The sequence below is a fragment of the Mixophyes fleayi genome, chromosome 5, assembly GCF_038048845.1.
Source record: "Mixophyes fleayi isolate aMixFle1 chromosome 5, aMixFle1.hap1, whole genome shotgun sequence".
Classification (NCBI taxonomy): domain Eukaryota; kingdom Metazoa; phylum Chordata; class Amphibia; order Anura; family Limnodynastidae; genus Mixophyes; species Mixophyes fleayi.
In genome coordinates this window covers 7586262-7730440 of record NC_134406.1, presented here as the reverse complement: position 1 = coordinate 7730440, position 144179 = coordinate 7586262, and the positions used below count along the sequence as shown (strand labels likewise).

Genomic DNA, 144179 nt, shown 5'->3' with positions numbered 1-144179 from the left:
AGCCAAACATACTGGAAAGTTGTCTTTCTAAAACACAAACTAAACTTTCCCTTCAATAGTGGTGTAGTTTGTTTCTTTTGCATTCCATGGTACTAATCTGGCTAGATCCCAGCAGGATCTACGTCTCTCTTCCACTCTCATCACATCCTCCCATTCTCGGTTACAGGACTTTTTGCGGGCTGCACCCACTTTGTGGAATTTCCTCCCTCGCACAGTAAGACTTTCCTCTAGTCTTCAAACCTTCAAGCGTTCTCTGAAAACCCACCTCTGCAGACAGTTTATAATATTCCTCAACCACCATCTTAATCTCCCTAGATTACCCTATTACAACTCTCTACACAGCTAACACAAGACAACAACCCTCTGACCAACATTGCCACACACACAGCCCACTCAATACTTTTACCTTTGCATTCTAGCTGGTCCATTGTGCAATATGATGAAGCACATGCCATTGTGTTTCAAACTCCCATTGTCCTATAGATTGTAAGCTTGCGAGCAGGGCCCTCTTACCTCTCTGTCTGTATGTATTACCCCGTATTGTTTTATTAATGTTTGTTCCCAATTGTAAAGTGCTACGGAATTTGCTGGCGCTATATAAATAAATGTTGATGATGATGAGGTAGTTAATAGACACCCCAAAGTCAGTCAAACTTTGCCAAACAATTTGACACCCATTAATCTCACAGTGTAATGAAATCTTAAAAGTGGGGGTCTGGCTATATAACGGATACCGTAACCATATATACTGAGTAAATAGCAGCGGGGAATCTATAGTATTATATGTGCAATAGTAATAAAAAATATTCAGGGCAGGTATTATTATGTTTGCAGGAATTGGTTTTCATCAGCACAAAAACTGTAATATTAGATTAATCTCCAGGAAGATTAAACATCACTGATTATTACATATTGTGTCAATCAAACTGACATTGATGGAAGAGATCTGTTATTATTAGAAACCAAACAGGAGAAAAAAATTCCACCCACTTGTTCTCGGTACGTTCTGTCTACATCAATGATTCTACCGCTTGGAATAATGACTAGATTGTGAATATATTCAAATACTGAGAATCTGAAAAACTGGAACATTGCTCGGACCAAACACAGTTCCCAGATCATGTCTTAAATTCTTTTTCTTTTTTTGTAATTATTATTATTAATTCATTTTAACCAATTTATTTTACAGTATTACTCCAATAGGAGACCAGCTAAAGTAAAGAATTAGCCTGTTGTTTTATCAGTCTTACTTTAAAATGATTAATTTGTAGGAATGTATGCGAAAATTTGAGCAATACAGTTTGTCTCAGGACTTTCCATATTGGCTTTGGCTGATAGGGGTGTAGTGTATGGGAATTCATGTAGTGGCTTTGTAAAATAGGTATATGGCAAATTTTGTCCTGATTTTTTTTTTTTATACTGCAACAACAGCATTTAGAAATATATCAACATTGAGGCAAAATGAGGGTTAAAAAACAACTAAAACAGGTGATAGCACTGCACAATCTTACATACATCCCCCAGTTAGTGACTAAACAGATGCTTACCTAGGTCAAAAGAGATAAATTAGCAAAATATAGCATACTCCTCTAGTTGGAGTAACTTCACTGGCATACCACATAATGTTTCTTAAGACCATGTATTGTATCTTAAACAGACTAAGGGTCATGTTTTAAACTGCAAAAATGTGTCCTGTAAAGTATTTGTCATATTGTAACATCATGATTCTATTTTTATAAGACTTGCGTTGACCATTGAGGTACAAAATGAGGGTCCTCCTGATCGGAGGAGTTTGGTGGATAGAGGCAATTCTTGTTAAAGGAGGATATTGCTCAGGAAAGCGCCTCTCTCTGTGTCCGACATACATAACAAGATTTTGTGTTACAGGACAAGATATTTAAATGAGAGATGATTTAGGGGCACTGAGACAGGACTGGGCCACACTGCCAAGATAACATCTCCCACTGCCCTGTCAATCTGCAGAGATTACATGGACTGTCACCCCAGGACAAGTTCTTAAATTGCGCCCGGCAGGACAGGGGGAGAACTTATTGTGGACACATGGGGGAGTAAAAAGGAGGGGACGGGAAGTGAGAGACAGTTGGAAGCCCTGATACGTACCAAAAGCGTGGAAGAGGTTAATTTCAGGAGTGACTGTGTGTTATCTAAGATCTGGAGGTGGGGAAAGATAAGTATTACCCATATCTATCACAGGACTAGTCCAGACATTGTGGCAGGGACACAGCAGGGGGGCCACCGTAGAAGGTCACCCATTTTTACAGAGAAAACGGATGTTTTTGCTGAAGATATGGATTATCTTAATCTCTCAAGGGGTTACTGCCAACTAAGAGTCTCGCCGGTTATCCCTATTGTGGAAGCCTAATTAAGAAGGATTGTGCCAATCATGATATCGCTATCGCCATGTCATGAAAAAAAGAGCTTTATTTATTTAATTTAATCATTTCATTTGTTTATTTATTTGAAAGTGAAACTGTAATTCTAAGTCACAGTGGCATAGTGGTTATCATTGCTGTCTCACAGCTTTGGGGTTATGAGATTTGTTTCCAACCAGGACCCTGTCTGTGTGGAGTTTGTATGTTCTCTCTGGGTTTTGCCTGGTTTCAAACCTCAGCACTAAAGGCCTGAAGAAAGGACCCCATGTTAATCTCATGTTACTTAGACCTTTAGATGTGTGTGAGTCCAACACATCCTATAACCTGAACTCACAGGAGGGTGTAATTAGACTTGCTGTTAGGTCCTATGTCTCTAAGACAGGATTCAGGAAATCACAACAAGTCTTAGAAACTCACAGATTGACTTTTGTAAGTAAAATTGCGTTAAATGCAAGAATACAGGATATATCGCATCCTGATGTTAAATCATCTGATGTAATATCAGACGTTGCGGTGCCAGATAGGATCAGGGGGCTGGATTAACTGTTTGACAATGTAATGTATCATTTTCCAACTGGATTTCTGTAAGATCGCCAGTACCACAAACTGGTGTGTAAAAGTCCTTGTCAGGACTCTTGAGCAATAAACCATCACTGCTTGAAGATTCTGTATGACGTTTATTACCTGCTGTATCCTGTGACCAACAGATAAGAGCTTACACTCTAATCTGTTGCCAGACTGTCCTGTGTTGAACCCAGCATATCTGTGTCAATGCACTGCCCAATACCCAGCAGTCCTGATCCATAGTAAGCGGTCAGGAGGTACCAGTCAGCCCACAGCAAAGAGGCGCTGTAGCAGCTATGCCGACGACTCAGAAGTAAGCGGTTCTAGGTGCCATGAAGGATCCTGGTGGTGGCAGCGAGATTCTCCTACAACTATGGTGCAGTCGGCATTAGTAGTCGATGAGGTCTGGTGACAAGGTGACACCAGGAGGAGTGGTCAGAAACAGTCGGTTACTGACGGTGAGAAGGAAACCAAGATAAACTGTGCAGGAAGAACATCCCTCCGTTCCTCGTTTCCCCCTGCAGACCGGGTGGTGAAGTCAGCCCATCCGGTCACAGCGCCTGTTGTACCAACCAACCACACTTTATAAAGGATAATTAATGACACATTATTGAATATGATTCAGACCAGTGAGAGTGATATCATCACTCCGCCATTACTGCCGAACACTTGTGCATTAAAATAGGGACTAACACAACCCCTGCAGTAGTCTAAAGTCACCTCAACGTTTTCTACACAATTATACAGCCTGTGGCATTATACCCTAATATTATCAAGAAATATTCCCATTTTTACCATGGGTAAAATAGAAGGGGTCCAATAATTAGGATGGCAGTGACGTTAGAGTGCGGTTAGACAGATTGAATGTATCACGGGGGCATCGCTGCTTGGACAAGAGGCCAAGAGAAGACTGATCTAGGGAACGTTGGTGGACTATTCATTCAATTATTTATATAGCGCCAGCATACTCCGTAGCGCTTACAAAGGGGATGCGCTTAACCCCTTCAAATATCCTTGCAATATACACTATAGGACATCACATTCAAATATAACACAAGTTGTAACAGTTTCCATAACACTTAATACTGGTGGTAATGTCACAGATATGCACAATAAACACAGTTATTTGGAGTTAGAAGTAGTAGAATTAAAAAGGAAAATAAATGTAACTACTGTATAGAATTCTCTGCCCTCCGCAGACTTCCTGGTGTATTGTAAGATGTTACAGGTACTTAGAGATGAATCCGCAGGAGGTAAGTATATAATATACAGTATATCACAGTACAGTAATACGTGGGGAGTTTGGCCGAGCTCCAAGCATTTAAATACTTTTGATTTCGGGTCCAATTACAGTTGCAGTTTTTCTCTTGGTGTATTTATTACAGAAGTCTCCTGGCCACACAATAATGGTCTGTTCCCGGAATGTTTGGCATTATACCTGTAGAACTCACATTGTGAGGCTTCCAGTCAGCGGGGGGGTAAGGAATGGGTCGCGGGGGCGACCACAGAAGAATGATATTGTGTTTACTACGGGCGTTTACCTGACAGCAGAGCGGATGTCACAGCGATGGCTGCGTCTGCTCGGAGGTCGGGATAACTGGAGTGTCACTAAGTGTCTGGCAGCACAGTGGCTCAGTGGTTAGCAACTCTGCCTCACAGCACTGAGATCATGAGTTCAATTCCTGTCCATGGCCTTATCTGTGTGGAGTTTGTATGTTCTCCCCGTGTTTGCGTGGGTTTCCTCTGGGTGCTCCGGTTTCCTCCCACACTCCAAAAACATACTGGTAGGTTAATTGGCTGCTATCAACATTGACTCCAGTCTCTCTCTCTCTGTCTGTGTGTATATGTTAGGGAATTTAGACTGTAAGCTCCAATGGGGACTGATGTGAGTGAGTTCTCTGTACAGCACTGCGGAATTAGTGGCGCTATATAAATAAATGGTGATGATGATGATGGGGTAATTAATATTTGTTCAGACAACTTATAATGAACTAGAAGTAAAGTTATTAATACTAATAACAATTAGAATGGATACAAGCCTTCGTAACCTATTTAGTATACAGTTCACTCAAATATTACATTTATTCTTTTCCTTTCCTATAAGCAAACAAACCTCCAACCCCCCAACATTGCAGTGTGACAGTACCGTATAAGCAGGTTCCTCCGCTGCAATCTGGCTGGACCAGTATAGTTGCTCCCAAAATTTATACATGAAAAATCAGGACAGATCATCCCAAACCTTCCTGATCTGACCCTAATCCATTTTTGTGTGAGCTGAGCCCACTTCTAGGTCCGTGAACTCCTCCAGCTGGGAGGTGTGATATGCGGCACTACCCTCATGTATCAAACTACTATTTTCCCATAGATTATAAACTTGAGAGTTGCGTCCTCTGACCACTTTATCTGTCTGTTATTTTTATCTGTCGTTTTATTACTGCGCTTGTTCCCAATTGTAAAGCGATACAGACTATGCTGGTGCTATATAAATAAATATGATTATTATTACTAATATTATTATTAATAATAATAATAATAATAATAATAATAATTTTGAAGAAATATTATGATACCTGCTGATATATTTGAGTTTGCTGCGGGAAAAATCTATTTTAGAAACAAATGGTACCTTACACCCTACCCCCCCCCCCCCCCCACTGAGAGCTACATGTCTCAGGATAGCCAATTTTATTGACAGTAATAGCAAAGTATTTAAAGGTGCACTAATGCAATTTGTGACGCTTTCTCATATGGTTTATTTAATGGTGTCATAAAGAAACATTTAGCAACCAATCAGATTAGTTGCCCATAGCAACCAATCACATTCTGGCTATCATTTTATAGACTGCACTAGATACATAAAAGCTGGAATCTGTTTGGTTGCTATGGGCAACACCTCTGCTTTTCCTTTTTTAAGAGGGTTTGATGAATCTACCCCATAAACCTTTTTTTTTCTGTGACTTCTAAAGTTTATAGTGATTGATTATGGGTCTGACTCAATAAGGGAAGTAAGGCAAAAAAAATGAGTTTTCTCCTGGACAAAACCATGTTACAATGCAAGGGGTGCAAATTAGTTTATTATTTTGCACATAAGTTAAATACTGGCTGTTTGTTCATGTAGCACACAAATACTTGATAGCTTTATTTTTACACTGGAATTTAAAGTTGATTTAGGACATGTCCTACCCCAACTATAAATCTGCCATCATATTTTAAATTTACCTCCGCCTCCAATGCAACATGATTTTGCCCAGGTGCAAAGTTACTCATTTTTTATGTTTTACTTTCCTTAATGAATCAGGCCCAAAATGTGTGTGTCATTATGTGTGTGTGAGAGGGGGACACACATTTATAATGTATTTATTGTGGGGCCTGTGGTGTGAAATGTACCATAATCTGTCCGTTTAGATATCAGTGACATCAGAGGTACCAGGAGACCGTCATGGTTTATTAGACCAGACGTGTGCCCTTCTCCATGTCTGTCCCCAGAAATTGGCTTCGGTCAATTCAACGGTGAAGCTGTATGCCGAGCAATTTGTTAATTGTATCCAAGAATTTATTATTCTGCTCATTTGTACCCTAGTTCTTGTTGTTATTTATAGTGTTTCCATTTATGTCATTTCCGTATGATTATGTCAGGCGCTACGGAATCTATGGCACCATAAATAAACGATGATGACGACGAATGATGTATTTTACTATATACTCACACGAAAACACTGACAGAAACTGCAAAATAATTGACAAATAAATAATACACCTGTTTTGACCTTTTTTTTTTTTTTCTTAAAATACCAATGTTAAATCGACAGTAGAAATACCAATAAATTCCTGAAAAAATCTATGTACATTGAACAACTAAGTCAAACTACTTTCCGTTTCAATTACTATAGAGTTTATATAATTAATACTTATTTAACTTTACTTGTGACACATCCAGTCCGCTGTTGTTACCCCCAGGTTGAAACAACATTGTTTCTACCATGATATAGTGACATTAGGGGGTATATTTACTAAACTGCGGGTTTGAAAAAGTGAAGATGTTGCCCTTTATCTCCTATATCTCCTGTGTTAGGTGTTTATTAAGTTAGCATTTTACTTAACAATACCTAAGCATGGTTTAGGGCTTCATAAATAGGCCCCTAAATCTCTAACGCTAACTACACCGGTTGGATAATACCAAAGAATTAATGAATCCAATATAAAATACTTTTACTAACCTACATGGCCATCAACAAAGCTGCACCGACATACATCTCCTCTCTTGTCTCAAAATATCTCCCAACTCGGCAACTCCGTTCTGCACAAGATCTGCGTCTCTCATCCACACTTATTACATCCTCCCATTCCCGGTTACAGGACTTTTTTCGGGCTGCACCCACTCTATGGAATTCTCTCCCTCGCACAATAAGCCTCTCCTCTGGTCTACAAGCTTTCAAGCGTTCTCTGAAAACCCACCTCTTCAGACAAGCTTATAATATTCCTCAACCACCCTCTTAACCTCACTACCTTAGAATATTGCCACCCGTTACACAATTTCACACAAGACAACTACACCCTGACCAACATTGTTGTGTCACAGGATCATTTAGCCTATGAGTCACTTTTACCTTTGCAGTCTGGCTGGGCCAAAATACAAAACGTAGACTTAACCTCATGTGTCAAACTCCCATTGTCCCATAGATTGTAAGCTTGCGAGCAGCGGCCTTCTCAACTCTCTGTTTGTATTACCCAGTTTGTTTATTAGTTTACTATGTTTGTCCCCAACTGTAAAGCGCTACGGAATATGTTGGCGCTATATAAATAAATGATGATGATGATGATGATGAATGACCATATGGGCCATAAGCGTAAGTGTTCAAACTGAATGAGATCTGCACCCCTCCCTCCCCCTTCACATAGCGCAGTCAGTGAATTACTGCATGCACACACCAACAACACTATGATACTGATTTGTATTTTGAATGTAGTAAATGGTGTTACCGTTGCAGAGATTGCAAGCTCTATGGCCCAGGAAGCCCTGACATGTCACATTAGTGGCTGCTGTATGCAGCAACGCACGCTGCTGTCACTAGCACAATGCAGGAGAAACAAAGTGATTTCACATACACATCAACACACTTTTAGGAAGATTGGGCAGTTCGTAATGCAGAATTTTGGGGGCTGCGACATAGTGCCAAGAGCTACACATCATCTCTCAACTATGCATCTCTAACACAATAACACAATACATTCTCAGCTTCACTGGTCCGATATGAAACAAAATACAGTATATCGACACTATCATCTCAGATAAATGTACATGAGATGATTGTTTTCATCCACTCAGTTCATTTGTCTTTGCCAATGACGGAGAAGAAGTTTGACATATGCCCTTTGCAGGGAAAGTGCCTCCACTCAGCTTCTGCCGCCCCTAGACAAAGGCCAAGTGTGACTAATGCCTACGCCAGCCCTGGCAGTGATGTGGTCATGCGTCAATCTTGTGACACCTTAAAATGTTCAATCCCCTGTCTAACAGGCCGTAGGAGCGATCGCTGCCACAGTTCCACGCCAGAGATGGTGCCAGCGTTGGGGTGGAAGAGGCTGCAGAATACGGTGGTGGTGGGGGGGGGGGGGTGTCATCTGAAATCTGCACTGAGGTGTGTAAGTCACAGTTTGTCGCTATCTGAATAGAAAATCTAATCCCAGGTAAATCTCTACATAGATAGCAGTAGCAACAATGACACCTGTGGGTTATAAGTGAGAGGTATATGGATAACTGTGTATGAGTTACAGACCAAATCTATGGAGTCATATTTGGATGACTTTGTAGGAGACAAATGTATGATGTTGTTTTAAGTAGGGATGGGAAACGTTTGATGTTTAACCCCGAGGATCCAATGTTTCCTCACCATCGCTAGATTTCTCCTCCGATGCTTACCCAAGGTGGACGTTCAGCGGGACGATATTTGACTGTGGCCACTTTGGTTCCTTCAGAACGTCTAATCTCTAAGGCTGGTGAAATTAAACATTAAACCAGAAATAGGATAAAGGGGAAGCTACTTTCGCATTTACTATTTTGGCTGAACGCGTAAGAGAGAATTTGGGGGCTAATATAAAAGTGCACTGGACTGGAGTTCCAGACACCCCCCTTTCCAGATCCTTTTCCATTATTCTCTTCCCATGTTCAGTTGTTTTTCCCTCGCTGTTGTGAGGCCTATCATTAATCTACAATCAATTAATCTCTATAATTCATCTACCTCAATAGTATACTCCAATAACAACAAACTCCCAGTTTCAATGCATGTTGTGCTGTATGTAGTTATTGTTATTTTATATGTTCAGATTATTAACCTGTTGCTGCTGTTACAAAATAATAATAATAAATAACTAAATATCCCTGTGTGTGAGCAGTAGTGACAGTGAGCGGTTTCATGAACGTATTACTAGTTATTGTTAATGCTTTGTGTTTAATTTCTTCAATAACAAGTTTGCTTTATCTAAAAACATGTTTTACCGCAAAAAAAAAGGACGTACATCTTTATAATTATTGCATCATTTGTGGCTACATTTACATAAACATAAGGATGATTTCAGAAGTTTATTAGTGTATTATATGTTTAATTAACCAGTTTACTGGTTACTTAAACATCGGTTAACATTGATTCTAGAACCAATGTTTAGGACTAAACAATGTTTTGTAACCAATGTTTAAAACATCACTACAACCAATGTTTTCTTGCGATGTCCCATCCTTACTTATAAGTAGAGATGCTCACTGACCCCGTGAACTGGTTTTGGTTTTGGATCTGGATTAGCTTCATGTTTTGGTTTTGGTTTTGACAATACCACCCTTGTGTGTTTTGGTTTTGGTTTTGGATTTTTTAGGAAAACAAAAAAACAACAAAACCTAAAATATGCTAAAATCACATAATTTTGCTCTTTTTTTGTTCCTACATTATTATTAACCTCAATAACACTAATTTCAAGTCATTTGCAGTCAATTTTGACCACCTCACAGGTCACAATATTATTTTCATACACTTTCGGACAAATACTGCAGCGACCTGGCTGGATGGTAAGCGACAGAGCAATGACACAAACACACGGCAGTTCCTAGCACATCTAGGACACATTGGCACACAGCAGTGGCAGAAAAGAAAAATGGGGGTCCCCCTTCCTCTCACCCCTCGCTATGTTGGATTTTAAAAAGGAATTCAAAACTTGCGAGATCCGACGACGTCACAATGACGTTTTGCCTCGTTTTCAATTCCGAGGACGCGTGACAGTACCGAGACGGCTCGGCTCAGTACTCGGGTCCCCTAAGTTCGCGTGTGTTCGGTTCTTGAGGAACCGAGCCTGAGCATCTCTACTTTTAAGCTAAAAATCGGACTCTGCAGTGACTGTAATGGTAGATGTGTCCTCTCATAACAGACAAAATATTGCATTGAGGAAACAATTCGCACTGAAACAAATCTCATGTAGTCTCCAATAGTTTTTATACATAAATTTTGAACAATAAGTTAAAATAAATGAAAAAAACAACAACATTTTAACCTAAACAGTAAAAAAAACAACAACTCAATAATAGAATGAATATTAAAACAAAGGTTATATCCTAATGAAATCGATGGTAGACTTCAATTAACCGTACACAAAATATTACAATATATCTTGATTATGGTTTTCTTTTAAATATTACTTAACCACTGTTTTCAGTTAATCAACAATATGTTGAGTTGTTTTGTATAATATGAGATTATTTGCTTATTTCTGCTTTCATCATAGCGGTCTAGATGGAAGTAATTTCAGCGATATCTCCCATTGGCTAATTAATAGTACCATGGGCCCCGGGAATTGCTCAAGGGCCCCCATGCCACAAACAGACAGTCACTGATACACTGGTAATACTCTGAGTAGTCACTCTGGATCACATACTAATATACATAGCGAGCTTCACACTGCAAATAATTGCAGTAAAAAGCAGGAATGTCTCCCCAAGTTCAGAAAGACCCTCCCCACAACCTATGTAAGACCCCTGGTCTGCTGCCCAATAGCCCTTATTATTATCCACCACTGTACAACCAGCTCATTCACTACCTAGAAACATTTTAGCACATCCAAGATGCCACCAGAATGCCAAGCAGACCATGAGAGTAATTATGCCCTGGGTGCCATACAAAGGAGGGTAACCTGTGACTTTCCAGCTGTTCCAGAACTGCAAACCTGGCTGTGCCACCTGGGACTTCTAGTTCCACAAAAGCTGGAGAGCCAGGAGATAGCTAAGTCTGCAGAGTGGTAACACGAGCATTTAATACATGTATCGTGAGATGCAATATGTCAGTGTCTTATCGTCATAACAGCGGCATTGTTAAAGGGAACCGTGATCACCCACCGGGTCAGTTTCGGAGATTCCAAGATCCCCTTTGTCGATTCCTTTCAGTGTTTGCTCCAGCGTAATCCACTCCCCTCTGCTGGCCAGCTGCAGGATCTTACCACTGCAATCCACACTGCCACTGGGATCTCTCCCCACATCTGACATTGTCTTTTCCAAACTGGATAGAGTGCAAGCTGTGTGTCACATAGTCAGGAGCTGTCTCTGACGTGTCTCTTCCCTGCACTGTGCTATGAGACTGAAGGCAGTTGTACTTTCTTAGCAGGAGGTAGAGGAAAGTCTTCCTCCCCATCTCTATTTATACAGACTTCCAATCAGAGGGACTCCCCTGGCCTGGCTCTCTGTTATAGGACTTTAACTCCTCCTGTGTATCCCGGTTACCTTGGCAGTAGATTCTTTAAATGGGGGGTGGAGGAAATTTGGCATTTTCTCCCAGAATGACAGAATGTAGCAGCAGTCTGAGAAAGGTTAGTTGAACGTGCTGGCAGAATATAAACTGTTTTAGGAGCATTTTGGATTTTAGATCATTGATAGAGTTCTGACTGACGTTATTAGTTGCTGAGATTTTACAATAATCTGAAGAGACCCTTTGCTGCTGAATTTAAGCTTTTCGTGTGACGACAGCCCTAATTGTGATGTTTGTTGCAAGTGGTTATAATGTATTCTTTGTGTTTTCGATGGTCACCTTTAATGAACGTGGACTGGTAACGCACAAAGGGGCACATTTATCATTCATCGGCAGAATTGAGAAATAGTTATCAATCCTTATCGCATGGATAAGGATTGATCTATTTCTCAAATTTATTAAAAATAGAACACAGAAACAGCAGTTCCGAAAAACTGCTGTTTCTGTGATAAAAAAAATCACACTTACCTCCCTCTTCGGGACGCGCTGTCTCTAGGATCTCCTTCACGTCATCTTCGTTCCTCTTCTTCTTTCCATTGCGCATGTGCAGTTCCACAATTCTGCGAGCGGTGAGTGACAGGGAGGGATCATGTGATCCCTCCACACATGCACTGTCCAGCTCTGCTCTCCGGAGCAGAGCTGACAGCATTAGATTTTTTCAATTCGGATGATGTACGCCATCATCCGAATTGTTTTTTCGGGACTTGTTAGATTGCGGCCGGGAGCAGTCACCATTCTGTTGAATGGTGACTGCTCCCAAAAACGAAGAGGAGTGCAAAGCAGCAGATATCCATGATATCTGCTGCGATGCCCCCTTAATAAATTTGCGGAGGACACTGTGGGACCTTAATGACCCGTTAAAAGCACTATCGTGCTTTATTAAATATGCCCCAAAGACTGTAGAATAAGAGGAATTATATGAGGACTTTTCCAGGGAGAGAAATTAAGGAATATGAATGTCACTTTGGTATGTGTCAAAATGAGCCAAAGTCAGTTAGAAGGATGTAGAGACTACTGCAGAGATAAACCTGTGCACCTCTGTGGGAGAAGTGTAACAGTGAGAGTACTCCCTTCCCTGGGATCCCTTGTATGAGATGCACATTCACGTGAAACTCACTTGAGTTGAGACTACAATAGAAGCTTTCTAAACACCTTTGGGTTTGGGGCAGTGGCTGAAATACAAGGAAGCTCCTCATCCGATGGCCGGAACACGTTAAGGAGCTGACAGCCTTCAGAATGTACTTTATAACGAAGAAGAAGCAGCTACATTATTTGATCTGTGAGGCCAGCGGAAGGGGCAGTGACTGCGGTCATCTTACTACAGACCTAAACACACAAGTGTTCCAGCGCTCCGAGTCTGCGCTGTTCTGGGTCCTGTCTGCTTTCTGGTATCTGACTCTTGCTAGTGGCTCTAAATATTCTGATTACTGCTGGAACTGAAACACCATCTGCAACCTCCTGTTTGCTGCCTGGACCAGATATTGCCTATTACACATTTAAGCGTTCTGAGCGTTGGTTTAAAAAACGCATGTAAATCCGCTCTGCGTACTGCAAAATTCAACAAGGAGCGGATCTCAAGATAAGTGAGGTGATGAAAAAAAACACGCAGAAAAAAAACAAACTGAATTAATGTCACTTGCTTATAATAAAGGCATTAATGTTAAACCAGATAAAGAAAATTATACTGTTTTTTTTTTTTTAATGAAATGCATTTATTAGGATGATCTTAATGTCTACTGAACATAAAAAAAATGTTTTAAAGTTACTCCTGATTGCAAACACATGTTATAGCATTTACAAAATAAAACCACTGTCGCTCAAGATGCCAAAACTACCTTAAACTGGTAAAACTGCTAGTAAACCAAGATATCCCTCCTTGATTCTAACAGTAATACAACAAAGCATAAACATTACTGCGCTCATACCAGAAATGAGTAATAAATAGTGATGTTCATACTACTAGAGAAGAGATTTGGGGCTGGAGTCTTGATTAGGATGAATGATTGACCACTAAGATGACAGCAAAACACATATATAAATGTATAATATAAAGAGAATATAATTCAATACTTTAATGTTGATAAGACCATCTAAAAGCAATAATAGGCTTAAAATAGCCACAAAATACACAATGCAAAAAAATATATACAAAGTACAAAAATGAATAACACTAATAACCTGGAAAATAAAAATAAATGAAAGATCACATAAAAACAGCTACAAATGATTGACGTGGAGCAATACTGCAAAGTTGGTAATGTCATAAGGTTGGTACAACCTTACTAATTGTGCCAATGATTTAGGACAGTGAGACAAACAGTAAAAATGACTTGTAGAGCACCATAGAAGTCACATAATTGTCTCTATTAATAGGAAAAGAAATAAAAACATAGTCCAGGTACCAGGTGGTGGGCGACCAATATGCACAAATTCGTATATATCCAGGTAGGACAATGTTTATGAATCCCAAACTACCATGCCAAAATGCTGGTGGAATTGCAAGGTTGGGCTAATGATAAAACACAAGTGGCACCGATCCAGTGGGGTTGAAGCATGCAGATTAGGGTATGGTAATACTTACTGTGCATCCGAAAACCCGTACTTGTTTCTGGGTACCCAGGCCCGTAAAGATTGTAATAAGCTCTGGAGTCGAGTGTCCACACGTCCGTTCCACTGCGGAGCGCACGGGCCGCTAGCAGCTTCCTGTGTCAGTGACGTCAGTTTTGGGGGGTGACCCAATGTGTTTCGTCTCCTATAGGAGACTTTCTCAAGGGAAAAAAACATATTATAGAATGCATACGAAACTGTCATCACTAGTACTCAGGACTTAGACTAGCCCTGGAGTGAGATATGGCAGAAAAGCAAGTTACTTTGAGTCACCCCAAAGCTGGATTAGGATGTGGCTGCGTGCCCTTGAATTTAGCACTCCCTACTGTACTTTGACTACGGGTGAATACCCCTTCCCCGCCTCCATTCACTCCCAGAAATCATAGGCTGGAGTTATGCTTAAGTAGATGCAGTAAACATCTGCGTTTAGTTGATTCTGGGTATTGATGAATAAGACCTGTGAGCATAGACTTCCACCTCTGCTGTGCCTGAACGTTACTTTACTGCTATTGCTGCTTTTCCTAATGCTCCTGCTATGTCAAGTTGATTCAGTACTTGTGCTGCTCCACACTGCCATAGAACTACTGGCCAAACACTGAAATGATCATTTGTTACATTGTGGCGCACTATACTACTCAGTACTCTCTACTGACAAAAGTACTACTGGTTAAACTTGGGTACTGCATCCTTCCTGTTCCACCATTTATAGCTGCTACATTGGTATCTTATTGGTGTATCATCCATTCCGGCAGTGGGTGTGCTCTCAAGTCAGTATATTATCTTTGCTCGTATCCTATTGTGCCATCCTACACCTGTTAGGTTATCATTACTTGAGATTAAGTCCTGAAGACAAACAGGTATCAGCGAATATATCTAGTTTAATGGCACAGGGCCGCCATCAGGGGCGTACGGTACGGCCAGTACTGCTGTGAGGGGCCCCGCAGTCACCTACTGTGCTGCCCTTTTTTTTTTTTTTACCTTCTTCTCCTCCGCGATACTGCAGCTCCGCATCCCAGACTCTGATAGGCTGAGAGCGTGGCGAGGTGATGTCATCACTGCGCGCCGCCCTCCCAGTGTATCAGTGACCGCGAACTGCAGTATCGCGGAGGAGAAGGTAAGTTAATTAGCTATTCTTTTTTTTATGAGGGGGGGAGAGAGAGAGCCTGGGGGACCTTAACTGTAGAGGGAGGGGGGAGAGGGAGACCCTGGGGGACCAGAACTGTGGAGGGAGGGAGGGGAGAGGGGAGAGGGGGACCTTAATTGTGGAGAGGGGGAGAGGGAGACTTTAATTGTGGAGGGGGGGCGAGAGGGAGAAGAGGACCTTTACTGTGATTGGGGGGGGAGAGAGGGACCTTAACTGTGGGGGGGGGGGGGTAAGAGGGGGCATTATATGTGAGGGGGAGAGGGGGACATTAACTGTGCTTGAGGGGGAGAGGGGGACATTAACTGTGCTTGCGGGGAGGGGAGAGGGGGACATTCACTTTGGGACGGGAACATTTACTGTGATGAGGGAGTGGGGGTGAATGTACTGTGATGAGGGATAGAGGGCGCATGTATGGCGAAGAGGGAGGGGTGCACATGTATTGGGAGGGGGGCACATGTGTGGGGAGGGGGGGACCCGCCAGATTAATCTTACTGGGCCTGGGGAGGGGGGGCCCCACCAGATTAATTATTACTGGGCCCCACAGTTTCTGATGGCAGCCCTACATATCTGTATCGTGTGTCCTTGGTAACTCTGTCTGATGCTGCAGCCCACAAATAGATGATGATATAATGTTGGTGCCAGAGCTAACAGTGACCTGACTCACACGACGTCTGTGTAAGAAAACAATGTCATCTACAATTGGAAGCAAATGGACTGAAAGTAATTGGAAAATAGGGCTCAAGATTATCTCATTAATGATCAAGTCTGGAGATATAATTGTCAGGAACATATAATAATGTCAAATAATTCTTATTTTAATGAATGTAATAACATTTTGTACAAATACTGATTTTTATATACAACTCAATTATGATCTTACTATGGATACAAATGGTGTTATAGACTTTATTAACTGACATCATTACAAAGCTGGGATTTTATTTATACAAAGAAACCACAAATTCCTCTATTCCATAGATTACTCAAAATGAATAAATCCTTTAAGAAACTCCCCTGGGTTGCCGATTATTTTGGGCAGTGGATCCCTATCAGTAAATGTATCCAGGTGTTTTTTTATTATTATTTCTTTAAAAAAAAGTTTGTACATTGAGGTATTATATAAACAATCCACTGATGTTATATTGTTAAACCATTACAACTGAAAGATAATATAATTTGGGTTGTAAGCTCATATCTTTATACACTGTTAAAAAAAAACGTAATCAATGTTTGCCTGGTACTCGATGGATTCTATTAGATCAGCAAAAAAATTTATATTTTAAAATGTACTAAATTAGGGAAGGGTGCAAGGGGTGTGAATTAGTTTATTATTTTGCACATAAGTTAAATATTGTCTGAAATTTAAAGTTGATATTTGTGTGCTACATGAAAAGACAGTATACAAATAATCTATCAAGTATGTGTGTGCTACATGAAAAAACAGTCACTATTTAACTTATGAGCAAAATAATAAATTAATTTGCACCCCTTGCATTGTAACATGGTTTTGTCCAGAAAACTTAAGTAAAAAAAACTTACTCAAATTCTCGCCTTAATGAATCAAGCCCTATATTTTTAATAATAATATTTATTATTATTCATTCTATTTTTGAGACAGATACATCAATGATATTTTCCTGGTAGGGGAACGTGCACGATCTGCAACATTTTTTCATTAATTGAATAACAATCCTTATAAACTTTCTCTTACATATATACAGATAAATTAACTTTTTTTGGATTTAAATATAAGTGTAGATAATATTCGAGAACATTTTTTACTAGTATTCATAGTTAACAACACATACATGTCCATAGACAGTGGATATAAGGAAAACTGTTGCATGAATACATGGGGAAATATTTAATTTATTTTGGTGATTATGAATCACAAGCCAACTCTCTTATAGATAGGTTTAAACCTGATGTTTTTTTAAAAAAAATCTATTAAACAGGAATTAGATATTATTAAGTCATCACTTGCTTCAAACAGGACGACCTCTAGTAAACTAATAGCAAGTTTTGTTTTTAGAATTCCCTAAAGATTACAAAAGGATAATATTCAATGTTCAGAAAATCGTGAAGTATTCTGATCCTCGATCCAATATTAACCCAATATGATGCTGTATTTCAGTTTCTTTTATACTCACAGCTAAGAATTTGGAATCAAGAATCACTCATCTGAGAAACTAATTAATATGAGTTTAGAATCATTTGAGTATTTGCAAATCATGTAATATGTGATGTTATTGTATTGACAACAATAATATATTCAGATCGTCTGTTGATGGTAACATTTCAGAGTTACTGGAAATAGTAATTGTAGCAGAAGTTTTGCTGTTTTAAAATGTCCAGTGGGACACAAAGAAGGTGAATCTGCTTCTGAAAAGAGAAAAATTTGGGATTTTCAATACGGGTTTAATGACCGTCACGGTGATAATGGTTTCTTATAGAATGCAATAATGGTTTGTGATGGCAGTAGTATGATACTGTTTAATTATATATATATATATATATATATATATATATATATATATACATACATACATACACACCTTTTTTCCTTCCCTTATGCCTGAGAATACACTGGGTCTGTCTCTATCTGTGTTGATGCAATATACTACAAATATTGTATGAGTGCAATTTTATTCTTTGAAACTTTGATGGAACGGAGCGTATATCTCTTTTCTGCCAGCACCATCTGATTGTATACGAGTCCGCCTGACACTTGTACCACGGTGAAATTTTTAGCAGCCTGGACCTGAAGTTGTCAGGCTGTCTCACCTACTGAACGGGGGGGGGCGGGGGGGAGCTCGGTCGTTGGTGGGGGGGTCAGGGTAGTTAAAAAAAACCAAAACCATACTCACGTGATTGCGGCGCCAGCGTCCCTCCTCTATGCTGCTCTGTGCTTCATTGCTCCATACTGACTGAATGCTGGGTGTGACATCATCATGTCACGCCCAGCATTCAGTCAGTCTGGAGCAATGGAGCACAGAGCAGCTGAGAAGACAAGAAGGAAGAGAGAAGTAAAGGTAAGTGAAGGGAGGAAAACGGGGGGGGGCGGGGGTGTAGCATGACTCAAAGGGGTTAAAGAAAGGAGGGACAATAGCAGCATGACACAGGGGTTAAAGAAAGGAGGGACAATAGCAGTATGACACGGAGGGGTTAAAAAACGAGGGACAAGCACCTTGGCACAGAGGGGTTAAAGAAAAGAGGGACAAGACAAGCTGCATGGCGCAGGGGGTTAAAGAAAGGAAGGAGAAATGCAGAGAGGCACAGGGGGTTCAAGAAAGGAGGGACAATAGCAGCATGGCACAGGGAGTTAAAGAAAAGAGGGACAACCAGCATGACACAGAGGGGTTAAAGAAAAGAGGGACAAGCAGCATGACACAGAGGGGTTAAAGAAAAGAAGGACAAGCAGCATGGCACAGGGGGTTAAAGAAAAGAGGGGCAAGCAGCATGGCACAGGGGGTTAAAAAAAGAGGGACAAGCAGCATGGCACAGGGGGTTAAAAAAAAGAGGGACAAGCAGCATGGCACAGGGGGTTAAAGAAAAGAGGGACAAGCAGCATGGCACAGGGGGTTAAAAAAAAGAGAGACAAGCAGCATGGCACAGGGGGTTAAAGAAAGGGGCAAAGGCAGCATGGAGGGCGCAGTGTGATCATAAGGGGGCATAGCGTGGTGATGATAAAGGGGCACAGTAACGTGTGTGTGAGGTAGATGGTGGCTAATTAATGGCTGCTATTTTGTTTGCGGGGTAATGGGAATACTATTTTAATGTTGGGGCTGGAGGAAGGCCTAATTATGAATCATGGATGTTATTGATTTAACGGTGTGGCTGGCTGTAATTTTATAAATGTAGCCATTTTTTTTCCAAATAGGTCCTCCAACATTCCAGGATCCGGACAAGCCGCAACTAAAGAAACCAGCAGCCACATGTGGTAAAAGTGAGAAGAACAGGTAGGACAGAGCAGCATAGTGTGTGAAATGTTGTGATTCTAGTAGGGACAATGCCAATGTTTGGTGAGCCCACTGGGCGCAGGCCAAGACTGAACTCTTTCTGTAAACACTGCATTCTTCCTATACTACACAAGGGTGCTAGATGTCCTGAAAGTCAGGAGTGCTTGGACAAATGTCACGCTCCGGGGAATTCAGGACCTAGTGATTTTATTGTGCTAGCCACGCCCCAATGGCGCATTGCCACGCCCCCAATTGTGTGACCATACCCATGAAAAATTTTACTCAACTATAAGGGGGGGCCCATGAATTTGTTGTACCGGGGCCCTGAATTCCTCTTGGCAGCCCTGGCGGGTGCGTGAGTTCTGGAGTTAAGAAGCGCTTGTCTAGAAGAAGAGGGAAAAGCCCAGATAATAGGAGCTAATAAGACAGGAGTGGAAATAGGAGGCAGACTGAGTATTCTCTGGTCGGGTAGGAGATTCCAAAGTGAAGAGCAGGGTTTTGAGAGCGCACATGAAAGATTGAAGGTTGGGGGATAGTCCGGTCAAGCAGAGTAGTTCCATAAGTGTGGAGCAGTGTGGGAGATGTCTCATCAGGGATGAGGAGAAGCGTAGGTCAAAGGCAGAGCGGAATGGTTGAGCAGGAGTTTATCTCATGACGAAGGTCAGAGTTGTATGAAGTAGAGGCGCAGGGGAGGGTGAGCAGAGAGTTGTGTTCTGGAGAGGGAACGGGCAGCCAGTGTAGGGATTTGCAGAGTGGTACGACAGAGGAGGAGCGGCTAGAGAGGAAGATTAGTCTTGTCCCAGCACTAAGGACAGATAGAAAAGGGGAACGGTAGGTGAGGGGACGGGCAGACAGCAGGAGGTTGCAGTATTCAAGGTGGGAGATGATAAGAGAGTTGAGGCAACAGGATCGGCCGAGGGACCGGATGTGTGACAGAGGGCGGAGTTGAGGATAATACTAAGGTAGTGGGGAACGGAGAGAGAGAGATGTTATCCAATGCGAGAGAGACGAGAGGAGGGAAAGAAGCACTGAGATGGGGAAAAATAATGATACAATTAATTATCTGTGAGAATCCAGAGATAACGCCACGTCCTGGCTTTGTATATGATTCTTACACGAGTATCAGAGGAGTAAATTGCGCTGCTCATTTTTAGAAAATGTTTTATTCGTTTATTTCCTCCCTTATGTTATGAGGTTTTCTTTGCATTGTGGCGCCACCTAGTGAATTTCAGCATCAATAGCATCCACGAATAAATACGTGTAAATGTTCTCATACATTGATAGAACGTTAATATAATTGATGCTGTATTTGCATTTGCTGTGCAGCTGGGCTATTACTCGTTGTTATCAGTCATTTCAGACTGGAAGATGCAGTTTATAGACAGTGGAGCACAAGCAAAAATATTCTCCCGGTATGATGACTTTATAAAAAAAAATGTAATCCTAAACAGAATATATGTAGCCTGTACCGCTATACACTGCTCTGTGATACCATAGGCAGCTCTGTACCGCTATACACTGCTCTGTGATACCATAGGCAGCTCTGTACCGCTATACACTGCTCTGTGATACCATAGGCAGCTCTGTACCACTATACACTGCTCTGTGATACCATAGGCAGCCCCGTACCGCTATACACTGCTCTGTGATACCATAGGCAGCTCTGTACCACTATACACTGCTCTGTGATACCATAGGCAGCCCCGTACCGCTATACACTGCTCTGTGATACCATAGGCAGCCCCGTACCGCTATACACTGCTCTGTGATACCATAGGCAGCCCCGTACCGCTATACACTGCTCTGTGATACCATAGGCAGCCCCGTACCGCTATACACTGCTCTGTGATACCATAGGCAGCCCCGTACCACTATACACTGCTCTGTGATACCATAGGCAGCTCTGTACCGCTATACACTGCTCTGTGATACCATAGGCAGCTCTGTACCGCTATACACTGCTCTGTGATACCATAGGCAGCTCTGTACCGCTATACACTGCTCTGTGATACCATAGGCAGCCCCGTACCGCTGTACACTGCTCTGTGATACCATAAGCAGCTCTGTACCGCTGTACACTGCTCTGTAATACCATAGGCAGCTCTCTACCACTATACACTGCTCTGTGATACCATAGGCAGCTCTGTACCACTATACACTGCTCTGTGATACCATAGGCAGCTCTGTACCGCTATACACTGCTCTGTGATACCATAGGCAGCTCTGTACCGCTATACACTGCTCTGTGATACCATAGGCAGCTCTCTACCACTATACACTGCTCTGTGATACCATAGGCAGCTCTGTACCACTATACACTGCTCTGTGATACCATAGGCAGCTCTGTACCACAATACACTGCTCTGTGATACCATAGGCAGCTCTGTACCACTATTCACTGCTCTGTCATACCATAGGCAGCCCCGTACCACTATACACTGCTCTGTGATACCATAGGCAGCTCTGTACCACTATACACTGCTCTGTGATACCATAGGCAGCCCCGTACCGCTATACACTGCTCTGTGATACCATAGGCAGCTCTGTACCACTATACACTGCTCTGTGATACCACAGGCAGCTCTGTACCACTATACACTGCTCTGTGATACCACCATAGGCAGCTCTGTACCACAATACACTGCTCTGTGATACCATAGGCAGCTCTGTACCACAATACACTGCTCTGTGATACCATAGGCAGCTCTGTACCGCTATACACTGCTCTGCCATACCATAGGCAGCCCCGTACCACTATACACTGCTCTGTGGTATGCGGATATTTAAGACAACACTGTAATGTTAGCCAGATGACGTCAGCTGTCCCCATTGATTCAGAAGAAACAATGGCTGAAGCTTATATGGTGCAGGTATCAGTACAGTAACCTGGGAACATTCACATGTTAATTCTGTAACCCCAGAGTCTGCTCTCCCAGATTACTCATTGCTGACATAATAGTATCTGATCCAGCAAAACTCTCCCTTCCAAACTATGAAATGTATCCATCACAGAGCTGTACTGATCTGTATCACTCGACACATTGTGTCATTATTAGGAAACACATTTATTGAAGAACTCCACCCGTGAAATTTTTTATTATTGTATTATTGGTTGTATGAAAAAAACTATACAAGGAGCCTGTCTGTAATTAATATCATCATCTTAACTTATATTAACTCAATCTTGTCTTTTATATAAGAAACTCAAATCTACCTCACATCAAAAATGTTTTCAATTAGGGGAAAGGTGTTAGGAATGGGCATCTTCCCCCTGGCACGGCACAGTGGGCAGATATGTTGGCACAACGTTTAGCGTTCCTGTCCCGCAGCACAGGGTCTTTGGTTGCCTATCTGTATGGAGTTTGTATGTTCTCCTGTGTTGATATATTAAATGGTGTTATTTCTCCAGCTATAGATGGCAGATTGATATTATTTCAAACAAAATCTTTACTGCTAAAATAAATGTCCCCAATACTTGTTTGCTTTTCTCAAGGGGGCGTCCACCTTGAGTAAGCTCCTCCCCCTCATTATTGAGCACCAATGTAGAAGCTGAGAGATTTCTGAGCTGGAGATTCAAACTGAATATAAAAGGCGGTGTGTGCGGAATGCAGCACCTGATTGGACAGGGCTCACAGCCATCCAACCAGTTACATTTCTTACAGCCCTCTCAGCTCGGCAGCTTACAACCTAGGGTTCAAGTCCTCCAATGACGCTGAGGTGATGCCCAGTTGACGTCCAGCGTCAGCTGTGGTCAATGAGGAGCCCCAAGGTGCAGAATCCAAACTTTAATAATGTATCTAAAGGCCTCTTTTGATACATGTGTGATTAACCACCCCCCCCCCCCCACCCCATAAAAAAAACAAAATATTCTGTGCCTGTTAACCAGCTCCTGTCCTACTGCAAGGATTAAAGTAATGTGAAAGCATGTGTGATATTGAGCTGGATAATATACATGGATATATAATAATATAACTGGGGTGTTCATACTATTATTTAGGATGTCCATCATGGACCATTTCATTCCTCTGCCATTTTTGGAGGGAGGGGCTTCTCAAGCTAAATAGGCAGACAGTGACTGACAGTTCGGAAGTCTTGTTTTGCAGAAAGGAACTATGTAGATTGCCATAGATTGTAAGCTTACAGGCAGAGCCTGCTTACCTGTATAACCCAGTATTTTATATTACTATGTTACCAATTGTAAAGCACTGCAGAATTTGCTAGCACTATATAAATAAATGTTGATGATGATTATGAGGATTGGCTGATTTATACAAAAGATGGGGCCAGTGATGTCACAGGAGCTCAGCTGACTGCAAAAACAAAACAAACCCTTGATATAAATGAGTGGAGAGGTAACAATGTGTTTTTATCATCAGATATGCAATTACATGTCCGAATAACACTAACAAAATATATTGCCACAGAGAGTTCTATAATGGAAGGAGCAGGGCCCCCAGCAGCACAGAGTATGTCAGGAGATGAGTGATGTGTTAGTGAGGGCAGGTATGTGACAGGGGCAGTATATGATGCCTGCACTGCTTTAAAATTTGCTAACTCCTCATTTGGGGAATCTTTCAAACTCAGCCCAAATGCATATTCAATTGATATGTGGCATTCAAATCTGTAGCAGACAGCACTTCATAATTCATATATTGCCAAGCTTCCATGTTACATAATACTATAGGTAAGAAGCCTATGTAATATTACTTTTTTTTTTTTTAATTGCGAAAACTGTGTCTAATAAGCAATTAAAGAATAGGAGGGCCAAGTATCGCCATCTCCTGGCCATGTGTGGTACTGTGGGAGTATATAAATATAATTTCTAATAGCTCATAGCCAGCATTAAAACAAAACCGAGCTTAGCTGGCCACAGAGTTCAGCATGGACACTGCTGTATAAATGGAGAATATTGTGTTATCTGTAGTACACAAATCACAATTTCCCAAACTACTTGCGTTCCGGATTAGTATGGACATAAAATTGGCAGATTCTTCCAGCCAACATTATTTTCTATGTCCATTGTCTAAGATTTTTTGTTAAGATGGTTAAAACGATCTATACTTAAAACATGTCCCTTGTAGCACTATATTCAACCTTTACATGGGATGCAGGCAGAGATGCCCCTAAGCACCTGCACAGTCCTGGGTATCAGATGCTGGTTAGGTTGTAGTAGAGCAGGGCTGAAAAACCTGCGACTCTCCAGGTGTTGTAGTTTCACAAGTCCCAGCATGCCCTGGCCAGCTATAGACTGGCTTTCTACTGGCAAAGCATGATGGGGAGTGTAGTTTCACAGCACCTGGAGAGCCACAGGTTGGCCAGGCCTGGAGTAGAGCATCATGCTGCCCTGGGCACCTGCTACAGGTACAATAGTCTGGTAATTTTTTTTTATTAATTGTATAACATACAGGCCAATAAAATACATGGAGGGTGGGAAGAGTTTAGAATTGCCTTTAATACATACTTGCCAACTCTCCCTGAATGTCAGGGAGACTCCCTGAAATAGGGGTGATCTCCCTCACTCCCTGAAGAGTCTGGCATTCTCCCCGATGCCGAGCCAGTACAAGACGTGGTTGGCTTCGCCATCTGTGGCATGATGACACAGTTCAGAAATTGTGTCCTATGTCCATGTATTGATGCCTATGGAGGTGGCCATTTTCACGGAGACCAAGAATTAATCAAAGACTGACAGGTAACACAACATGACTTCAGTAATGGAGACAGAAATGTAAAAGACACTTCAGTCTCTAGAGATTCATTAGCTGCTTTTCTTTAATGCATAGATGCCTACTCTCCAGGAATGTCAGGGAGACTCCCGCATTTCCAGGAAATCTCCCCAGAGAGCAGGGCAACCTCCCGGTTCTCGTCCCCGCAATAGATAAGTGGTGGGGGGGCAGGGGTTAAGGGCGCAAATATTGTATCACCTTAGTCCCGCCTCCTGCTGTAATTGGCCAAAATTGTGACAATCATTTAGGGGGCAGGGCTTGACAAATCTCATTGTTTTGGCACCGCCCCCTAAACGATTGTGACAATTTTAGCCAATTATAGCAGAGGGATCTCCCTGAAGCCAACAAGGAAAAGTTGGCAAATATGCTTTAATATGGAATATCCACCAGGATACAGGCTTCCTCCGAGTTCCAGATAAGCAGCCCTTGGACATGCGTCACGCAGCAGTTGTTGGCTTCTCTTCTCTGTCTCCCCCATGGACATTGTCCTCTGGGTGTAAGGAGAAAGACTTGTGAATCATTAAGCCCAGTAGTAGAGTCAACAGGTATACCAGAGAGTATTGTCGACTTGTCTGTCATCAAAGGCGCTGTCACCAATCTACAAATCTGTTTTTCAAACACTTTGTACAGGTGGTCATACAAACAAGTTCATTATTGCGTACCCATCACCCGCATATAATGGAGACTGAGCCAATGTTCACAAAGACACAGCCAATCAAGGCACTAGGAAGCCGTGACATCACTGCGGTACAAAGCAGGTGAAGTACAGGTAACTAATTATAAAAAAAAAAAAAAAAAAAAAAAAAAAAAAGTTTGCCAATGTTATGAAAATAAAGGCTACTATTGTCTAAGTTAACATCCCCAGACAAAATATAAAAAAAACAAACAAAAAAAAACAAACAAAAAAACATACAAACACACGAGACAGTATGTAGAAAATTGTGATTCTACTTTATTTATATATTTTTTTTTTACAAACATCTAGCTTTTAATTAAGCATTTAATAAAACACAAATGTTGTAACAATAAAAACTGTACAGAAGACAAGATACAATAAAAAAGTTATATTAATAAGATTCTAGATCTCATTTGCATAATCAAAAGTGACTCCATAAATTTCAGTAATGGCTCAGACAAGTAAAAAAAACAAAAACAAAAACAAAACAAACTTCATAGGTGTATTTATGTCCATATACAAGGCTTGTGGGGAGAGGTCAGTCACTCATATGATAGAGAGTCATCAGGTCACAGGACACAGAGCGCGGTGCCGGATTACAGATACGGTTGTAGAAATTACAATTCCGCAAGTTACCGTGTTGTGCGAAGAACGGAAAGAGATCTAGATGGGGGGACAGCTCCTGTGGAGACGCTGGTATTGCTCCTATGCGCAATATAAAAAACAAAAACAAACAAAACCACCCTTAGGGTAGCCTCAGTCTTGCAGACTGTTGAACTACAAGAGACAGCATGCCAGGCAGTGACCGAACTACCATTGGTGCAGCAGGTGTTTTGCACTGAGGCCCACGGAGCCAATGGGGCCCATTGCCTGGGGAACTAGCGAACTGGAGGCCCCGGTCCCCTGCACCAGGGCCATCCAGCTCGCTAGTTCCACCTGTGCTTTCAGGCATTGGTGTGCAAGTTAGATGGGCCTAAATAAATATAGTTTGTATTTTTAGAGCATAAATTTAACAGCAGCCGACAATGAAAACCAATGAGGCTCATTATAAGCAAATTTCTGGTTACAGACAGTGGTGAATTCACCACTAGGATACAGATACAAAGGTTTGTAGCTCAAGACGCAGCTCTCCGTACACACCAAGAGCAGGTGCTATATACACACACACACACACACACACACACACACACGGTTTACACAAGCTCTGTGTGTATGTAACAACTTCTTGGCTGTTTTATGCAACAGACTTTGCAAATCTACTCCTATAGGAGACCGATCTCATACCTGCAATATCAAGAATAAAACACAACATTGTTCTACAGCCACATTTTTAACGAAACCGAGCGAATATCTTTAACCAAAAACAATGAAAGCAATAAATGGACTTAAAAACAAAAAAAAAAAACACTACAGACAGTTTGATCACTAAATACAGCCAACAAAGCTAAATATACACAAACTTTCATCTCCTGACTTTCGGCAGGCTCGGGGGCCCCTGACTACATATAGGATATCCTCATGACATGGGTAAGGTTTCAACACATGTCAAACTACTTAACATTCTTTCCCCCCCCTCCTGAAGATTATGCGGCCTTGTTAAGTAAGGATGAGAGGGGAGAGGAGCGAGGGAAGGAGGGAGGGGAGGGGGGGGGGCACAGCAGAAAGAAAAGACCTTTCATAGTCTGATAAACAAAAGATAATGGGCGCACTTATCTCCCGCTGTAACATTTATTTTCATTTTTCTAAAAAAGGTTTATGAACAATTGGCTTCCTCTCCTTCCATCTAGTGCTGGCTGACATTATAATTCAGGTTGTGTTTTTCAACCATTACAGACATATGGCCACACAACATAGCGCACTTGAACCTTTATTTCTCTGTTTACATGGGGATGGATGGGAGCTGTCATATTGCAAGTTTGTCCAAGCTGCAATTATATGCAATTCATAGACTAAGGGGACAGTGCCCCCTAGTGACCAAACTAAAAAAACTGTGATAACAGGTCTGACGCAAACCAAAACACCTTTTGAACGCAACAGACAAGAGATTACAATTTTCAATTAATATTTTTAAAAATGCAATAAATGGGTTTTCTACCATCAAAATTACTTTATTTACTGGTTCAGTTTGCCCCCTGCAACGCTTAATAAATTAAATTTCTAGCATCTTTGTGTGGTTCTCAGCCATGTCTTTATAAAAATCAGGCAGGGTTTTCATTGTACCCCTGTGCAACAGAAACATGTTACCTGATTAAAGACATTACTGAAAAGCACAGTCAGAATTCCTAATACAACAGCTGGCTTGACCCTACATAACATACACCTTAAAAAGTTTACAAAGCCACAGTAAGTCTCAACTATATTTACGTTCCTTTTAAGCACAGGGGGTAAGAAAACAACTTAAATCATGCATAAAAAAAAAAAAAAAAAAAAGTTGTCACTCAATTTCTTACTTTTAAATAACCAAAACATTTAAATATCCAGCTAACATTATTCAGCACCTACGACCACAGACACGATCAATATCCGGAGAATGTGTCAGCGATAGACAATCCACCTCACATATATAAAACTATTAAATAAGTACTAATAATAACTTTCAATGAATGCAAAGATACACACTCCATGATGCCATATTTCAATTTAAGTCTGTTCCACAGCGTAAGTTACTGAATTTATTAGTTTATTTTTCCTTTAACAAACAAGTAGCCAAAGCATCCCTGTTACTATAGGTTGTACCCTCTGGTATAGTACAGCCATAAGGGTACTATAGAAGACCTTAACCTTATATTACTATTTTAGGACTTCTATCATAGTGAATGCAACGCTTACATAAGATTTATGAGTTTTGTGTTTTTTTTTCTGTTGGTGAGAAGGGACTTCAGAGAGTAAAACTTTATATAACTAAAGAGGGAAAAAAAAAAAAGTCATAAAAACAGTTAAGCAAATGTGTAATAAAGTACAAATAACTTCAGACAGAGATTATACAGATATTGGGCTCAGCATTAGAAAGAGGCTTTAGGGAGATTAACTTTTTCCAGGAAACAGACAATGACACCTATTGAGCCGATCTCGTGAGTAGAATATATTCAAATATCTAGAATTCACGGGAGGTGAAAAGAAAACCACCACATCAAACACAGGCTGCATGATACGTGCATTAATTGCAACAGAACCCATTTCCTATCGGCATCCAGGTGGGCCCTTTAAATTTTAGGTTTAAATGTATTTTCACACAAACTTTGTGTTTTTTCAATCCAAAATTTAGGAGCTGGGCAAGCAGTGCATGGTCTGAAATCTTAAGGGATGGTGAAAAATTTAGTTTTTTGCTAGAATTCATTAACCTATAAAATATATTACTTATCAAATTGCAAACCCCCCCCCCCAGCTCCATTGTGGCCCCTGCAATACTCTTGTGGCTACTTAGGTGGGCTCAGTCCATAGCTGGACATTTGAAGCCCACTCTATGGGGGAGCTCCACACCCCAGGTAAACAAAATTAGGTATTTTATCACAACTTATAGAACACCTTCCAACATAAAATTTTAACATTTACAATTTGGCCACACATGTGGATTACCAGTGGGCAGATCGAGGCCATTTGGATCACACACCCGGATCGTGGGGTTAGGGGAGGACCGTGGACGTTGGCAGACAAGGATCTGGAATCCCCAATTGTTTTGGGACAACCAGGCAGAGGTTGAGGGCCAGTTCACCAGTATGGCTGCCTGCGTGGTGTTACAATCTTTAAAGTGGACCATCATCTTCAGACAAAACTACATTAAGAATGGAAGTGTTTTAGGTAATGGTGTAATCAATGCAGAAATGAATAATTATTTCTGTATTCACTCTGAATCTAGTGATCGGAGCAGTTTATTACACCGGTAGATGGCTGCTGAAAATGGTCTCCGCCCTAATTTACATAATTAAGCCCCGGGTAATAGACAGGAAACAGGAGAGGCAGATTAACGGCAAGTGACTCAGTAGTAACACATTTCAGAACAAATAGATATGAACAGATTGACATTGTCTGTTTGTGAAATGTTTCTTCATACAATAATGACTGTTGTACTTTTACATATGAAATGTTTATTATATGAATTTTAGAAGTCAGAGGGGGTAGGTGCAGAAGCCTTTCTATAATAACACTAAGGCAGGTTATGTGGGGTTACAAGTCACAGCTCTTGGCATGCTGGGACTTCTAGTTCTACACTGGCTGGTGAGCCGCAGGTACCACAGCTGTAAGGCATCAGCAAAGAACACAGCAGAATAGATTGTAGTATTGCATTAGGAAAGACATTCGGCAGTCTCAAGCACCATTAAGAGAAGATCTACATGAAAATGTACGATTGGGGCATTTGGAGAGGGGAACAGAAAAGTAAAATAAAATATTGCCAATAGAAACTTTGCTGGTGCACACCAAGTTTGAAACCGGAGATCAGTGTTTAAAATAAAACACTAAAGACGCCAAACCAGACAAAAAGCTAAAACCGGCCAATCTGAGTTTTTGGTTAGAATGTTTTAACTTATAATTTGATTGCCATTAAAAATGTAACCAATGCGGACATCGTGACAGATCATCTAGAATTTGGGAGATCATTAATTACCTGAGTTGTGGTTTTGTACAAATGAAAAGGCACACAAGGAGTTGGTCATGTTGAAATAGGTTACCTAGAAGACTGTCTAATGTTGCCCATACACAGAAATAACCCTGATGGGCCAATTAGACTAAACACTTCTTAATCTAGCAGTTTGGTCACGTAAGGTAGAGAACGGAGCTGAAAGTCAATATGTGCATTTGGGTTCATTATTGCACTTGGGTTTATTACTGCACTCAGAACGAAGTGCAAGCTCCTACGGTTTCATTGTCATGTAAATTTGCTCCCCCAATACCAGATCAAAGTACGTGGGCAACCTTACAGCACACGACATCTTTCATATCAGTGCATAAGACGTAAGAGGCACAGCGCTTGTGTGTGTGTGTGGGTTTACTAAATAATCTCTAGATCTTTTTCTAGAGAGCAGATTTGTTTTTAGGAAAAATAATATAAAATAGACTCATGCACAGTGGAAGAAGCAATTCTGTTTATCTGCTGACTGCGAACTAGTGATGTCAAAGGCTTAAAAAACCCCAACTCGGCCTCTGAATGTCATCAAGGACTTCTAGATAGAAATGATATTCTAGATTTATATCTATATCCCATATAGATTTTGGTTACATTAAAGTGGGGAAAAATTGACAACTGCCATCCTAATGAGAGAATGGTTAACATTCACAAATACTGTTTTCCCCACTATTAAGGCAAATAAAGTCTCTATCTTTTTAGGGCAATATTGCACTTTCCACAGACTAAGATCTGTGGGAAGATACGAAGCTTTTAAAGAGGAAGAGACAGCTCAATAATCATTTATCAGGACAGGAAGTTAAGAGTGAAAGAGAAGTGATGTAGAAAGCACAGAAATATCACCGGTTCTGGGCATAAGATGTAACAAATTACTTTTTATATAAGAACAAAATAAAATTATATACTAGTTCAATTTGTATAAGGATAGCGCCAAACAGTTAGATATTTATTTTTTTAAACTGGCGTATAAATCAGGGACAATTATAGGTGCTGGTATTTACATGCAGAAACAGACAATGTTACCAGTAGAATCATCACATTCATGAAACGGATACATTATTACATTTAAGCAGATTGTGTAAGAATGTTTTGTTGTCTTTAAAATTATTGCAGTTAGCGACTCCTACTCAACCAAACCTTGATGGTATATGAATGGGTAGTAGGGAATATTAACAATGTGGCTGAGGGGAGCTCATTTCATCTTCCCATTGTGATCCGCTCGTTCAGGCCCACAATGGATCTGTACAATCTATCCCTGCGCGATCACAGCCCACCAAAATCGGGTCGATTGATAATACAGGGCTGCTAAACCATACGTGTAATGCACGTGGTGGGCCCATACGTTTGTGGCTACAAGACCCCATTCTCATTGTAGGTCTATTTTATGAACGCACTCCTATAAAACACGTCTACTGCATTATAGGGATCAATAATGTTAGTAAACACCCATGTGAGCTTTCAGTGCATAAAAACGCCCAAACGGTCAGTTGTTTCATGTAACAGTAGAAAATACAAGACGTACAAAGCTTTTGTTTCAATAAAAAAAATTCTGATGGTATTTTAGAGTTGGGGGAGGGGAGGGGGGGGGGTGGTCATGTGATATATTGAGCGAGGCAGGACACCAAATGAGATCAAGAGTCTAAAGAGTTCAAAACCACTAGATACAAAGTATATTTTTAAACTACATCCATATTAATGTTTTTCTTTCCCCCCCCAGAACATTTCTAAGAAAAATACCCAAACAAACGTAAATAAGTCTATAGAGAGACTGCCTCAATCTACACGCCTGGATATGGTGAGAAAAGCCTGTGCCGTCATTACTTAGAAGTGTAGGGTGCGTAAACCAACCCCAAAATGTTATATATTTTATAAGTCACCATTACTTGATGCATTACAGTGGATAACGGATTGTGTCTATAATTAAAGTTCTAGAATAGTGTAAAAGTCCATGACCTTGTAAACAACAACTCCCATTGTTTCACAAATTCAGCTGCCCAAACCCTGAATTCTTCAGGATTCCGCGGGACATTTGTAGGAACTGGCGCTTCTTCATCTAAGCTGCAATAGAAAAGTTACAGTCCAGCCACTTTTACACTTTGCACCAGGGAGTGAGCGCTCCCTTCTATGTGAAGTTACATAGCCAAGGAGAAGGCCACACTCAGAAGGCTGCAAACAGGAGCGCTCTAAAGGGAGTCCAAAGAAAAAACAAAATAAAAACAAAAATAAACCACAAGTCTAAGACGTTTGTTCGCCAGTCCCTATATATAATAAACTTCCATTCAGAAATCGCGCCTAGGTATCAATAGGAAAATCTCATTGCAGGATGAAAGTCAGCGAGAGTTTCTCTTTCATTAACTGGACGGACGTCTTCCTTTCAAAAAAAGGTAATTAAAGAACTAGGTGAAACCACTGTAACATGGGGGAAAAAAACTCATTTATTTATGTTACAATAGCAGCAATTATTCCCACATCACCGATTCGCTTTCTAGGGTTTGTGGAACTTTAATAACAAGGCGTACAAATATCAGAAAGAAAAAAAAAAGAAAAGTAACAGAAAAAGCACTAAATAAAAACTCCGATTGAAAGAAAATAATTTTTTTCCTGTAATTAATTCCAGTGCCATTTTATTCCGAATTAGTGAATTCATGGAAATAGTCAATGTGTGAAAAGACAAATTTAATGACCGACAATGGTGCTGTAGAGGTTCGGTTATTAAAAAAAAAAACCCCCAAAAAAAACCTGTCCCCCCCCCATCTTGTGGAACACAACATCGTCTTGTGGAATACATTTTGTGTACAAAAGTGATTCTGTTAAATAAGGCTTCACAACCAGAAAACTTTATTTCTTTTCAATGCTAAAAAAAAAAAAAAAAAAAAAAAAAAAAAGTACGAACCTCCGCACGGTAGGTGTCCGACATTCATACTCTGTGTCGCGCTGATAACGGTACCGGCTGATGGCGGCCACATAGCCACCCGCAGGGAGAGGTAGATTTGACCCGTAGATACGGGTGTGTTATGCAGGCACTGCAGAGGTGCGGCTATGAGGCGACCATCAGCACCAACCGGAAAGGACACTTTCATATAGATTTCCCTCGGATTACATACAGTCGTAAGGGAATCGTAGCAATAAAAACTAAATGTAACAGACATTTGCACAGAGTCACAATCTTAATGTTTTTGTGCTCATTAGAGGTCATCACAAATATAGTCAGCAGGCTGTTGTCCCTGCACCCCCCGCTACCGTCTCCGTGACCCTTTATAGCGGTGTAGCAGTAAACGCTCAGTCCTCTAGCGCAGAGGCGTGCAGAATGGGATCCGAATAAAATCAGTTTCACAAACTCTCTACGCTCTGCCTGACGTCTTCTTCCAATGGGCAACGGGAAACCAAACGTGGCGAGAGCAGATGCCAAATCAACACGGCTCTGTGGCAGCCGACGGCACTTCTAAAAATTCTCAAGATAACCATAATGCAACTTAATACATGATTTAGCTGTTGCCCTGGTGAGGTTTGAAGATGTGTACTAAGGCTTGAATGTTTTTTTTTTTTTTTTACCCCTGTGCAACGTAGCAGAGTTGGGCGATACAGACCCCTAATACACCCTTATCCTATACCGAGACAGGTTTGGGGTGCAGGGAGGGTTGACAAACTAAAATATATATATAGTGTACCGGAAGTCAAACGATCTAATCCTCATTAGAATATTTCACATAGCTAAGAATGGTACAATCACAGTGGGGGAGGGAAGGTGTATTCAATAGTCCGTAGCTGACAGTTTGCAATATTAAACCTCAATCTCCCCCACACGCACACACATCCACCCCAAAACTGCCCCAGCTGTACAGGGTGTTATACAACTCCCATGTTGGGTGAAAAAAAAAACAAAAAAAAAACAAAAACAAATGGTTAAGTAATGCAAAATACATAAGTCTTCTCCACATGAAGGTATGTAAAACGTAATTCTTGTGAAAGCGAGAGCTGCAACTTCTAGTAGAGACGAGGTGTGGGGCGAGGGCCCAGGCGGGCGATGCTTTGGCAGTTACATGATGCAGCACTTGTTCTTGTGATTATGAGGGTCTTTGAATCGGAGCCGCTGCTTTGGCCGGTATTTCTCCAAGTAGGTCAGTTGCTTGCTGTTGATGGCGCCCCTGCGCTTTCTGCAAGTGAAACAGAGGGCCGTTAGCTGCGTTCTACGCTCCGCCAAGGCGTTGACTCACTAAGCGCAATCTAAGTCACAGCGGAAGAGAACAGGATGAGGGTCCGCAGGATCCAGGCACAGTCCCTATGTGTTTAAGAGACCGAGGCTTCCTAGATCAAAGGACTACTGCTGGATGTACATAAGCACACCGTCTCCAAACGTGTAACCCTACCATCGCCATCAGGTGTATCCTCTGCTCAACAGTCTATCGTGTGTGTATGTTTCTACGATTTAACACACAACCTGTGGATACCTATTGTGAAGTTGACATTTGCCATGCGGCTGTTTAGTATAAATGTAATCTGAAGCGCAGCACAGTGACAAATAACCATTTATTAACCCATCTACAGAGAAGAACAGAGATCGATCTAACCATACAAGCGCCGATCAGATTGTCTGGATCAATTGTTTGTGCAACAGGCTGCGTATCGATTAAAAGGATCAACCTATAATTGGTTTGGAATCCTAATAGGGACAAAACTCTGGTCTGTGGGGTTCACAAGCAGTGGATTAAGCTAAACCGTCCTGAAATAGTTTTGGTCATCATGGCAAAAACAATCTCCTAACACGTGCGGTCATCTTGCCCCCAATCAGGTGGGTTCTGCCACAAATGCTTTCAAATTTAGAGACACAGGTGACCAAACTGAACATTCAGACATTCTGTGCTCAGGGCAAGTGGTCAGACCACAAAGGGGCATCTTGGCGCGGATGGCAAATGCCAGAAGCCGTTCATCTCTGGCCTGCTGAGACGGGCTCATTTATGCTTAAAGAGTGCTATCAATTTACAGAATCAGAACACACCAGTGACATTAAATGTATAAACTTCAGTAACCATTATTTGTATAAATTGTGCTTAATTCTGTAATAACGGCTGTATGATTACAAAGAACTATAGATCATAAAGGACTAATACTGCCTATTGTAGATAGTATTATATACTGTGTAACAGAGGAGGTCTGAGGGTAGATACAGGAGATAGGATGTACGACAGATATAATGAATGGAGCTTGAAGGACTAATACAGAGATACAGTAACACAGAAAGGGCGGAGAGAGGTGAGAGATACAGTAACAGATATAACAGAAGTCAACACAGAAAACTTACTGTCGTATAAACTGAATGGCATCTTCATATTTCATCCCACTCTCAATAAGAGCCAGGGCGACTAGGACCGGAGCTCTGATAAAGACAAATAAAATATACATCCATCAGATCATAACTACAAAATCAGACTATGAAGCAAATAGCGACTTCAATAGCGTTCTACCATTATAGATAGAAACCATTATAATGAACGCAGGATTTTCACAGTAAGTAGACACATTGGTACTATGGGCAGCACCTAAAAATGATTGAACTTTTTTTTGGCCTTTGAGCATCATGTAGGATCATCAATAGGTTCCAAAAACAACTACCCCCAAAAGCACAAATGTACCTCAAATATCTTTAGTTGCATTTCTGAGAAAGATCCAAGTTCTTTCACATAAAGTTACATCTATCACTTCATTCTAAAAGAGTGTTTATTGAAAAGACCAATTACTTTGGTCGTCTCTACCATTAAACGGCCTCCGCCAGGGAGAACCCGCTGACCGTTCCTCTATGACATCATAGAGGCGGAGTACAGAAACCCCTGTTCTCGCAGCGGGAGACAGAAAGACGGGAGGAAAAATACTAGAAGCAGAAAAATGTTTCTTAGACTCCCAACAGTTTACTCCTAGCAGTGTTTCAGACAGAGGTGGATGGAAGTATCGTAAATCCTCTTTGTCCTCCATTTGAGAGCATGCTTGATGTACACAGGCTTGGGGTAGTGGAAACAACTTCCAAGCAAATACACGACAGACACAAAAATGAGCATCGGTTAAATGGATTCAAGCCTCGTTTATCATGAACAGGGGGGAAAGGGGCTGCTGCATAACATTGTCATTCCTGAGTGGGGACACAAGATTAGAGGAATGTCACACTGCAGCCAATACTGCCAATTGTTACACAAAAATGCAGTTGGAAATTCCATTATTCATTGGATAAATGTGTGCTAGGAATTAAGGCTTGTAGCCCATGTGACCTGTGTTTTAGTAAGCTGGAGGGAGATTTAAAACTCCGCCCCTCCCGCAGCTACTTTTGACAGCGGCCCCTCACCTGTCCACATTGCATCTTACTCGATAGCAAGAGAGGGAAAAAAAAAAAAAGGACATATATTGCTCTATACATTCTTCTATATATGTATTCTGTCTGAGGCCCTTTCCTTACAGTGCAGGATTCACAGTTAAAGTCTGGACTGTTTACGTGGTGTGTGTATATCGCCCAAATATCAACTGCAGGGCCCACTAACAGTGGTCAGAAGACAAATTGGACTCTGATGGTTCAGACAGATCTCTGAATAAATCATTTCGGGGAAAACAAAGGAGAACTACAGTCCTGACATTAAACTCTGAATCAGTTGCAGCTGGTTAAGCCCGATACCAGAATGTTACCCTAGGGTCCGCATACAGGTTCCTCAATGTCAAAACCAGACCTGGCCAACCTGTGGCTCTCCAGGTGTTTAGACTATAAGTCCCAGCATGCCCCGCCACCTCGCTATCCACCGACAAAGCATGCTGGGGCTTGTAGTTTCACAACAGCTAGAGCCACAGTTTGGCCAGGCCTGGTGTAGGGGTAACACCCCTCTCTCCTAGCTCCTGCCAACCGGGAGTGAGCAGCCAGCACAGAGTGCAGGAGTTGGGGGACCCAACGGACTAAACAATAGACCTTCTAGAAGTAAATAAGGTATTTAAATAAATTTCGCACGTTAACTGAATTCAGTTACAGGAAGTGTTGTATCCTATAATACTAGAGGACAATGCTTCAGGCATACTTTATGGAAATAGTGGAATCCTCTTGTATAAAAGACATTTTTTATATGTAGGAAATTATATTGTTTCCCAGCTGTGTTCCCACACAGAAATCACCGTAAAACATGCAGGTGGAAGTTTAAAGATTAAAGATCAGTCGGACGACTTTCCGTGGAAAGAACAGCTCTCGTTTCCCCTGCTCTGAAATAACCAGTTCATAAAATATCACATCTAAACTGCTCTGTTCTTACATGTGCATGTTATTGATAATTGAGTCAATACTGATCTTATCCAGACCATCTTAGATAGGCTAAGCACACGTAGACCGTGTTAAATAAAAAAACACCACAAAAGAGTATTTCAAACTAGAATAAAAGATTTAATCCTTACAATGCTCCTGTTCTCCTCTTTAAGAACCAAACTAAGGATTTCCCATTTAGTCCCTTATCACAATTGTATAAGGTCAGTTTCCAGAGAACCATTACAGAAATACCATCTCGCAACACCTCAGGAAGTTTTTTTTTTTACTGCATGACTAAATTCTCCTTATAGATGTATGTTTTAGATAAAACGTTCTGCGATCTCCAAGGGCTCTTCCTGACCTCGTGTGTTCTCTTTTACTGTTTAACTCAATCTCCAGCTGTTCTGGCTACTTGCCCAAGAATCACAGTCAAGTCCTGAAACAGACCCACCACGCCCAATAGACGATCGCTCCCCAATCCAAGAGGGGAAAACTTCAGGAAGGCTACTAAGCCGTTTTATTCATTATACTTTTCTATTTTTCTATTGCATTGACCAGGAGAAGGCCGATAAAATATGACTTGGCAGTGTGCTGATAGCAATGGATAATTTAGGTTAGAGGGTCAATAGACAAGCATGTCTCAGGTAAGACCATATATATACCAGAGGCATCACTTGGCTTGTCAAGCTGTTCTGAGCAGGAGTCAAGGTTTTCTAGGTTCTTCAAGCATGGCACATTCCTGGTCATATCTCTTTATGGGGGAGAGACACTTAAACCCCTACTCTATAGCAAAGTAGAGTCTTTCATAGCCATGACTCAATGTGACCTAGTTTACCAGTCATAGGTCATACATACCCAAGAATGTCGGAATAGCATAAGCCCAAATTTGGGGGAGGGGGGGGTCACCTACCTGCCTAGACCAGCCACGCAGTGTACGGCCACACAGCAACCAGGGTCTTCGCAAAATTTGGCCTTCAGCAAATTTAACCAATCGTCTACAATTTTGTTGGGAGGTGGGGCTCCATCATCAAACGGCCAATCCTGAAAAACCAGGAGAGAAAGGGGACACTTAAAGTTCCGACATTATTTATAGCTCTGGATCTGCAACACGAACCTGGAGAAGAGACATTAGCAGTAGAAAATAATAAAGGGTAGTTTCAGGCAAATTAAAATGACACCAACTCCCCACATCAGAGCACAGAATCATGATGGTGGTTTACAAGACATTATTATCCATCTCCAAGACACTGATCAAGTCCTCTGAAAAGCAGCATGGCTGCCAGGGCCTCTTCACATATTGGGGATTACGTTCGCTGTATGGCTGATCGATACGACTGAATATACAATGCAAGGACTACAATAATGGAGTCCCACGTCAGCGCACACCAAGATACGACACAGTGCAAAGCATCACACAGAGTGTTGCGCTGTAAAGCAATTTGCGATATGAACGCAGTCAGAACCAACCAACAGATGTAAATATAGAACAAAGGTATTTCAGATAAAAAGTTGATCTATGATTGGGGCATTAAATTGACCTGTGGATGAATGTAATGAACATCCCTCATTTCTCGCCATAAGTCTCTGATCCTGATCAACATCCGACAGGGACCTATCGGAAGTAAATCAGGACTGGAAGGAGTGTCAGTGGGACAAACACTGCAGTCTGACAGTGTGTGTGGTACAGTACTAGTGTTACTATACAGGACCCAGCCGCGGTGCATCGTCTCTGCGTCCGCTTTGGACACGGACAGCTCCTTGGCGGCTGCGCCCAATTCTTTAGTTAAATCCTGTCTTCCCTCAGAGGCTCATGAGAGATTCGTACAATGTTACTTTTTGTTACAATGTAGCTCAGAAAACAGGTGCATAATGAAAATGTTATTCGGCAACATATGGATGAAGTCACATCCACCAGCTGCTTTATTACAAAGGGACAATAATGTGCAGCTAGTGCCACCCACAGACACGAGGAATCCACAGGAAATCTGGTTTTACAGAGTCTAAGTGTTTAATATGGAAATCACAGGACAGTTAACGCGTTTCACTGAGATTCCAAAGCATGTTCGGGAGATTAACGCCTTTCAGATGCTTCAGAAGATTGTGTTGCAGAGCTGGATACACTGGAGACTGGCACCTATGTCAGCTATTTACAGGTTACACTGAAATAAAAACACAGAAAATGACGTGGGACAGAAAAAAACAAAAACACTGATATGAGTTATTTAAAACCATACTGTATCGGGCCAGACAGGAAGTCAGAGCAGCTTTACAAGAACCAAGATACAGACACTTAATCCCATCAGCACCAGGTGCTCTTTCATATGAAAAGAAACATTTAATGTTTTCTCTACAAGTCGTTTTCATCAGGAATAACCATTTCATAGTGTACCCAAGACTGTTACATTACCCCCCCCCCCCCCCAAACATAAATGTTTGGTAGCATATTGGGTGAGACACAGCTAAATCTATAATATTTTTTTATTATCACAGGGAAATAAATCAGCATAAATGGGGGAGGGGCAAGAAATAAACCCCCTCCCCCCAAAAAACAACCACACTAAAAATCAGCATGTACAAAAGCAACATTTTTGTTTGCCAGTACTATAAACAAGCCACAACTGACCCAGAGTCTGTACCGTTTTTCCACGAGTGTGGCGTCATTTTCCAGTGGATCCTGTTACTCTCCAACTGTCCCAAACCTCAGGATGGAGCCATTGGGACCAGCAGCAATGACCAATGGTGCATGCTGGGAAATCTGAGCAGACCATACTGCTGCCCACCAGTCTATATTCGCAACCACCGAGCGACTCAGATATAGGTCTATGCAGGTTTAGGTACTTCCTAAGTAACAGCTTAGTATTTCCAATCCAACATTACACAAGGTGTGGTAACAATTTGCAGAATTTAAGGGGCCCAGAGAGAAAGAGTAGCCAATGAGAGATCTGCCAATCATTGACCACTGAGCCGTCATTAGGAGACACTTGGTAAACGCTTTACAGATATTAGGTAGTGGTGACTCTACAATTACAACCATTAGGGGGGGTAACAAAAATGTTTAGACACCTCGGGCACCTGGTAAACAAGGCAAATACAGATTATAAATGGGGTATATTAACCCTTAAGGGCCTGGGGTGTAGGCATTATTCAGGCATCTACACTTCACACACAGTTCAATCTCATGATGACATCCTGGCTGCTCATTGTCTGCTCAGCCTGGACAGTGAATTATTTACAAATAATGAGCCCTCCTCCCACAATGCAGGATTCAGATAAAGACAATGAAGGGAGCCGCATTCTTAAATACCAAAACACCTGGGGTTCTCTCTTCAAAAAGGTATCAGGGCAGATAAATAAGGTCTGAATCTTCCTTTGTGTAATGTACAGAACACAGAGATAAAAAGCCATTATTATCGTCATTAATTCATATAGCGCCAGCATAGTCTGTAGCACTTTCCAATTGTGAACAAACAGTAATAAAATTATACTGGGTAGGGAGGTAAAGCTGGGTACACACTACACAGTTTTCATCCAATAATCGGCTCAATCAGCCGACATACGACCGCTCATTCAAAAGTCGGGTCAGTGTGTGCAGTGACACGATGGTCGAAAGTCTACCCAAATGGACGATTGTCGCCTTGTTTGGTTGGTCGTACCGTTTAATATTTTCGTTCCAATCTCGTTTCCGTTGTGTAGTGTGTATAAACTTCCGACCAATCCACAATAGTGAGTACGAAATTACAGTCATTGCTCACGACAATATGGCTGTAAAAAGTCGCTAAAGTGACGTTCGCTCTTCCCTTTATCATCCTAAACAAGGCTAGTGTGTATGCAGTCCATGGACCGAGCGATCGGAACATCGATTGCATGTAAAATCGCTCGGCATAAAAAGTTGGTTGAAATTTCTGTAGTGTGTACCCAGCTTAAGAGCGCTCCCCAAAAGCTTACAATCTATAGGACAATGGGCGTTTGATGCATGAGGGAAAGTGCAATCTGGCTCGATCAATATGCGATATGCAGCAAAGTAAAGTGCTTAGTGGGCTACCTGATCAGTCACACAGCAATGTTGGTCAGGGGGTCAGAGGGTTTTTGTCTTGTGTGAACTGTGTAAAGGGTAGAACTATGGTACCCTAGGGTTGAGGATTTTTATAACCTTCCCCGAAGAGGTGGGTTTTCAGAGAACGTTTGAAGGTTTGAAGACTAGAGGAAAGTCTTACTTTGTGAGAGGGAGGAAATGCCAAAAAGTAGGTGCAGCCAGAAAAAAGGCCCAGGATTGGGAGCAGGTAACGAGAGTGGATGAGAGACAGCCTTTACTGCACATCTACTCTAGAGAAACAGAACATTGTGCCCTACCTGTGTAAATAGAAAGTAGGGCAGATTACAGAAACTGCCACAGCTGCATACAAAGCTGCCTACATACTCAGCTGATCGGCACAGCTGCTGAACCAGACTGACGAGAAATGTAACCACGTGGGCGGGCAACTGCTGTCATCTGGTTACTCAGGTGCTACATTAAGCCAGCTTAATATACACTTCACTCCAATACGCATAATGTAGACTATAAACTCATCAGGAGCTAGTGACATAACTGAGGGTACACAAACATTACAGTAAAAAAAAGAAAACATAAAAAGTCTTGCTAAATGACAATATAACCCCTCAACATGTGACAATATATTTGTAAACCCTCAGACACAAAAACGGAGCAGGAAACACAGATTATTCACAGCTTTGAAGCTACAGAGTCTCATTAGAGGGAGAAATATAGCACATAACGCCAACACTCCAGCAAGGTCAACTATTAATAGCGCATTGTAAACACGCAGCGACCGACAGATAAGGGTGTTTGATGTCAGTTTAGAAGCCATGTCATGAGCTGGTGAGGAAATAAAAAAAATTGTTGTCTTTTCATCAACTTTTGCCAATAATTGAGGTGCTTCGAGCGTAATACGAGTACTTGATGTTCTAAGGGCGCCCGCTCCGCAGAGAGTGTATTCAGAGGCATAATGCACGTTGGAGGGTGCAATAGCAACAAAAGGATTATAAAAGCACGCTGCTAGACGGAGCCTGGCATCCCTACACTGAAGGGCAACAGACCGGAAAATATCCCATCAAGAGGGAGTCTGGCACTGCCACTATGGCAGCGTTACAGGCACCTTTATAAAACAACACAGGCTGGAACAAAAACTACAACACACGCTGGCACTGCTACTACGGCATCCTGGCATTACACAGAAGCAGACTGGCATCCTATCCTCCGAAGGGTGCCATTACCTCAAGGCCATAACGGTATCCTTGGTTGTTGGCACCAGCCTACTGTAAAGAGATGGGTATACTGGCACTGAAACATACACAAACTAGCACTGGCATAGGACAGTAAGGCTCTACATTGGCACTGCCTACCATTCAGGAATTAATAAATTTGCATGTGGACTGGCTTTGCAAAATCATCATAAGGCCTTAAATGCTGGCACGAAAGCTTCCTTTCAGGTGCCCAACAGTGCCAGGAAAGACAAATATTAACTTTCACTACCCAAGTGCAGACTGTGCGATCCGGCTATCACTACAGAGCAGTACGGACTGGCAGAGAACGGACTAACTCTCTCTCTGGCACCAATGGTGTCATATCACAAGGCAGCATGAAAAGGGACTGAGACAACATTTTTATTACATACATTATATAGACAAAAGTATTCAGACGCTTGACCATTACACCAACAGGGACTGTAATGAATGATCTTGTATTCAAATATATATACTTCAATATGCACTCAGTCCCCCTTTTGCAGCAATAACAGTTTCCACTCTTCCTGGAAGGCTTTCCACAAGATATTTATTCTGGAGAGCATTTATGAGGTCAGGCACGGATGTTGAACGGAGATTGTGAGCCTGGCCTTCTTGTCCAAGTTCTTCCACACTGAACTCAAACTGTGTCTTTGTAGTCCTTGCTTTGTTCACTGGAGCACAATCATGTTGGAATAGAAAAGGGCCTTCCCCAAACTGTTGCCACAAAGTTGGAAATTACTCGGTATGCTGAAGCATTAAGATTGCCCTTCACTGGAGATAAGGGGTCTAGCACAAACCCTAAAAAAAACTACCCAATAGCATTATCCCTTCTCCAAACTTCACAGTTGGCATAATGCAGTCAGACAGGTAACGTTCTCCCGGCATCCGCCAAGCCCAGACTCGCCCATCTAACCGTCAAACAGAGGACCGTGATTCGTCACTCCACAGAACACGTTTCCACTGCTCCACAGTCCAGTGTGGGCGAGCTTCACACCACTCCATCTGACGCTTGGCATCGGTCTTGGTGATGTGAGGCTACATGCAGCTGCTCGGCCATGGAAACTCATTCCAATAAGCTGCCGCTGCACAAGTTTTTGTGCTTACATTAATGCCAGTGGAAGTTCGCAACTTTAGCTACGGAATTAGAGAGTTGGCGACTTTTACACACCATGCCCCTTAGCAGTCTTTGAACTCGCTCTGTGATTTTACGTGGTCTTCCACTTTGTGGCTGAGTTGCTGTTGTTCCTAAACGCTTCCACTTTATAATAGTATCACTTACAGTTGATTGTGGAATATCCAGCAGGGATGAAATTTCACAAATAGTCTTATCATCATCATTTATTTATATAGCGCCACAGATTCCGCAGCGCTGTACAGAGAACTCACTCACATCAGTCCCTGCCCCATTGGAGCTTACAGTCTAAATTCCCTAATATACACACAGACAGAGAGAGAGAGAGGGGGGAAGAGAGACTAGGGTCAATTTTGATAGCAGCCAATTAACCTACTAGTCTGTTTTTGGAGTGTGGGAGGAAACTGGAGCACCCGGAGGAAACCCACGCAAACACAAAAGGTGGCATCCTATCACAGTACCATGCATGTAGTCAGTGAGCTCTTCAGAACCACCCATTTTGTAACACAAATGTTTGCAAATGGAGACTGCATTGCTAGGTGCTGGATGTTATACACCTCTGGCAACAAGTCTGACTGAAACACCTCAATTCAATAATTAACAGGTGTGGCCAAATACTTTTGTCCATATAGTGTAGCTCAAAGGAATATAATTATATACACATACACACACACTAGACAGACTGGGCAGAGATAATCTAAGACTATAAGAACACCCCAGGGTGGCTTCTCAGCCCTTTACCGCCCCAGCCACACCCCAATGACAATATACTCTGCCCCCCAATGCTGCCACCTATTCCCTTGTCATAAGGTCAGGTCTCCCAGACACTGAGATCATCACTCTGTCAATTAGATTTACAGGAAGATTATAGCAGGGGATAAAGATTCTGGGAAAGAGAATGCAAATAATGCATCTGTAATTAAGCAGTGATCACGGCACAGAAAAGAGGTAACGTCCTAGAATAAAAAACAATATCAAGTACTGAATATAAATATTAGAAAAATAGAAAAAAATAAAATAAAAAAAATAAAAAAATAAATAAATGGCAACTTTACATTGTACATGAAGACCTGCCACGTGTGAGATGTTACGGGTTACCAGAAGGTGCAGTTTTTGGACAGGAAAATGGAATATTTTTCTCAATTTTTTTTTTTAAATAAAAAAGCAGCATTTGGTTGGTTTTCAGTCCTTTTAGATTTAGGGGTGTGTTGGTCCCACTCACTGGTTTTACCAGGGTATAACTTGGGAGACTTCTGACGAGGAATAAACGAACAGAAAAAGGTGACCGACGTCGATTCCAGATTTAAAATAAAATAAATAAATGGGGAAGACCAACAGTTTTCAGATCAAACATCGCTATTCAATCCCGTGCCGCCCAGTTACAGCCACCAGAGCTGGTAGAGGTAACTTACCATGACGGTGATGCCATCCTTCTCCAGAGGAGTCTTATCGTAGGTGACTTCACACACTCTTACCACCGTGGTGGCTCCGTACTTCTTCAGATCCTAAGAGGACAAACACAGATCGTAAGAACGAAGGGCTTGCTGCATTGTCTCATTACAGCCTCAATCAAGGCTCTGATCGACACAATAGGTTACTTTCACCCAAACACAACATTTACATGGACTTTAAAACATCAGCTATTTCTGCAGTCCCAGAAATCTGATTAGTTCACATTTATGTCACCTTTCTACTCAGTGCAGGAATGTATATAATTGCAAATGTACTGATTTGTGTTTTAGAAATGTATCCAATTCTGATGCAATAGACATATGTTGGAGAAAATGTGTTTTTGTAAGAAAGACAAAAAATACCATGCTAATAGCCTGATTGTGAAAGTCTAACAGCAAGTAATTTAGTAGATCACAGATTGATGTAAATTTTGTTAAGTTTAAATTGCATTTTAATCCAAATTTAAAGAACATATTACATCCGGATGATAACCACTGATATATGGTGCCAGATAGGAAAGGACACTGGTTTACCTCGCCAACATGCGAGTCAGGAACAATATATAAAGAGCACTGTTTGACCATGTAATGTAATACTTCTGATCACTAGTACCTCCACCTAGTGTGTAATGGTCCTTGTAATGACCCCTTGTTGCAAATAAAACATCACTGCTTGAAGATTCTGCCCGACGCCTATTACCGGCTATATCCTGTGACCAACAGATAAGAGCTTACACTCTAATCCGTTTCCTGGCTGTCCTGTGTTGAACCCAGTGTGTCAATGCTCTGCCCCGCCACCCAGCAGTCCTGATCCATGGTAAGCTTTCATCAGCTGCCAGCCAACCTACAGTAAAGAGGCGATGTAGCAGCTGTACAAGTTACTCAGAAGTAAGCGGTTCTAGGTGCTATGAAGGAGTCTGGTGGTGGCAGCGAGATTCTCCTACAACTATTGTGCAGTTGGCATTCGGTGCCTGGTGGTAAAGTGACACCAGTAGGAGCGGTCAGTAAGTCGGATACGGACAGCAAGAAAGAACCCAGATAAATTGAGCAGGTAGAACATCCTGTTACCCTTCTGCCCCCTACAGACCGGTCACAATGCTATTTTATATTGGATCAGCAGGTTCAGAGACTCTTGATCTAAGTGTATTGAAGGATTATCAGAGCACATGCGGTTTCTCGGGCCAGATAAGCTGTTAACAAACACAGACGAGAATATACGGACATGAAAATTTGCATTCACCAAGAACACACGCAAATCGTGCTCTTTCCATAGTGCAGCCATTAACCAATTCCCCGCTGGTGTGTTTGGTACCCTGGGGAAATGCAAATAAAATGCTACATGTCCCGAGAGGCTGCGATCTCTGGAACACACGGCTGGAGTAACTAAGCCGTAGCTTGTAAACAAGTTTGTTCTAAAAAACATTGGGATACTTTTATCAGCCCCCTTTCTTATATTTAACTGTCCGTCGTTATTCACAAGAGCCGCCAAGACTTACACATCAATCTGGTGCATGTAGAGGAAAAAAAGTGCCTTTTTTAAAGTTTACACTTCTATAAGGGGTTAAAATGAAGTGTAAATGTAAACACAGCAAGATTAAATTGTATAACATGTTGACCCGCCTGGATGATAATTTGGACTCTTATTGTGTGATCCAAATGCAATTTATTTTTAGCCCTCATAAGTTTAGGTTCCCAAACTTCCAATAGAGCAAAGCTGTATTTGGAAAAATCCTTTAGATATTACGAGGGGATTTCAGCCGATACCAGTTTACGCAGGCTGCACAAAAATAGCTCCATGCAGAGCCTGCCAAGTGCTGGCTGTAGACACGGTGACAAGTCCTTTCAGGAGTGTTATGAACAATAGTTATTACAGTACTGGAGGAGATACTGGGTTTTTAAAGTACCTCTTGTCTACACATTCTGTGGGCGGGGCCAATATTCCCGAGAATGCAGCCAATCATTACAGCAGGAACCAGTGACAAAGACACAGCAATGGGAGGAGCCTGGCAGTCTGTGGGCTGCGCAGATACACGAGAATTCAACCCATCGCTACAGGGGCGTCACCGTTTCCTAGGGAATTGATAAGTGGCATTTTCAGGATGGCTGTACCTCTGTTTAGGTGACCTGGGACTTTCCTTTCCACCTTCATTATGAGCAGACAGACTCTGGATAAAATTATATCTCAGCCCAACAGAAACACAATCTATAAGCGTGGATGAAAAGCACTGTTACAGGAAACTAATCAGCACAAGTCGCAGGAGGGTATGTACATATTTTGAAGGGACTGCCATCACCATCTACACTTATTTGGCTTGTAATGTTCTCCCAGTTAGACAGCCCTTCATCTGACTATCACACGTATCCAGAGATGTATGCGATGCAGAGAGATAGCTGGGATAGACCAACTGTATAAAGATCTTCTACTTACAGAGGCCACCAGCATAATATACATCCTGGACTATACATCCGGAGGATTCCAGTATGCTCCAGGGATCCCATCACATTTTAATACTCAGATAACTAGTAAAACCAACATTTAAACCCAAAAGGACAAACAGCTATTCCCAGGAATCATTTTGATTTTTTACATATAAAAAAAATAAAGTTCAAAAAGTTTCCCTGAGAAAGGAGACATTAAAAACAGACTTCTACTATTCCCTTTTTCTAGATCGCCAGCTTCAGCCACTGCAGAACCTTCTGCATAGCGATTATGGCGTCTTTATTAGTATCAGTCGGCCCAGGGGTAGACCACCACCGCGCACCTTCTGAGTGTCGACTCGCAGCTGTATCCTTATTCTAAGACTGCATTGATTCATACCGCTGGTCACTGCACCAGTTGAGCTCACAATCTATTTTTCCTACTAGTTACACCGACACACACTAGGGCCATTCTGTACCATGCAGAGGACACCCACAGAAAGACGGGGAGAACGTAGAATCTCCACACAGACACCGCCCTGGTTGGATTATAACCCAGGGCCCCAGTGTGGTGAGGCCACAATGTGACCACCAAACCTCTAACTTTAGTCATGTTTACATTCTGGCCTTACCCTAATGGTCTAGTGTTAACGACAGAACTTGGGCTAATGAAGTGTAAGGATCAAGTTAATCTTACAGTCTAATTTAATCTGCGATACCTTAGACAATATCTCCTAAAACAAGTCCTGGCCAACCTTTGGCGCTCCAGGTGTTGTGAAACTACAAGCCCCAGCATGCACTGCCAGGAGATAGCCAGCCAAGCGCTAGTAGGGCATGCTGGGGCTTGTAGTTTCACAACACCAGGAGAGCCTCCGTCTAGGTGTTGGATGGTGGACTCCCCTGCCCTGGCAGGCCCCCTTCAAAAGGGCTGCAATAAAAAGTCATGCCAGGGAGAAGCCACAACGTTGGTTTAGAAACAGTTAGGAAGTCACCATTCTGCTAATCTATGGTCTCCGCTTCAAAACAAGAACGGACGATAGCACACAATATACAGCATTACAGCACCCCTAATCCACAGCTCACCACCAGGTTTGTGTGAAACGTGAACACTTCGAGGTGGCATAACAGCCCACTGGTTTACCAGTGCACCAAGGAAATGCCAACAGGAACAAGGGCAGACAAATGGGAAGGGGGGGGGGGGGGGACTTTGCTGGCGATGACCAAAAAACCCCCAAAAAAAAAAACAAAAAAACACCCTAAGAAGTGGACATTTTAGGTCACCCGGAATGCAGAGTAACTCAATGTGTCCCTTTATAGACTTGGTTCAAGGTCAGAAACCTCTTTAATTATTCAACACTCTAGAGCTGTAGACCTATCACTGACAACATCAAATAACTGCACTCACCTCGATGAAGGTATTCATCGTAGCGTTGGTGGGGTTATGGGTGATCAAGAACCGCATGTTTTTATAGCAAACTTCCACCGGAGCTGGGCGATTTATCCGAGCCATGGCGATGCAGCAAAGATACAAACAGTGAGCTAAAAAATGTACAAAAAACGTCACAAATATTGTGCAAAATATGAACAAAAAACACCCCCCCAAAACACGACAAACTGATTGGCTGTGTGTGGTAGGCTCAGCAGGGTACGGTGTCCAGACTTCCTTCCTCCAATGACCGTTGCCTATTCCTCGAAGAGTTTCCCTTCCTTACAGTAGAAAAAAAAAATGTCCTGGCAGTTTAGAGGCAAATCAGATGATAAAACTGGACCAATCACGTTACCCCATCTGGGTAAACTGTGAATTTTACATTCGGGACGGACTGTGAGGAGAGAACAGGGTTCCGCGGACAGAAGAGTCTTTCGCTCAAGAAGATCCGAGCACAGAGGCCTCTAATGGTTATTCCCGCCGACGGCAACTCGGCTCCGGAGTGACCGCTGAAGCGTGTATCTCATGCGGAGAGGTGGTGTTGTGCGTGGCAGTATTCAAAGGTATTTCTCAGCGGCTCCATATATCTCAGTATTCAGAACTGTAAGGGAAGAAACATATTTTAGTAGCAGCACTAATAGTACATTTATTTATACATTAAAGCAGTAATCTGCAATTTATATGCAAGACTATTATTCTATCATATAAACATAGGCTATACACCTCCACATGACTAGCTTATTGGTGTGTACAAGCCCTCCTGCAACTGTCACTGGATATTTTGTGCCATCTTTCTGCATACTTGCCAACTCTCCCGGAATGTCCGGGAGACTCCTGAAATCTGGGTCGGACTCCCGGGAGAGCAGGCAAGTCTCCCGCATCTGGCATATACCTGGCCAAAATACAGCGATTCACTGTGAACCACGTCATTTTGTCCCCACCCCCCGCATCAAAACATCATTTCCAACGTGGGGGATGGGGCCAAAATTACGCAATTCACCATGCCCCGCCCCTCCCGCCCTCTAGTCACGCCCTCTGTCCGGGATCTTCCAGACTTCAGCGCCTAAAAGTAGGCAAGTATGTCTTTCTGTCCTCCACAACAAAGTCTTTATATCAAGCAGGAGTGCTTATTGCCCCCATAATACAATTCTAGAAGGAAAATGGGGGGGGAAAAAAAAACAAAAAAAACTACTTGTATGACACCACTATTTAAATAGTGGTCATTTCAGCATACTAATATTTAAATGTTAATGGATACAATGAAATATCAGCAAGAAACTCCAATGTAACAAGTTTGTAGACAAATTTTTTGGTCGGAAAGGACAAATATTAAATATTATCTCTTGAGCACAGCATCTCAGGTGGGAGTAACATGTCTGACTGTTTGTCTAAAATATACTAAGCCATCCTGTGATTGTCAGGGCACTGCTGAGACTTGTAGTTTCCCAGTGTGAGGCTGTGATCATCATTTTAACACCGCAGGTTGTTCTCCCCCAGGAACTATACTGTAGAATGTATGTTCTGTCTGTCACTGGCTTTCATTGTATTTGTTGAATTTAGCATCTGTGTCAGACTTTTCACACATCTTACAGGATAAAAATAAAACCTAACTTGATTTGAAAGAGTCCATCACTAAATTTAAGCCACTGTCCCACATTCTACTTCAGAAAGTGAGGTATAAAAACAGCACAAACGGTCTGTACAGGGCAGTGTGACCGTCTGCCCAGTAGTTATCATTTGCAGCTAGTTTCCTGCACCAGGCAGAGCTGTTCGCCAGCTTTGCGGCTGTGATCCCAGTTACAGCACAACAGCTGCACCAGTCACCTTGTCCTATCAGCGTTCCTGATCACATGAAGGCACTGAGCGCATGCTCATCACATGACTGACAAGTGGGTGACTGTAGAACAATTGGAGGATACCACCCCAGGTTATGTCATCCTGGAGAGAAGAGCCACACGTCTTACTATTATTAGCAGGACAGATACAATGGCCAGGGAGCAACCCTGTAAACCAGGAACGGATGAGTCACTGTCCTTTGATCTTGGACTACTGACCCAGCAGATTTACCACAGTGCTGATGGCAGCTATATTACAGGGACGTGTTTACATGAGATGCTGTTTATATTAGATTCTGCTCCACTTAGAGGTATCTGTAGGCGGCCAGTGGCACCTGCCTAGAGCAAGAGAAGGCCAATGGTCTCAATATAACACTGAAGTGGGCACAGCTAACATACATAAAATGATGGGGTGGGTGGTGCGAGAGGCATGAGAAAGGGGGGGTGGTTGAGAGGCACGAGGAAGGGGGGGGGGGGGGAGGGTGGTTGAGAGGCACGAGGAAGGGGGGGGGGGGGGGGAGGGTGGTTGAGAGGCACGAGGAAGGTTGGTGGGGGAGGGTGGTTGAGAGGCACGAGGAAGGGGGGGTTTGAGAGGCACGAGGAAGGGGGGGAAGGGTGGTTGAGAGGCACGAGGAAGGGGGGGGGGAAGGGTGGTTGAGAGGCATGAGGAAGGGGGGGGAAGGGTGGTTGAGAGGCACGAGGAAGGGGGGGGGGAAGGGTGGTTGAGAGGCACGAGGAAGGGGGGGGGAAGGGTGGTTGAGAGGCACGAGGAAGGGGGGGGGAAGGGTGGTTGAGAGGCACGAGGAAGGGGGGGGAAGGGTGGTTGAGAGGCATGAGGAAGGGGGGGGAGGGTGGTTGAGAGGCATGAGGAAGGGGGGGGGAGGGTGGTTGAGAGGCATGAGGAAGGGGGGGGGAGGGTGGTTGAGAGGTACGAGGAAGGGTGGTTGAGAGGTACGAGGAAGGGTGGTTGAGAGGCATGAGGAAGGGTGGGGGAGGGTGGTTGAGAGGCATGAGGAAGGGGGGGGGGGGGGGGGTTTGAGAGGCACACTTCGTTTCCAGTTAATGGCAAAATAATCTGTAGTAAACTTCACTGTGGTATATAGGTGGCTGTATTAATATAAAACAAGACACATCATGTACATTTCACTTTCTTAATAAGGCAAAATTTTCCTTCTAAACATATTATAAACGATAAACGATTTAATCTCAAATTAAATTTAAATTTAATAAAAAAGGCACTTTTGAATTAGGAGTATTATAGTGGATGTAAAAAACCAGCAGAATCTAAATATAAAGTGAAGGAAAACAAGGATAGAAGCAGACAGTTTAGAACCAAGAAACGGCTACAGGCTGGACCCCAAGTAATACCCGTCAGATGCTGTCTGCTCAAGGCCTGGAGGCGGCTCAAAGGCAAAATCTGATGTCTAAAACCTGCCAACAAAGCAGATATCTTCGGGCACCTACACAGTTCTTGAAGTGTAGGACTCCAGGCAGTGAAGCTCCGGGTATTTGATGCTGCATGTCAGAAAAGCAATATTGTATGAGCGTCAGTAAGGTAACTAAAGGCTTTCTTGGAAAGGCAGAGATTTCATTCTTACCCCCTCCAGCAGTGAAGGGCTTCAGGGCGAGAACATTTAGTTACATTACACGCTGCACACTGTACATTCAGATAAGAGGATTATTAGGAAGTGAGGTTTCACGCTCTATGGGAGAGACTCATGTCTGTAGAACCACGTCACATGGTCAGACTCTACATTGTGTCCCTAGAAAATGTAACAATTCCGGGATAGAAACAAAGTAACAGTGAAACAACTCTTGTGGCCTGGACTGGTTGCCAAGATGCAGCCTTATACAGTACAATGCGCTTATGTTGATGTCTAAGGAAAAAAAACCCAATATAGTTGAAATTGAGATTTGGAACCAGAAAAGCTTATTTTCTGCCACTACCGGTCCTTAAAGGGGACTTTACCGTTTGTAAATCATAAATAGGAGCCAGATGTATAACATCTGATCGTCAGCTGATGCAGCACCGATCACTAGACCGTTATGTTCTATGATGTGGGAGCTGAACAGCAGTAAAGAGTCGTGTACATCCGTACTCAGCTAGGAGAACAGTTATCGCCCGTGAAATCAGAGATGTGTTATGTAACATGGGCAGGTGTATCAGAGGACACAGTAGCACACAACATGACCACAATACAGGACCAAGATCATTACAATACTATACAGCATAAATACTAGGGAATAATGATCATTTACAGAATGCATCATCACTGCATTGTTAGGAAACCCTGTGTATTATGTCAGAACACACCGATTATACATCATTTATTGAAAGCTGAACATATAATTTCACTTTTGTTTAATGGTCAGGATACATAAGTTGGACTGTGTAGTTGCACATGCATAGAGTGAAAACCTTGATGAATACATTTTAAGAGAAGTTGTCATGTGTATTTATTAACTTGACCCCAAATACAGACCACGAATATTGCTACTGTAATAGAGATTCTTTTTTTTTTTTTCAAAACATCTAGCACAATGCTTCATGTATAATGAACTACAATCTTGCATAACTAGCTCACAACAAGTTGAAGTTACCTGCTTGTGGGGAGAGTGTGTATAATATATATATATATATATATATATATATATATATATATATAGAGACAATTTTTGTTGCAATTTAAACACAGAGCTGTTTAAATTGCAACAAAAAGACTGCCATCCTTTTCAGATAAATAAATAAAAAAAACAGCAAATCCACGTTGACAGCCAAGTCCCCCCTGTACCTGTACAAATACCTTTACCTGAACAAAAGGTGGTGTCAATCTCTCACGAACTCTCATTTAACCTGAGCATAGCACAAACATAATAACCGTCCGTGCCTATGTTTCTAGTCCCAGAATGCCAGCAGAAATCCCAGCAGCTTACATCCATAAGAGATTTCCTCTTCTCTGGCTCCCAAAATCTGTTCCACATAACTCTCTCCTATGCCTGTATCAGAATCAGCCCACACAGATACGTATAAAACCTGCTGGATTGGGCAACAAAGCTCACACAGTGTCAGAAACCCCAGAACACCACATACCAGCAGAAGAGGAGAAGAGATTTCACATACGAACCTGAGAACGCTGCGGGACAAGTGGCTGCACACACAGAACGAGAGAGGGTGGAAGTGAAGGAGTATTTTTGAGCTATGGAACCGGTCACAGCTGCCTCCCCTCCAACCACATGATACTGACAATGCTGAACAGCTAATGTCACACACACACAAATGTACTTCTAATACTCTTAGAGTAACTAATCCCTGCACAAATACGCTTTCCTTCCTCCTCCACCTCCTCTCCCAGGCTGTCTTGTTGATCCAGGTTACTTGCAGGATTGTATGACTCAGGGCAACATAGATAAACTTATTCATACATTCAGTATGCAGCACAGTAAGCCAGGAATGCTGCCTTCTATTGTATTCCGAAGCGCTAAACTTCACGAATAAACGGTGGCCATGAATTCATAACGTTTACAGGGGAGGGGAAAAAAAAAAAAAAAAAAGTCAGCCTGTTATCCAGAAAGGAAAACTTGGAGATTGAGCACATTTATGGGAACTGCCCAAAACAATGGTGCAACCATAGCAACCAGACTGCACCAGTGCAAACCTGATTGGTTTGTATTTGTTACAGCACCTTAACACTTTCCTTTGCACCCCCTTCCACAAAGGACCCTCAGATTAAGCAAACAGTGGATCGCTCACATGGCGACATTGACATCTGGTGCACAGAAAAAAGGTGCTGTATACCATAGAAACCAGGATTAATTTATTGCCATGTATTTCAGCATTTTTTTTCCTTTTCTTACTCTTAACCATGATCTCAGACATCATACGGCCTACAAAGGTCGCTGGAGGACTCCTTATAATAAAAAAAAAATTAATAAAATAAAATGGAGGACAGGGTGTATTAGAGCAGTACTCACCCAGTTATTGTTGGCACGTAAAGGCCAAACTGATAATGGGGCATAATAATAAGGGGGGTGGCAGGGTGTGCGACTGCTATTAGGTCTCAGAGAGGGCGACCACCAGGACACCTCCCCTCAAAGGCCCCCACAGCATTGGGCAAGTGCACCCCAGAGGAGATTACTGTATTTATTCACATTTGTCTGCGGTCAGCTAATCCACATAAAAGCGCTAGATCCCACATTCAACCAGCGCTCAGTCTGCAGTGAATGCAATGCCTGACATTGGGATCATTAATCCCTACACAAAACAGTTTAAGATTGTCCACTATACACGGAACATACCTTAACTGGGACAGTGTGCAGTAGTCCTAGGAATTTGTTGTCTCATCGTTTATTGCTCAATATGGTCATATTGGATATGAAAATATTTAGGGAAAAACCTAACCCAATTAAGATGATGCAGCGCAATTGCCCATTAATTTAAAAAAAAAAAAACCTGATTGTGTGGGTCAAAACAATCTATAATTCAGTAGCCAGCAGGATAATCCCAATTTCAATATACATGGCTTCCATTACATATAAAAAGTACCAAAAAACAGTTATATTCTAATACAACATGTGACTCAAGAGGTTAATTTAGAAGATTCAGTAGTATTTGGCCTCATGAGGAGTAACATTGTTTAATTTGGTTGCTATGGGTAACTCACAGCGGTGCAGCCTTGGGTCTGCCTGTTCCCCCTCCCACGTCAATCTCCCATTTTGTGTTACCTCCTCCGCAGGCGTTGGCTCTCAGCATTCAGTGAGAGACCAGCAGTTTTTAATGGTCTTATTGAAAACACAATATTAACGGAACAGCGAGTTGTATTATACAGTCACAATCCCTGCACGACGATATCACTGCACGCTGTCAGCACCAAGACTGTTGCCATAGCAACTAGCAGGTACTACGGGGGTGAGATAACTCCGAGACACGACCAAGGTAGAAAAGATTTTCATTTGATCTGAGTAACCGAGATATCGGACGTATACAGCTGGGAAAATCCAATAATGCCATCCTGGAGATGCCCTGTAACCCGTGGCAACAGATCCACGGCAGGATAAGGCGTTCTACTTCCATCCTCCCACCAAGAGGACTAGGACCAGATAAGATGTATGTTCCTAAGCAATAAACTGTATATAAATAATTGCAAACATAATAGCAGTTATATTTTGCTGCAAAGTCACTGAAAGAACCCATTGGAAAAACGCCCATTACCCGCTTCCCAAATCCTCTACAAAGTTGATATCTTGAAGTTTGTGCCTAAATGAAGGGACCAAATCACTGAAAAAATAAACTGCTACAAAAACTTTTCACTAGATCACTGTATGCTACAGAAGTGGATTTCCTATAATTATCTACTTATTTTGCATATAACCAGGAAGCTCCCATAGCAGCCAGTGCCACAAGTAACCATTACAAGGAAACACCACAAGAACTTGTGAGTTACTTGACTTTTCTGGATTTCTTCAGAAGCAAAAAAAACACAGAGACCAAAACAACGTGAAGATCAGTTACATAAAGTTGCAGAGCTGGGATAAAGTTTGTACATGTCAAGGGAACACGAGACCAAGTGCAAGGCAGCCTCCACTAGAGAAATCATCCCACAGCCCTCTGTGACAACGGCGTGTTTGTCGCCATGACTGCAGTAACCTTGTTTTCATTTATGAAAGTGCCAATTACTTAGTATCGAGTTGTGGAACTTGAATCAGTGAACACTTACAACGGTGTTACTCAGCGGGCCGACTGCAAGAATTACTGCCGCGTCCTAAATATCAAAGGTACAAAAAAAAAAAAAAAAAAAAAAAAAAAGAGTCACTAGAAAAACGAAACCAATCTTACGCAGTGATTTGGATGCGGATGAAAAATTATGAGATGAGTCAAAGGTTTTCCTACCTGTGTCATAAAAAAACAAAAAAACTCCATCCAATTTCAAGACAATCATCTAATCCTCAAGTTCTAAAATGCGATCAATTTAATATCCGTTAAATGTGATTGCAAGTTTGAGCCAGATGAAGTAAAATCAATTGCATGTTATTAATTGATCATCAGGAAGCACTAATACCTATATACACACAGAACATTTGGTAGTTTGGTTATAAGCATTCAGGTTTGTGTTAACACCTTGCCGAGGAAAAAAGTTTCCCAGCAACAATGTCTAAAGCAATTGTAGATTTTCATCAGTCTAGAATTGGCCATATAGTCCTTTGTAAACAATTCAGTCCATCGTTCTAAAAGAAGAACAATTATTTAAAAACCAAAACAAACACAAAAAACTGAGAACAATGAACACAGTGGCCAATCTTCCCAGGAGTAACGTCCTAACAAACTCACCAGAAAATCTGCATATAATGCTCCATGAAATCACAAAGAACCCAAAAACTATTAAGTGGGACCTACGGGCCTCTGTCAAGTGACTGTCAGTGAGCTAAAGGTCATGCAGCAAAGTTCCAATCAGGAGCCAGCCTTTAAACCTGGACTACTGTCTAGCGCAGGTCAGGACAACCGGCATCTCTCCTGGCGATATGAAAATCACAAACACAAAAGTGGAAGTTGCTCAATCAATTTATAGGCTCATAGCAGGTGCATGAAAGGGTGGGGTTATCCTGATAGGAACACACACACACAGAAAATTCCCCCAGTAGAAATGGCAGCTCCTTTGCTGGCTATAGCAGTGTGCTGGGGGAATTTTCTGTGCGTTTGTCCTTTCAGGATAACACAACTCTTTCATGCACCTGCTATGAGCCTATAAATTGATTGAGCAACTTCCAATTCTGTATTTGTCTAAGAGGCATGTTGGTGTCAGTAGCGGAGGGCCCAAATATATGGGACACTCCCTGTTTAGAGTTAGGACCACCCTATTAGCAAAAGTGCCGTGGAGTGGCGGGTGGCTTAACATACATTTGCAAATGTGTGCAACTTTTGCATTTTTATCTACAGTAGAAATGGAAACTCCTTTGCTGCCAATAGCAGTGTGCTGGGGGAATTTTCTGTATGAAAAAAAAAAAAAAAAAATCACAAACCCCAGCATGCTTTGCCAGTAGATACCTACCAGGGTATTCTGGGTATTGTAGTTTCACAACACCTGGAGAGACACAGGACGTTTCTCAGAGGCACACGGGGCATGCTACTGCTGGTACATGGGCTGTTTACTCCCTTATTAATATACATAGTTGCCCAGAAGAGAGCCAGCTCCATGTAGATATTTACAAAGGGGACTATAGAGGAAATTAAATATCTGTAAACACACAGTAAGTCTAGCATATGGTATGTGTATTTAGTTTGAGTTTTGCTTACACTAAAGAGAATGAGCCCCAACTCCACCCACTTCGCTGATTACACGCTGCCCTGTCAATGCTTCTCAAAGGGTCCCATTGTAGAGCTGATGCGAGTCTGTATAAAATGTATCTCTCACCTGCATAACCTCACACACAGAGCTGCAATATAAGGGTTTATTTCTACTAGTTTAGTTCTACGGAGTGTTAGATTGCTACGGTCCAAGCGTCATGTGGATACAGAATCGTGTTCTTGGAGTGTAGCAGGAATCCAAATGTTTCCATCTACAGGGAATGATCAATTATAAGATGGATCGGCTTCAGCACAACCAGGATACTGTTGCCTAATATAGGAGCAAGCTCTGCAGAGCGCTGGCAAGCTGGGTGTAATTTTAGCTCTGGTCACGCATTCAAGAGGTTACCTAGTACTGAGCAACATGTTCTCCAGTGTGGACAGAATTGTACCATGTGTTTTCAATGTGATTTAAAGAGCAGTGAAGTAAACATCCTGGGTATAAACCACAGTGCCAGTTTATAGCAGTGTCCATCACATAGGTTATCTTCATGTACTACGTATTATAGGAGATTGGATTTATAAAACAATCAGTGAACCCAAGAACGGAATTATTCTCTGCAGCTCTGCTAGGAAAGCGTTACCTTCTCACTTAGACACATTTTTAGGACCGTCTTTTATGGGATCTCACTGGTCAAAAGAAATACTCTGCAGGTGTTTCAGCTACTTTGTATGAATCCACACAGTGCATCTCTGCATAGCATGTTTGCCAAGCTGTCAGTCACATTCTGTCTGCTACGAAAGCATGGTGGAAATATTTAGTGTAATTAGTCTATTCACTCCAGTTATTTATACTATTAAAACCAAAAGTAGTACTGAAATCATAAAACCAGCCATACTAATGTACAGCGACTGCAATGATGACCTAGATTTGTAGGTTGAGAGAGTCTTTGAGAGCAGCAACGGGCCTTACAATGGCATTGTGGTGGGGGCCAGCTGTGGAGCTCAAATTTTCTACAGTCTACTGGTCCCTTAATGCTCCATCACCAACTCAGTCACATTTCTGCTGCCAATGAAGGCTTGACGACGAGGGGTGCCAAAGAAAGGCATCATAATACACCTGACAAATTGTGAAAACAGACAGACATTCAGGTAAGTGTGTGCGTGTGTGGTGGAGATGCTGTAACCCATAGCAACTAGATGTTCATTTCCTAGCAGAGCGTAGTTGTGTGTTACACGGACTTGCTGACATGACCGAAGCAAACCACTCAAAAAAAATAAAAAAAATAATATAAGATAAATGTACACATCTAAAAATCAGGGGTTAGCAATGAAGGAAACGTTTACATGTCCTGTGTTTGATCGCAATGCCTTTCAGAACAATTTTCTTACAGCAATTCTGAACTTGCCCATCTGAATAAGCTTTTTGTTAGACATCTGATAAGGGCCCTTATTTTGTACTTTTTTCATGCAATAAACTCAGTAGGGTCAAATATATATATATATATATATATATATATATATAAAAAAAGTCACCCGATCGAACGCATAAAGTGGCTCCATTGTCTTCCTTGTTATGCAGTGGAGAACTATATATTAAAAATAGATACATACATACATACATACATACATACATACATACATACATACATACATACATACATACATACATACACACACACACACAGTGTAGTCAGTAGTGTCTGTTTCCTAGGTAGGCATTCAACAAACAATGATCAAATCTTGCTTTAAATAAACCGGTAACATCCTTATAACCAGCGGATATTACGGAGAGCGAGCCCAAGGAGCTCCTGGACCTTCCCAGGTACCTGCAGCCTAAGAACAGTCATTCTTGATCTGTGATCCACATTAGAGCTGCCTGTTGGGACACACGGAACAATGTGGGAAACCGGAGACGTGAGGGGGCTTGTGCAATGCACGGAGAGCAGGTCACAATTACCACACAAAAGGAACACAGAACAAAGCCTTCAGACAAATCCGAGACGATTACACCTGAACATAAGCCTGACTAATGGAGTAAAGCAGCAGGTGATGAACATCGCCTGTCACTTCCAGGACTAGCTGAAAATAACAGATGTAGCAAATCACGATTACAGCCTGTGCAGCTCATTAAATCACTGCACCAACACTGGCTGCAGGTACACGGCTTACTAAGCTAAACAGACAATTTCAGAGGCCATTAAACTACTACATGTACTACAGTGATTATCTAGAACAGGCCCGGCCAACCTGCGGCTCTCCAGGTGAAACTACAAGGCCCAGCATATCATACTAGCTGTAGGCTGGCCATCTACTAGCAAAGCATGCTGGGGCTTGTAGTTTCACAACACCTGGAGAGCCACAGGTTGGCCTGGCCGGATCTAGAAAGATTTTATGCAACTATGTACACAAGTGGGAAAAAACTACAGGGTTTGTGCAATCTTTAAAGTGGACCATTCACCTACACAGCGGAGGAAGACGTTTTGTAGGTGGAATCGATATTAGAAAGAATACAGCCAATCAATTCACTAGAGATGAGTGACATCACGTCTTGTAAACGGATAGGCTGAAAATTGATCAGCCTATAAAATTGCTACGTCCGATAGGGGTACATAATGGACCACTTTAAAAGACCACTCCCATATGTATCATTTTCTAGCACAATTTGGGATTACACAGCCAGACTATGATCTTTGTGTAATAACCCTCTGTTCTCTCTTGGTATGAGCCCAACCACTTTTTATGGCTTGGGTGAGCAAGAATTAAGTTTTTGACCGATCTAATCTTTTTTGGGACATTTGCCAACATTCTGAGCTTCAGTCCAGATTCCACCAATATCTGCTAAGACGTTTACCAGCCGCCCACTGGGATGGGAGCCACCAGCCGCCCACCGGGATGGGAGCCACCAGCCGCCCACTGTCCACTCTACACTCTTTATGCCTTTCATTCCTCCCCCAAAGGCCTGACCTCTACTTTATGTAACAGCTCCTTGAAGGTGTTCAGTCAAGCGAGTCAGAAGAGTTCGAGCCACAGGGGAACAAGACATACTTTAAACCCAAAGACTGGTCCATAGAGACAAACGTTTAATTGTTCCCTTTGCATCCACATAAAAGGAGAATGCTTATAATCTACTGTATAGATGGTATATGATCCCCACCAGAATCCATATCTTCTCCCCAGCCTCACACTTATATGGTGGGGTTACACCAAGTTTGATCCATTCTGGGCCGAGATTTGGGAACTCATCCTTTAAATAACTGGAATTAACATCCTAAACAACTCCTAGTACACGCCATTCCCTGAGACTCTAAGCACATTCATATCTTCAGAAATATTGATCAGATTGGACAAACCCCTCTTGAATATCTTGTCCGTCTAACAAGCCATTGTTTAAATAAACTTCCTTTAATGTCTCCCCCATTTCATAGTCATTGAGAATTTCCCAGCCTTGTACCCAGTTCTCATATTTACCATTTTACAGTCAATCCCTGACCGTAGCAACCTCCCCCTATCCCCCCCTCTTCTCTCCTGTACTCATCTTTATTAACATGTTTTGGTGACTGTAGACTATGGGAGAAGGAATTCTGAATAAGCCATACACCTGAATTGCCCATTGCTAAACAATTTCTCTAAGCGAAGACAAATCTGATTTATTGCGGAAAATGTAATTGGGCAACAATCACTAGTGGCACATAAATAAGTCTTTCAGCTAGCCAGGAAGTAGAGAACAGAAGATATTGAATTGCAATGTGTCAAAGATCTGGGGGTAAATCATACCCCGTTTTTTTTTTCATCTCGCGGGAGATCGGCGGCCGATCTCCCGCGAGATGAAAAAAAAAAACGGGGTATGATACATTTACCCCCAGATGTTTCCAATGTGATCTTTGTGACCAAAATACAAATTGATTTATAGTTTTATACAATTTATCTTTACCTCAAAAATGTAATCTACAGATACCATAACACAGATTGTCAAACATACACAAAAAACCCTCTAGAAGAAAGTAAAAACTGCGCTAGGAATCCTTCTCTCGGTTACAACGTTATGCCAGGGAGAGGCAGATTCCATCAGATAGTCACAGCGGGCCCTATGACATCCACAATGCTCAGGGGGCCCGCTTGATTAGCTCTCACTACCAACAGTAAACACAACAGATAATTGTGCACAGGCTCACGCGAGGCGCAGTAAACAAACTATTTACCAACTCCCAGCTTGTGACTTATGGCAGACAATAGGGGATATTTGTTAAAGGTCTGTAGCGATATGTAGCTAGATCAACAATACCCAGAACACCACAAAATGACTAATGGAGGCCCCAATACCAGTACAGATTACCGTTATTGTGACTGTCCATTCTTTTTAAATTTGGATTCTGAACGTTGACCAAAACTGTAAAAATGTTTATGAAATGATTACAAAAGGGAAAACAGTTACATACAAAAATGTAAATACAAAAACCATCGAACAGAGCAGCATCTGTCTATTTTTGACATCCAGAAGGAGATTGATACCGTGCAGTTTGTTCCAATGAAGATTAATAAGATTGGAGTAATCACATTGGGGAGGGAGGGGGAAGGGTACTTGAAATGTGGGTATTCCCTGGCAGGGAAACCCCACAACCGGGAGTATAACAAACCAAAACCACACAAGGTTCTTATAATACATTAGAATGATCAAATCACTAACTAGGATGAATATTACAGATTTATATACAATTTTTACTGAAAATATACAAGGTTCAAGATTATTTTTGCAACTTTTTTTATTCAGCCAAACATTGTTATTAAAGTCAGACTTATTCCATCTCCTTAACAATATTGAACTAAAGATGAATTGGATTAGGAGCCCTTTCCAGAATATCCAGCGTATGTGTACAGTCCTGGCTGTCTGACCTCAGCTGACTCCTGCAGAGGTTCAGTCGTGCGGCCATGTTCAGGTTTCTGTGTGACGAGAAGAGTTAGGAGTTTACCAGGTGAAAAACTCCGGATCTCACCAGAAAGCCAAGTTAGAAGCCAATCGCTGCAGAGATGTGAAAGCCGTTGTAGTGTGTTTTTCCTTTTCCCAGTTTAACACCTACAAGTAGTTTGATATCATTCCCAGCTAAAACTTGGGAGGCGTTTGGTATGCTGTGAATGTTGCCGAGGCCGCTCGACGTTTACACCCCACAAGTTCTACCAGAATATACATTATATATATATATATATATTTATTTTTTTAATTTTTTTTTTTTTTAATTTGCCTGCTCGCCCGGGAGACCTACCCCAATGTCGTGAGTCTCCCGGCCATTCCGGGAGAGTTGGCAAGTAGAAGTAATTCTCATTGATAGATCATCTCATAGCTATGGTTTGTAGTTTACTCAGTGTTATAGACCAGGTGATACATTGTACAAATCGGTGGTAAAGGATATTGAACTTTACTAGATCAACAATATTCTGAAAGAGTCTGCTGCAGCACATCGACACACAAGAGAAAGGATGCAACAGGACCGAGGACAGATACCCACAGAAACCACAGAATCTTTCCCTTCCCACCTCGAGCAACGTATTCATTTGATGTATACTGCACCGTACCCTTTCCCTCTTGCAGCAACCCCTTGCAGTTATTGTAATGAATTTTGGCCACACATGTATAAATGTTCTGCTAATATAAGTATTAGTAGATTGTATAAGCTACCACACTGCCCTCTGGTCGTTGACATGTGAAGAATCTGTAAAACATGAGACCACCCTTGTGCTACACAATCAGTAGAATGTGTTGCAGTTCCTGCACTCCTAGGTCAGGGCGAGCTGGGACATGTAACTTCACAACTACCAGAGCGCCACAGGTTATCCAGGCTGCAGTAAGTCACACCTAAGCTGTGCACCGACTGCAACACAAGTATCATCCAGAATACATTATAATTATGCACCCATTTAATTTACAGGACCGTAAACTGCTGTGTACAATATTTGGACACTAATAATTTAGCAGCTCTGGCATTTTAAATCCACGGGAGCCTCTGCCAGGTGTAGACCAGTGGAACACAAGTTGTAATTCAGTGTTACAGGTAAAACAAGTCTAAAATAACCTGTATCAGTCAGCTCACGTGTTATATTTTTACTTTAGATTACCTCTGAATAGCTTCTATGTTTCTCAGGTAAACACTGAGCCTGTTACAGCATGTTACTGGCTAAGGGGACATTTGGTAATGATAGCAGAGACTCTGAACATGGCAATCCTTCAGTCAACACTGTGGTTGCCAACAAACATCTGTTGGAGGAGAGGGACGGAAGATGGGTTTTTAGAATTCGTTTTTCTCAGCCTTTAAAATAACGGTTTAATCAGCAAGAAAACAAACAAACAAAAAATAGGGACGTTTTGGGTTTGCATTTCAGACGTCATCCATAGGAAGACAGAAGACCGTAATCTGGGAAGGAGGGGGAAAAAAACCCCAAAACAAAAACAAAAAAAAAAAAAACATGCTGATTAGAGAACCATAATTTAAAGGCTCTTTGCTGTTTTGTAAAATAGATTTACACGCAGGAAGTTGGGTGTTCAAAGGAAGAAAAGAAAAAAAAAAAAAAAAAAGCTTCTTTTGTGGCGACAGGTGTCTGAAAGTTTCAGCCACTGGTTAGAACAAAATGTATCACATACATTAGTGACTGTAACAAGATCCCATTTCTTACATTATATAAAAGACTCTGTATAATGACATTTCATAACTTTCTGAACACCGACAAAACCAAAGTAAGTTATGGAGTTATTTGAAACGGTCACTAGCTTCATATAGAGACTACCAAGGATATTTACAAAACATGCAAAAATGGTTTTGGTGACTGTAGACGTTCAAACGGTGGTAAAAGTGTTCAACACACCAGACTTCCTATAATACTGGCCATACACATGTAGGACATGTTAACACAATAAGATCTATTAATCAAATTGCTCATTGTTTGCCAATTGACAAGTTCCCTAAACGACAACTGATTCAAACCATTTAATTACAGACAAATTTAATTAGGCAGTGGTCCTCACTGTCACATAACAGTCTTGTAGCTGGCCAGGATGTAGGGATCAGAATACATTGCAATTTAGTCATATCAATAAGAGTGTTTGCTAGAAAGTACACAGAAACTCAAATCAAGTCTACTGGGGTTTAAGGGGTAAACATGTGCTCATATATCCAGCTGCAAACTTCAGAGTCCAATACTGGTTTGTGATATGACTGTACTTCTACCGAATTCACTGTAAGCAAAACATGTCATGTACAGTCAAGAAATTCTGTAGTCACCTGCGCCAGCCCCACATGCAATATACGCCTTAGGATTACATCCATAAAAGCTAATATCACTAATCTCTACAAACAAAATAAAGTGTACTAGTGTAAATATACAATACTACAAAAGTATAGAATACATGCAGTACACACAAACATATACAGTGTTCTATTTCAATATACACTGTATCTTAACCATGCCTGGTTAATCTATATTGCAATTTCTAGTAAGCAGGGCATACCATTTTGGCAGGTAAAAGATTCTGCAGCCTTCAGTTAGGTTGTAGAGATTGCAGCTTCAATGATGCAAGATAAAGAAACCCCTTTATCATAGCAGAGTCAGAATGACAGGCTTGCCATCAACCTGCAAAACTGCTCAGTGTTCATTGAGATACAGAGGAGATTAATGATTTTCTGTATTGTGTAATTTTAACTTTTTGCCTTGGATCAGACCCACCAAGATCGTTGTTCTAAAGATCCATGGGATGCAAGAAAAAAATAAAAAATAAATAAATATACGAGTAAAGATTCCTACCGTAATGACCGGCAGTGTGCGCAGCCTGATGTCATAATGAAGTCCGCACGCTACGTTGCCAGCAATTGAATCTCCGCTACAGACTAGCATCTGTAGACCATGCACTTTACTAAACTAATCCCCACAACCCTGCTCCAAGTTTAATGAATGCATATCAACTTACTGGACTTAATAATGAAGATATACAGAGATGCACACTACATACCAAGCCTTGTCATTGTACACAATACATACACAGCACTCTAGAAAGACACATTAATATCTATACAGTATAGCCAAGTTTGAAAACTAATTTTACATTTTGCAGCAAAAATACATAAATGGACGGAAAAAACCCCACAATCATATTAAGGGCTTGTTTACACCAAACTGCTGGTAATGAGTATTCTCAGGCACAGACACCTGAAAAGTGCATTAAAAAGAAGTTGAATCCTTTCTGATGGGCTTACTTCCACCAGAGCGTTCTAAACCGTGAACGCCACATTTAAAATTTTACAGTACAGCCTGGGCTATTTTTCACGAGTTAATACAATGGTCTCAGATGTCATTTCTATAACACTTAACAACAGTGGCTGGTCTGATAACATCTGGGAGAAGTTCACATCCAACGATTGGAGAATTGTGGGAGCGCAGGTGCTGGCGTCCGGGTGTACCACCACCACCACAATTCAACATATTAGAGGAGGGACAGGTTTACAATAATTGCAGTTATTGAAAGATTCCCGTACCGCGGTGTGACATGCAGAAAGCACAGGAGAACTGTTGTAACTGCAACTAAAATAATCTGAGAATACAGTTTATGGACATTTGTTTTTTTAAAATAAAAAAACCACAAACAAATAAATGTTAAGCACAAGTCGTAAGAGGGTACGTTTAAACAAACAAAAGTCATCAGATGAACCCTTAAACTTCAAAGTCTGATGTTTCAGCGGAGCATGGATTATAAGACGGCAGTGGGAGACTGAAACCAGCTTCCTGGTGTTTCCCAGAACAGAAATTCCCACATCACACCAGGCTGGATGTGTAAAGCTATATTTTCTATTGCAGACTAACCAAATTAGCTGTAATTTGTGTTTGATTTAAAACACTTAATGATTCTGCTAGTATAAATCACAACAACTTTACATGGGTGCAACAGAACCCCCATAAAAACAAAAGTATAGTTTAGCAATGCTTAAAATCAGCTGCAAGCAGCACAGTGGTTAGCACTGCTGCCTCACAGCACTGCGTTTGTGGATACTAATACAACCAGGGCGCTATCTATGTCCTCTGTGTTTGCATACATTTCATAGCACAGTCCTAAGACATACTCATAGGTTAATTGGTGTGTGTGGGTGGCAGAGAATTTATTACTATTAATTACAAGTCATGAGTCAGAAGATATTATTCATGCCAAAAAAAGACAAACGTTTAAAGACCCCCCATAAATAGCTACAGAATAATGAATGTTACACTCACAAAGCTGCCTCTCCTGTGAGATCATGGAACCCCCTATAGAATAGAACAGACAATGTACTCACTCAAGCTCTTCTCCTTCTGCTAGAGGAAGACTGTCAGTCAGGCTGCTCCCAAAGACTCTTTACCCTGGGATTTCCCTCCTATCAGCAGCTGGGAACTTGCAAACGTTTTGTGAACGTCAAAGGTTTTCCTGCCTTGGATCCAGAGCGTGCTCAGTAAATCTTCCAAGGGAAGACAAAAAAATAAATAAGTACGGCTGTGAGAAATGTTAAACACACAGCACAGCGCTTCAGAGGAATCGGTACGCTCGGATCTTCCAGCAGAGGAACACAAATCCACAGTCCCAGTCTACATGTAGCCAAGCAAAATGGAGACCTCAGCTAGAATATGAGCTTACAAATCAAGGGAGAATAGAAAATGGGAATTTGTAAATAACAGCTTGCAGTCAATACCTGTACAGGCTACTAGATTCCCAGATTCATATTCTAATCTCTAACAAATGTTTGAGTTTCATAGATACAAATCCTTAATTTGCATTGGCTGATTGCAATAAAAGGCAGAATCATAACCCTACGTAGCAAAAAACACTGGAGAATGTGAAAGATGAGGGGGGGGGGTCTCCCACGAGGGGATATTGATTCTAGCTAGTTTTTATATAGTCCGTGCGTGAAATAACAGCTTGACAATAGCAGGTCAATGACCAATTTGCAGGGATTCCCAGGAATGTCCAGACACAAAGCAAATAATTGGAGAAAGAAAATGATTTACAGGGGAAGAACAAAGGAATTACTGGTGAGGGTGTAGGGGGGAGACGACATCAGAGGGTGGTTGGCTATGAACAGGGGCGGTGTATGGGTTCTGGTAGAGGCAGATTACTTACAAGAGACGGGGGTCGGTGAAGAGTTACTTTATATGTACATAATATGGCTTACATCAGAAGTGGTCTTGTGTTGAGGTTAGTAGGCTAATCCTTTCAGACAAGTGTAATGGAATTTAGACTAAGTCCCAATGGGGCAGAGACTGATGTGAGCGAGTTCTCTGTACAGCGCTGCGGAATTAGCGGTGCTATATAAATAAATGATGAAGTGGCGTCAGATCCACCACTTTTTATACGTTCCATTAATGGACCAACGGAGGTGTCCGCTAAAACCAAGCGCTGGGAACCTGCTGCTAAGGTACCAAGGGAGGGCGCCCAATGAAGCGTTAGCACGACCAATATAAAAGGGCAATCAGGACAGATTAGGCCTCGACCTGACCCAACCAGTCCCCGCTGCCTCACGAGACTAGACCTGTTTTCTGGTCGACCACTGTACTCCAGGACCATCCTACAGACGTGGGGTTTACATCGCACAGAGGAAGGTGGAAGTCTCATGATAAATCTTGCTGCACACACATTAGCACACAGGCTCCATATGATGGAGACAAGACTACAGGGGAAATTATACAATATGCAACAGCCAGTCGGATCACGGAGCCAACAAAAACCCCAGAGGCCAGTGAAGATGCCCCCATGTATATCAATACAAAAGAACTGCCAAGAGTTAGTCAACAACAGCAGAGTTTTAGGTGTAGTGACTACCTGACATTTGGCCGTCCCTCTCGGCTACATTATAGGCAATTAGTTAATAGCGGTGAAAAACAACAAGTTATCTAGATACAGTATAGAGAACAGTTCCCTTGATCAATTCAGCACCACTAAACAAGGCTAATTTTTTATTTATTTTTTTAAATTAAAAGAAACAAAACGTGTAACAGAAATATGTAAATGTGGGCAGCACGGTGGCTCAGTGGTTAGCACTTCTGCCTCAGTGCTGGGGTCATGAGTTCAAATCCCAACCATGGCCTTATCTGTGTGGAGTTTGTATGTTCTCCCCGTGTTTGCGTGGGTTTCCTCCAGGTGCTCCGGTTTCCTCCCACACTCCAAAAACTTACCGGTAGGTTAATTGGCTGCTATAAAAATTGACGTGTGTGTGTGTGTGTGTGTGTGAGGGAATTTAGACTGTAAGCTTCAATGGGGCAGGGACTGATGTGAGTGAGTTCTCTGTACAGCGCTGCGGAATCAGTGGCGCTATATAAATAAATGGTGATGATGATGATGATTCTCCCCCAAACTCCCCCCCACGAAGAGATAACGGCACCTTATTGAAAAGAAATATATTAGAAGTAGAATTTGCGTGCACTTAACGCCAATGGCCGTAGGGTTGTTAAATTCATAGGACTCCACAATATAGTGGCCAGAGTTAGAACCTACACACAACCGAAAACAAACCCCCCCCATCCCCCCCATAATCAAGGATTTTAAATTCCAGTTAGACATGTTCAATGATTTATGTTGCAAGTGAAAATATACTACTCAATGACCAGACAGATTCTATTCTCAGACTATGGTTAGACGGGCACTCGTAGACTGGCACCAATGATGCCCGCCTCTGGATCAGGCCATTTCTGTTTACATCCAAAAGGAAAGGAATTATAAATAACTGGAATTTCACTGTAAGGCACAATCCACACTGGTCCAGGAAATAATAAACACCTAACCGGTAAGTATTTAAATCATTTTGGCACTTTTTGTATGTTGGTCTGGACAATGCCCCCACTAATTGCAAGGTTTTGCTTACTTCATAGCTGTAATAAAAAAAGAAAGAAAAAAAAAAAAAAAAAAAAAAGGGAAGTCATTCCAATCTGACAAAGTCAGCAGCACAAATGAAAATTGCCAATAATTATGGAGTTAGAAACAGCACACAAGTTTTCTTAAGGAGGTATTCGAAATTGTTTCACCATGAAAGAACTTTTAAATTTAGCCATCATTTATCTTCATCACGCAAATAAAAATATGAGATTGGAGGAAAATTGCCGTTGTACGCTGCTCCTTGCACAGACAGCATTTATCAGCACAAGTTATCTAACGGAAAGAGAGTTTAAGAGGCCGGTCAGTGAGAGTATAACACCGTTCTCTGCGACTTTCTAGAAAGGAGCCAAGTGTTTGGGAGCGGAGAACGGGGCTCCAGGCATTTCCTGCTGTTCCACTCCGCTGTCTGTGTTCAATTAGTGATGTCAATGCCAGACCAAAGAGAGGGAGGGCGTCCACGTGGGAGAATTAAGATACAACTATTGTACAGCTGGACTCTGTTACTCCCATCATGTACTTTGTTTTTTTTTTTTTTTTTTTACAACGTACACATTGGAGAAATTTACTGGCAATGATGTGCTTAAATAAAAGGGAGATCGTCACTGTATTACAGGTCAAGTGAAGTGTGAAAGCATCATCTGTGTGGACATTTGTCGGTCTTTAAAAGGGTGCACAACAAAAAAAAATGACAAGCTAGTTTCTTTGGTTAATTACACATAGGGGGACACTTAATTTTAGCCATCGATTCGTATTCTGTGCCAGTCATCAAAAATTTATAAGGTTGGGGCTGTCAATCTTTGCCTGCTCTCGTTTTTTCTGCCCTTATCTTCTCACTAGTTGCCACCCCAAATTACTCCAGGCCAATGCCCTGTTACAAAGGTAGGCCCCCTTGACATTATATTTTATCTTAAGCGAATTACCAAACTCATGGCCCAAATGGATATGGATAAACCCTGTCGATCAAGATACCTGGGTTAATCAGTTTTAAGATAAGTTGGTTAAACCATGCTCAAAAATAGAAAATAAATGTAAAGAAAAAAAAAAAAAAAAAAAATGTATATTAATAAAAAAAACAAAACAAAAAAAAAACACACATACATTTCCACAAGGGTTGCTTCCATATAAAAAGAAACCATTTACTATCAATGCGGACTATGTCTTTATTATACAACTCACGAAAACAAAAAAAAAAAAAATCTATTTCTCAATCCATGTGATGTATTGTAGATTGGTTGCGTAGATTCATGTTCTTTATACATTTTACATCACATCGGATCTCTGTCAGTTAGAGAAGCACCATAGATTATATTATATGGTTTATATTGATGTATGGACACCCTCTATAAGGCAGCTATACATACATGTCCGATGTACACCAGTCACAAAGCCACATGTCTTGTGCAAAGTAACACGTTAAAGAACACCTTTGATGATACAATGACACTTAGGTGACACTTATTTGCAGCTCTATTTAGGAAACACCAGACAATTAATCAGCACAAGGAGCAGAGGAGGTAAAGCAGATCAAACACCGGGCAGGGACTAATAGCTTAATACATTTACTCCCAGGAATGTGTGATGCACAGCATTCTGCTGGGTTTGAAGAGTGGAGATGTTGCCTATAGCAACCAGATTTTGTCATTTTGTAGAATGTAGCAAATAAATAATAACTACAATCCGACTGGTTGTTATAGCCAACACCTTCACTTCTCAAACCCACCGGAAACTTGCAGCTTGTAATGTACAACTAAACTAAACTAAACCCCTGATCAGATACTTAACTTTGTAACATTTAATGTTTTTTTTGTTTTGTTTTTTATAAACACATTAATGTAGAACACAAACACATATACATACATATATTTGGAGTTACATACAAAATAAATGGATACATCACATTCCTTAATCCAATCAGCAGTGAAGAGTTGATGTGACCTTAATACATGGGAGAGCTCCACAGAACGTGTACATTGTACAGGAACGGGTCACCTGGATCTCCATTGACTGTTTAATGCTTTAATACATTGTGCATGCTGTATTGAACAAAGCAGGAACAAGACAAAAACAGCCACAGGGCATTTCTGTGACCCCACAGAACCTATAATACCTTATACAGGAACATTATACAGCAGCTTATAATGTTCAACTATGTGGACCTTACAGATGCTGATCAGACCTGAAGATATTTGAGATCATGTTGTGATTGTGAGAATACGGATACAGGAGAATTCCTGGTTATTACAGGACAAAGAATAAGCTCGTCTGCTGTGCAAGCGACTGAACACTTCCCCCACAACCAGCTGCAACATTTTAAAAGTTTGTCATCAGTACATTAAAAATATAAAGCTTTTTATCAACAAAATATATTACACTATTCTACTCCTCTGAAGTATCTGTCATCAGGCCAGTCTTGGGGCATGATGGGACCAGTAGTTCCACAACAGCTGGCAAGCCACATGCTACACCAGTGGATCCCAAACGGTCTCAGTTTGAGGCACGCTTAAAGTCTCCATATTATTTTCCAAGGCACCCCTAAGCCAAAATCACCAAGTACTCCCCCCGCCTTGCTTACCACTGGCCCTGGCTCCCCTGATAGATCGCTGCAGCAAACCAGGTTGACACGGCGCACACAGTTTGGGAACCACTGTGCTACGCACTTCTCTATTAAAACGGCTACCCTCATTTATACATTATTAAACTCCCTTTGACAGGTCATACATTAATACTAATACTACTTTAGGATATGTGTAACCTTAAATTTAGCATATAAACACATTTGGAGCAACCATCATCAGCCATTTATAGTGTCCATTAATTCCGCAGCGCTGTACAGAGAACCAACATTAGTCCCTGCCCCCTTGGAGCTTACAGTCTAATTCGCTAACAGACACAGACAGACACTAAGGTCAATTTAATAGCAGCCAATTAACCTACTAGTATGTTTTTGGAGTGTGGGAGGAAACTGGAGCACTCGGAGGAAACCCAGGCAAACACAGGGAGAACATACAAACCCCTCACAGATAAGGATGACATGGTCAGGAATCAAACTCATAACCCCAGTGCTGAGAGACAGAAGCGCTAACCACCGAGCCAACTTCTAGTTGGCGTCCGGGAGCTGCTGGGGGGGGGTATCCAAAAATCGCATAATTTTGGACCCGCCCCCCCATAACGACGCAAACGCTTCATTCTACATTGGTGGGCGGGGCCAAATTCTGCAATCGCCAGAGAAGCTCGGCATTTTGGACCCAATTCTGCTCACTTCACTAGGAAGTGGGCAGATGCGGGAGACTGCCACACTCTCCCGGGAGTCTCATCCGGAATCAGTGAGAGTCTCCCAGACATTCCGGGAGAGTGAGCAAGTATGAAATTATGCTTGGTAAGGAACATATTTGAGAGTCGTATGACGCAAATTAAGACATCTCAGATGGACATGCTAAACTTTAATCTGTACGCTCTCACATGCTTGTGTCCAATTCTAACACAATCCCTATATTTTATTATCCAGAAAACAAATTCTAAAGTAGGTGGGTGAAGTGCGCCTCATACACACACTTAATGTTATTCCTAAAAATTAATGTAAGCAGAGAGACCCGTAAAGACACTTTCTGGAAGAGAAAAAGAGAAAAGGTTTGTTCTCCATTCCTTTTAATATTGCCTGCATCTCTCAGTGTATACAGTGCTCATTAACTGCGCCGTACACCGCGCGGCAGAGAGCCTTTGACGCGTTAATGAAGGCGCTGCAAACACTCCTGAAGCGAGGACAAAAGCACAAGGATTTATCTACACTTTCAAGTAGTATTTCCAGCGCCTCTTTGTGCAGAAGAAACCGTCAGCAGAAGCAGCGCGTTCATTTATAAAGTCTCCACAGAGGGTCATTGTTAGGCTTGTCAAGAATGCGTGGAAAAGCAGGTTTTAATCAGAGGACCACCCTGCATCACTCTCTGGCCGCGGATCAGGAAGGAGGACACATGAACGTCCTTCCGGGATCTATGTAAATATTGGAGTAGAAGAAGGAAAAGAGTTGGAGCACATTTCTGAGAGCCGAGAACGGCTGTGAGGCAGGAAGTCCTGCGGGAGAGCAACTGGTATCCAGATTATTAATCCGGCTCTCGGCCCTGTGGAACGGAGAGACGCAGGAAGTTTTATTGGTGGAGAACTTTAATTTTAGTGTACAATTTTTACAGTATTGCATGTAGAGAATACAACTTTTCTGTACCTCGTAGTACGTCGAAAAACCTGTAAGATTTCTTAACAGACGACACCATTAAAAAGACCCCAAATCCAATTTATTTATTATATTTAAAAATCACTGTTCCTCTTGCTGAATCCACCTTTTTTACCAATTTGCAATAGGACCCCTCCATCGCCCAGACTTAGTGTTTTGCCGGCTCAGGTCGTATTCCAGAGAGTGCAGTCTCCATTTTTTTAGGAACCAATGTACTTTATTGAAGCAGTCATATTGAGGGTCAAATGAATTATACATGAGAATTTAGCCCATCAATCCACATTAGGGACCACTGACATCAATGAGCTACTGGGCTCCAGAGTCACTGTGTAAAAGCAATACCTGCCTTGGGTAGAATACTCGCTAATTTGTTCTGTATGGGCAAAATATGCCGCAGACAATTACTTTTGTTTAAATATAAATCAGCTATGCAGAAATCCATAATAAAATGAACAGCTTTGCAGTTACTAGATTTGTAGAAGAGCAGAAGAAACCTTAAAAAAAGAGGTAAAGCGAGGGAGCATTGAGCGACACAAAACACAAGCACAAAAGGAAACAGCTTGAATTACACAACACCATAATCCACACGCTACACAAACGTATACTACACATTTCCTCAAGCAGCTCATTCCAGCAGACTGTTAGTGTTAAGGAAATCCCTTACATTAGGGTTCAGGTCACACAGCTTCCTGAGCGATGGCAGCCATCTAGATAAGGAGGAAAACAGTATGTGTGACTGGATCACTGATATAATAAAAAAAAAAAAAAAAAATTATTTGTGGCTGGATCATAAAGAAAAAAGTTATTTTAGAAATGTATTTCAATCATAGGTGCAGGCACCAATGTATAATTTGAAATGCACTTTATCGTATTACATTGGGATGTGTTTGTATGGAAATGTCATTATTTGGGTTTGCCGATAACAGGAAATGGTAAGCAAGTCTTTATGTGAAGTGAAAAACACCTGTTTATCCTGTGTACCCAGCAGTGGGCCGCTGCCTGGCTGTCTGGTGTGGCTGCATCTCAGATAATGCAAGCATCAAGTTTTAGGGCATAACAGACTAGTGTAAATATAGTTAGTTTTGCATTGCATGTAAATACATGTTTGGGAAACATATCGTATCCAGATACTAAAAATAACTCAGACTCAGGGGGTTGGCTTACCCTGTGAGACTGTATCCAAGCTGTATAAAAAAAACAAAAAAACAAAACCTTGTAGACTGAAATGTATCATTCTTGTTCCATCTGACCTGATCACTGGTACCTTCAATCAGTGCGACTGTAAATACACATCACTTGCTTCAAAGACCTGCTTGAAAACGTCTTCCATGCTGAAAATCCTGTGACCTACAGATTAGACTCAAAATCTAATCCGTTTACAACTGTGAGGTTTGGACCCAGCTCTTAGTACTACCGCTCTGCCCACTACCCAGCAGCTCTGGCCAGTGTGATAGGCCAGGTGGGGGGGGGGGGGGGGGGGGGGAGGAGGAGGAGTGATGCATAGTAAGCAGTCAGGGGTACCAGCGAGGGGGTACCCTAGCAGTCACAGTTTCCCAGAAGGAATCCGGTACTGGATGCCGGTAAGGAGCCCAGTGGTGGCAGCACTTGTAAGCCCCTCCTAATGCGGCGAGAGGGCGCATTTGGGATAACGTACGGGAACGGTGGCAAAGTAAGCCCAGCCGGTCCGCAGCAACGACAGGGTGGCATAGACGGTCCATCCTGTCACAGTATCCATAAAACGTGTCAGTTATGCAGACAATGTGGATGAATGTAGATTCTGAAGGGCCATGAACAGGATTCGGACCTCTGAAGTCATAAGACAGAAAGTTCTATTTGGAGGTTTGGTTTAAAAATAAATAAAGAAAATAATAATCAAAAACAGACATTTGCCTACTGTTGGAATATCTGGGAGATTTCAGTGACCGGACTCCCAAAAGTTAAGGCCATGCTCTTCGGATCCATCCCAATCTACTTTCAAAGTGGGTGGGGCTGGAAAAATATGAATCCCCCCCCCCCCCCCCCCCCCTTAATACCTCCTTTCCAGGATCTCCCAAAGGTACGTATAAAAGGTAGGCACGAAAGACACAAAACACCTGAAACACACTGTGGATACCAACAATACAAGCCTATGTTCAAGTTCCCAAGACCCCACGCTCTTACCCACCCTAACATTCTCTTGTTTATTCTGAATATGTACTTTCAGTAAACTAATAAAGACAAGAGCTGCTCTAGTATCCATGTCCTCATGAATGCCAACTCCGTTTGTGAGTTGTTATCTGCAGGAAAGGCTCAGTGCGCCCAAGGGGGTCCCATTTACATCACTAGAGACGCAGGGCACACAGAGGTCATGGGATACGGCTGGTCTCCGAGGAGATGCCCTGCACTTTACCCACCAGGAACATGCTCAGAAGTCAAAGAAACAAAAAATAATATTTCCCTGCAGGGAAAAATAAATGTGAAGTGAAAACCAGGACTGCGCCAGTAGAAACGTGATTTGCATGAACATCAAGCCAGGGTTTTATTCTTAGGCAAATCGATTCTACATCAGCTGTACCAGAGTTTCTGTGAAACTGATGCATTCGGAACATAATGTGACATGTACAACAACTAGTTATAGTTATCCGAAGGCGCATAACACAGCTAGAGAGATTTGGGGAACTTACATCTGCCCGTGGTGCATTCAGTGACCCACGGCTTAAACACTGTTGGAGACCGGGATCTGTACTCCATGCTTTGTCAAATGCTCGAGTGACTAACACAAGTCTATGTTATGAACAGACCTATAAATACTGTCTGTCAAGAAACATCCTAAAAACAGATGTAAAATAGAATTATGTCTCAATGTGACAAAAACTGTATTCATCCGTCAATACACATACCCCACAAACTATCAAAATATATGCAGGCGTGGGTCAAGGTAGACAAATCACAGAGAACCGTCCACCAAGAGATGGTCAAAGGCTGCCAGTCCTATAGATATTTCTATTTATTCTGGGCAAATTATGAGACCACCACTACAATAGCTTCATTCAGGAAATAAAGCTGCATGGTGGGGCCATTTGTTGTTTTTGTTTTTTAATTTACTTATTTAGAATACACTTGATTACATCTGTTCTGTGCGACTTTTTCATGCACGTTTGCCGGACTAAACACTTGTGCAAAAGGCAGGACACTTCTGTAAAAAGCAAAAGCATAACCCTGCACAAGTTTCTTATTTCATATCCCCCCCAATTGCCTATATACACCGCTCTTCACGCCTCAGTGAAGTCACTTGTTCCTAATGGTTGCATACAATTAACACTTGTTCAGCCCACTAAATGGCCTCTTATCCAGTAAGACTGTACATAACCTGGTTTTACAATAAAATTGCTCTCCAATGTCAACTCCCTTGCATGAAACCAGTTTACCAGTGGGCAGCATGGCCTTACAGCACTGGGGTCATGAGGTCAATTCAGAACCATGACAAACTAGTAGGTCAATTGGCTGTTCACAAAATTAACGTGTGTGCGTGTTGTAGGGAATTTAGACTAAACTCCAATGGGGACGGGACTGACAATTATTCTCTGTACAGCGCTGCAGAATTGGTGGCTCTATATAAATAAATGGTAATGCTGGAATACTAACGGCACTGCCAATACTGGAGATGAAAGCAGAATACCGCTTAGTACATTTAGGGGGGCGGTACAGGTTATAGGAATATTGCCCTCGGCTTTCTAGAAAGCACTCCTGAAGCACACACTTTGGAATGTGCCTGGTTTGACGCATAGTCAGCCATCCAGAGTGTGGGACAAACCAAACCCCTTGTGTTGGGCCAGTAGCCAAGGCATTCCTGGCTCCTACCATCAGGAAGACAGGCTAGATCCTGTACCAGAACAGGGCTTGAATGCTTCATAATTGCACTTCTGGGAGATTTAGAAAGAGATAACCCCAAGGCCTGGCCTGTGGCAGATCACGATCTGTAAATAAAAGGGCTTGTAGGATCATCATCAGCTATTTATATAGCGCCACTGGCAGGATGGACCTCCTATGCCACCCTGTCCGCTGTTGCTGGGAACCAGCTGGGCTTACTGTGCCACTGTTCCCTTTCGTTATCCCAATTGCACCCTCTAACCGCAGTAGGAGGGGCTTACAAGTGCTGCCACCACTGGACTAGTTACCGGCATCCAGAACAGAGATTCATCTGCATAACTGACGATGCTAGCGTACCCCGTTGCTGGTGTACCTGGGCTGGTACATCCCCCTGACCTATGGATCAGGGTGGCTATAGATGGCTCATCCCTGGCCAGAGCTGCTGGGTAGCGGGTAGAGTGGTTGTACTGGATGCTGGGTCCAAATCTCAGAACAGCCAGGAACGGATTAGAGTTGGATCTAATCTGTAGGTCACAGGAATCGGCATAGAGAAGTTTCCAAGCAGGTTCTTGGAAGCAAGTGATGGTTACTTGCTCTTACACCAGTTTAAAAAGGTACCAGTGATCAGGTCAGATGAGACAAGAACAACAACTTTATACAAAACAGTGCTGTTTTTATACACACTTGGAGACTAGTCTTAGCAGGAGGTCCTCCTGTCCCATTAACAATATGGGTTGATTCATGCAGCCTGCATGTGAAGCAACTGAGAGGTTTCACACCTTTAACATTACGGCTAGTAGCAGGGGGGAGTATACTCCAACCCCCCCCCCCCCACCCCCGAGCCGATCGGGAGAGGGGGGCTCAGCCCACTCTCCTGCCCTGGTGCCTCTGTCTGGGGTGGGAGATTTAGGTTTTAAATCTCCCGCTAAAACAGACTTCCAGGGATTGGATTGTGCTTCTGCAGCCCCAGCACAGGGCAAGTACCTTTTTATTTTATATTTCATACATTAATATTTAAAATTATACATAGCTACCCACCCAGCACTGCAGCGCACATTTAATATATTTTTTATCTTATTTTAATACTTGCTTATGCCCGCGGCACCTAGTGCCGGGGCCTTAATCACTCCAGCACCGGGTATTAACCCTTCTGGCGCCGGAGACCATTTCAAGATGGCCGGTACTCAGGAGCCGACCACTGCAACTAATTCCACAGCGCTGTACAGAGAACTCACATCAGTCCCTGCCGCGTTGGGGCTTACAGTCTATATTTCATAACAAACACAAAGACTAGGGTCAATTAACTTACCAGTATGTTTTTGGAGTGTGGGAGGAAACCGGAGCACCCGGAGGAAACCCACGCAAACACAGGGAGAACATACAAACTCCATAAGATACGGTCATGGTCGGGAATTGAACTCATGACCACAGTGCTGTGAGGCACTAACCACTGAGCCACTGTTATAGGGTTATCAAGCATCCCTGTACGCTACCATGATAAACCATAACAGAAAGTAAGACTAACTGGTTAGTATGAACAGAGCTTTCAGCTGGTTATCAGTCTGAGGACGGCTGAAGCTCAACGCAGCAGCCGTTTTATAATGGTTAGTGACGCCAACAGCTAGCAGGGAGTGCAGCTGTAAGCTGTTCAGGACAGGGGACAATTGTGATGGCCGCAAAACTTTACAGCCCCCAACAGCGTATACAGCAAATCATCCGTAAAAGATGAACACTTCTAACGCAGGTGGCAGAGGAAGTTGCTGCACAAGGAAAGACTATCTATATAGGATGCAGGAAAAATGCTATGCGCATGTATAAAAGTTGACGGTACATCATATCTAGATTAAATAAAGAGCGCAAAATAGACAGGGTATCTGCTTTTTTTTTTATAACAAAAACAAAAAAACAAAATAAAAATGCATTAAGAAGAGCATATAAACCTCTATCTAGGAACCTATAAACAATCAAACAAGCCTTTCTAGAAATCTGGTAGCTGACAAAACAAGCCAGCGGGTGTAGAGGGAAATCTTGAAAGGAGTTTAAAGTTTCCTTTCCAAAATGAGAGTTATTACCACTCAAGGAATGACTGGCTGCTCCCTGCAATGTAAGAGCAGATGGATGTGCTTGGGTCAGGGGAATGGCGTCAGCATACCTATAGATAACAAATGTGCCCAGCAAGCAGAAGCCTGGTTATTTCAAAATAAATCGTAAAAAAAAAAAAAAAAAAAAAAAAAATCTTGGCTCTCTCGTTGCTTTTGGAGACCCCGATCTTTTAGCGCAACCTCGAGAGCTGCAAATACAAAACTATTTCAAAGTACGCAGGCCGGTTCCCCAGCCATCTGATGCCGACAACCTGACCTAGGGTTTAGCACTCGGGACGGCCCAGGAATCTCGCAGAGTTCCTGTGTGAACCAGGCAAAGTTCTGCTGCCAAACACTGGAGAGTTCCCAGGAACCCAGAAGTTGGTTCATTGTAACGACCCCTCTAAATAAAACACGTATAATGATCAGTCTATCAGTAATGGGAGCCAAGAAATTGTTTTTATAACAATCACTTGCAGAAATTGGTTTTGAAAAACCATCACACAGGGAAATAGGTGAAATATTTTACAGACTTTTTTTTTTCTCTTTTAAATATAAAAACCTCTCATCGAAAAACTAGTTTTCAAAGTTTGCCAAAACCACATTAAATAACTCTATAAAAAAAATTAAATAAATGGTACACCCAGGACGATGGGAGCAGACACATTGTTGCAATATCTGACCAAACTGTCGTTTGTGTAATTGTCGCACAGATCACACGATAGATGTGCCCTCAGCTTTACTGGTAGATTCCAGTGACAAGTCTTCAAGTTCTGAAAAATAACTATATTGCAGTTTTAAATCTATGCAAAGTTAAAAGCTGATTTTTCCATGGTATTTTATTAGATTACAGGTCACCCTGCAACACTTACCAAATCTACTGATTTGTCTGTACTATATGTGAAGAATACAGAAGGATACTAGTGCCCCAAGATATTACACAAAGCTTCTCTGACTACAACTGTACCCAATGCAGAGAACAGCAGAGCCATCGTATCCCGTAGTAACAAAATAACAAACAAGCTAAATTTAAAAAGAGCGCACAAGCATGCCAGAAAGATAAAAACGTTTTGTAAGAGTTGCACTAGGGTCAAATTTGAAGTAATTTGAAGGTTGGCCATCCATTTAACTCCCCATATGCCAATGCGGCACAGAACAGCCGGATATAGAGTACCGTAACTTAGCCTGCGTGTTCCTAACGGTAGGAAAACTGGATTTTAAATGGCAACGGGAAGGTACCAATATGTTTGAATACATCAGGTTGTACAGGGCAGCAGAGTATGTTGGCTGTATAAAGAAAGTATAACAGCAATCATAAATCCTGGAAGTCATTGCAATCACACAAAAGCAACAGATAGATTCTTTATTGTAAATTGCTTACATCCAAGTACTAAACAGTAATACTCCTCAGAGAACTGCAGCACCATTAATATAAAACAACTTGCATGTAGCTGGTGTATCGTTGCTCACAAATTGCACTGATCAGGTTTTCATGGCTCAGACAGACTCTGAATGGAGGACGGGTGGGGGGGGGGGGGGGGGGGACAACTTCAAAGCATTCCAAGTATCTGGTGAGGATGTAGAGTGATTCACAGTAAAACCTCTGAGCCCAGCTGCTGGCCAAGCACTCCATTCAGCCCTAGAACACTGGCCCACATTCCAGGCAATCCTCTTTGCAGAGGACTCCAAGCCAATGAACAGCCCACCGCCACAGTTATGCACTCTTATTCATAATGTGGCACTAGTTAAATGGATAGAACAACTCCGTGCACCCTTAGACAACAACATTAAAGGGACAGTCAGGCTCCCTCGTAAAATTTATTGAGTTCGCAGCTCCTGGTAGCAAGTTGCCACATTCCAAGAGGGCAATAAATTCTCAGCTGGAATATACAACCTATACAAAATGACCACCTATGCACCAATCTCTACTTACAGACATGGACAGTCCACATCACTGATTAAAATTTATTTTATTTTTGCCAAAATGGACAAGTCTGGCTGTAAAATCTTGTACCATCTAGTTAACTCACAAAGTTCCTCATTTAATGGAGTGGTAGAGCAGTTTAAAGGGCACTCAGACACATAGCAGCTTTCACAGCCAATTAGACATTTATGGCCACAAAAAAAATAAAATAAAAAAGTGACTTCTATTATACGACGGTCAGAACAGGCCGCAAATGCAGTTGGAAGAGGTTGATCGGACTAATGACGTACAGTCGCATCTTGCCGTTAGTCATTAGCCCTCACGTCACCCAGGTTTGGTCACAAATGTAAGACCAGACTGAACAGATTTGGCTACTCAAAGTAGCGAGATGGAACCCTATATGACCAGCTTAATGGTCCTTCTGTAAGGCGACAATGCAATACCCCTAATCCAAAAAACACCTCAATATTTTTCAAAAAAAGTTAAAGACAGGAACAGTCTTCCTGCGAATACTTTTAGATGATTTATAGTTTTTATAGAAACCCTCAGACCACTGATGTCAGCAGAGCGTCAACTTTCCACAGCCCTGAAAGTAAACTGGTCACACAGCTGACATCACCACCGATCACAGGATATTGTCCCAATATCACAGCCCTAGAAACAGCATTAATAGTAGACAGGAATTCTCCGAAATAGATGGATCATCAGCTTGTGTCCAAAGTCATCTTACACCCACATCAACATCACCCAATCACACCAGCCAGGGACCTGGACAACCGAATCTTGTACAATTCGGTCACCAATGTGAGTCCTAAGAGGTTATATTCAGAAAATACAACAAACAAAAAAAAACCCCACTCAACTCACCCCATACTATATTAAGTGTACTGGCTTGAACAGGTTAATTTATTTGTTTTCTTTTGAGTGTGCTTTATTCCGAGCCAAAACTAAAAATGCAATAATGACTGCTATCGTCTGAAGGGTCAGCACAGTGGCCTAGTGGTTAGCACTTCTGCCTCACAGCACTGGGGTCATGAGTTCAATTCCCAACCACGGCCTTATTTGTGTGGAGTTTGTATGTTCTCCCTGTGTTTGCGTGGGTTTCCTCCGGGTGCTCCGGTTTCCTCCCACACTCCAAAACATACTGTTAGGTTAATTGGCTGCTATCAAAATTGACCCTAGTCTCTCCCTCGCTGTCTGTGTGCGAGTGTATGAGTGTGTGTCTATATTAGGGAATTTAGACTGTAAGCTCCAATGGGGCAGGGACTGATGTGAATGAGTTCTATGTACAGCGCTGCGGAATTAGTGGCGCTATATAAATAAATGGTGATGATGAAGGGTCATACCAAGGGGAAGCCAAAAGATGCATTAATGACGCAGGTCTGAAGATGTCCAAGTCACTTACTAAATACTTACAAAAAAGTGCATCAGAAAACAAGGAAACAGGAGGTCATTGAAAATGAGTAGTTTGTTCTTCCTGTTAGGAAACATTTACAGAGCAAAGTTGTATGGCGCACCTCACAGCGTGTGGTCAGTGCTCAGTTTGGTGACCATAATCAAGCTGCAGAGACAGATTTAACACATGGGACTGGCCTTATAGCTGGCTAACAGCACAATCTGCATTAGACTATATGACATTTCTTATAGGCTCTTCCTTTAAGCCTGTGGTTCCCAAATGTTCTCAGTTCGAGGATCCCTTAGGGTCTCCATAATTTTTCCAAGGCACCCACCCCTAAGCCAAAATAATTACTGGGTATTCCCATTTACACTGTGCCCCTCCACAATATCACATGTGCCTCTTTCACCCTGTCCCCTTGTCTTATCTTTTACTTTCCCTTCTGTGGTCTTCTATCTTCAGGCTCCTCGTCCTTCACTGAAAACACCGCGCATCAGGACGTCACGCCCGACATTCAGCGAGAACGAAGACGTGAGGAGAGGAGACAGAAAAAACAAGACAAAAAAACCCCCAATATAGATATTATGGGGCTCCAGGTATTGCCTGTTAAAAAGTAGAAACTATTAATCCCCCACCACCATCATCATATAGGCACCTCTGCCCACGCTGTTTAGATTACCAGTGGGATGCACTCCTGGAGTAACATTCATCTCCAACGGAGCAATTATGAAAGAACCTTATCGGTACGCTAACCTGTGGAGGGGGCGGAGGAGAGAAGAGGCTGGGGGTATATAGGAGGAAAGGGGGGGGGGGGGCGCAGTAGTCCATCAGGGTCACCCCTCCTTCACTGGCATCAAGACATGGGTGGTTTTATTGGCTAAATGCATGTGCATAATCTCTTCAGTTACCGGCGAGAGTGACCATGGTTTATGTAAGAATAAGAGTTGAACGCCTCACTTACATAAAGGCGATACAAAGAAAGAGCTGTAACTTAAAATTTTAGCGCCTGGGGCAAAAGGCAAAACTGTCACCCGCCTAGCCCCCAATAGTCCTAAAATGTTTATAAACCGCACCCCCCTCCAAACACTTCAGCATTGGGCCCTGGCCTGTCACCCCCCCCCCCCCCCTTCCCCCCTCGCACGGCCCTTTACAAACATTACCGGCAGCCATGAGTGCACCCTGTGCTATACAAGATATTTACCCCCCCCCCCCCCATCCCTAACATGTGATCCTGCCGTTACCTAGAAGAGCTTTGACAGATCCTGGGCTCGCTCGTTAGTGTACTGGTTCCATTTACTCCCAGTTACCCCACACGGCCGTCTGCTCATTAAGAGACACATTTCTAAACCTGCAAATTGCAAAGTCAGGAATATTCCACCGGAGCAATGAAACTGTCACTGACATGAACTAATTTTACCACCTAATCTGCCCTTTCCAGCATTGACCCCAGCCATGTAAAGAGCAGGCAAGGTGTTTTCTAAGGCCCAATATTTGGGAAGAGTCCAGGGGCTGACAGGACCCAGAACGACAGGGACAGCTGCCTACGCCCCAGCGATGGTATTGCAAACCCCCCCATACAAAATGTCTTTACATATTCTCAGGCTGCCAAGGTCAGGGGTAGGAGATCAGTGAAATAATTCAGCGGTGAGGAAGAGATGGGTTTGCAGTTTATGGAGTAAACAAACAGCATGGGGCTGAGCAAGGCTTCATGCAGGGAGGAAAACAGTGTGTGGCCGAGTTAGGTAACTTGAGTCTCTCTAGCGGTGGTGAACAACAAGATGCAGCATGCCCTGCCACCCTGAGAACTTGTTCCACAGCAGTGAGAAACACCACTCGACGCCGATGAATGGGATACAAACCCACAATAATATATTCGTTCGTTACCTGTGGAAACGCTGCAATTTTGCCTGAAATTTGCATGAATTTTGTAAAACACCAAACACCCATCTGCATTGTATGCAGTGTGTGTGTGTTAGAGAAGTATGGAAATATGGGCAAGTGCACAGTGCTTCCTGTGCCATTCAAATAAGAGCTATTTATTGCAATGCGCTGTGACACGAAAGCCGTGAGCTTCAGGTGACCCCTTACACTGAAAAAAAACAAAAAAAAACAAACCCCAAAACATTTGTTGCCACAAAATAATGGATGTTCTTTTCTGCTCAACAGACCCGTAAGCAAAGGCCGTGAAGTTTGATCAATTCATCTGAGCCACTAAGGGGTTAATGTGCATCAGGACAAAAGGTTCCGCTATTCCAGGACATGGTTTGGACCTTTGCAAGAGACAACGGATGACATTAAAACTGCAAAGAAGGATTTCTGTAAATCACAGCATCCTGTTCAGAAAAGGAGGCCCCACTTACAAGGCCCTCGCCAACTCCACTGCTCCCTACATCTCTAACCTTATCTCTATTCACACTCCCTCCCGCCCTCTGCGATCGTCCAATGATCGTCGCCTCTCTTCCCCCCCCCGATTACCTCCTCTCACGCATGTATTCAAGACTTCTCCCACGCCACTCCCCTCCATTGGAACAAGCTGCCCCGCTCCATCAGAACATCCCCTAATCTGTCCTCTTTCAAACGAACATTAAAAACCCACCTTTTCCTTAAAGCCTTCCAGTCTCATGCCTAAACTCCCACGGCTACCTCTCTTTCTCATCCCTTCTCCCCCTTCCTCGACTCCGTCTCATCCATGTGCCTGTCTGTCTTCCCCTCCCTTTAGATTGTACGCTCCTTTGAGCAGGGCTCTCCTACCTCCTGTTTCCATCACTTTTAACTGCGCTCTCCAGCTACTCAGTTCACCTCCTCTCTAACCCTCTGCCTCCTCGCGCTTCCCTCCGCTCCCCTCAGTGACTCTTTACCTGTCATCCATGCGCACCCTCTTGGGCCATAGTTACCTGCCTGTACTCACTTTTCCCCTCCCTCTTTCTTGCTGTGACTGAGCCCCCAGAGTTATAGTGCTTACTGTTACTTGTACTGTGCTGTTTCACCTTGTACTGTGCCATTGTTTGTCCTTGTACGGCGCTAAGGATACTTTGTGGCGCCCTATAAATAAAAATTTAATAATAATAATAATAATAATAATAATAATAATAATAAGGAGAGCAAGATTGATTGGTGTACAGATGCTATAACCCCACAGTAATCACTCAGTCATTAGTACTGTGCAGGGTCTCTTCTCTGACGTACGCAGACACCCCCCAGCCCCCTTAAGGGGCACAGCACGTCCCGAATTACAGGTTTTGAAAGGTAAAAATACATTTTCCACGGCTCTGCAATAGTTCAGATAGACGATTTGTAAACAAGACCCAAGGACATTAACAAGAACAAAAATAATGACTCCTAGAATCTTTGTTGTGAACGCTATTTATAACTTCAAATGTTTAGTAAATGCAAGGACACAACAGAGTGGATTATTTCTCTGTATATTTATACATTCGGAGAGTAGCAGCTGCATTGAATGATAATGGACAGGATTTTTATTTCTAAACATCAGTTTATCACCATTTATATAGCGCTACCGATTCCACAGCGCTGTACAGAGAGTTTTATTTTGTTTCCCTTTTCAATTTAAGTCAGGAATTAGGCACCAAACAGATTTCTTCCAAAATATGGCAGTGTGTAGTAATAAATTGTTCTGATACCCAAGGAGGAAACAAGCGTATGCAGCTCACTTCTGCAAGATCCTTTATTTACTGCACCAGTAACTTTTTTTGACAGATTGCGTCAAGTTCACATTATTGGGTCAACCCACAAAACTGCTGTCTTGAGAATTTAATTTACTCTGTACAACCAGCAGAAGGCAGAAGTCAGGTTGCGCCAACAGGTTAGCGTCCGATACCGTGCGAAAGGTATACGTCAAATGTTTAGCACTTTTGTTCCCCTGTTTCCAATTGTATACAAACATCTGAGAAATGACGTATAAATAAAGTATCTAGTTTTACAAGTAATTGAAACATAGATTTAATTTTTGAGTATAGACATCTCAAACACCAGAACACAAAACCACCAATGTAATCCTGAGAGAAATAAGGTTGTAGGGTTTAATTTTTTGCCTTTTTATAGAGACATTTTTTTGCTACACACAAATAAAATTACACAAAAAAAACCCAAAAACATATAGTCTCCTTACAAGTACAAACTAACAATATAAGATACAGGGCACATAAACCTTCTCTAAATAATGAATACAAAATCCATACAATGACCAGAGAAGGTAGATAAATTATAGTGAAAATATGAATATTAATATTAACTTCACCTTGCACAATAAATGAAGACATAATGTTCTATAATCAGAATGTCTCGTTTACATACTCTCTCCCCCCCTCTGTAAATATTATATGGTGAACCCAGCCCGCTCCTGAGCAGACCGTTAACATACCATTCCTACAGAGGGAGGGGGAGGGGTCCGTGTTGTACAAATAAGCCCTTTATGTTGGACTTGGGGATAATAATCCTTTGAAGCCTGTGAGAAATCTCAGCATTCTACACAGACTGATACACAGGATACAACGTTGGGACAGATCTTAAAGAGGACGACCGAAACAAACATGAAATCTGTCCTTACAAATCAGAGGTAAAATGCATTGCTCAGCGTTACCCCGACATCCGCCTGTTGCCCTGTTATATACGATTATGTCTCTCCCGTCTATTACAGAAGGCTGAAGCTCCTCCCACATATTTAGGACTGTTTGATGGTCACTCATACTGGTCAGAAAGGTGAACCTGCAAGCATTTCAGTTACAGCAACATCCCTGGCCTCGCTCAATGTATGAATCAACCAATCCACAGGGTGCATTTCTGTATTGCAAGGCTGCAAAGCTGTCACTCACACCCTGCCTGCTTAGAGAAGCACCTCCCTCCCAACACGGCGATCTGCAAAGTAACATACCCGATATTTAAAAAAAAGTTTGTACCCATGTTTAGTCATTGACTCTACAAGAGAGTCAAAGAACGTCACCACACAACTTAAAGTAGTTTTGAGTGGAGGTTACCTAGCTGTGATAAACTACAGGGATCACCTTGGGTGCAGGGATCCTCCAAAAATTAACACAACCCCTACATAAAAATAGACAAAAAATGTTCCCTCTAAGTGGATCTAACACCATTGTTATTCCAGAGGAAGGACATTAACATGTTTCTCTTAAACACCAATTTATGCTAATTAACAGATACACAAAAGGATAAGAACAAGACATCAAGCACACAACATATAATCACCCAACCCTGATCGTTTAATTACACTAAACAAAGCTTGACGGCAGACAGAAAGTTGTTGGCTCTGGGAAACGGGGACACCACAGCAGAGAGTTTCTCATTTAACGTGTGGTTATTACACAGGTACAGAGATTAGCCAGTTGCGCTGCGGCTATATGATCAGACATCGTAGGCCCAGCGTACCCATCACCTACACACAGTGGAGACAGTCCGCTCTTCTGTGATCCAAACCTATACCAAGCCTACCGATCCACCAGGAACTAGTGACAAAGTGCCGCATTGTACACTAGTTCCTGGTGAATTGACAGGTTGCAATTTCACACTTTCAACCTTCAAAATCAATTCATCATCTTCAGCGAGAGGGGCGACGCATGCCTCAGATATGGTCTATGAAGACAAAATGTCAGATGTTTAGGTATATGATCAGTTTGCACAGAGAATGAACCAGCCACATGTGGGGTATACTGTCACCGGCTAGAGTTGCTATAGAGTTAAATAAAGAATATCTGCTTGCATGCTTAGTAGAGGAGGGTAGATATGCTCATAAGTTTTATGTTAACTGTAGAGCACCTCCAATGACATTTGTGCAGTAATATCAACTGATATAACAATTGAGTGGCCCCAAAACCCTTGGCATATCCACACCAGCATCCCCAAATATTATCAGATTGGTAAATGGCAGCCATCCTCCTGTGTAAATGGTCATTAGTCGACTGAATTAACAGACACACACACCAATCTACATTTTATCTGCATTACCTCTCCAATCAGCGCTCAATACACAAATTAGTGACAGACAGCCCAACATTCTAGTAGTCTCAAAAAAAAAAAAAAAAATATGACCTATGTGACTTTGCAGCCTTAGAGAGGGAAATTATACAGGCAATACCTGTCCCTAAAATACAGTCAACTGGACAAAGCCCAATATCCTGACACCGATGCTGCTTAGGCACAGTATTAACATAAGTTATTGGTCATGTCACTAACAGATACAGATTACTGCACGTCGTTTATTAGTTCACTACAAAGTGTGTTCTGCAGGTCATATCAATAATGAGTAACAGCAAAGACCAAAGCAGGAGCACTCTGCACCTACTGACAATGGGGGATCCCAGGATTGTGAATCTAACCCCTCACTCTGATGGAGTAACCCGCAGGACTCCGCCTAGCAATGCTGACCTGCAACAACTATGCAGAAAGTAGCACAAGTGTTGTAGAAGTCATAGTAATGAGACGTTATTAGGGCTGGGCTTATACGGGTTGTGTTGCAGACTAAAGAATTTGCCATGGAAGCCATACAATTCTTAAATCTACACTACCACCGATGGAGGAGATTTTACCCCCCCACCTTGCCTTATTATGGACTAAACCAGTATTCACCAGAACACAGCCGATCAATCCACTTGGAAACTGCGACAGCACAGAGGCACACCGCACCTTGTCCCTAGTGAATGGATAGTCCACAACAAACCAATGGTTCCGCTGTGTATTAGTGACAGCTCACACACAGCCCTGTACAGGTGGCTGCATGAACTGGTCCTTCAAATCTTATCAGAAGGATGAGGTGTATGTATATATTTATAGTGTACAGCCCAGCTCCTGGCACGTGGATACAAATACGTTCTAAGAACACATGCGTTAGTGCAATAATAACGCTCCATCCAGGCTGATGGTTCAATACAGTGACTGTCACACTAATCTTACTCTGAATATGTTCCTGTACGCAAGGTAACCTGGACAGCAGAGAGACGGGTCTCAAACGTAGATGCCACTGAAACATTCAGATAACTATAGGTTGTTTACTTGGATTTTCCAATCATTAAGTTCTGTACAGAGTCTGGTGTTTGCTGGCAAGTCACGCCTCATTGTCAATCATATAGATTGTAAGCTCTTTGTAACAGGGTCTCATTTCTAGCAACTCTCAATGTTCACCTGATCCCACTCAAATCCATGCAAATCGAGACACTGAGAACATCCTTTGCATTTACCACCATCCAAGACGTCACTTCCTCAAAGTCCTAAACCCAAAAATAAAAAAAATTCATATATTAAAAAAAAAAAAAAAAAAAAAAATTTCAGTGTTAAGCAGCTCTGTTAAAAGATCAAAGTTTAATTAACATTATGTTGCCATTAGTCCTATTTCTGACATTATCCATTACACAAACTTCCTCTATTCTGTGAGCAATAAAAACGCAACATGTTAAAGAAACCATTTCAGCTACAGGCTGAACCTAGATCTCTCGCTGCCCACACATATATATTAATAGCAACACTCCAACAAGAACCATTTCATGCTGGCATAAAATAGGTATCTTCATATAACCTAGCAGTAAATGTAGGAAGGACTTAAATATCTGTAGGTGGCATAATAAAAGGTTACGTAAATATACACAGAGGACAGAGCCGGGCTCTCATCCCCAAGAGCGGGGCAGTCGTTCTGTAGGGTACAGGAGAATGTCAGGTATTTATAGAGATTACTTAACAAAATGAGAACTGTGCGCACGATATACTCGTTAGAAGGGTTATACAGCAGGGTTAACACTTTCCTTGTGGAAACATTAAAGGGGGAGGCAATAAATAGATTTCAGAAAACAAAATCACAAGTAAAAAGTAGAGTGACTGCAGGAATATTCAGTATCTGTCAAATAATGTCACTTTGTGTCAATGCTTTTGTTTTTTTTACAAGGCAACAGGAAAACGTTTTCTCCGCTGAACCAATCATGGCTGGGACGTACTTCCTATGTGTAGAGTGAAAAATTCACCCTAGTAAGCACCCTCCCAGAGTGGAGGGCGTCGTTACATACAACCATTATTCCTGGGGTTCAGCGACAAGGAAGGAGGACCAATCAGAAGCCACTGTCAGAGTGCGGATTATGGGTCATAGTCAAACCAATGACAGGGGGGGGGGAGGGGGTGTTTCTAGTGCCTGGAAACCCCCCTCCAAGCCTGGGGCACTGTATAATTGAGGTGGCTGGACCCTGCCCCTGCTTCACACGGCTCAGCTTGAAAAGGGAGTGCTGCATGCACCTAACAGTAGTGCACGCAGCATTGCCCATGTATATTATGGGGATAGAAAGAGTTGGAGAGCAGCCAAGCACTGTAATATTATAGCCACGCCCCCATGCATGCTGGTCACGTCCACTGGTGGCGTGGCGTGGTGTGGAAACCCCCCCCCCCCCCCCCCCCCATCTACAAATTCTGCTTTTGCCCCTGTGGGTGGTCCTGGCGCTCACTTCACCCTCTAACATTTTAAGGGGCACATTTATCAACATTTGCAAAAAATGAAAGTTTTCAATCCTCATCGCATTGATCAGGATTGAAGTATTTCTCATATTTATTTAAAAAAAGCAGCACAGGAAGAGCAGTTCCGAAAAACTGCTGTTCCTGTGAAGTGGAAAACACACTTACCACAGCCTCTTCACTTCTGAAGGCGTTTGCGATCCAAGGGGGTCCTCTTCTCACTCCAGTGCGCATGCGCCGACTGAAACCCCCCTCAGGCGTGTGCACAAACATCCCTGCAATTCACTACTGCAGAGAGCGGTGTGAGACGGGGAGGGAGCATGTGATCCCTCCACACATACGCTGTGATGTACGCCAGCCTGAGCTGCACACATTACCATAAGTGTACAAGTATGTTCGAAAATTGTTAAATTGCAGTCCCCATAGACATCTGTGTGGTCTGCTATGTATAGTTCTGATAAATTAGAACACTTACATACGAGTCCATTTATTAGAGGTAATTTACTTGTAAATTCCCTGAAAATAGCTATTTTCAATTAAATTACCAATAATAATAGGCCCCTAGGAGTGTGTCCGATTAGATTGTAGAGCTGCTTTGAAGACAAATTCACATTTACAATATGTTCTGGTTTCACCAGAACAGCTCAAACGCTACCCATTCATTGCACTTCCTGTAGCAGTCCAATATCTTTAGGTTACATAAAGGAAACAATCTTTCTCCTAGCCCTCCTCATATTTACCTTCACACAATTAGCCATAAATCAAGAAATGCACATCAAATCTGCACCAACTTCCCCCCCCCCCCCCCCCCCCCAAATATCTGTACTTTGTGCTGCAAGTTACAGGGATCATAGGTGCACAGCTCAGCTCTGAGAGGTTTTAAACATCACAACGTAACATTATAATGACAGAAGTTCCGTTTCTGAATTGGGGACACAGATCTTGTAGACGGCCTGGTTCTAGTCTGGTGGGGGACGAGGAAAGGTCCCGCCAAGGACACGGTACAGATATATATACCCTGCTGCACAAAGGCAGAATGACAGATCCATCATGGATAGAAGCCAAGTGCATATTATATATGTTTGACAGTTTTATGATCACTTTTATGTAAAGGCCATAAATAAAAACAGAGACTGGCGACAGCCTCACCTTTACCTGCTGTCAATCCATCTTTATGGACTCACAGGCTGGCCACGCCACCACATATATTATAAGCCAAACCTGCAAGCCCTTGTATTGCGAGATGCTGCCGTACAGTCAACTTAAGCTGGGTACACACTACACTGATTTCGTCTAATAAATCGGCTCAATCAGCCGACATACGACCGCTCGTTCAAAAGTCGGGTCAGTGTGTGCAGTGACACGATGGTCGAAAGTCTGCCCAAATGGACGATTATCGCCTCATTTGGTTGGTCGTACCGTTTAATATTTTCGTTCCAATCTCGTTTTTGCTGTGCAGGGTGTATAAACTTCCGACCGATCCACAACAGCGAGCTCGAAATTACAGTCATTGCTCACGACAACATGGCTGTAAAAAGTCGCTAAAGGGACGTCCGCTCTTCCCTTTATCGTCCTAAACAAGGCTAGTGTGTATGCAGTCCATGGACCGAGCGATCGGATCATCGATCGCATGTAAAATCGCTCAGCATAAAAAGTTGGTTGAAATTTTTGTAGTGTGTACCCAGCTTAAGACAGAATGACTGGCAGGGGCAATGGCTTCCTGCCGGGAGAGATAAATACACCTAATTTGTAGAACCTAGACAAACTTGTGCAGCTATAATTACACAATAATATCCTGTTATTAACATTACACAAGAGAATAGGATTAGTGTATCTAAGTGATAAACTAGTGATCAGTATTAGATTGTAAGCTTTTGCGACAACTCCAGGTTTGTAGATATGGTCGGTGGTAAAGTTAATATAAAGATCTTTCATTAAAATACCAAGCTCCTAATTAACCACATCAAGACCAGACCTGCTTCTTTGGTTGTACAACCCAAATGAAACATATACATTTTTGGGACACATAGCAGTTATATAATTGTTTTAACAAAAGTATTTTTTTTTTATTATCAATATTTTTATTGAAACTTTTCAAAAATATATGGGGTGCAGAAAAAAAGAAAAGAGGGGAAATCACCCATGGAGGACCCCCACGCAGGGGGGCTCATAAAATCAGCAGTATTCTGTTCGTGGGGCTGGGGGGAATTCTATGAGGGCCACTGGAGAGGGGAATGGTGAGGGGGGGGGGGGGTGAGGGGGGAAGGGGGGGGGGGGGGGGGGGGGGAGTCTGGGATGTTTTGGGGGTCTGACATATTCATGTCACCTAAACCGTCTCATAATGGGAGCAGATGCAAACTGGATTATATTTTATGGACACTACCCAAAGGGCTGGGAGATCAAACTTAGTTTTCCCTAATGATACCCAGTGTTACTTAGAAATATTTAGAGCACTAAGTCACCTGAAATTTCTTGGGTGGCTAAAGGGCTAGAAACAGCCTTCTGCACAGTATAAGTGACTCCTCTATGCTACTATAGAAACGCTCATATTCATAAAGGCCCCACTAGCATTCCACAGCGCTGTATATTAAATACAAACATGTTTTCTAATAAGCAAATAAACCCATCATCATATTATATTAATACATAAGAACCCTGTGCATTACAAAGCTAAATACTGAATGTGAAATAACTAAGCATTTACTGACATCTTAACACATGGTGGCACCGCAGTGCTGAAGCTGATCTGAGTGATCATCAGTTATTTATATAGCACCACCAATTCCGCAGCGCTGTACAGAGACCTCACTCACATCAGTCCCTGCCCCATTGGAGCTTACAGTCTAAAATTCCCTAATATACACACACAAACTAAGGTCAATTTTGATAGCAGCCTATTAATTAACCTTCTAGTATGTTTTTGGAGTGTGTGAGGAAACTGAAGCACCCAGTGGAAACCCACGCAAACACGGGGAGAACATACAAACTCCACACAGATGAGTCCATGGTCGGGAATCGAAATTTGCTGTGAGGCAGAAGTGCTAACCACTAAGCCACTGTGCATCCCCACAGTATAAAATCTCAATCAATAGAAATTGACAACAGGTTTGAAAGGAAGTTACTGGGAGAAAACCATTTGTCATTTAAAAGGAACTATAAACCACATTGGTTTTCCTATTTGTTTTGCAAACAGGAAAGTAAATGTGAATATGCTGTCTGCATTATGCTTTATTTTTGGGTATAGATATTTCTATGGCAGCCACGAGTGGTCCCAGAATGTCCGACACCCACAATTGTCTTGCAGTATGAAAGTGGAGTGGTAGGGCTAGAATTTAGGGGCAGGAATTAACACAAAAGTACAAAAAATATTTTCTTTACAAATTTTTTATACATTTATTTATAATTCTATTCGATAAGTTATAAGTAGAAGCTCTATAATGAGCTTTTTGTCAGTCTATGTTACTATAGACTGTGGGGTAAAAACAGAAACGGATGCATAGTTGGCCGTTTGTCCATTATTCAGTTGTCTTTTCTGCTACATTTACTAAATAACTAGAGGATGTTCAATTCAAAAGCAAACTGGACCCTAAAGAGCAGGATAAAGAGATGGGGTCTGAGGTCCAGACTTGTTCTAAAGCTCAATGCAATTTGCGCACACAACTATTATGTGGGGGGGGGGGGGTGGAAAAGTTTGTTTACCACAAAAAAACAAACCAAACATTAATGCCACAGACTGAGTGGTCTCCGAATATATGTAAACTGCATAGTTGGTGACTGGAAGATCATCACCATTTATTTATATAGCGCCACTGATTCCGCAGCGCTGTACAGAGAACTAACTCACATCAGTCCCTGCCCCTCAGATCCTCAGATTTGACAGCAGCCTGAGGCTACACCTGGTGTCAGGGACATTAGGTCTATATTGCCCTAACTGCAATTCCTTATGCTGGATACAGTTTGTCTATATTCATAATAATGAGAACATACTACAACTGTCGCTTAGTTTCACATCACCGCTCCTTGTTTTACAGATGGCTTCAGGATAGCGTTTGGGGTGACAACACAGCAAGTTTTTAAAATGAAAAGAAGGGACGTTTAGTGTGAAGGCTCCCCCGTCATATTCTAGAAATTAGGCCATACTGTATTTTAAAGTTTCAAAAACAAACCATGGAAATCCCCATCTCAATAACTGAAGCGTCAAACTGTACTTTCCATCAAGAGAAAAATTAGCAGATGCAAAATATTAATCGGTTAGATGACTACTGGAAACTTGTTGCTCATTTGGCCAATACGAGCATTCATTCATTACCCCAATTATATGTTTGGCCAAAGAGAAAGAGAAAAAAAATGCTTTCTTAAAAAAAAGGTACATATTGGGATTTCAGGATTTCATCACTTCACAATTGTGTTTTATATGAAGTCTCTGGATATTGACAGCATTTAAAATTAGGACAATAAGCAAGTATTTAGAATTAAAACACTAAAAACAAAAAAACAACACAACAAAAAGAAGAGGATAGAGTTTAGAAATAGTTCGGTAAGTCTAAAAAGATAAGTGAAAATACAAAACATTGATGACAATATCAGTCATGTCTGACAGGAAGCCCAATATTATCAAGACAAAGAAAATATTATGACATCACATTGCAACAGGAAACACTGGTACTGACAAAAACTTGGCAATATCCACTATATGTGGTGGTAACTAGTGAACTCTTAACACACAAGTATCTTGTGGGTATCACAGAAACATACTTAGCATATGCCACTAATTATGCAATGAAATATCTAATCACAACACAGGGAACTCAGTACAGTATATATTTGTACCACTATAAAGCAGTGGAGAAGACACAAAGGTACCCAGGAATGTACACAACACAACCAAGGCACCGGTTCTGGCAGAGCAGAGTCTGTATATAATTGTTGTACAATGAGCAGTCAGTGTCTATTACATAACAGTGATATAATGGAGGTCAGGGGCTATCAGGATGAGTCACCCCATGACACAAGGTAACACTGAGTCATATGTGATGTCAGTTGTACCTCACACTCCAGGAATACACATAACACAATGACACAACCCAGCATTGCAGTGGATGGAGGATTGGAGGCTATTGTTGTGGAAGAGAAACCATCTGTTACATTGTAATCCCCGCACACTGCTGCCAGCCAATCAGCAATCAGCACATTGTACAGGACAGTGTGTAATGTATCACACAATGTGTCTGCACAATATTGTGTGTGATCAGTGTGTGCGATGCACAGTGTGTGTCACTAGTGATGGCTGCTCTATGTGTGCACAGCATTGTGTGCCAGGCATGTATCCTATGTGTGCAATGCTCATAGTGACCGCAGAGCAGCTCATGTATGTGTGCGGTGTAAAATGCTCATTACTCCATGTACTGTGGAGAGAACAGTGATCTGTGTATGATTACATGTCACGTCCTGTGACTATAGGGTGTCATACATGTAGTGTATATAGATCATGTATGTATGGAATGTGTCATGCATGCAGTGAGTTGCTTGTGTCATGCATGTAGGCTGTTCCATGTGTCATACATGCAGTGTGCGTGTGTTGCATGTGTCATACATGCAGTGTATGATGTCGGGCGCTGGAGACGGCGGGTCCCATGAACGGGCTCAGGGCTGTACAGTGGCCCTTCCCGGCCCCCCTTACCGTGCACGCCGCCTGCTCTCAGGATCGCTGCTCAGCCCAAGTCCTGCGTTCCTATACTGCCTCCCCCGCTACCGGAGACCCCGCCTCTGACCGTGACTCCGCCCCTCGCTCGCCACGCCCCTCAGTCTCCAGGCCGCAGCTCACACGCCTCTCCCTCGTAGTGAGGCCGCGCCCATTAGTAGTAAGGCCCCTGACCGGACACGCCCACCGCCTGTAAGCCACGCCCCGCTCGCAGAGGGAACCTGGGCCGCGCGGACTGGGCGGGGCTCCAGCTGAGCATGCGGCCGTCACGTGACCCGGAGCAAGAGGAGACCCCGAGAGTGTCCTCGGGTGACCCGGGCGGCGGAGGGAGGGCGGAGACCACACCCCCTCACCCGGCCACCCCACCCCCTTCCTCCCCCACAGTCATCAATCAGCCCCCTGACTGCGAGAGGGAAATACGTGGGAAGATCAGTAACAGTATCATAGTGGGTGGGAGCATAACCCCCTGTCCGTCCAGTGTTACTACTAGTACTAGTCCCCTCATGTTACTGTTACTACTAGTACTAGTCCCCTCATGTTACTACTAGTACTAGTCCCCTCATGTTACTGTTACTACTAGTACTAGTCCCCTCATGTTACTACTAGTACTAGTCCCCTCATGTTACTGTTACTACTAGTACTAGTCCCCTCATGTTACTGTTACTACTAGTACTAGTCCCCTCATGTTACTGTTACTACTAGTACTAGTCCCCTCATGTTACTGTTACTACTAGTACTAGTCCCCTCATGTTACTACTAGTACTAGTCCCCTCATGTTACTGTTACTACTAGTACTAGTCCCCTCATGTTACTACTAGTACTAGTACTAGTCCCCTCATGTTACTACTAGTACTAGTCCCCTCATGTTACTACTAGTACTAGTCCCCTCATGTTACTGTTACTACTAGTACTAGTCCCCTCATGTTACTGTTACTACTAGTACTAGTCCCCTCATGTTACTGTTACTACTAGTACTAGTCCCCTCATGTTACTACTAGTACTAGTCCCCTCATGTTACTACTAGTACTAGTCCCCTCATGTTACTGTTACCTCTTGTTACAGTGTTATTGTTATATACACCCAGGGCCGGATTAAGGGAATGGAGGCCCCTAGGCACTTACCTCCTTCTCCTGCATTGCAGTCCTTCCCCGGCGCGCTGTACGCTCTTTACTGAGGAGATCTTGTGAGAGTGAGACTCACGAGATCTCCTCAGTAAGGAGACTACAGCGCGCCGGGGAAGGACCGCAGTGAAAGTGCTCAGCAGCATTGATTGTGCCAGGGGCGCCTCCCCTCCCCCGACCGATAAATAATGCTGTTGAGCACTTTCAAGGGTCCCCTGGATGCCCTAGGCTCCTGGGCTGTAGCCCTAGGGTTAATCCGGCCCGGTATACACACAATTCTCAGTCTACTGCACATTGGTGGCTGTTCTCAGGGCCGCCTTCAGAAAAAATTGTGCCAGTACGGGCCCCCCGTGCCACCTGGTCCTCCCCATGAGCGCCCCCCCATGAGCAAGACATGCTTACCTAGGGCCCGCCGCTGGTCTCCGCTATTCTGTCTTCAGCCAGGCTGTCACCGTGACAGCCAGGCACCAGGATCCGATCGCATGGGTGGAGGAATCATTCCCCCTGCGATCATGTGATCTGTCACAGGCAGAGCACATGATCGCAGAGGGAATGAATAGCGGAGACCAGCGGCGGGCCCCAGGTAAGTCTGTGCTGAGCTGTTGTACCGGGCCCCCTGGTGAGCCCGGGCCCGGTACAACCGTACCCCCCTGATGGCGGCCCTGGCTGTTCTACTATCATGAGACTCGCGGTGTCCAGCAACTACTGCGCTCCAGCATTTTTCATAGGCTGCTGAACATAAATTTCACCTATCATCTAAATACAGTGGGATCAACCATCTGTGCACACTGCCAGTGTGTCCTGAGACTTCAGACCATCAATTCACAAGAAATCAATGGCATCAAGGGATCAATAGATTGGCTGCCTTTGAATATTGTTTTGACCTCCACTGAGTACTTTTTGAAATGCCTCATTGACGTCACTGGTTCCCCGTGAGCTGATTGGCTGCAGTGCCGTAAGTATTAAATCAGCACAAAAATGTCTGTCTCCTCTGTGTGTAAGTGACACGCACTTTACAGGGATTTACAGTACACAATTACCATTTTGTTTCTTAGGTAATTTATTTTCACCTTAATTTAATGTGAGAACAGCAGAGCACAGAGTCCAGTTATGTTACCCTGCTGGGGAAATAACTACACACAATTGTTGAGACTTAGGAATAGTAAGAAGATCCCGTCTCAGCCTCTCGGCCAAGATCAGGTGTAGATGCCCAAGTACTCATTGGGGCTTAAAGCCGCGCCCGTAGGTGTTGGGCTGTCACCTGGTCCTCTGGCTAAGAGGCCGGCTGCGAGAAGTCCGGCACTATGTGTCCCTGGTGCCCACTGAGCTGGGGGTTCCTGAAAATGCACTTGGTGAGAGATAACACCAGAGCACAGAGTAAAGCAGTTTGCACTATACACAGTTCATTTTCAGGAAGCACCATTTTTTCTTTGCCCTAGACTTCTGTCTGGGACAAGGACAATTTTTTACATGCCATTCCCAGAGAGACTAGACCATTAGTTGGCACCTATTTATTTATATATATATATATATATATATATATATATATATACACACATAATATTAGAAGACCGCTCACACATATGGTTAACAAGGCAGCTTCCAACTGGTATCACCCAGTCGTCAGCAAACTGGAAGACAGGTAGCTGCTAAATTAATTCAAAATCTTGTTAGAACAGATCGTTAGGCAGGCGCATTTCGGGCTACCATTAGTCATAGATAATAGGTGGTTACCAAGCATACATTTAACTACTTAGTGAACAGACACATCTCTGTAATTGAATGACAAGTTCAAAATACAAGTGGTTTTACAATACAAGTGTGTTTAAAAGTATACAAACTTTGATATAAACGTTTGTACTTGAAACCAACACATCCAGATATACCCTGCCGTTAATAGACTTCATATAATTCTAATTGATAAAATGTGTTTATGTAAATGGTCAATACAAATACAATTCATAAATACATTGATAACGTCAAATTGATACTTACCCCATAGGTCCCTGTTTAGATAGCAATACTGCCGTGGCAAGAAGGAATATAAACACATGATATATAATTATATATAGCGACTAATATCCCAGTGAGAGTTCACGCCATATGGGATTCTGGGACATAAGGCAAAGATTAAACATCTCAAATCACCTTTACGCGGAGCTACCTGGATCTCTCAACACATTGAAAAATAAAGAAATCCCCCCATCATCATGACAAGATAATGCTCAGCCAGATTTGGGGGCCTCCTTAAATCTGAAAATCATGTACAAAATCAATGTACCAATCAGTGGACCCTTGAAATATAAATCTGATAGGAACAATGGAGGCAGGCGTGCGTTAGTAAGAGTTATTATCTCTCCCCTACGGCCGCACGATTACCAGGGTTGCTTCTAAGCGGCCAGGTGGGTAGTTTTAATTTGTGGTCACGTCATCACTTAACAGCTGAATTTCGGCTCTGGTGCTAGGCTCAACGTGAAGCATTTTTGTTTAACGCCTGCACCAAGATGTCTGTCTGTCACAAATCGGGATCTTAGCCGCACTTACCACATCCGCCGCTGTCATATCACGGCTACCTGGGTCCCTTCTGGCCGTCTGCAACATTCCCATCATCCACACCTCCATTTGTAAACAAACACATACTGTTTGTTCTGCTGCATGGGCGCGGCCATCTTGGATGCAGTCAGGTGATCATTCCAGACCAACCAGATTCTGCAGCTGTGATCACATGAACTGATCAGCCAATAGTTGTTTGGGACACCCTATTTAAACCTGCTTCTGTGATCTGTTCATTGCCAGAACAACACACTTCTCTCCAGAGGATAGTGCTTGGCTCCAGTGTTCCTGTCTGCATTCCTAAGTGCAGTGTTCCGGACTGCATTACAAGTGCAGTAATCCTGACTGCATTACAAGTGCAGTAATCCTGACTGCATTAAAGGTGCAGTGTTCCTGTCTCCATTACTAGTGCACTGTTCCTGCCTACATTTCCAGACTGCTAATTCCCCTGCTATATTCTACAATCAGCAAGAACATGAGCAAGAAGTTCATCCAGGCTGCTAAATTCTGTTTCACTCCTGCTCCAGCTAGTCCCAAGGGTCCCGAATCGGATCAAGAAATTCAGACGACCGTGACACTGTCTCAGAGTCCGTGATAGGACCAGTGTTCCTCAGTAGAGTGTCCCCTGTTAATTGTTACTATTACTTCCTGATTTGTTTTCCACCATTTTGCTTTCTGGCAGCCCTGACCTCTGTCTGCAATCTGGACCTGATTCTGCGGTTTGCCGCCTCGCATGACTTCAGCCTTGACTGTGACTCTTAGGGGGGTATTCAAGTGTTAGCGAGTTCCGCTAAATACTCGCGCTCTAAAAATATTACCGTTAATACGGCTGCGAGCTGAAATCCAGCGAGTAAATTACCGTATTAACGATTTTTACGCGCAGGATTACCGTATTAACTGTAATATTTTTTGAGTGCGAGTATTTAGCAGAACTCGCTAACAATTGAATACCCCCCTTAGAGTGTTTGCCGTCTGCCCTGACCTGCGCATGGACCCTGACTATTCATAGCCTGGAAGTTTGGTCTTGTTTTCTCCCGGTCCTGTGGCCTGAGTTTTTATCTAAAGTATTGTTCAGTAGTCAGTGCCTCTATTACCTACCTTTACCTGGACTAATATCATATCAGTTACTGTCATAATGTCTCTAATATGTCTTCTGCATCCAGAACTGGTGGTTACTGCACATACGTTGTTTCACTATATCCCAGCAATCCCGACAATTTCAATAAGGGTGTGAAAGCTTTTTATTTCCACTGAAGCGTGCAAACACTGGGCAAATTCATTTTTGCACTGTGATTTAGCATTGGGCAAGCACACATTTAAATTTGCCTCCCTCCAAAATGCAACATGGTTTAGCCAAGGTGCAAAAGTTTACTCCAACTTTAAACCCTTTTGTGACAGAACCGCCTGCCTATGCCACCCTGTCTGTTGTTGCTGGGAACTGGCTGGGCTTACTTTGCCACCGTTCCCTTTCGTTATCCCAAATGCGCCCTCTTGCCGCAGTAGGAGTGGCTTACACGAGCTGCCACCACTGGACTTCTTACTGGCATTCAGTACCGGGTTTCTTCTGGGTAACTGACGCTGCTAGCGTATTTTGTTGCTGGTGTACCCTGGCTGGTACTCCTGTCCTCTTACTATGGATCCGGGTTGCTGTGAATGGATCCCCCCTGGCCTATCACACTGACCAGGGCTGCTGGGTAGCTGGCAGAGCGGTGGTACTGGAAAAGCTTGGGTCCAAACCTCAGCCAGCGAATGGATTAGATTTTGTTTCTAATCTGCAGATCACAGGAATACAGCAATATTGAAGATGTTTTCAAGCAGGTCTTGAAGCAAGATGTTTATTTGCTCACACTGGTTTGAGGTACCAGTGTGATCAGGTCAAATGTTAAAATCAGAACACTTATATGCTCACACAGCTCATCTTTTATACAGTTCAGAAATAGTCTATTTTTAGAATCAGGATGTACCCTGCTTCCCAACACATAGATTTACATGCATTTCAAGGCTAACAAAATTTACATTTATCTATGAAATTCACTCTGGGCAAAAGGCCACACGGTAACGACCCCCTGCTGGGCCTTTGGGCAGAGCAGGCATGACACTTCATACCAAAACTCCGTTAGCACTTTCTGCTATCAGACTCCCTTGCACATATGCCTAATTGGATGTTTCCACTAGCAACCTTACAAAACCTAAACAATGACACTTCCATACTAAATACATCCCAATACACACAAGACCTCCATCCACAAAGGCCTATTGTATCAGACATATACATCAGAAATAAGGCATATTCTTTAGTAAGGCGAAAACAGGAAAAAAACAGTTTCTACCCTGGTCTCAGTAATAACGATTTCCTATCTCAGAATATATACAGTATTAAAAATAAGTGCATTGGCAATTTATATAAATCAGTGCCCTGCACTATTTCCCTTAAATAAATTGATACCATAAGTTATTTATGAGTGATCCAGTCACAGTGTGTAAGCTTTTTATTTCCACTGAAGCGCGCAAACACTGGGCAACTTTATTTTCACACTGTGATTTATCATTGAGCTAGGACACATTTAAATTTGCCCCCCACCCCCCAAAGTGCAACATGGTTTAGCCAAGGTGCAAAAATTTACTCCAACTTTAAACTCTTTAGTTTTTCATTTTCTTAATTTTTACATTTCTTATGAGACGCTCTTCTCCACTACAGAGAACTACAGACATGGATAATAATAACTGGAAGCTTTACTTGCCATTCACGTGGGATCCATTAGGCATTGTGGAATTCTACTTTGGTCCCCCCATAAGTCTTGTTCCCCCCACAGCTTTTGTTGCATTAAGCAGCTCACATAGCCCTGTCCTGTCTGGTATCAACGTTACTACAGAGATCTCCAAGCTTGGGTGAGGGAGAGGCAGCTCCTTACAGCTTCCCTGGAATCACCTGCAAGGTCTGTGATCTCCACAGTGAGTGTGTATCCCAAGCAGGAAGCAGCTGTGTGTGCTTCACATGCACGTACAGCCACTTCCTATACAGACATCCCCCCGGGGGGACCCAGAATGTTGTGGATACCAAGGGAGAGAAGCAGAGGTTCCCAAATGCCCAAACACACCTGCTGCCAATTAGCTATCATCAAAGTAACAGAGCGCCCCCTTCCTAGAGAGTAATACAGGAGGGAATGCTAAAAAAAACTAATTTATAAAGAGCAGCAACACCAACTTTACCTGTGTGATGCAGGCTGGTTTGAGCACCACGGAACTATTAGTGCCATTGGGGATCCTGGCTTGTAAAAGCTGCATCCTAGGTATCTCCACCAAAAACACTTTTGTTTTTGATTGAAGTTAAAAGTGCAGTGTACCTTGTACACTTATTGGGGGCATCAATATTCGGTCTATTAATGGCCTGAGAACTAGTGACATCACTGAGGAATGAGGTACCATTCACAGTGAACTGATCAGCTAAACTTTTTTTCAACTCCGAAAATGACAGCCTCCAGTTTATGTAGGGGACAGGTACTCGTTAAGTTTTGTCATATACCAGATCCAATGTTTGCATCTATGAGGCAGATTCAATTGGCTGCGAGGTGCTGCAGGATATCGCCACTGTCCATTGCCGTCCCCGCTCTCTGTCTCCGCAGTGTGGTCAGATGCCGTCACTTCCAGTATGCGTGTCTCTTTGCCTACCAACAGGACGCAACTTCCTTCTCGAGCCGCGGTTATCGCGCGTGCTTCCTCGGTTGTCTGTATCAGAAACCGAGGAAGCCGTTTTGAGGCCTCTGACCGGCGATACTGTGATTAGTACTGCCTATGTAAGGCAGGCTCTGGCACTGAATCAGTGCCAGCATATTGGATCACCACTTGGTCTACTTCCGGCTCCTGTACCTTGTCAGTTCCTTGAGACTCTCCTTGTTCTGCTCTATGTGGACTTCTTGTTACTGACCCTTGTCTGTATGTGACCTACCTTTGGCCTATCGATTCAGGTTCTGTTGGATCTCCTGGTTCTGACCCCAGCTACCCAGATGTGTCTCCTGTCTCACTAATTTGCTTCGTCCGGATCTCCTGTTTCTGACAGCTGCTTCCCTGATTACGCCTGTCCTCCAGCTACTTCGCTAGCGGCTGGCACTGAGGACCCCGACCTGCATGTCCCACGCAGCTAAGACCAAACCTCTTTGCAGTGGTCCCTGGTGAACACCGGGGGTCTGTTAGACTCTGCGCCTCTTCGCTCAGTAGTGTCAACTACTAGCAGGATAACGTGTCCTTTTCCAGCGGTCGTGAGAGCCCCGATATCTGTCTGCGCACATCGCCAGCCAATATGGTAAGGAATCTCTGCTCTTATTCTATGGGAATGGAGAACAGACATTGAAGTGATATGTCTCCATGGACCGTTCCGGTGCACATTGCGGCAGCTTGCACCGAACTTGAATCTGCCTCTAAGAGTTAAAAGACTTAAAATTTACCATAGTTTGATGATGAGATATCGATGCTGGATTGAGCTATTTCCACGAGAAGTTTGCTCTGTAGAACGACTTATAAATGCTGAAAGCTTCATTACATTATCAGAACAGGTGTCTCACAATGTGCGGACTCATTCTTTAAGGAACGCAAGATGGTCGTATTGTGTGTTTTTTTAAAAAAGCACAGCTACATCGGGCATATGGGCAGATGTAAAGATACGTCTGTTGATAAATACGGGTCTAGGTCAACTCTACTCTAAGAGACAATACACTGCAGGATACGTTCAATACATGTGTGGAATATAAAGACCCAAAAGAACGCACTGAAAAAAACAAAAAAATCAATTAATGTCAACTGTTAATAATATAGGGCCTGATTCATTAAGGATCTTAATTTAAGAGGGTTCTTATTTCAGTCTCCTGGACAAAACCATGTTACAATGCAAGGGGTGAAAATGAGTATTCTGTTTTGCACATAAGTTAAATACTGACTGTTTTTTCATGTAGCACACAAATACTTAATAGCTCATTTGTACACTGAAATTTAAAGTTGATTTTTGTGTGCTACATGAAAAAACAGTCAGTATTTAACTTATGTGCAAAACAGAACACTCATTTGCACCCTTTGCATTGTAACATGGTTTTGTCCAGGAGACTGAAATAAGAAGTTTCTCAGGTTAAGATCCTTAATGAATCAGACCCTTCTCTCCAGGGTATCCGCATGCCTCTCTGCCATCTCCTCCTGGATGTCCTCTAGATTTCTTAAACTGAATCTTGCTAAAACTGAACTCATTGTCTTTCCTCCCTCTCGTACCTCCTTCCCCTCTGACCTCTCTATCACTGTTGACAACTCCTCTATCTCCCCTGTTCCCCAACTCCGCTGCCTAGGTGTCATCCTCGACTTCTCTCTCTTTGCCCCTCACATTCACTCTCTCGCCAAATCCTGCCGTTTCCAGCTTTGCAACATTGCCCGCATTCGGCCCTTCCTCTTCCAGGATGCCACCAAATATCTCGTCCACGCTTTGATTATCTTCCGCTTGGACTACTGCAACCTTCTCCTTATCGGCCTCCCCCTCTCTCATCTCGCTCCTCTTCAATCTGTACTTAACGCCGCTGCTAGGCTTATTTTCCTCTCTCGCTGCTCCACCTCTGTCTCCCCAATCTACCAAGCCCTTCACTGGCTCCCCTTCCCCTACAGAATCCTTTTCAAGCTCCTTACTTTGACTTACAAGGCCCTCGCCAACTCCACTGCTCCCTACATCTCTAACCTTATCTCTATTCATACTCCATCCCGCCCTCTGCGATCATCCAACGATCGTCGCCTCTCTTCCCCTCTGATTACCTCTTCTCATGCATGTATCCAAGACTTCTCCCGTGCCGCTCCCCTCCATTGGAACAAGCTCTTCCGCTCCATCAGAACTTCCCTATATCTGTCCTCTTTCAAATGAACATTAAAACCCACCTTTTCTTACAAGCCTTCCAGTCTCATGCCTAACCTCCCACCGGTCGGCTACCTCTCTCTCACATCCCTTCTTCCCTTCTCCCCCTTCCTCGATTCCGTCTCCGTTTCTCCCGTCTCTCCGTCTCATCCTTGTGTCTGTCTGTCTTCCCCTCCCTTTAGATTGTACGCTCCTTTGAGCAGGGCTCTCCTACCTCCTGTTTCCATCACTTTTAACTGCGCTCTCCAGCTACTCAGCTCACCTCCTCTTGGTCCTTCTGCCCTCTGTCTCCTCTCGCTTCTCTACGCTCTCCTCAGTGGCTCTTAACCTGTCACCCGTCCCCTCCCTCTCTTTCTTGCTGTGCCTGAGCCCCCAGAGTTATAGTGCTTACTGTTACTTGTACTGTGCTGTTTCACCTTGTACTGTGCCATTGTTTGTCCTTGTACGGCGCTACGGATACTTTGTGGCGCCCTATAAACAAAAATTAATAATAATAATAATAGTCATTAATGACAAAACATTAAAAAAAGTGTTTTACTTCAATTTTGTCCCACTATAAAATATATTTTATAGGATGTTCTTAGTGTCTACTGTACATAAAATACATTTTTACAATTGTTCCTGATTGCAAACCCATTTTTTAGCTGTATACACAGCCGTCGTCACTAGTAATCAGCACTTATACCCGACCTGTAGCTGGTGCAAGAGATACGACAGAAAAACATGTACCTGAGAGATGCCCAAAGCTGGAATCGGACGCTGCCGCATGCGCTCGAGCTTGGGACGCCCTTACTGTACAATTATTACGTGCATACGCCCAGTCCTCTCCCCAGAAATCATAGGCTGTAATATGGGTCCTTTGTGCTCAAAGATGAATTGGACGTTGCTGCATTCTCAGGCGTATGGGTAGTTTCTGGGCGTGCCCAGAGCGATATCACCCAAAATACTGCAGGTATCAGCATTTACGTTCCTTGATGATTCAGGCCCGTGGTCTTATGTAACCTTGTCTAGATCCTTCATTTGAGATACGTCAACCAATTATATAGAGAAATCTGCTGTTTATTCACTGAACACGTCCTTATGTCTCAGCATTGCACACTGTTTGCAAGATCAGCATATTACGCTGGATATGGCATAGAAACTGATCCAGCTCATAACGTATAATTAGAGTTATTTGGCTGTCTGGTACAATCTCTTATCTATTAAAGTAACATTGTAACAAAATAACGCATTCTAAGAATGTTCACTGAGGGATCATTCCAAGCGCCTCATTAGAGCTTGTTAAGATGTTTGTCCCTTTTCCTGGTCTAGTGCCCTGAACGTCTGTAAGGGACTTGTAACTGGACGGAGCAGCCTTTGTTGCCCCTCTGCCTGAGCTAAGGATCAGTGATCCCCTTGAACAGCATCGTCTGATATACATCCTGCTCTGTTCAGTTTAAGTGAGAAAAACAAAGCTTGTGTGGAAAAGGAATCATTAATCTCTATGATGGCTGTAAGAGCCACTTATGTGGTTGTTAAGCCCAAAGTAAGAAGTACAGACAGAACATAAATATATTTTGTACATTTTATTAACAACGATGCTTCATTTCTTCATTCTTCTTGTGTTACCCCAGCCAACCTTGGGAATAGGCCTTGTAGTCGTCACAAGGGTTCCAGGATCTCTTTATAAAGCACATTTTCCTTTCCTAACAAATAATATTGCCCATGTAAGATAATACGATCGTTATTGAATTTTGCGGATAATTCGTTGTCTCTCCAAAGATGGCATTTCTTAAAAATTTGTCCTATTTATGTAAATTTTTAATTGTGTGAAAATAGATTCCATTAAACGTGACTTTCTACTTTTCATGGTGTTTGCTATAAGCACGGTGGCCAAGGACAAATTAAACCAGCAGGGTGACCCCTCCCTCCTTGACACCTGTCTCCTTGGGCCCGGTGGGCAACTGCGACCTCCCCCAGTATTGAAGTGAGTGGGGACAATTTAAAGTAAAAACAAAACCAATAGCTGTTCTCTGACAAACATCAGCTGCAAGAAAATAAAGTTTTAATTTACATGAAGACTAATGTTTGGTCTCTGCTCTTTGTGCCTCAGGCTGATTCTCACTGTCCTGTAAGTCAGTGGAGAGAGGGTAAGATTGGGGCAGCACGGTGGCTTAGTAGTGGTTAGCACTTCTGCCTCACAGCACAGGGGTCATGAGTTCAATTCCTAACCATGGCCTTATCTGTGTGGAATTTGTATGTTCTTCCTGTGTTTCCTCCAGGTGCTTCGGTTTCCTCCCACACTCCAAAAACATACAAGTAGGTTAATTGGCTGTTATTAAACTAACCCTAGTCTTTCTCGGTCTGTTTGTATGTTAGGAAATTTAGACTGTAAGCTAAGTGGAACTGATGTGAATAAGTTCTCTGTACAGCGCTGCGGAATAAGTGGCGCTATATAAATAGATGGTGATGAAAATTGGAGAGGATGAGGAGGGGTGAAGGTGGCTTGGAGGACTTGAGTAAGATGTAAGGTAGAAACACAGCAGCTGGATGAACAGGACACTGCGAAGGTGAGGGAGAGAAAAAGAGCAACAGAGAGAGCGCCAGAGGGGCAGCTCTTTATTTATTTTTATTGCAGCTATCACAGACTGCTAATGGCTTATTCTGGGAATGTTGGTAAATATAAGGCTGCATGATATGTATCTAATATAGAGGAGAATGACACCTGCACACACCTATCAGTACTCCTCCTAATTCCTTTCCCATCTCGACTCCCCCACTTGGTACCTCCCTGTTTGTGTCATGTAAGCTCTCACGAGCAGGTCACTTGTATTCTACTATCCCATCACCCTCTGTACCTCTAGTTGCTTCCCTGGAACTGTTTGTCAGGATGCTGCTCTCTATTTCCTGTGCGCTCCGTTGCTAGGCAATGGGACGCTTCCTCCGGCCGGCCCCTGGGCGCATGCGCCACCGTTGCTACGGCAGCAGAATGCTCTTCCCTGTCCACCAATGATAGTACACCTACCTCTATATCTGGGAGAATCTGGCACCATTAGGGTGCCAGAGTATCTAGGTCTCCTTATGCTCCAGCACTTCTGTGGTCATTAATGCATCCTATCTGACTTCCTGTGTACCGAACTGGCTTGTCCTGACTTCACTTTGGATTCCCCTCTGGCCTGCTTTGTGTTTCCTGGTTTTGACTCCTGTCCTTCTTACTTCGCTTTGTCTACTCCCTGGTACCTCGCTTGCCCGCACGGTTACGACTCCTGCCTGTACGACTACGATTGTTCACTACTCACCTCGCTGGTAGCTTCCTGGGAGGGCCGCGGGCTGCACGCCACCTGCAGCGAAACCCAAGCTCCCTTGCGGGGCTCCCTGGTGAAGACCAGTGGTGTGTTAGACTCCGCGCCTCCCTGTGTAGCAGCGCTAATACCTGCAGGTGACCTTCAGCCTGAAACATTCCGTGACAGTGTTTTCTCGAGCACAGGCTGACTTGGACATTACTGTCACTCTCACTCACTGTCCCGTAATAACTTGATCTACATTACCAAGCGCGTTGTCCGCAATCCCCCCACTACCATTCACTAGGCTCCAGGAAATGTAGGAATATATTTTAAAAGTTCTATTTAATAAATGTATTTAAATGTTAATAAATGTGTGAGTACTGTGGCATCGGCTAGTAACCAGCACGCAGAGCCGAAAGGGTTAAGTCCCGGAGCTAGGCGCTGGAAGTGGAAAAATGTTCATGATTTAAATGTGTACGTCTATGTTTTCAGTTAATAAAAATAAATTGTTCCCACCTCCCTGGTGACCCAGAGGAAACCTGGAGTTCCTGCGATGGGCTCCTTCCACCGTTCTAGTCCTTGTCCACTGGAACCAGAATGATGTGATGCTTCACCAGCTACCCAGAAGTGAGTGGTTCTAGGTGCCGTTGAAGGATCCTAGTGGTGGCAGCCGAATTCTCCTACAACTATTGCACATTCGGCATTCTCAGTCGGCGAGTGTCTGGTGACAGGTGAGGCCAGTAGGTGTGGTCAGCAACAGTCGGTTACTGACGGTAAGAAGAAAACCCAGCTAAGCAATGTAAGATCCCTCTCCAAAGATCCCAATACCGGTTACATAGTAATCCCATCGGTAACACCAAGTTATCTGTGTAACCTGTTACCTAGAAGGTGTCTGGTCTTTATATTATTATGCTTAGTCTAATAATATAATGTGTCATGAATCGTTGCTGTGGCGCCTTATAAATAGAAGATAATAATATTAATAATATAAATGCTAGCTCCCCTGCATGTCATTACAGACAGTTTGCTGACTGGGCTATTTATAATAGAAAAGTATTTTCTCCAGTGTAGACTGGTGTTAACGTGGGACTTCTCACTGTCTATCAAACCCTCCTTGCCGGGAATAACTTTCGCCAGGTGTTGGTGGTGATAATGTTCACCAAAGAGCTTCCCCCATGCTTTGAAGCCTATTTAACAAGGACAACTGTGGTACAGGCAGCTCAATTTTATTCAGCTGCCCGGCTTAATTTTTGTTAAATTGCTGCGATAAAAGATTTTTTATTGCTGCAATAAAATAGTAGTATGTGGTGAAAATAGCATGGGTCACAAACCGTGGTCAGGGCAGGTGGCAGACAAGGATAGTCAATAAACAGGCTAATGTCAGTGCAGGCGGCAGACAAGAATGGTCCATAACCAAGCAGGGTCAAAATTCCAACAGACAGCAAAACAGTAACAGAGCTTGCAACGCTATAATAGCCAACAATAGTGTGTGTCACGGTCGTCTGTATTTCTTGATCTGATTCGGGACCCTTGGGACTAGCTGGAGCAGGACTGAAACAGAACCTAGCAGGCTGGATGATCTTCCTGCTCATGTTCTTGCTGAATGTAGAATATAGCAGGGGAATGAGCAGTCTGGAAATGTTGACAGGAACAGTGCACTAGTAATGCAGACAGGAACAGTGCACTAGTAATGCAGACAGGAACAGTGCACTAGTAATGCAGACAGGAACAGTGCACTAGTAATGCAGACAGGAACACTGCACTAGTAATGCAGACAGGAACAGTGCACTAGTAATGCAGACAGGAACACTGCACTTGTAATGCAGACAGGAACACTGGAGCCAAGAACTATCCTCTGGAGAGAAGTGTGTTGTTCTGGCAATGAACAGATCACAGCAGCAGGTTTAAATAAGGTGTCCCAAACAACTATTGGCTGATCGGTTCATGTGATCAGAGCTGCTGAATCTGGTTGGTCTGGAATGATCACCTGACTGCATCCAAGATGGCCGCGCCCATGCAGCAGAACAAACAGTGTGTGTTTGTTTACAAACGGAGGTGTGGAGAATGGGAATGTTGCAGACGACCAGAAGGGATCCAGGTAGCCGTGATATGACAGCGGCGGATGGGGTAAGTGCGGCTAAGATCCCGATTTGTGACAGTGTGATGCTGACAGCCTTATAAAGCCACTTAGGACCAATCCCAAAAATTCCATCAGCACATCCCTCACATTGCTCTGTGATGCTAAATGTTATATTTTCATCTGTTGTGCATTCTGCTTCTTACTCACTTTATAAGCTCTCACCTGTCCTGCTCTCATTGCTAGAGATATTGTTATATGCTAGCTTTCTGGTTCCTGTATCTGTGTCCTGTGGGATTCTGACCTTGCATCAAGCTGTTCCAGGCTCTGCATTGAGCATGGAGATCACTCTGTCATGCTGATTGAGTTAGAATAACAAACTGGAAGCTTTAAAAGGTGCTTGAAATCATTGTTCTTCCTCTGTTAACCATGGTTATCTGCAAGGAAACACATGCAGTCATCATTGCTTTGCACAAAAAGGGCTTCACAGGCAAGGATATTGCTGCTAGTAAGATTGCACCTAAATCAACCATTTATTAGATCATCAAGAACTTCAAGGAGACAGGTTCAATAATTGTGAAGTGTCTAACCATCTGGTTCCTGTCTTTTCATATAGTGCTACACAATATCCCCAGTCATGGACTTCGGTAATTTTTATGTTTACTCTGCAGCAGATTTGCAGTGATCTACATAGACTGCTTTATATTCCTGCATTGTCACAGAGACTGTGTTATAGTTCTGCATTGCCACAAAGACTGTGTAATAATCCTGCAATACCTCAAAGATTGTGCTATATTCCTGCCTTGTCTTTTGACTGTGACTCATCCCTACACTAATTCAGAGTCTGTGTTTTCACCTGTCTTCTTTAGATTACTGCAATATCCAGCGTGCTTGTGCTCAGACCATCATTATATGCGTTGAACTGCATTAAACCCTATATTGTTACAACATCGCCTCGTAATTCCTGTGAATTCCTGACACTAAGCACCTGAGTGGCAGGGGGGTTAAGTAGGGTCAAGACAACAAGTGTAAACAGTGGGAATAGGCTAAGAGTTATTGGAATTCCTTAATCTGCCAGTGTTTGTATCTCAACCTATTTTCATAATCCTGACAGTAAACTTCTAGTCATATAAGTGTATTAGTTTAATTATTAGTAGCAATGTCCCCATAAATATGTATTTAATAAAATCACATAACTGCTGAAAAATCATTTGAGTGTGTGGATGGGGGCTTGTTCCTATTGGAATGTTGAATGTCATCCTTGTACATGATACAGGGTTACTTATGGAAACCTAAGTGAAATAATCTGGAAGAAGCTGCAATTGTATGAATACATGATCCCGATACCGCTCTTTCTGTGAACTTATTATCCAGAAATATAAAAAATAGATGTCTAATGTTTTGCTGTTGTTACCATGAGACAATCATAACACAAATCCTATCTACAAGTTCTTTCCTGGCATAGCTAAAAATAGTTTTCCTGGTAAGGACATTCATTACTCTGTAATTATACCTATAAATTATTCAAACAGGAATTTGTCTACGTATATATGTAACTAAATTCTTCAATAGGTTATATACGTGCCTTGGGAGCCTTTCAAAATTTGGCTATGGGGCACCAAATGAAATGAATAGCTGCCACTATCTCCACATTACATTAATAGCTACATTACATAACATTAATAGCCAACACTACATTACATTATTACACCACATTAGTACATCACAGCTTGATGGAGGCACAATCTGTGAGGCCACCTGGAATTTCTCCAGTAACACAATGGTCCGAGCCTGGGTATATGGGGAAAAACTATTGAGCTTATTGCAATAGAACTCTTATTGTCTGCTCTGGTAATGGAAATTGTTATTTGATTAAGCAGTTGGAAGTGATAAAAATAACTACAAAGAGGGTAATAACAAAATGCTATACAGTATATTTAATGGGAAAAAGCCCTCAAATTGCTTCAACAAATGTGTAGCTATCAATGGCGTTATGCAGACGAGGACAGGGCCATGTTATTACGATTTGCAGCAAAACGCGTCATCAATCTCCCACCTAGTGAAGTGGTTGGGATCCAGGAGGATGGTTTACTCTCCCAGTAGTCTGAGAGAACTCCCCAAAAGGAGTAGAAAGTATCTCTGTACCTGATGTGTGCATCCAGTTGTATGTGTAAGCTATGAATACAATAGCTCTGAGTCCATATTTACAGACACACAAGGTGGCTTACTGCATCTTTTTCCACTCCAGCTCCCCCTAGCACATTTCCTGGTGGATCTGCCAACCTTAGTGTTTTTTAATGGTCTGATCTGCAGTTGTTGGGTACACAGCCACTGATATTGTCCAAATAACTCCAAATCACTCTATGTGTGGCCCCAAACAAGCTGGACATCTTTAAATGATCTGAGTACGGGTAAGTGAGTGATAAGAGCAAGATATGACTTCAAGTGAGACATAACTGCTGTGCAAAGCTCTTGTAGGAACACAGAGAGGGGGTTAGTTATAAGGCACACATAGGCAAACAGAGGGGGGTTCCTAGTGCCTGGAAACCCCCCCCCCCCGCCCCCAAGCCTGGGCCACTGTATAATTGAGGTGGCTGGATCCTGCTCCCGCTTCACAGCTCTGCTTGAAAAGGGAGAGCTGCGTGCACCTAACAGTAGTCCACACAGGATTGCCCATGTATATTATGGGGATAGAAAGAGTTGGAGAGCAGCCAAGCACTGTCTAAAATTATAGCCACGCCCCCATGCATGCTGGTCACACCCACTGGTGGCGTGGTGTGGAAACCCCCCTCTACAAATCCTGCGTTTGTCCCTGGCACAACGTGCCTTCCAAAACCCTGGCTTTGTGCTGATGTGCCGATGGGCTTTAATGGTCCGAAGAGCGCACATCGAAGTACGTGCTGTAGATGAGCAAAATTATTATTAGCGGTCCCCAATTTATTTGTCTCATTCCGCAATTGGTCGTAAAACATTGTCACAGTTCTCTGGCAGATTTTTGCGTTAAGAATTCCCGTTCCTACCCCAAATACACAACAGAATGATGTAATATTCACCATATCAGCTCAATTCATTGCATCATTAATTACGCTCCAGCTATTCCTCTTAAATTGGCAAGCTGATTCTTAATATGCTTATAAAACCTATAAAACGTAATTATTCTACTAATAATGCCTGGGGATTCTCATCAGCCAGCCAGCTCCAAGCTTGTTACATGTATATGAGGCTGACAGACAAAAAGAGAGAGAGACACACACATAGGATCTGATCATCAAGGAACGCAAAACAATCATATTGTGCGGTTTTCCACAAGGAGCGGCTGTGAAGATATGTCTACTGATGAGTACGGGTCTAGGTCCGCTCTTGTAACAGACAATACACTGCAGAATACGTCCAATACATAATGTGGAATATAAAGTCCCAAAAGAGCGCACAGAAAAAAAAGTATTCAGTGATTGTCACCTGTTAATAATATTATCATTAATGATAAAACATTAAAAAAGTTTTTTTTTTATCCATCATAAAATTGTAAATTTATAAGGCTGTTATGTACGAGGTATGTCTATTAAATAACAAGACTGATTAAATAACTCACCTTTATTTATTGGTATTACAAATTTAATGTTTGTCCCCTTCAATATACCACTGGTGGAAGGCATGAAGCAAATCAATTTCTGTCACTTGTTTCAACATATCTGCCGTTTTCTTCTTGACAGCATCAACTGACTCAGAATATGTCCCTTTAAGCACTAATTTAACATTTGGGAAAAGATAAAAATCGCAAGGTGCTAAATCGGGCGAATATGGAGGATGTTCAAGTGTAGTAATGTGTTTGTCAGACAAAAACTGCTTCACAGAAAGTGCTGTGTGAGCAGCGCATTGTCCTGGTGAAGAAAGAAACCATTTTTCCACAGTTGAGGCCGTTTCTTTCTGACTCTCAGCTTTTGCAAAACTCCCTTATGATAATGCTGATTAACTGTTGTGCCTTCTGGAACCCATTCTTCCAAAATTACACCCTTGCTATCGAAAAAAACAATGAGCATTGCTTTGAATTTTGACTTGCTTTGACAAGCTTTTTTCATTCTTGGTGATGACGGTGTTTTCCAGTGCATTGACTGTCTTTTGGTTTTCTGATCGTACTGGAAGATCCAGGTCTCATCACAAGTGATTACTTTATGAAACAGGTTTGGATCTTTGTCAGGTTGCTGCAGAATGTCAACACAACATTCCTTGTGACGTTCTTTTTGTTCTGGTGTGAGACCCCTTGGGACCATCTTTTCACAAACTTTCATCATGTTAAGATCCTCACGCAAAGTTTTGAATTAAAAAATGTGTCGGCGGTCTTTTCAAACAATCTGACTGATTTTTTTTCTACATTTTCTTTGGTTCTTGAAGTGCAAGGTCGTTGCACTTAGCATTTTTTGGCACTCTACAGAAAACACAACCAAACTAAATGGCGACTCAATCGACTGAACGTCACAGAGTGTTGCAGCTAGTCATGCAGGTTCAGACAGGTTCAAGATTACTACGTATGCAGTTATAAACGGTTCTGACTGCTTTGTTTACTAGGTGGAACAACAGTCTTGTTATTTAATAGACATACCTTGTATGTCTACTATACATACAATGCATTTTTACAGTTACTTTCGATTGCAAACACATCTTCTAGCATGCATACACAGTCATCATCACTAGTACTCGCCACTTACACCCAGGGGTGTAGGAACCGGGGGTCAGAGGGGGCAGTTGCCCCCATGATTTCTGCTGGGTGGGCAAAGACTGTGTCCCCCGTCCCCCGTCCCCCCCATGAACGTCTACACAAAAGCCTTCATGCTACTTTCTGAAGTCATGGTATCTGTTGTAAACTTGTGAAGCTTTTTTACATGATAGATTGTCTCAGTATAACTACCTGTAATGATGGTGAACTATTTACTTTTACCCTGAATTTCGAGCGGTGCGTCCAGTAACAAACATGAGATAAATTTAGAGCACAGACCATGACCAGTGAGGCAGTGACTATAGATTTAAAAATACTCCCAATGGAATGAGATTAGGAAATCTGAATAAAAACTAGGTTAATGACTATGACAAATGTAAATTTTTAGGATGAACAATTGAATTTATTTATCTTTATAAGCTATTGTACTAATTGGTAGTTAAAATTAATAATAATATTTATTTAATAATGTATAAATACATTATTATAGTAAAATAAGCAATTAAACCGGGGTTGGCCAACCCCTGAAACACAGACAAAAATTAAAATAGGATTGGGAGTCTTTGTATATCTACAGTCACTATTACAACTGTCATAAAGTGAGATAACAAATGCGAGAAAAAGGGGCTCCAAGCCCTATAGTAGTCCTTGGCCTTTTCTTCGTTCCTATGCCCCTGCTTACACCCAAATTGTAGCTGGTGCAAGTGATACGAGAGAAAAACATGTACCTTTGAGATGCTCAAAGCTTGTATTGGATGCTGCTGCATGCGCCCGAGCTTGGCACGCCCTTACTGTACATTGCCTTTGTGCATTCATCCCTTCCTGCTCCACCCATGAAATCGTCGGCAGTAGCAAAGATCCCTTCTGCTCGAAGATAAATTGGACACTGCTGCGTTCTCTGGCGTATAGTCTAGTTCTGGGCATGCACAGAGCGATTTTATGCAAAATATAGCACTTGTTGGCATTTACGCTCCTTAATAAAAGAGAGGGGGAGAGAGAGAGAAAGGGAGAGAGAGAAAGAAAGAGAGAGAGAGAGGGAGAGAGAAAAGGGAGAGAGAAAGAGGGAAAGAAAGAGAGGGAGGGAGAAAGAAAGGGAGACAGAGAGGGAGAGAGAAAGGGAGACAGAGAGAGAGAGGAAGAGAAAGGGAGAGAGAGAGAGAGGAAGGGAGAGAGAGAAAATGGGAGACAGAGAGAGAGAGGAAGAGAAAGGGAGAGAGAGAGAGGAAGGGAGAGAGAAAATGGGAGACAGAGAGAGAGAGAGGAAGAGAAAGAGACAGAGAGAGAGAGAGAGAAAGGGAGACAGAGAGAGAGAGAGGAAGAGAAAGGGAGAGAGAGAGGAAGGGAGAGAGAGAGAGAGAGGAAGAGAAAGGGAGAGAGAGAGAGGAAGGGAGAGAGAAAATGGGAGACAGAGAGAGAGAGAGGAAGAGAAAGGGAGAGAGAGAGAGGAAGGGAGAGAGAAAATGGGAGACAGAGAGAGAGAGAGGAAGAGAAAGAGACAGAGAGAGGGAGAGAGAAAGGGAGACAGAGAGAGAGAGAGGAAGAGAAAGGGAGAGAGAGAGGAAGGGAGAGAGAGAGAGAGAAAGGGAGACAGAGAGAGAGAGGAAGAGAAAGAGACAGAGAGAGAGAGAAAGGGAGACAGAGGGAGAGAAAGAGAGAGAGAAAGGGAGATAAAGAGAGAGGGAGAGAGAGAGAAAGGGAGAGAAAGAGAGAGAGAGATTCCACCTTCTTGAACTCTTCTCCTCCGGACACTTGTCTCTTTGGTGGAAGGATCTCCTTGTTCTTCCCACAAGAAAGTCTGGTTGGGTATGTGCTTGAAGTGGAGCCAGTGAGAGTGCAGATGATGGTTCAATCACTTCCATAACTGGTGTCAACAACATCTGCTGGTCTTCGATGAGGTTCTGATAACATTAGCTCCTCAGTGGTCTCTATGGTTTGAGTGCTACCGCTGGCTCATTGCAGCTACTGCATTCTAGCCTCCATGAAGGCATTTCTCCTGCTCTGGTTGTCTCTCCCATATTTCACAATTAATTTCATGGAGCGATGCTGCATTTTTGTAGCCTATGCATGAACTGCACCTGGGCGATCTGGATCTCCAAAACCAAGTCATCTGTCCCATGAGAAGATGTTGATGTTGGTTCTGCCCTCTCTATGGAATACTCATTGCACATGGTGGATCGCTCTATGAAGACACAGGTGCTTCCCCATTTCCTTTTGGTTCTGTGGCCTCAAGCCGTTCTATCCACGGTGCCGTTGTCAGTGGTTGCTGAAATATACTCAGAGTGTCCTGATCGTGAAAATTTGTTTAGATATTTAATAATAAAATTACTGTAAACATTTTATTGTGGACATCCATTTATGTTCTCAACCTGTGGCTATGGGCTGTTCTACACATGAATGTCGATTGGAGCCTCTACCTCACCTTAATCATGAAATATAGAGAATGTGACAATCTGCAGTCGAAATAGCAAATATAACTGTGACTGGATGGACCTCCAATGCCACCCTGTTCTTGGTTGCTGGGGATTGGCTGGGCTTGCCTTGTCACTGTTCCTTCTTTCACCCAAATGCTCCCTCTTACCACAGTAGGGGGGGCTTCTGCTGCTACCACCACTAGGCTCCTTAGTGGCACCTAGAACTGCGTCCTTCTGGGTAACTTTCGCTGCTAGTGTGCCCCCTTGCTGGTACACCTGGGCTGGTACCCCTGACCTCTTGCCTTCAGATCAGGGTTGATGTGGATGGTTCCTCCTGGCCTATCACACTGGCCAGAGCTGCAGGGTAGCGGGCAGAGCCTTGGTACTAGATGCTGGGTCCCAACCTCAGAACAGTCAGATAATGGATGAGATTGGGTCTATTTTGCAGGTCACAGGAATTACAGCAGGTAGGTAGGCATCAGAGCAGATTCCTTAAGCAGTGATGTTTATTAGCTCAGGAAGTCCTAAAAAGGACAGTTACAAACTTACTAGTTTGAGGTACTAGTGATATCCAGAAAGTACAGATGTTATAATACCAATACATTGTCAAATAGTGCACTTTTTATACAGATTTACACAGATACCCTGGCAGGAGGTAATCCAGCCTCCTACCCCTCTAACCAATCCAGGTGCTTCATGCAGCCTGCGCATAAATCAGCCCGGAGGGGTTTAACAACCTTTGAACGCAATATAACTTTTGCAATGATATACAGAGGTGCACTGCACTCCTAATTAAAATAAATAACTACAATAAGTTATTTTTACATGATCCAGCCACAAATAAGTTATTTATAAGTGATCCAGCCACAATAACTGAACGTCTTCGTATCATCAGTAACTTGAAAAATGAAAGAAAAACATGTTCTACAATTTGTTATATTGTTTTTGTCATATAGCTTCACTAATGGGGCTTTCTGGTGGAAAGAACATTGGTTGTGTCCTATCATCCAACTGGATCCAAATAAATTAGAAGAACTACAAACCCTTCATAGAGTTTGTGTTGTTTAATAAGGTTACTATAGAGCTTTAGAACATTTATACAGATATGTCAATGATAAACTTTAATCTATGAAAACTACATTTGGCTTAGAAAAGTTACATTTATATGGTCACTTAACCAACAACAACACAGTGTTGTCACCATAAAGATCTGAGCCGTAGAAAGACTGTAGCCCACGTTTCGGCACTTGTGGACGACATGCTTTCAGCCCTACGCACCTCTGCGAAGTTTAGATAAAAGTTTAAGCTGTATGTGTTAGATACATCTTTAAAACATCAAGGGAGAGAGGGGTAATTTTCCTTACCGCACTCCGGGATATGTCCCTGGATTCTTGTTCCGTCTTTGTCCGTTGGATCACGCCATGGATTCTGTGCAGAGAAAAAGAGAAACTTATTTTGGATATGAATCGCTTGGACAATGTATTACAAACAATGTTATGGCTATTAGAGTCTCGTCCTCCATAACTCTTATTTGTCTTACCACCTCTATTGGGAGGCTTTTCTACATAACCACTACACTATACAGGGGCAAATGCAGGATTTGTAAAGGGGGGTTTCCACACCACGCCACCAGTGGGCGTGACCATCATTCATTGTGGCATGGCTATAATATAATATGCATGGGCAATGCTGCGTGCACTACTGTTAGGTGCCTGTAGCTCTCCCTTTTCAAGCAGAGCCGTGTGAGGCGGGGGCAGGGTCCAGCCACCTCAATTATACAGTGCCCCAGGCTTGGAGGGGGATTTCCAGGCACTAGGAAACCCCCCTCTGTTTTCCTATGGTATAGGTCAGTGATGATCAACCTGATACCCTACAAGAGCTTCAAGTGCGACCCTCTAAACTTCAGAAAGACCGCACGTTACCTGTAATCTCGGAATAAGATCCTCTTGCACATCACTCGTTTAGGTCAACCAAATTTTACTAAAAATAAACAAACAGATGGATACGATGCTACAATACAGTTGATCTGGTTCTTCAATCTTCTTGGCAGAATCCTAGCCCCCTCTATTTTTTTTTAAAAGCTGTGAAATTCAATAAACTAGATCTTAAAGAGAGAGGGCAGTAAGGCACTAATTCAAGAGTGATGTCTGCTATTATCTTATCCATTCAAGATGACGCTCTGCCTACTGACGAGCTGGACAATTTGTGCAAATTCTGAGCATTAGGAACTGATGGGAACGCGAGGAACGTTTTGCACAAGCGTGAAATCACTGGAAGGGAAAGAAAAGCCCAGAAAGTCTGTGAAATTGTGATGTTTGGTATTATATTACCTCGTCTAGACCTTACTTATGACCTGACCTTGGGAGTGTGTTTGACAATTGGTGCAGGATCTATGCATAAAGAAGAGAGGAGATCGTTAGGATGTTTTACGTACTGGTGAAATCACTGAAAGGGAAAAGAAAAGACATAAAATCGATTTCCATTAATTTACCTCCTCAGTACGAAATTTTCAATTTGAATAATATATACAGTACATTTATTTTTTAGTTTAAAATAATTTTGATATAGTCTACATGTATTTTGTTTTTTTTAAATTTTCATCTTATCCTTACCATGGCTTTTTAAATGTCAGGCTCCATTAAGTCTGCACATCCTTCGGCAAAGATCGTCACATCTCTATCATCTCTTCCCGATCAAGTAACTGAATCCTCGGTGGTTTTCCTCCTGCACCGCGGCTATGCTCCTTGATCTTGCCCAGCTTTGCCTTTGTGGTCTGGTTACAGCCACTGGAGTGTTTATTACAGACGTAGATACCTCTAACTTTTACATCAACAGCGCCGACAGCTTCTGTATTGTTTGCTATTTCCGTTACTTGGCATTATAGGTGGTAACTTGCTCCTTATTCCCAAGGACGGAATTACAGAGTTAGTGGAGATATCTGTCGAGGGCGTTGTTCTCCTTATTGGTAAACCTCAACATAGGCAAACCGAGGGGGGTTTCCTAGTGCTTGGAAACCCCCCTCCAAGCCTGGGGCACTGTATAATTGAGGTGGATGGACCCTGCCCCCGCTTCACACGGCTCTGCTTGAAAAGGGAGAGCTACGTGCACGCAGCATTGTATATTATAAGGATAGGAAGAGTTGGAGAGCAGCCAAGCACTGTCTAATATTATAGCTACGCCCCCATGCATGCTGGTCACGCCCATTGGTGGCATGGTGTGAAAAGCCCCCTCTACAAATCCTGTGTTTGCCCCTGCTTAATGTTCTGCTGCCTGCCCTGGGACCCTCTTCCTCTTTAACTGTTAAATAAAATCAACTAATTAATTATAATTATGAAAAACAAATCAGCCAGTTTACTGTAAAACTTATCTAAATTAACTAATTAACTATTAGCAATTCTGCAACATTTTATGTTAGAAAAAGAGAACAAAAAGATCTGTCTGCAGCTGCTTGCATGTGTCCGGCTGTGTTTTATTTTCTGGTAACTGAATACAAACTGATTATTTATGTTGATGTGAGTGAGTTCTCTGTACAGCGCTGCTGAATTAGTGGCGCTATAGAAAAAGCTGATGCTGATGATGATGAAAGAGGTTTAAGGTATGGGGTGACATAACAGATGGATGTATGCATGTGTTTACGTAAGCTGTATGAGAGTGTAAATCAAAGAACAAAACAGTAATACAAAGATAAAATTAATGATAAAAACATGAAAGAGTAATCAAAGTGTTAAGGACAGAGGAGGAATCTCAACTGCTAGAACTTCATGTGATCTTCACCTTTAGCAGCCCCCTTTCCGAGGAACGAGTTATGTACCACAGTACTCGATTACCCCCAGGACCTAACATCGGGTAGTAGCAGTTGTTGATCCAGCACTTGCCCGGTGGAGTGGATGGAACACGGTAGGAGATAGAGAGCAACCAGAATGTATTTGGAAGTACTCAGACTCATAGAGACTGGGTTAGGAGTAGAGAAGACAGCAGAATCCTTTAAACAAGCCAGGGGTCAGGGCAGGTAGAGATATGAGTGCAAATCCGTTTAACAAAGACAAGATTCAGGAGTACAAGCCACATCAATAACAGAGGAGAGAGCAGATCAGGATACAAGGCACACTAGGTCAAGCAGAAACTATCACCAGCATTGGTATGCTGCCAGGAAGAAGTTTATAAAGGCTCTATTGGTGTGGTAAGTAATAGCACAACTGCCAGACTGGGAGCTTAAGAGAACCTTGTTGCTATTTACCTAGCATCAAGCTGAACGGCAGGATTTATCCTACACATGGTGCAGCAGTAATGCACAGCTGACAGCTCAGACAAACAAGAGAGATCCTATTTCTTAACACAAAGATGAAAGTAAAAGAGTCTATCAGGTGAAACTTGCTTTGGATGAAAACAGATAGATGTTGCAAGACAGGACATATCATCTGACCCTCCCTCCAGATCTTATAGGCACCTGAAAGTTGTAGAAAATCACATAGTATAACAGGTCGGGATTACCACGCAATAACTACTTTAAAATGCATCAGTAAATACCACTATATTGGTATCATGAGCAGAAATAACCAAAATAATGAACTGACTAACAGATGGCGAAAGGTTTCAGGGCAAATTACATCAGATCTAAATTTATCACATTGATAGACAATCGGATCTACTTAGAACTCTGGCATGAGAATATATTTGGTATATTTATAAACTGTCCCATTAGATTATACAGTATCCTTTAAAAAGCAGGAAAGGCGACTTGCACAGATGTATAGAGATGATGAACAGATGCAAAGTCGCTTGAGTGTGTTGTGTACAATCTACTTCCTTTCTATGTGTATTACAGCAGCTCCTTGGGGACCCACGTCTGGTCATTAGATAGATGCTTGTTTTTAGCTGTTGTTTCCCAGCTGTAGTCCAGGTGGGCAGGAAATAATACGGAATTTGGCTTTGATGATTCCGGGGCTCAAAACACACTGTAGAATATTTCAGCATAATCTCTGGTGGAGTCGATGTTACACTTCCTTTCAGTCTAATGTCTATATTTTAATTGTTTTATTATCAGGATAAAATCTTTCATGGTCAGGGCTGGCACAAGCTCTGTGGGTGCCAGGGCTGGCACAAGCTCTGTGGGTGCCCTGTGTGGTAATTCCACAAAGTCACAGTTTGTGACATCTCACATCGTTTTTTGTACTTCTTGCACACGGGCAGGTCATCGGCCAATGGGATTTCCTGCTAGTACCAGAGAGATCTCAAGGTCATTTAGATCCCCAAGAACAAGAGTCAATAATGACCAAAACGCATGTAATTCGGGCATATGTGCGCCCATTTTAATCTATAAGTCGATCTGAAGAAAAGTCTCTTGTTGAATACGGGTCTAGGTGCGCTCTGCTCTGATAGACAACACGCTGCGTCCAATACATATGTGGAATATACGGTCCCAGAAGAAAAACAAAAACTATTCAATTATTGTGACCTGTTAATAGTACAGTTAGTACTGACAAAGCATTTAAAAAATATTTTTTTTTATTTCATTTTGGTTTGCCATGAAATACATTTATCAGGATGTTATTAATGTTAATGTACATAAAATACATTGTTACAGTTGCTCCTGATTGCAAACACATGTTATAGCTGTATACACAGCCGTCATCACTATCACTCAGCACTTACACCTGACCTGTAGCTGGTGCACATTATACAACAGATAAACACGTACCTTTGAGATTCCCAAAGCTTGAATCAGACGCTGCTGCGTGCGCTCCAGCCTGGCACGCCCTTACTGTACATTGACTACGTGCGTACGCCCAGTACCCTCCTCGTTCCGCCACTGAAATCGTAGGTTGTTGTAAGTGTCCTTTGCACTTGAAGATGAGCTGCATACACTTGCGTTCTCTGAAGTATAGTTCACCTCTGGGCATGCGCAGAGAAATTTAACGCAAAATATAGGTACATATCGGTATTTCCGTTCTTTAAGGAATCAGGCCCAGAGTTTTACAACACATATTTATCAGGGCTGTGACCGGATGGGCTTACATCGCCACCCGGGTGGGGAGGAGAAATGGAGGGATGTTGTTCCTGCACATTTTACTTTGGTTTCCTTCTCAGCGTCAGTAACCAACCATAACTGACCGCTACTACTAGTGTCACCGGCCTCCAGACACTCGCCGACTGCGATTGCCAACTGCACAGTAGTTGTAGGAGAATTCAGCTGTCACCACTGGGCTCTTTTGCGGCACCCAGAACCGCTTACTTCTGGGGTAGCTGGTATAGCTGCTGCAGCGCCTCTTTGCTGTGGGCTGGCTCGTACCTCCTGACCGCTTACTATGGATCAGGGCTGTTGGGTAGAGGGTAGAACGTTGACACAGAGATGCTGGGTTCAACACAGGACAGCCGGGGAACGAATTAGAGTGTAAGCTCTTATCTGTTGGTCACAGGATACAGAAGGTAATAGTTGCAGGCAGAATCTTCAAGCAGTGATGGTTTATTGCTCCAGAGTACTGACCAGGGGCGGATTAACCCGGGGTCTAACTGGGCTACAGCCCAGGGGCCTCCGGCATCTGGGCTGAAGCCTCCTTTCTATCACCTCCTTTCTTACACAAACACATTTCCTCCACCATGGCCACAGTACAGTCCCAATACACAAGTATCAAAATCAGTAGATTTGCAATGATATGAATTGGCACACTGCGCTAATAATTTAAAATATATTTATACAATAATTTATTTATAAGTGATCCAGCCATACGGGAACATTGAAAGCAATCAGACATTGATGCAGCACATATAGCACCTAAACTATATTATCATTTAAAATCTCATCAGTTGCACGTTTTTAAAAAGTCCTTTGTAACACTGCAGGAAGATGTTTGAGGGTTCGGATTATAAAGTGGTTTCCCGCCTGTTGTGTGTTTTCAGGGTTTTTTTTGTTTTTAAATCAACTGCAAACAATCAATAGTAAGAGATGACACCACTTTGCAATTCCAAGTCTTTCATATTGAACTGCAAGTTGAATACTCCCAGTACTATAATATACACTGTAAAGTCATCCCACAGGTCGAAGAATATACTGCAGGACCCATACCCAAGTTCATAAGTATGAACTGCAAGATCATTACCCCAAGTTTCTAGGTATACACCCCCAAGTTCATTACTATACACTACTAGTCCATTAGTATACTCCACAAGTACCGTACCGAAGTACGTAAGTATATACTGCAAGATCCATATCCCAAGTACATTATTATACACTGCAAGTTCCATATTCCTAAATTCATTAAAATAGGGCAGAAGCCAAAACTGTGCAAATGACAGAAGTTTCGGATGATAAAGGGGTTTCCCATCTTTTGTATGTTCTTAGATGTTTTTTTAAATCCAACTGCAAAAATCGATAGCAAGTGAGTAAATGAATTGCAAGAATATATCAGTGATCCATACAAGGTCCATGCTCAAACCAAAGTGCTTCAAAGTCTCTCACCAGCTGTTCCGCAAGATCTCCCCAATCTCTGAACTGCAGAACCTCCTATTAGGGCTCCCATAATGTGGCAATGAACAACCAGGACACCCATGTAATCTTACAGGTAAACAGTTTTAGGCGGTTATCAATATAAAGAGGGCACCAGAGTGTTTAAGCCCCCCATTGAGAAATATTTTATTGGAGAAAAACGAACGATTTCACTGAGTACTTGAAGTGTGTGTAGGTGCTCTGATGACCTTCAGTCCTTGGCGGGACTAAAACCGCCACTGACACGCAAACGCTTGTCTTTATTATTCCCACCTGGTTGGATGGGCTTTCAACTTTTATCTAGCTCAGGATCCTGAAAGAAAATACTCCTTTTTCACCATTTCCCCTAAGGAACGCGACAGGCCCTGGACAAAGTTAATTGGACTTTTGATAACTGATTCCATCACTGATTCCATTCTTTGTTGGCTTAACACCACTTCTTTTAATGCGGCAAGGTGGGCAAAAGGGTAATAACTCCAAGAGGGGTCTTCTTTGGCACCCGTGTAGTCCTCAATAAGGCCCAGGAGAAAGTCAGGGGGGGACATTTACACTTAGCTTATCATACTTCTCTACTAAGCAAACCATAGCACATTTTTTAAAATGAGTGAACACCTCTTACACATGGATTATCTCCAGGTAATATAACATTCTATTTCGCATTTGGCAACTGTGCCCAATAATTTGCTTAGTGTTACTTATTTGGGATAGTGTCTCAGACAACATAATTAAGGCTCTTAGCAAAATAAGCTGTTACAGCGCCAACAGTAGAACAAGCTGCCTCTTTGTAAAATGCAAGAAAGGGATTGGGTTTAATTTTTGCAGATGATATTAAATAAAGATCTAACATCTTGCAAAATGACCTGGCAAAAAGAAACCACAAAACCTTAATTACCAATATACTGAGACATACAGGGGTGATTTTTGAGATGCCCCCACTGGAGACTTTTTGACACATGTCAAATACAAGTTGTTGTTTTTTTGTTAAGTCTTCTTTACAGAGACACTGGTGAAACATGGAAACTTTCGCTGACAGATACACATTTACAAATTGGCATCGAACTGAAAACTGGGCAGTTGCCATGGATGCAGGGCCGGATTTACCACAAGGCAACCTAGGCAATTGCCTAGGGCCCAGCGGTCCCCAGAGGGCCCTCCCAGGGCCGGCAGTGAGACCACCCTTTAAAAATGGGCCGCTACTTATGGGCCAGTGCTATATGCTTGCCCCATGGGCTAAAGTCTGCCAGCCAGCCCCTGAATAGGGGTATATGTTATGCTAAAAAACTATAGTGCTATGGAATTTTTCAGGGAGGGGGCCCCAAACCAGTATCTTGCCTAGGGCCCCGTGAGGTCTAAATATGGCTCTGCATGGATGTCTGTAACCAGTAAAATATGACATGGTAAATTTAGTGCCTTGTATAGGCAGAGAAACCTATTATCGTGGCATTGTGCTGTTATATGTAATAGGTGTCATCAGTGTTGGTGGTAGATGTTCAATCACAAGAAGCTTTTAGACTTAACCAATTTGTTGGGTTCATTTCAGAATTTGTTGTAAAAGATGATATATACATATATACAGTTGCTCACAGTTTATACTGACTGCAACAGACAGGCAGTATGACAAACTTATGCAGTTAATGTACTTAAAAGTATTATAATGCATTCTTATATGCAGATGGAAGTAAGCTTATATTATGGGCAATATCAGAGAACAGGTTGTCACTATATATATTTATATATATAAGTAAGTTTACACAAAAAAGATACAAGCCCAGTTATGACGTCTTTACAGTTCAACTGTCACTGGAAGAACCTGCTGAGAGCCAAACTTCCTGTCTGTTTTATGCTGAATAGTGCGATGTGAACGGCTGGTGGCTGCCCACTTCACTAGATCACAGGGGACACCACTACTAAGATGGGAGATTGAGCGTAGTACTCCATATTAACACCTTGCAATAAGAGATGAGAGAGATCGCTGCAAAAGTTGGTGAAAAATTAATTTTTAAATATTTGCATTTCATGGAATTTATAGTCTATGAATAGTGCTAGTACAGCAGTGGCCAATTCATATTCCGTTTTTCTGGTAAAGGATCACATAAGGCCAAATTCCCTCAGCGAATGAAGGAGATATTTTGCAGAACCGATGTGAACATTTTGCACATTTCTGCTATCAATCAAGGAACGAAAAATAGATTTAAACATTTCGAACCCTTGGGTACCATGTGGTCAATCTCCATGTCATATTGTCATTTACTCTTAACCAAGTAAATAAGTATACAGTTCGTTTGTAATACAAAGAAAGTCACATGACCCAAATTTATAAGAATGCAAGTTCCACACCCAAGTACACACTGCAAGTCCCATACACAAGTACATATTGTAACACATATCAAATGTTCATGTTTTAAAGTAATTAGTCGCTTAACTGGAACACCCCCACTTCTGTGGCCTTACCAGGTTTGAAGGCAATGTGAATCGTCTGCTTCCTACGGCACGATAGTTGTAATGTACAAAATTCAGTACAAAATGTGAACGAATACATATGGAACAGCCACAATGCAGATGAATAAAGCACTATAAGCTGGATAAGGCAAACTGCAATCAGCAGGGGCGTAGGCATGAAAATTTTCATTGGGGGAGGAGGGGGGGGGGGCAAAAGGCCAAGGACTACTATAAGGTTTGGAGGCCCCTTTTTCTCACATTTGGTATCTTGTTTTACGACAGTTGTGACTGTAGATATGCAAAAACTCCCAATCCTTTGTTCATTTTGGTCACTGTTTCAGGGTTTGGCCAACCCCAATTTCATTGTGTATTTTACTATGAAAATGTATTTATACATTATTAAATAAATATTATTATTAATATTGATTACCAATTAGTACAATAGCTGTTAGAAAGATAGATAAATTAAATTTTTCATCTTAAAAAATTTTGCATTTTTCAATAGTCATTAAACTAGTTTTTATTCAGATTTAGTTGACAGGCTAATCTCATTTGATTGGGAGTATTTTTAAATCTATAGTCACTGCCTCACTGGTTATGGGATGTGCTATAAATTCAAATTGCTTTATCTTATGTTTGTTACTGGACGCACGAAAATCAGGTTAAAAGTAAAGTAACTAGTTCATTGTCAATACAGATTATTTATTAACAGAACACTTAGATTATTTTAAATAAACAAACAAATCAATCAATCTGTGTTAAATCTATACTAAGGCAATCTATATTACAGGACATTTGGTAGTTATACTAAGACAATCTATCATTTGAAAAAGTTTCACAAGTTTAGAACAGATACCGTGACTTCAGAAAGTAGCATGAAGGCTTTGGTGCAGAAGTTCATGGGGGGAAGGGACACAGTCTTTGCCCACCCAACAGAAATCATGGGGGGGGGGAGTGCAACCAGGGCGGACCAATAATTTTTTTAGGGGGTCCATGTAACGGATTACTGGATAACACTACTAATTTTGATTAGCGCTGGCTTACCTGAGGTGCGGAGTCTAACAATCTCCCCGGTATTTACCAAGAACCGCCGCAAGGCGGGGTGGGCTTTGCTGCCAGGAGTCGCAGGTGGCGGTCCTCAGGTTTGCCCCAAGATGTAGTACAGCGGAATAGGAGCATGATGAGAGTAGTTGGACAGGCCGGGTTGGTTCATGGGAAGGCAATGCAGACAGAATCAGAAGGCAATCTCGGAGTCAATCAAACCGGGTCGGCACACGGGTCACCAGAACAGATACGTAGTCAGCTAGCCGGGTCGGTACACAGGTATGGCAGATAAACGCGTAGAGAGAGGAACGTGAGACAATCCGAGTCAAGAGCACAGGCAATCAGGGTGGTCAGCAAGCCGGGCCGGTACACAGGAGAAACGGAATCCAGAAAGGTCAGCAAGCTGGTCGGTACACAGGATGTCAAACACACAGGGAGCAGGCACAAGGAGGAACAGGAATCAGGAGCCAGGAACAGGTAAGTTACTCTGACACTCCTAAAGTGTCAGAGCGCTGTTTTATAGAGACCCCCTGTTTGAATTCCCCGCCTTAAGGTCGGGCGGTCATGTGACCGTCGAACCCGGGAGTGCAGCTTCCGGGTCCGACGGAGCGACGGGGGAGCGAGGAAAGGTAAGTATCGTTACAGTCCATTTGTGCTCCCCCCCTTTCTTCCTAATAGAAGCATGAGGCTTCCAGCGGCAGCTCATTATACTGATGTTCCCGGCAGCTGACGGGTAAGCGGATAATGCAGCTCGGCCGCGCTGATTGTGTTAAAATTGTAAGGAGTCTTAAGTGTAAGATGCGACTGAACCTGCATTCGGCCGTGAGCGTCTTTTTTCGCGCATGTGCGTGGTGCGGAATTGCGTAGTTTACGCAAACAAATGACGCATGTGTCCAACGCTACATGAAGCCCGAGAAAGGAGAGGAGCTGTTTGTGTATCACACCCCCGTCGAGCCATATTTGTTATTGACATTACATAGTTATATATATAGTCAGACTCTAATAAGTGACATTTAAAGTCACCTCTGCAATGCAGCTTACATACCGATCAAGCAGTGTATGTCCCTAGAGAAATATCGTCATTAATGTCACTTTGTCACAAGTGTTATTTACACCTCGGTGTCACTGACGCCAGCTTTACAGAGACAGTGTCTCATCGAGATGTACTAATTATTATTGGCAGAAGCAAAGGGATAAACCTTTAACTTTTATCACTCATCACTGATACATGAAGCATAGAGAGACGAGATGTCCTGTCTAATCCGGACGCTTGCGCTGGGTGTTATTTCTAGACCACGGTGAATTCTCAGGATAACACTGTGTTTATCTCGTCCATGTGTCAATTCCGGGTAACGTGTTTCCATCAGGTGATTTTACTGTTCCCGGGAAAGATAATATATTACGAGGACAGCACCGCCATGTGGCCCTAAGACTCTGCCAAATAGTAGAAGGCTTGCCTGCCAGTATCTGAATGAAGTAACCCAGAGGTGTGGGAGTACTCTAGTTTTTCTCACATATGGCATTAATATAAATATAATACAGTGAACAATCATCATATGATTCATGTCCCAATATTTTTTAGTATGAAAGTTCTGTTCTAATCTCCACAGAAGTTGCTGTGTTGCTTAGGAAGTCCAGCTTACCCTTATATCATGGGTTACTTTCATGCCTAGATGAAGTGAAACTGTTTCCCTTTGGTGAATAGGTAAATCTACTGCAAACTGTCATCGAAGAGTTAAAGGAAAGGTTCAATGTATAAGTTGCTCATTACTTAGCTAAATAATGCAAGCTTTGACAGTTCCATACCTCCCAACATTTCAAAACCCAGCATTGGGGCAGGGGGCGTGGCTACATCACGGTGCGGGAGTGGTCATGTCATGATAAGAGCAGGGAGGGGACAAATATGTCCATGGGTGGGACAGCGGGACAGAGCTCTAAAATCGGGATTGTCCCGCTGAAAATCGGGACATATGAGGATATGCTGTTCCTTGTATAAGGCTTATAGTAGTAATTTGGTTTATCATTTATACATTTATCATCAGGGGCAGGACAAGGGGTGGGCAGAAGAGGCACCCATATGTATATGGGAAGGTATAGAAGGCTTGGCATGTTTGTCGTAGCTATCAAAACATTTTGTCCTTGTCAGCAGCCGCGGCGGCCGCAAGCACCGCCGCGACTCTCTGTCCCCTGTTGTTGGTGTCCCGGCCGTCTCCATGACGTCCGGGGGTCACTTCCGGCTCCCTCGTCCCAGTTGCCTAGGCATCAACCGGGACACTTCAGGCTCCCTGCCCCCGCGCCTGGCCAGCTGTCAAACAGCCGGGGGCGCGTGCGCACAGGGCTTTTTAGGCTCAGGAAATTATGACTGATTAGATTAATTAAGCAAGCTCCGGGACCACTTGATTGGCTCTCAGTACTATTTAAGGCAGTGAGGACTGAGCCTCACTGCCGGTTATAGCGTTCTGTTTCAGTATTGCTGCCTGCTTCTGTGCTGTGTTGGCGTTTAACCTTAGATTGCTTTCCCGTGTATGACCTCTGCCTGTTCCTGGACTCTGAACCTTTGCCTGTGACCCTGACCTTCTGCCTGTACCCGGACTCTGAACCTTTGCCTGTGACCCTGTCCCAGCTTGTACCAGATGTCTCCACCTCTGCTCTGTCAGGCCAGTCAGACATTATACTCTCTTCCCAGTCCGCAGATCTCTGGCCTGCCCCTACTCCGTGTATTACCTTCTGTACCTGTGCGCTGCCGTGTGACCATAAACTTGTATTACAAGTTCTGGGGGCATCCGAGTAACTATGAGCATAACTAGTCTCTACGGGAAAGGTGGTTGCTATAGGTAAAGACCTCTTCTGCTAGTTCTACAAGTTTATGATGCACTGGTGGCCATAACAGTCCTGCCAATGTTTCCTCCTACGCTTCTGTTATTTACTTTTTGTGTAAGATTGAGCAGATCTGCAGCCTATTATTAGACATGTTTCGGAAGATTCAAAACTAGATAGTGATTTTTGGGCAGGTTCAATTTTCGTGGCTCAAAGTTTGAGTTTGCACCTTGCAGTTAAACCAAAAGATTACAGTAATTTATAAAATGTTGCTATTCAAGCTTCAGCTGGTTATTATATATTATTATTCTGATTGTATATGTATTATATGTGTGCAGATATTATTATGTGTGTATTATTATGTTCATTCCAGTGTGTGTTTGTGGGTTTTCAACAGCTGTTCTCTGGAACAGAAATCTCAATGAAATGAGCCTATAGGGCCTGAACGGATGTTTTTTTAGAATGTTGTCTCTTGTGACTCAATTCACACAACAGTAACAGTGCCCAGAGAGAGGAAGTATCACAACCACAATATCATAGCAGGGAACTCCAAATGCACTTTGTGCCGAGTTCAAAAGAATCTTCGCTGGCTTTGGAGCGACTGTCCGGGATAATGACAGTTTCCTGTTTTAATTGATATAACTGTCGCTCGGTTCTATTTTTAGAGAGCATCAGAAACTGCTGTTACATTGTTGTGTAATTATAGAGCACAAAACAAACTGCAATTTCATAGCCTAAAGATTGCAATCGCTTCTGTTTGTTAAAATAATTAATCCTGTGCTCCTTATTTATCCAATTGTGTATCCAACTCTATAACATTTTATTTCTACTTGATTAACTTTGGATAACTTCTTAATAAATGCTGATTGTATATGCTGGCTCTGTTAGGATTTAAACTTAATGAGAACCCAGAACCAGGGCATTTTATTTAGTGGGCCTATGTGCATGAATCTTACTTGCTCCCCTCTCCCAAGGGACAACGGGAGAATGATGGGGGAACATGTATGACCAGGGGAGACGGTATATGTGATATATGATCTCCACACTGTCCCCTTACCACATATGTTCCTCCATTAGTTGACAGACTGTCCTACCTGTTCTTAAGCTCTATTGCTGCTTATTTGGATCCTGGAATGTTGGGGCCCTGTTTACCACCTGCAAAGCCGAGCAATGAGTGAACGCTCTAGACCACCCTCCCGTCAGCCAGCCCGAGCATTAAATAAATAGCAACCACATTTAACAAATAGGCCTCCTTCCTTCACCATTAATTATTAACTCCCACATTTAATATAAGAACCCCACATTACATTAGCCACTACGATATGTGAAAAGCCCCCATCAACACGGCATTTAATAAAGACAGATTCCATATAAAATGAATAACCTTCGTCCGCTGATACATTACAAGTATAATCCAAACATAAGATAAACAGCCACATTATAATAATACCTCCAAATTACATTACTAGCCCCACCAGACCTCACATTACATTCAGAGCCTCCTCGCACACATTACACTATATAATCTTAATACCCCACACCTCCTCCTACACATTACATTAAAACCTTACCACCCACACATGACATTAATACCCTCCCAACCACACATTACAGTAATACTCCAACACACTTTTCTGATATGCAAATAATTGCTGTGGAAGACTTATCTTTTTGCCTCCTGCACGGTCACATGTGCTGCAGAGTGGAGGGGGGAGGAGGGCTGGCCCACATGGAGGGAAGGAAAGGGGAGGTTTGTGATCACATCCTTAAAGTATATCTAACGCTGAAGAATGTTTAGATATTCCACTCTTTAAAATGGGCCGTCTGCATTTAAATAGGACTTCATGCTTCCAAATATTATTTTTTTTTAAATTAATTAATTTAATATATATCATTAGAGAAGGCCTGTCGCAGCCATACATTAAAGGAAGCCATTTTTAGTAGACTGAACCGTTATTCCTGAGAATGCAGGATCCATATTTATGGCTCTATCCTCAGCGACGTCACTGGTTCCCAGTGAATGAATACACTGAATATTGGCTGCTTCCACTGTAGGTGACAGATATACTTTATTGGACTGCGCAAAATCCACCGCTTCTTTGATTCAAATATATGGGAGCACTAATTATATGCCTGCTTAGCTTCAGGTTCTTGTCCTAATACATTGTACCCTTTAATGTTTGCTGTGTAGTTATATGCAGCCGATCACGTTATTTCTACGCAAGATTAAATTTTCACTTGGGTCAAAGTAAGTTGAAATGACTCCGGAGATAATGGCACTTGCTGGGTACGGGGACAAAGATCAGATCTGGGACAGCGCTCACAGACCGGTTAAATGAGAAGCATCCTGCAGACCCTGGACGTGATTTCCCTTGTGTTGCAGAGGAATTGATGTATTACGTTCTAACTGCCCTGGGGCCACAGAGACACAGAGCTCCCTAATCCAGTGGCGGATAAAAGTTATCTTCAGTCCTGAGAACTTCAGACATCTGTCAACATATCAGGAATAATTAAATTCTTCTTGTGTGCGAAAACGGTTCATGGGGCTGGATACTCGCACATCTCCCAAGCTATTTGTCGCTTGAATCTGAATTTTTATGGGAAAGGAGGACTTTTAAAGTGTTGTTGGACCCTCTGATTCCTCCCTGGTGGGTTTATTTCAGGATGTATTTTGAAAAAATCTGAAAGCCGTATGATATTCTACGGCGCCGGAGTGGAGTACGAGTCCATGCGCACTGCTACGCGCGCTGTCGGTTGCAGGAGTCTTCTGGTGAAGCCGCTGCTTGTGGGGCTGCGGAAACAGATTATGGCTGTTTTATTTGCAAAAAAATCCGTAATTCCATACTGCGCATGTGCAGTGAAAAAATGCGCCCGCATACGCCCTTATGCGGATTTTGACGCATCTTACATTTGCGTCGCTTTATGCTCTGAGAGGCGGAATGAGGGAGGGAGGGGTTGGGTGAATGTAGGATGAATTCAGCGTCTGGCTCCAAACCCCTGCGATCAAACATCAGTGTCTGTCAAATAGCGGCCACAAGACACTTGGATACAAACTCCAAGTTATAAACCAACCAACCCAGCTGTGTAAATCAATAAAGTTAGTATTAAAAGATCAAGGTCGCGAAAGTCGCTCTATCCTATTTGCACACAATATAATAACATAATGTAGTGTCACATACACACATCAGAATAATGTATTGAAAGTGTTATTATTAAATGCGAAAGTTTCATGTTTCCTACAAAATGTAGCTAAATACAAACACAAATGCAAAATACAAATACAAATTAAATTAAGTACAATTATCGGTTGTTTTTTCCCCTTCTTTCCAGCAGTAGTCCAAATGAAAATATCAATTACGTAATTTGGACAGATGGCCGCGACTTCATACAATATCAGCCAATCAGAAGCCGCTAGATAGCGATTCTAATCGCCATCATCATCATTGTGTGTGGTAGCGCCATCTGTCTGCGCCTAGGTGTAATTGCATCACAGTTATGTGAACAGGACCTTGCTGTAGTCGGCCTTATCTCGCCCACCTCTCCCTCCCCCGGTTCTGCTTCTCCTGTCATAGGGAGGGGAGGTGTGAGATGCAACAGAATCAGCATCATCATCATTACCACTTATTTTTATAGCGCCACTGATTCCGCAGCGCTGTACAGAGAACTCATTCACATCAGTCCCTGCCCCATTGGAGCTTACAGTCTAAATTCCCAAATATACACACACACATACACACAGACAGATTAGGGTCAATTTGTTAGCAGCCAATTAACCTAACAGTATGTTTTTGGAGTGTGGGAGGAAACCGGAGCACCCGGAGGAAACCCACGCAAACACGGGGAGAACATACAAACTCCTCACAGATAAGGCCATAGTCAGGAATTGAACTCATGACCCAAGTGCTGTGAGGCAGAAGTGATAACCACTGAGCCACCGTGCTGCCCGTATGTTTATTTGATGTACATCCACAGTGCAGAAAAGTGTATCTCATGCAAATACAACAGATGTATATCCAGCTCCACATCAGCTCTGACATGTGCAAATTTGTAGGGTTGAATAGGGACACGCGATACACAGGAAACACGTTATTATTTTGTGGCTGTATCACTCTGACACTTTATATCAGGAACTTCTCACTTTTTTATACCGAAGGATTCACAGCCGGAAAATAAACATTTCACACAGATGGTGGCAGACAGAGAGTGTTAGTTTGCTTTAGTTTGAATAGATTATTATAAACAACTGGTTATATTTTGCATTACGGACAGTACGTCTGATTTACTGACATTGCTTAATGTGCATTAAACCACAGCAACCAATCAGCAGTTAGTTTTTTATCTGTCTGATACAGGTTAGACCAGTGATAGCTAACCAGGTGTTGTGAAACTACAAGTCCCAGCATGCTCTGCCAGCTATCAGCTAGTTACCTACTGGCAAAGCATGCTGGGGCTTGTAGTTTCACAACACCTGGAGTGTCACAGGTTAGCCATCATTGGGTTAGACAATGAAAGCAAGAATCTGATTCATTGTCATGGTTCAGTGAAAATTTTGCACTTAAATGCAATGTTAGTAAAAGAGCCCCAGGTGGGGGCAATAGGGTAAAATATACAATTTCCAAGCATGAGTCTTCCTTACTGGTTAGTCTGGTTGAATTGCCATATCATATGGCTGTAAGTTTCTGCGTGCACATAAACATCGTAATCATTAAGGGTAATTTATAAACCACAATAAATAGGGACCCGCAATCCTGCAACAAGTGTCCACATTCGCCTAGTTGAGCAGCTAACGCATTTTAAGGTGCACTTCCCGGTCATTACAACTGTCCTGGAAAATCAATTTGTTTTGCAGATTTCTGGACTTATGGAGGAGAGAGAGGAGCTTCAAAATTCAACCTTCTAACACCTCATGGCATTGATGGACAACAGGCGGCCCAAGAAACGCATGTGGCATGGTGAGCAACAGTCAGCCTGAGAAACACATGTGGCCTGGTGAGCAACAGACAGCCTGAGAAACACATGTGGCATGGTGAGCAACAGGCAGCCTGAGAAACACAGACGGCATGGTGAGCAACAGGCAGCCTGAGAAACACAGGCGGCATGGTGAGCAACAGGCAGCCTGAGAAACACATGTGGCATGGTGAGCAACAGGCAGCCTGAGAAACACAGGCGGCATGGTGAGCAACAGGCAGCCTGAGAAACACATGTGGCATGGTGAGCAACAGGCAGCCTGAGAAACACAGGCGGCATGGTGAGCAACAGGCAGCCTGAGAAACACATCCGGCCTGGTGAGTGCCTAGGTCCATCTTTCTTTATGACAGTCTTGGTCCATCACTTGTCCTCTACTTGATGCATTACTCAGCTTCCCCTGAGCTTTGACACGCGTTTCATAAACTTCTTGCTAACTTCACCAGAAAGCATTTCTAATGAAGTGAATGAGAAGTTTGCAAAACGCGTGTCAAAGCTCATCCAGGGACTGGCTGCCGGATAAGGGGTCATCTACCTCCTTTGGAGATCTGTGCATGTCAAGTGGTGTTTTACATGTTATATTGGTTTTACACTACTGTGAGTATCTTATATTTTAGAAATAAAAAATAATTTGGAATTGAAAATATTTTAGGAGCCTGTATTTGTAGATTAGCAGAGTAATGAGAATGTGGTTACCAGGAGCTCACCATAGTCATATATTTGAGTATTGCAGCTTGGATACCAGGAATAACTACTTAGGATTGTGAATTTGTTTATCACGACTTGGTTTGTCCTATTAGAGGTGAGCAGATTCGCTGTCACTAACAGTATTGGAATATTTATACGTCTGCACTATGTTTTCCGTCTATTTTTTTTCACATGTTACCTGAGCTTTTGTGAGCTGACTTGGAGTAGAAAAATCATTGCTTTAAAGCTAGGAATTCATCTATTTTCTAGTGTGAGAGGAAACTGGAGCACCCGGAGGAAACCCACGCAAATAAGGGGAGAACATAAAAACTCCACACAGATAAGGCCATGGTCGGGAATCAAACTCATGACGTCAGCGCTGTGAGGCAGATGTGCCAACCACTGAGCCACTGTGCTGCCCATCTTTTATATTTTTTTCACATGTTACCTGCGCTTTTGTGAGCTGACTTGGAATAGAAAAATCATTGATTTGAAGTCAGGAATTCATCTATTTTCTAGGGTGAGAGGAAACTGGAGCACCCAGAGGAAACCCACGCCAATAAGGGGAGAACATACAAATGCCACACAAATAGGGCCCTGATCGGAATCGAACCCATGACTCCATTGCTGTGAGGCAGCAATGCTAACCACTGCCCCACCATCTTCTTTTTCAGCATTCATTTCTGTGCTGTTATTACTGATATAGAAGATTGCATTGTTTGAAAGATGTGAATAAAAAGTCTCTATTTGTATTTAAGGTCACAGGCGCGTTTTTTCATTATTATAGGTTGAATAAAATATATTATGTTCATACTGGGTAGTGATTTTAATGCTGCAGGTTGTTCGCTTTTTCCTGCTGTTATCACTGTGTGTGTTTCACGGCTTCTCTTATTGTACCATGGCTGAGAATACAGCTATATAAAGAATAATTATTGACATGAAACTTCCTCAAACAGCTAAATATCTCTACAGCGTATCTGCTGCCAATTTTACAGAAAGGGGAAATACATTTACTGGAACTGGTGTGGAGGTAGTAACTAGCAGGGTGTTTCCTGGTACTGATCCGCACTCATGAAAAAAAAAATATTTACAAACTGCAAAACGGAGCTGTTAGAAAAATGTAAGTGGAAAAATGACTCTTACTTCTGAAAACTATTTTATTTTTATATATGTCCTGCAAACATGCATCTTACACTAATACTGTGGCAGGCAGGGCTGCTTGGAGATGTTCTTGTGCCCCAGACAGATATAATTCATCATCATCAATCATCATCATCATTTATTTATATAGCGCCACTAATTACGCAGCGCTGTACAGAGAACTCATTCACATCAGTCCCTGCCCCAATGGAGCTTACAGTCTAAATTCCCTAATATAGACACAGACAGACAGACAGACAGAGAGGGAGAGACTAGGGTCAATTTTGATAGCAGCCAATTAATCTACTTGTATGTTTTTGGAGTGTGGGAGGAAACCAGAGCACCCGGAGGAAACCCACGCAAACACAGGGAGAACATACAAACTCCACACAGATAAGACCATGGTCGGGAATCAAACTCATGACCCCAGTGCTGTGAGGCAGAAGTGCTAACCACTAGGCCTATTGCCCCCACCCTCCCCCTGAATCGATTCCCCCAAATATACATGCCTGGTGGGAGTGAGCTTCGAGATAGTGGCAGAGAGAGGGTGAGTAAAGTCCTGAGTGTAACTTAGTGTCACAAGATGAGACTTCGATCATGTCTGAATTGTGAGACTAAGAGACAGCAGTAAGTCTGGCAGTGAATCAGAGTGATTCACTGACAGACCGTTATCACTGATGGATCTGATGAATGACCAAGTTCCAAATAAAAAAATGGAAGTTGCTCAAACAATTTATAGGCTATAGCAGGTGCGTGAAAGGGCGGGGTTATCCTAAAAGGAACAAACACACAGAGATCCCCCAGCACACTGCTATCGCCAGCAACAGATCTGCTATTTCTACTGTAGATAAAAATGCAAAAGTTTTAGTTGCACACATTTGCAAATGTATGTTAAAGCCATCCGCCTCTCCACGGTGCTTTTGCTAATAGGGTGGTCCTAGAATGACCAAGTTCCGTCGGCCCTGCCACCTCCTCAGTGGGCACAAAACCCAGGAGCAATGTATAGATGAGGACAGAAAGGTTAGAGCGGGTAAGTCCCGGATTAAAGCAACTAGGGGCCCTGGGCTACGAGACCTTGGGAGGCCCAAACTTAATAGCTTCTGATTATGAGATCTCTTCTTTATCTACTCAAAGAAAGTAGAACATTTCTGAAATTTTAGCATTGATAAAAAGATTGTTTGTAAATGAAAAACCTTAGTTTTATAACATTACACTACAGTACAATGGGGCCAGCACAGTGGCTCAGTGGTTAGCACCTCTGCCTCACAGCACAAGGGTCATAAGTTTGATTCCTGACCATGACCTTATCTGTGAGGAGTTTGTATGTTCTCCCTGGGTTTCCTCCAGGTGCTCCAGTTTCCTCCCACACTCCAAAAACATACTGGTAGGTTAATTGGCTGCTATCAAATTAACCCGTCTCTGTCTGTGTGTATATTAGGGAATTTAGATTGTAAGCTCCAATGGGGCAGGGACTGATGTGAATGAGTTCTCTGTACAGCGCTGCGGAATTGGTGGCGTTATATAAATAAATGATGATGATTTTTTTTCAGCGTTTTTGGATGCAAACTTACCAATCATATCATTAAAATCAGTAAGTCATAGTTTATCATTTTCTATGCAGAAAAAGCTTAGACATTATGAACTGTAGATCATTCTTTATTCTTTTGGTCTAGAAAATGATCTTTCGCCAATACAGTTAGTAGCCATTAAAAGATGTCCGACTTTTCTCCTGGAACATTATTTGACACATATCTTGGTGGCTGAAATTGTCTTTTGCAGGGTGAGTATGTTTGACGTACAGGTGGAAGTGCGAGAGTTCATCAACTAAGGTCAACATCCTTTGGACACTCTTCCATCAACATCTCAACGTCAGCGTGAATTTGTTCCTTGGTTGCCTGCAGGGTCACCAAAAATAAAAATTTGCCAGCTAGGCTCCTGTACACTGTTGCTCTTCTGTGTAAGTTGGCTTTCCTACATTAAGCGCAGTTGGACAGTGCAAAGGATGACACCCAAATACTGGAACTTTCAGAGCACCCGTGAAAATTAGGTCATCCTGAAAATGCAAAATGGCTCTACGGACACCCGCTAACACGGGTATCATTTCCTGAAACACAAAATCTAATTTTAGCATGTAGGTACAATATGAGGTGTATTAGTGCTTCCAACTAAATTTATCCCAAATCCACCATCTAATCCCTAAATATTTCCCCTCCCCAACTGACGCACCATCCTGACCAGCTGGTCCGTGTGTCTCCTGCACCTGTGCAACAGAAAGTGCATTATGTTGCATTTACATTATTTTGCAGCTATGTAAATGACCCTTAATTTGATTAGTGTTTTAGCAACATACACTTTAATATTGGTCTGTAGTATTAAATAAAGATTAGAAATTTGATTTACAGGGGAAATTTTGATTCAATTATGCTAATCACTCATCCAGAGGAGAAAAATAACAGCACGGTGACACCTAGTGGTCATTACCAGAAATGTTGCACTGTAAAACCTCTCTACATGAATGTCTTTTTTTCTTCTTTTTCTTTTTAAATCCATGTTATTATTGATATGCTTTCCTATTAATATGTTTATTTATATGTTCTTTCATAATAAAAACATATTTCATAGAGTGCTGACCTGTTACTGTCTGCAAGCCAGGATTGATATTAAGTACATTAATACTATTATGTGATAAGACCACATCCAATGTAATTCCGTGTTGTTATTTTGCTGGTTTTACACTAAACTGGGGATGTGGGATATCTCCCCGTGACTCCTGTGTGTCCTAGAGGCATTTCTACCACTCAGAATACAGGAAAACTGACTCATTTATAAAAGAAAGATTGAAGATGGCGTTATATCATACTGGGAGAGCAGCTCAGGAGAGCAGTGGTGCACACAGGGGGGGTTTCTTGTTCTCCAGAAACCCCTCCCCTCCGCGAACCAACGGTACTGTACAGCAGCCGCGGCGCGGGGACGGGGCCAAAATGACGTGATTGGCCTCGCCCCGCCCCCTCCCACCCTCTAAAATGGCGTGAATCACCGAGAATCGCGTCAAATGACGCGATTCTCTGTGAAACCTGGGATGCGGGACAAATGCCAGCTCTCCTGGGAGCCCGGGAGACTGACCCGAATTTCGGGAGTCTCCCGGACTTTCCGGGACAGTTGGCAAGTAGGGATAGCACATCTGCCTCACATCGCTGGGGTCATGAGTTCGGGCCTTATGTGTGTGGAGTTTATGTGTTCTCCCTGTGTTTGTGTGGGTTCTCCCACACTCCAAAAACATACTGGTAGGTTAATTAGCAGTTATCAAATTGACCCTAATGTGTGTTTGTTAGCAAATTTAGACTGTAAGCTTTAATGGGGCAGGGACTGATGTGAGTGATGTCAGCGCTGTATAATTAGTGGCGCTATATAAATAAACGATTAGTTAGGGAACAAGGTGTTCAAATTAAAAACTGAATCCAGCAAGTCTCTTGTCAGGAGATGGAGGTGATGTTATGCAGGGCCGGTGCTAGGGTCCTTGGCGC

General features: G+C 42.5%; 1 protein-coding gene across 3 annotated transcripts; it reads right to left on the bottom strand.

Annotated features, from left to right (window-relative positions):
• Positions 1 to 32038: 32038 nt before the first annotated feature.
• PTP4A3 (protein tyrosine phosphatase 4A3) lies at positions 32039 to 98153 on the bottom strand. Of its 3 annotated transcripts, none has more exons than XM_075211654.1 (6): positions 98043 to 98153; positions 49418 to 50039; positions 45556 to 45648; positions 38639 to 38769; positions 35764 to 35838; positions 32039 to 34618 (listed from the first exon to the last, which is right to left on the bottom strand). In XM_075211654.1, exons 2-6 carry the CDS (start codon positions 49520 to 49522, stop codon positions 34501 to 34503), a joined length of 522 nt encoding a protein of 173 aa, XP_075067755.1. In that variant the 5' UTR covers positions 49523 to 50039; positions 98043 to 98153; the 3' UTR covers positions 32039 to 34500. The 3 variants fall into 3 exon arrangements, with proteins under 3 accessions (XP_075067755.1, XP_075067757.1, XP_075067756.1); XM_075211656.1 differs by lacking the exon at positions 98043 to 98153 and adding an exon at positions 67864 to 67965; XM_075211655.1 differs by lacking the exon at positions 98043 to 98153 and adding an exon at positions 54399 to 54543.
• Positions 98154 to 144179: the final 46026 nt, after the last annotated feature.

Coding starts and splice junctions, on each gene's coding strand:
- PTP4A3 (XM_075211654.1), bottom strand. CDS start 49,522: ATGGCTCGGATAAATCGCCCAGCTCCGGTGGAAGTTTGCTATAAAAAC. Junction 38,770..45,555: donor AGGATGGCATCACCGTCATG/GTAAGTTACCTC, acceptor CTGGTTTTTCAG/GATTGGCCGTTTGATGATGG. Junction 34,619..35,763: donor GCCATTCAGTTTATACGACA/GTAAGTTTTCTG, acceptor TTTCACTTGCAG/AAAGCGCAGGGGCGCCATCA.